Source organism: Takifugu rubripes, chromosome 15 (assembly GCF_901000725.2).
Source record: "Takifugu rubripes chromosome 15, fTakRub1.2, whole genome shotgun sequence".
NCBI lineage: Eukaryota > Metazoa > Chordata > Actinopteri > Tetraodontiformes > Tetraodontidae > Takifugu > Takifugu rubripes.
This window is the reverse complement of record NC_042299.1, coordinates 37,392-153,709: the sequence shown is the minus strand read 5'-3', so window position 1 is coordinate 153,709 and position 116,318 is coordinate 37,392. Positions and strand designations below refer to the sequence as shown.

The window sequence follows — 116,318 nt, the reverse complement described above, 5'->3', positions numbered from 1 at the left end:
AATAAAAATAACAAAAGTGGAAAAATTGAAAAGAGTAATGTCCTTATAGTTTAAACACCAAGTTACCCTTTCCGTGGGGAAAACGGAACACTGAGTGTGTTTATGAGTGTGATTCAGTCATGTGTATGAGAGTGTTTATGAGTGTGATTCAGTAGTGTTTATATGAGTGTGATTCGGTCGTGTGTATGAGAGTGTTTATATGAGTGTGATTCGGTCGTGTGTATGAGAATGTTTATATGAGTGTGATTCGGTCGTGTGTATGAGAGTGTTTATATGAGTGTGATTCGGCCGTGTGTATGAGAGTGTTTATATAAGTGTGATTCGGCCGTGTGTATGAGAGTGTTTATATGGGTGTGATTCGGCCGTGTGTATGAGAGTGTTTATATGAGTGTGATTCGGCCATGTGTATGAGTGTGTGAGTGTGATTCAGTAGTGTGTATGAGTGTGATTCACTTGTGTGTATGAGTGTGATTCACTTGTGTGTATGAGTTTTTTTATGAGTGTGATTCAGTAGTGTATATGAGTGTGATTCAGTAGTGTGTATGAGTGTGATTCAGTCGTGTGTATGAGTGTGTTTATATGAGTGATTCAGTAGTGTCTATGAGTGTGTGAGTATATGAGTGTGATTCAGTAGTGTGTATGAGAGTGTTTATATGACTGTCTTTCAGTAGTGTGTATGAATGTGTGATTATATCAGTGTGATTCATTAGTGTGTATGAGTGTGTTTCTATGAGTGTGATTCAGTAGTGTGTATGAGTGTGTTTATATGAGTGTGATTCACTTGTGTGTATGAGTGTGATTCACTTGTGTGTATGAGTGTGATTCACTTGTGTGTATGAGTTTTTTATGAGTGTGATTCAGTAGTGTATATGAGTGTGATTCAGTAGTGTATATGAGTGTGATTCAGTAGTGTGTATGAGTGTGATTCAGTAGTGTGTATGAGTGTGATTCAGTCGTGTGTATGAGTGTGTTTATATGAGTGATTCAGTAGTGTGTATGAAAGTGTTTACATGAGTGTTATTCAGTAGTGTGTATGAGTGTGATTCAGTAGTGTATATGAGTCTGTTTACATGAGTGTGATTAAGAATTGTCTATGAGAGTGTTTATATGAGTGTGATTCAGTAGATGTTCAGTAGTGTGTATGAGTGTGTGATTATATGAGTGTGAATCACTAGTGTGTATGAGTGTGTGATTATATGAGTGTGATTCAGTAGTGTGTATGAGTGTGTTTTTATGAGTGTTATTCAATAGTGTGTATGAGTGTGTTTATTTTAGTGTGGTTCAGTAGTGTTTATGAGTGTGTGATTATATGAGTGTCTTTTAGTCGTGTGTATTAGTGTTTTCATGAGTGTGATTTAAAAGTGTGTATTAGAGTGTTTATTTGAGTGTTATTCAATAGTGTGTGTGTGTGTGTGTGAGATTCAGTAGTGTGTGTGTGTGTGTGTGTGAGTGTGAGATTCAGTAGTGTGTGTGTGTGTGTTAGTGTGAGATTCAGTAGTGTGTGTGTGTGTGTGTGTGTTTGTGAGTGTGAGATTCAGTAGTGTGTGTGTGTGAGTGTGAGATTCAGTAGTGTGTGTGTGTGAGAGTGTGAGATTCAGTAGGGCGTGATTGTGTGAGTGTGATTCAGTAGTGTGTGAGAGTCTGTTTACATGAGTGTGATTCATTATTGTGAATGAGAGTGTTTCTATGAGTGTGATTCGGTCGTGTGCATGAGTGTATTTATATGAGTGTTTCAGTCGTGTTTCTCCCTGAACCTTGAGAGATTTTCTTGGATCCTTCAGCTCCTTCTGCTGTGCCTTGTGTCATTATGTTAGCAATGTTCAGTTCTCCAGGAATCAACCACCAGTCTTGGATCTCACCCACACAATTTGCAAAGGTTTGGTATCCACAATTATCTCTTTGGATGGCACCCAAGACTTGGGTTGTCCACTAGATGGAACCATTATTCCACTTCTAATCTTCCATGTCTCTTAAAATACTTCCTGAGCCAGGCTGCAAAGACTGGTCCACAAATTTCACCTTTTTATCCCTTCTCCTTTCTGAGCCAGTGGAGTCACTTTTGGCTTTTGCTTCCACGAAGCGGAAGTCAACTTGCCCCTCTATGTTCCATCTCAGGTACATGACTGCTCCATAGGCTCTATTACTCTGTCTGAGAGGGTGATTCCACCAGGCTTCCCTCTCCAGTCAGCTGGTGTGATGCTTCTGTTGAAATTGATTTGTCCAAGCTCTACAGATTCTTTGAACAGTTTAATGGCTTCTTCTATTCGACCTTTTCACCCCAAGTGCTTGGTGAACTTTTAACCGTGGAACAGAGACTACCTCTATAGTGTTAAATGTTATTGTTGGTGGATGAGGGTTCTATGGAAACAGCAGAGAGGTGTGTAAGACTACAACTCTGCATCCTGGTCTGGACCCTGGATTGTCAGGTCACTTTGGGTCTAATAAAATTAGCCAGATTACTAGAAATGAGAGAAGCACCATCTCGTGTGGGATGGACACCGTCTCTCCTAATCAGACCAGGTTTTCCCCAAAAAGTGCTCCAATAAAGGCCACCTGGTTTTCGGGGCACCACCGTGACAGCCAGCGACGAAGCGACGACATGCGGCTAAACAACTCATCGCTGGCCAGATTGGGGAGGGGACCAGAGAATGCTCCGGAGTCCCACATCGTTTTTGCGTAGTTACACACCGACTCCAAGTTAATTTTAGTGACCTCCGACTGACGAAGCCGGGTGTCGTTGGCTCCGACGTGAATAATAACTTTACCAAATTTACGATTACGTCTCGCCAGCAGCCGTAAATTTGCTTCTATGTCGCCTGCTCTGGCCCCCGGAATGCACCTAACTATGGTCGCTGGAGTCGGCTTCACGTGGCGCAAAACAGAGTCGCCAATTACCAGGGTCGGTTTCTCGGCGGGTGTGTCGCCGAGTGGGGAAAAACGATTAGGCACGGGAAGCGGTTGTTGGTGCACCGTGGGCCTTTGTTTTGGGCTACGCTTCCTGCGAACCGTCACCCAGCCGCCCTGGCTAGCCGGCTGCTCGGCTGCTGCCGGGGGACGGCTAGCTGAAGCTACGCTAGGCGGCTCCACAGCAGCTAGCTTCTCCTGGCTACCTGACCCAACTCCTGCTAACTCCAAGCTGCGGAACCGCGTCTCAAGCTCGCTAAGTCTCGCCTCCATAGCCGTAAATAAACTACACTTTCTGCACCTTCATTAAAGGAGGCAGAGGAACAACTAAACATTTCACACGCTGAACAGACAAAGACACTGGGTGAAACAGACAGTGAGGCCATGCTAATGCTAATAGTCAGCGGAGCCCTGTATTTGTTTAATATGGGTTGTTTCTCAATGTTGTTATCAGGTGACTAGAATGTCCCAAGTATTCATGTTTACGTAAAGTGAATCCAACACACCGTGCACAGTGCAACCAACGAACGATTGAGAAGACAGGAAGTGACGCAGTACGTTACCAGAATCCACACTATTCCAGCAATCCCACTTGCAGGCTGTGCAGCATTTGCTTCTTCTGCAATTCCTTGTGCAGTGGCAAACTCACCTGCCCTAAATTAAAGTCTGCTGTTGGTTTCTTTAAGATAGCTCACTCTGCCAACTAGGTCTCTTGTCTTCCCCCAGGTCCATCCACCACTCCCATGCTAACATGAGTCTTGATGATTTCCATCATCCTCTTCTCCAAGAGGTGCAAATGCACCGCATAACCCTCCAGTTGGGTCCTCTTCACAGGTAGGCTCCCTGCTTCCTCAGCACTTTTCTTTGCCACCAGGACTGCAGCTGTAATTTTGTCGTGACCATACCTTGACCAGAGGTTTGTCTGGAAAATGCAGCTCACCTGTTTAAACCTTGTTTCTGCTTCATCCAAAGTCTTTCCTATGTCACCTTCCAGCGCTTCTCCAAGGCGCTCCTCTTTTATTGCCTCAGCCAATAATGTAGTCCTGTATTCATCATTTGTTTTGACTACTTTCCTTAGACAGTCTGAGAGCTTATCAAATTCCTCCCGCAGCTCTTCTTCTACCATTCTGCCTGCTCCCTTACTGATGAAGTTGACTTGCCTGGTGAAGCAGCTTTTTGCAGTGGTCCTCTCCTTTTCGAGCTGCTTGACCTCACTGACACTCCAGTCTCCCTTGCATCTACAGCTTTTTAGTCGACCTACAATCTTCCCGACCAAGCTGTCTGCGTGGTTTTCAACTGTCGAGTTATTGTGATCTGCCTGAGCTCAACCAGGCTTGGCACAGAGGATGCAAAAGTCAACTCAATTCCAGCCACTATTTTATTTGACACCTTCATGTCCCCACAGTTGCTGTAACCCTTCAAGGTTATTTGCGGCCTTGTAGAAGCACAACTCCAGCCTCAGTCTGGCTCTAATGTTCTGCTTCCATATGGCCACCAGGTCACACAGGTCCCCGTCCCATATCCTGTCCCTGCCTGTCAGGTGGATCACCAGTTTGGCCTCTCCAATTAAAAGAAATTGAGTACCTGAAACTTTGTGCGTTTTTTTTGTGCGATCCCAACAATAAAACCTGGAGCACAGGACATGACGTTAAAAAAGTTAGAAAAGCTCTGTGAAAATGCTAAAAACCCCTGGGAGTCTGCTGCGGTCTGTAAAAACATGAAAAACCATCTGACAGACCACAGAACGGAAACACGTTGCAGACAGTGCGGTTTAAAACGGATATATATTGGTGGTGATGGCACCACGCAGGGTCCTCTGCTGAAGGTCTCCAGTCTTTTTATGGGGGGGTTTGTACAGAGTCCTCCACTGTGGACTCTGTCCGCCCACACAGTGGCAGCTCTGTTGAGCAGCCCCAGACCATTAATTGTCTTTACAATGTTTAAATAAAAAGCCTGTTTGCTGTGCCATGAAGGCCCAGTTTAGCCTTGTGGCAGACCTTGAGGAGAGGGTCGCTGAACTCCTCAGACCCAGGGCTTAGCTGGAGGTCAGGGAAGGCATCCTTGGGGTCAGGCTCAATTCCTCCTCTGCCGTATTGCAGAAGAATGCTCCTCTCCCTCACAGAGCGCGTCCAGAGCTCCAAACTTCTTTTTACTAGCCTGAACGGTTAAAAAAATGCTAAAGTTAAAATTCTGAACTTGCTAAAGGTTAAGGCCCTGTGTGTGTGTGTGTGTGTTAATGTTTTACCTATGACTCCTCATATATTCATCCAAAATAGTCAACTTTAATCATCACAGCTATGATCCATGTAAGAATGTACTGGTGTCTTCTTTCTTAGATGAGACTGCTCTGTTTTTAACTGACTTTAAATTTGTAAAAATGAAATTGGCTGCCTCCTTTTTTTATCAAAGTGTTCTTAAGGCATGGGCCCTTTTTAAATGTACTGTATTTTCGTGACCATAAGGTACGGTGGCCGAGAGGTGCAAAACACTTTTACAAGCGGCTGAAACAAATTTACAAATGACAAAACACTTTTACAAGCGGCTGAAACAAATTTACAAATAACTTTTTCTACCGGAAAGGGAATTACCGACCCTTGGTACGGTTGGGCCAATGGATGCGTTCCGTCGGTACAGTTGGTAATACCCTTTTCGGCAGAAAAGGAGCCGGCACAAAACAAATTTACAAGTTACTTTTCAGCCGGAAAGGTAATATTACCAAATAACTTTTTCTACCAGAATGGGAATTACCATCATTTGAATCGAAAGCGGGTAAGGACTTCATCGTGACGCAGGATGGACGACATGCAAGTGGCCTTTTGCCCGTTTTGTGGCAAACATTTGAGCAGATTGACGCCGGTTTGTTGTTTCTGTGGTCGGTCTTTGGCATTTTTAAATGCCGCAGCCCAGACTGAAGAACCAGCCGTACCGGGGACGTCAGGGGACGGACCAGATCTGCTTCAGCAGTGCATAAAGTACTTTCATGAGGGCCACTCTTACGATGTAATTGACATGATATCAAGTTTACATGGTGTGCACATCAGCTTGAGGTCGCTTAAAAGCAAACTGAATGCAGCCGGATTATATCGCAGAAAGGATTCCTCCTCTACAAACGCCATCATTAGGGCCATCCGACTGGAACTTCGTGGACCTGGACAGCTGTTTGGCTACCGTACGATGTGGCAAGTACTCAAACAAAAGTACAATCTGCGAGTGAAGAGGGATCGCGTGATGAATTTGCTCCAGGAGCTCAATCCTCGCCAGATGGTATGTTATTGACCGCAACTCATGTTTTTTGTCGTTCCGCCCCCCCCCCCCAAAAATGAAATTTGCTTGAAATGTCTCATAACCCTAACCCTCGTCAGCCCTGCAGGGAGCAACAGGAGACAAAAAGAAAGTGTAATTTTGGCGTACTGGGCAGACTATCTCCTTGACTGTGAAGGTTTGTTTTGTTTTTTTATAACTACTTGGAAAAGCACATTACCATGTATATCTACCTGAACATTTTTTCTTTGCAGAAGGCGAGGCTGCTGTGTCTGTGGAAGACTTTTTGATGTTTGCCACAGGGCTGACATCACTTCCTCCTTCTGGGTTGGAACCGTTGCCAAAAATAGAGTTCTTGGATGGCTCTCCTTTCCCAATGTCAAATACTTGTTCAAACTTGTTAAAATTACCACTCCTGGATTCCTACAGTGTGTTTAAGGCACAAATGGACTTTGGAATTGAAAATAGTCCAGGATTTGGCTGTTTATGAGCCATATTGGATGACCCCTGGAGCTTGGACTCTAAAAATGTTTATTGTTCTGCTGTTATGCCATTGTCATTTGCAACTGCACCTTTAGGTGCACCAGTGTTTTTCAATGATGTTAAAATAAGAGGCTGTTTTGTTTTTTGTTTCATTTGGGGGGGGGGGGGGGGGGGGGTGGTTCATTCTGAAAGTGTGTTCTGTTCATGAAACAGTAGTTCCCGATTTTATCTATTAAAAAAAAAAAAAAAAAGGAAATCCATGCTCATTACTACCCATTATGTTTATTCATATTTCACACTTTAAAATAATGATTCTGCGGGTGACAAATTAAGACACTTTGTGTACAAGTTACACCTTTCTAATAAATGTCTTTTCAATCATAGCTGAGTAATTTCCTTTAGTTTCAGATACAGCTCAGTTGCAGACTGCCAGTACTCTGCCTTCTGTAAATGATTGCTCTGCATGGCCAAGTCCAGGTACTCCTGCATGTTTGCATCCCCACATGGAGCTCTTGTCAGGGGAGCCTCAGGAAAAGCATCCAGTTGAGTCTGTTCGATTTGAAATCCACAGTCTCTAGAGTCAACCTATGTTACACAGAAGATATTATTACATTTATTTGAAAAACAAAATAAATGCAGACAATCTACCATCAAATATTACCGGTGTGGTAAGTAGTAGAGCTCATTGGGCACTCCTCCTGGACATGATGCTGTTTTGGAGGGCTGGACCCTGTGGCTGTACCACAATCCAACACACTCATCCAAGTCCTGAATGACATCACCAAAGCAGTATCTCAGTAGACACTGATGCTCATGACTCCCATTGAAGTATCCGGCGTCTCTAAGGTCTGCAAATAGCTCCATCCAGAACTGACTCCTATGGAAATTGGTAAAATAAATGATAATTTTAAGCATATACATATGTATAACTGAATGAATGAAGTAAAAGGTAAATGACTTGATGAAGGCCATTTACCTCCGCTTTCTGAATATGGACCACCAGGACTCAATCCTCTGGTTATTTGTGGATGAGCCATACATGTGGCTGGACGCTCCAGAGTAGTAGTCTCTGTGGTGGTGGCGTAGGGTGCACTGAATTGCAGCCATGATTCCGTTCTCAATCTCATGGGAATGAGAGAGAGGTTTCGCACGCATGACAGAAAATAGTGGCCGATCACACTTGGGTCATTATTTGAAGGCCCCCATGTGACCCAAAACACTTTGCGTGAAAATCCATCAATACAGCCGGAAAGAGCAAAACCAAATGGCTTAAGTTTATCATAACCATCCGCGTGCCACATATACAGTAGTTCGGTCCCATGGAGTGGTAGGTTCTTCTGACAAACCTTCTCCGTGCTCTCCTCTCGCACCCGCGAGGATTGAGCTCCTGGAGCAAATTCATCACGCGATCCCTCTTCACTCACAGATTGTACTTTTGTTTGAGTACTTGCCACATCGTACGGTAGCCAAACAGCTGTCCAGGTCCACGAAGTTCCAGTCGGATGGCCCTAATGATGGCGTTTGTAGAGGAGGAATCCTTTCTGCGATATAATCCGGCTGCATTCAGTTTGCTTTTAAGCGACCTCAAGCTGATGTGCACACCATGTAAACTTGATATCATGTCAATTACATCGTAAGAGTGGCCCTCATGAAAGTACTTTATGCACTGCTGAAGCAGATCTGGTCCGTCCCTTGACGTCCCCGGTACGGCTGGTTCTTCAGTCTGGGCTGCGGCATTTAAAAACGCCAAAGACCGACCACAGAAACAACAAACCGGCGTCAATCTGCTCAAATGTTTGCCACAAAACGGGCAAAAGGCCACTTGCATGTCGTCCATCCTGCGTCACAATGAAGTCCTTACCCGCTTTCGATTCAAATGATGGTAATTCCCTTTCCGGTAGAAAAAGTTATTTGGTAATATTACCTTTCCGGCTGAAAAGTAACTTGTAAATTTGTTTTGTGCCGGCTCCTTTTCTGCCGGAAAGGGTATTACCAACTGTACCGATGGAACGCATCCATTAGCCCAATCGTACCAAGGGTCGGTAATTCCCTTTCCGGTAGAAAAAGTTATTTGTAAATTTGTTTCATCTGCTTGTAAAAGTGTTTTGCACCTCTCTGCCACCGTAATAATGCGCACTTAAAAGTCTTAAATTTTCTCCAAAATGGATGGGGCGCCTTATAATGCGGTGTGCCTCATGTGTGCACTGAGTTGCAAAATCTGTAAATGCTTTTCAGCTTGCTGGCTTTTGTAAAAGCCATTTCGGATTCATTTCGGATACAGAAGATAAGAACTTTGATGGATTTGTGAATGAGGATTGATCAAAAAATAACGTCAGTACTTTGCTAAATACACCCATGCATGCATGTTTTAAGCTAGCGGTATGTTTTACCATGCCCGCACCCTATAATCCGATGCGTCTTATGTGTGTGTTAAATACAGAAATAGCACCTGGGACTGCACCTTTTATGGTAACGGTGCGCTTTATGATCGTGGAAACACGGTAAGCCAAGGAAAAGCTCTGACTCTCTCTTCTGGCTGCTAAAGGAGCCCGTAGTTCACGGGGCCAGGCTGGATGTCTCGATGTCATCATGTCCCACATGTGGACTGATGGCAGTGCTGTGCCGGGCCCGGACCGTGGTTCTTGGCACTTAGTGGCAGCTGCAGGGCCAGAAGTAAGGGGCTTTGAGGCCGTGGGCTCCCTATTAGACATCCACTCCTTCCAGATAGCTAAAAGAGTGCTGCAACTTTAACGGTAGAGGAGCCTTCTCATGGACTACGGCCGGGGGAATGAATGAGACTATGGAGATTTCTTTCCAGAGAACAAACTGGTTGCCCATTTTGGGGATTTGGACAGTCCTCTCCTCAGGGCACCAAAGACATTCGCCCTACACGTAGTAGAAAAGAAAATCCTGTACAGGAACTGTGTAAAGGTGCTAAACAGGAGGGGACTGTCCAACAAAAGTGCTAGTGTGCGGAATGACATGCTGGGAAAAGATGAAGCCGTACGACGTGCAAAACAAAGTGTAGACAAGTGTAGACAAATTGTGGCAAAGTCAAGTTTTTTTTACAGGGAATCGCGAGCATAAAGTGCCTAACTGTTCTTGGCATGTCAAATGTCCCAAATGGTTATAAATATCTGTCAAAATCTTTCATTGAAATCTAAGCCATCAAGCTATTGAGCCATCTGCTGGATGGAAAAAATTAATGCAGGGCAAAGCGTTGACGGTCTGTGGGTGTAGTAGTATTTGAACACACAAGTGATGTTATTTGTGCCATTAGGTGCAGTCAGAAATTGAAAAGATGGTAAAGAATACCATGCCCGGGCCTGTTGTTGCTTGCTGTAGTTGAGGAATAACATTTGTCGTGCAAGAAAAACAGTGATGATGCTGTCATTGGTCCCTTGCAGGTTCCTACATTGTGGTGGCCCAGAGGACTTTGCCAGGTGTCTTGGAAATGGAGGCGTCCTATGTTTGGAAATGAATAAAGCACTGACTGTGATTAAAGAGAGGTGGCCCCACCCAGGTGACACTGAAGAGCAAGAACACTTAATTTCCCAATGAGTGCTACAAAATAAAAATGAAAAGGCTGTGGCCATGACCTGTCGACAGCCTTATTTTATTTTTTTAACTTATTGTCAAGTACAAAGAAGCATTTATTGTCAAGTGCAGTCAATAAAACACTCCAATTTTCTTTGCTTACACCTGGAAATGAGGTCCCAAAAGAATGTCCACAGCCCTGCAAAAGTGTCTGGCCTTCAAAAGAAGTCTGGCCTTCAAGTCCTGGAGATCATGACATTTTGCTGTTTGGACAGTATGTCTGAAACCACATCCTGTCATCCTTCAGGACCTTCCTCCACTTCATCTTTCCATGTTTGTCCTGAAAGGATGCATTTTAGTGTAAGTTTTCGTATTGGCACACTTTAATGTGGCGTCCCCAGGATATGGAGCAAAGAGTCACCTCGATGTGTGGATCAGATGGCGATCTTGCCGTCGACGATGGAGTGGTGCGTCTGACGGACTTGTGTGCAGAAGCTGGCCAACTCCGTTTCCAGGTCTTTTGACCTTTTCTGCTGCAGCTTTAGTGAAATGTGGGAGAAAAAGGCCAACGTAAACATAACTCATCTAAAATGTAGCTTCAGTCCTCACTGCGTTCTGAAAAGCTTGTGCATAATATTAACAATTACATTTCACCCTGTCCATAAATGGCTCTGTCCACACACATCTCCAGGTGGCAGGAGACTTGCGGGAAGAACTGGAGGTAATCCTTGACCCACTCATCATTTATCGGTCCTCTCTCTGGCCGCTGCTTCTCTTTAACGACGATACTGAAATATCACATTTAATTATGAATCACTTAACGGGACAAGACTGAGCAAAGATTTATTTTGTTTAGAACAGCACACTTACTATTTAATGTTGCCAACATTGTTTTTCACCAGCCACTGGAAGCTTTTGCCTCGGTATTTGCCAAAAGTCAGAATTAGCTGACCCATCCACTGCACCTCTGAGGGATTTTGGGTGACCAGGCGACATCTCCTTTTAGCTGAAGACAAAAGATTATGTCTTTAATGCCACATTTGTCCAAGTAGAGGGAGTCAACTGAGCATCAGTGGGCTGATGTGGTTTCGACTGGTCCCGTGCCTCTTTTGAGGCCTTCAGAACGCACTGCTGCCTATCCTGTGGCACACTCGTGTCCAGAATACACAGCGATGGCATTAATGGGTCCATTGCAGAAGGTTTATCTGAAAAAAACAACCAAAGCAAAGTGTCACGTGCAAGCAAACAACTAACCCAGAGATTACTACTGCCACCAAGCAAGGCACTTCCCAGGTACTTGCTGCCCACATCTGGCTGCCCTCACCTTTCTTGGCTGTATTGTCCCCCCCACTTCCCACCTGACAAGGCTGTATTGTCCTCCCACTTCCCACCTTTCTCGGCTGTATTGTCCCTGCACACTCATGGACATTCTTTTGTTTGTAATACTCAATAGGCATGTAGGTCACAACATTGAACGTAAACATTTAATTCGGAAACAAAGAAGGCAAACAAGCAATTCGAGCATGGAGGCACCTCAATAACACAATGTCTATACATGGGATTAGCGACACTATCCCGCTAGCAGAAAGTTGTTTTTTCACGGCAAAAGTTAGCTTTTGAGCACATTTACAGGTACAATTGCAAAGATATGCTTCCAAGCACGCAAAAAGCACGCAAATATGAAAGGAAAGACGGGCTGACTTACCTCAATTCAAATTTTCGCAGGTCGATTCCAGACGCGCTTACGCGCGGCCCTCTTATTGGGCTCGGATGATCGGGGGCCCGCCTTCCGCCTTCGGGACCAATCGGAAGGCTTCCCCGTCTACACCTCGCTTCGTAGGTGTAGACTCCGGACCAATCAGAGGGCCAGGCTGTCTACACTCTGCCCACAAGTGTAGACTCCGGGCCAATCGCGAGCCAGGACCGCCCCCAGTCTACAGTCTACATTGCACTCCGCTCCGTGGGAGATTGACACTACGGTACAAACCACCCCTGAAAAAAAGCGCCAGCAACCTCCAGTGGCGAATGTTACATGGAGTCCTTGCCTCGAACGCTTTTATCTTTGAGTTTTTTACATTTCCTCCAGGAGTGATTGTATTGCTGCTTTTATTTATTTATTATTTTTAAAAAGGGTTTTTTGTGTCCCTGTGAAATTGTGAATAAAATGTTTTTGTAAAAATCAAAAATCTTTTGGCTTTTCCTTTAAGGGGTCGCCACAGCAAATCAGTTGTCTCCATCTAACCCTACCTTCTGCATCCTCTTCACTCAGACCAATTACCTTCCTGTCCTCTTTCACTACATCTATAAACCTCCTCTTTGGTCTTCCTCTAGGCCTCCTGCCTGGCAGTTTGAATCTCAGCATCGTTCTACCAATAAATTCAGTATCTCTCCTCTGGACATGTCCAAACCATCTCAGTCTGGCCTCTCTGACTTTATCTCCAAAGCCTCTGACATGTGCTGTCCCTCTGATGTACTCATTCCTGATCCTATCCATCCTCACTTCCAAAGAGAGCCTCAGTATCTTCTTCTCTGCCTCCCGTCTTTCCTCAGTGCCACTGTCTCTAGACCACCCAACATCGGTGGTCTCACCACAGTTTTGTACACCTTTCCCTTTTATTTTAGCTGGAACTCGTCTATCACAAATCACACCTGACAATTTTCTCCAGATCGACAGTCACAATGCAGCTCCCTCTGACTTTCTCTATCAACATCCTCAAAGCAAATACTGCATCTGTAGTCCCGTATTTTCCCGACCATAAGGCGCACTGTATTAAAAGGCGCGGTCTCAGTTATGGGTGCTATTTCTGTGTTTAAAACATACAAGGCGCACCATATTGTTAGGTGCATTCTGAAACATACAGTAAAAAATGACGATGGAAGTAAAACTGTGAGTTTCGACACATTTATTGAACAAAATATTCATTCTCCCGCCACAAAACCATCAAAGTTTTCATCTTGTGTATCTGAATTAAACAGCTGCACTATTTCAATGTCCAACATCCCGAATTCCTCTTCTTAATCATCTGAATCGGACTCACTGACCGGTTCCGCTTCAGCGTTGATGCAGGCTTTTGTGAAAGCTCTTCCAATACATGAAGACGGTATCATAGCCCAGGCGTCTACAATCCACCCCCATATGGTGGATTAACTTGCCCGCCGCTGCCTCATAGACGTGGCTGGGCGCGGTTATCTTATCGCGGCAGTAGGTGCGGAAGATGGCCGCCCTCTCCTGGTAATCCGCAGGCAGCCGCTGCGCAACAGTTGTCCTTGCGCGTATGGAGAGATGCCGCCTCCTCATAAAGCGAAAACACCAAGACAGACCTCCTTGGAAGTGCTTAATGTTTATTTCTTCAGCAATCGCTGCCGAATGGTGACAGTAAAGACGCCCCTTCCAGTTGTTCGCTGTTCCACTCGGTCTTCCAGTTCGGGCCACCTTGCTTTGTTCCCGCGGAAACTCAGCTTCGTCTTCCTCACTTTCGTTCACTTTCTTGTTTTCTCCACTTTCTGACCATGGACTCATTTACATTAAAATGTCTTGCAGCTGCTCGATTGCCATTTTCAGCTGCATATCCGGTGGCTTGTAGTTTAAAGTAAGCCTCATATGTGTCGCTTGACGGGCGCCATTTTAGGGGATCCTTACACGTAGGTGTGCCGCTAATCGAAGGGCGGAGCGTTTACCGTAGTGCACCCACCAAAGGAACACAGCAGATTTTCATTTTCATTTTGGAACTCAGTCCACACACAAGGTGCTCCAAATTATAAGGTGCACCGTCAATCTTTGAGAAAATCTCAGTGTTTTAGGTACGCCTTATAGTCGTGAAAATACGGTACTCTTTATTTTTTTTGGCATGAAACCTGGTGCTGTTCACAAATGCTTCCACATCACATTAGCTCTTCCAGTCAATTGGAAGAAACTCCCGCCCATCCAGAGCCTGTCTTGACTCCTTCCTAAAAGTCATACAACACTCTTCCTTTTTCAGCTTCCACCATTTCATCCTCTGCTCTGCCTTAGTCCTCTTCATCCTCCTCACCACCACAGTCACACACACCACCATCCTATGCTGTCTGGCTGCACTCTCAACTACCATTACTTTGCAGTCACTGATCTCCTTTGTATTATACTGTCTACACAAGATGTAGTCTACCTGTGTACTCCTACCCTTCATTCTTATTGGTCACTCTGCATTCCTCTCCTGGATACCAAACATGGCCATCACTTTCTCATAATCTGTTTCCTGCACCAACACGTCCATTGAGGTCTGCACCAATGACAGCTCTCGCCCTTCTAGTGATGCTCTGCATCATCTCATCAAGGTCCAACCAGAATTTTTCCTTCTCCTCCAGCTCACATCCTACTTGTGGAGCAAACCCACTAACAATGCTGAATATCACACCTTTGGTTTCTAGTTACAGACTCATCCCTCTGAAACTCTTTTTACCTCTCGGAGGTAAGAAACGCCTTCACGATAACTCCTACTCTTGCTATCTGCACCATCATAGAAAAAAATTGAACCCTGCTCCAAAATTCTAGCCTTGCCACCTTTCTACGTGGTCCCCTGAACATGCAGTACATCTACCTTCCTCCTCTGAATCATGTCAACCAACTCTCTACCTTTGCCTCTCATTCCAACCTTGAAAGTCCCTCCTCTCAGTCCTAGACCCTTGGCATTCTTCCTCTCTCTCTTTCCACCAGCACCCTGTAGTTGAACAGCGCCGATGGTGATCATTATTAACCCGGGCCTTGACTGACCCGCTATGGAAGTCATAGGTTCCATTTACATGTTTGATTTAGCAAAAGTTTTACATTGGATGCCTGTCCTGACACAACCCTCTTGGCACTGGCACAATAAAGGTCTGGCTTGTACCCCCTTGTGGCTAAATTAACATTGTTGGATAACTACTGGTAAGTAGTTGAGTTTGTACATATGGTATTTTAAACATTATTATTGTCATATTTATCCTGGAGGATATGAATAAACAGACACCCAAGAACATGATCAGACAGGAAACACAACCTGAGCCAGTGTAGATTTTACTTGGAAGGGGGAGAAGGCAGCTGCAAGCTTCTTTTCTTCAGTGGAAAACAGTGGCTAATAACAGCTGAAGGGCAACTGGAAGTCTGGAACATTCCCACTGAATACTTCCGCACAGGAATTTTACCTGGTGACCATGAAGATTTTAATTTTTTTTTAACGTCTGTCTGCATAGGATTTGAAAGCAAAGTGGTGGAAAGCAAATAAAACATTCGTCTGAAGTCGATATTGCCTCTGACGAAATAACTTTGTAAATTACCTCCACCTTCCACAAAACGTTCAGGTTGTGTTTGCACATTGCAAATCTTTGTTTGCAGACCAGGAAAAGGGGTGGTGGTGGAGAGCAGCGGTAGAACGGATGTGTAGCTTAGGTAAGTTTAAGTTCTAAAGAGTCTTGTAGGACCTCTGTAGGGTTCACGACATCGGCATGTCTCTCAGCAGTGGTGTCATCTGCTGATGTGTGCTGTGTGACTGCTCGCCAGAGTGCGTCTCGTGGTTCTTTACCTGGCGAGTAGGTAGCATTTAAATCATATCGCTGAAGTGACACAAACCCTAACCTGCTGAAGCAACGTCCTCTGCAGTCTGGAGTGAGATGTTCCTCAACGCTATAGTGGCTTGTGATCTGTATGGACAGTGAACTTCATACCATGAACATACTGATGAAATTTCCTCACAAAGCTGAAGACTATGGCCACGAGCTCTGGCTTATCTCCACCTCTGCAGTGCAGATGAAACTTCATCTAGCTTTATTTGGCAGAAGTTGATAAGGAGCAATGATCTTTCAAAATTGCTTTATTTAAATTGCTGTTAAACAAAACGAAAAACCTAAATGACCTTTTCCCCATTAACCAAATCTGCTAACTTATGGCATTGGTTCCAAGAGTAACCTTGAGCTTGTCCCTTACTGCCAGGGGTATTTTTGGCATCCATGTATGACTGTCAAATAGTTTTCATCCTTTACAGGCTGAACTTCAGTCGCTATTTGGATCTTATCTTATACTCCCACAATTTAACCTTTCTCCCACCCCTGAACCACCACTGACCACGCATATGTTGGCAATCTCTCGGCAACAGTAACTAAGCTAGGAGCACCTTTTGTTTCTGGGGAAAAAATCCTGACGCAATGCGTGTACAGGACTTTTATTCTTGCTTATTTTTATCGTTGCTTTGCAATATAAATCTATCATACACATTGGGAGTCTTTTCTCCTTGTGCTTGCATGAGAATGGCTTCTTGGAAATTTTCATCCTTACTATGAGCACCACTCATGGTCTTGATCTGGAAGTGCCGTTTTGTCAATATTTTTTCCTCAAGTTGCCCATCAGTGCCAGCTTTCCACAAGCAACAGTGGAAAGAAAAACCTCCCCTTTAACAGGAAGAAACCTTGAGCAGGACCAGGCTCACATGCTGATGGCTGGGTGGGCATAGGAGGAGGTGGAGAAGGGGGCAGGACAGGTAGAAGAGAGAGTAGACATAATAGATCATGCAAATACATTAATTACAACAAGCTGTCGGTATAAGAGATGAGCGGGGTAGTGAGGTCAGAGGTTGTCAAGTCAGCACACAGCTATGTAGTTGGTGATACCTCTAGACAGATACGGAGAACGGCAGAGGAGAGGCAGCCATGAACCAGCAGGTTGAAAGAAACCTGCATAACAGTTCTACATGAAAACGACCAAAAATCCATACGGGGCCACCATTAGTGGCCTCTAGGGGCTGGTTCTGGAAACATAGGCTGTTTAAAGATTGGTGGGACGTCACCATCACCGCAGTGAGCTTCACATCTGCTGGGACTGGGTTGGTCATACTATGGTGTTGGCTGGCAAACAATCCAGAGCTGATTTAAAGAAAAGAAAGGCGGACCACTCTCATTTCTGCTGCACTCTTGAACATCGATACCACTTCGTAATATGTGGTGAAGTGTGGTTCAGTCAAGCAAACCTTGCCGTGGTGTCAGGAGGTTCTAAGCCCTTTAAGGCTATAACAGCAACCAGAAGGACAGGTCAGTCAGAACAGAAAAAGGACAGAAGACCACTTCTCTTCAAGGTGACACTCCTTTATTTTGTCACTCAGAATAATACACGTTTCTGCTACAATAGAAAAGAGAAACTCAGCAATGCTATTTCCACAACATTAATGCATCACTCAACATAATCATAAAATTAGGTAAAAATGTACCAGCATTAAATGAACAAGAGGTATCAGAATAGAAACAACACGGGTAGCTCTGCATAACAACCTTAAAGCTACATTCTTGGCTTAAGAGTATTCAACTATATCTATATATCTGGTAGTTTTTCAAAGGCGCTTCACCTCTGATCAAAGAAGCTTCTTTGAAGTTACAACCTGTCCCTCTGTAGCATTTAAACAAGGTTAAGACATCAGAGTGGTGAGAAATACACACATACAGACCAAAAAATCCTTCCAAATGATCAATATTTATGTATTAATCTTCTGTCACTTAAATCCCGAATTCCCCTATGCTTTGATTGTCATGCGCTTAAGCTAGGCGACGCTTGTTTGGGAGGAGTACGTGCTTAATTCTAGATTGCTGAATAATACAGAGCAGATTGCTGATGAAAATCCAACAGTACGTGAGCACAGTAGCACAAACTAATCACAGTTTGGTGAATTATGTCCAGAACAGCCTTCAAAGCATAAACATATAATGTCCTGGCTGAATGAGGAGTTAAGTTAATTATGTATGTCCAGCCTTGCAGTCTTGTATTGTTTTAATGTTTAATGAAAGATAGATGAAACATGAATAAATGAATAAATAAATTGCTACATTCTTCTCTCAGGACCTGTCACGTGGAGAATTATGACATTAGCAGCATCCAACAGTGGCTAGAGGGTGACAAGGAACCTTGTTGCCAAATGATCCGCTCTTATCCCTGCTGAGGGATCAATCACTTGGTCATTACCAACGTCAACCCTGGTGTTTTTGTGCCGCAGTCGGGTCCAGTTATAACCCATCACAATATCGATTCCCCACAATGAACTAAAAATGAAAGCCCATAAGTATTTCCAAAAGCAAGAGTAGTCATGATGTCAGAAGGTCACCTGTACTAATGTGAACGAGTTGCAGTTTAGCACAACGTCAAATATGAAATTGTAGCATGACAAAGAATGACTCCAGATACAGCAGTGCTTTTTCTGTCAGTTTTCTTTATGAAGGACAAAACCAGAACAAATCAGATGCTAAAGGGCGCCAAAACATAAGGATGCCAAACACCCCCCCCCCCCCCCCCCCCCCCCCCCACACACACACACACACACACACCCATAATCCCCCCTGGGGGAGAGATGTGCCCACATGGCCCCACAGCATATACAGTACATATACATACACACACACACACACACACACGTGTGTGTCTATGTGGGTATATATATGTGTGTGTGTGTGTGTGTGTGTATATATATATGTGTGTGTGTGTGTGTGTGTGTGATATTTGTATGTGCCATATTTGTACAAATATAGTCCAGCCTGTATTACTGTTACTGTCTGTGTTTAGTTTTCCTCCTCGTTCCGTTTTGAGGTTGATGCCACATGTCAGGACTAATAAAGTCTCACATCATGGAAGTCTTTAGGACACCAGGATCTTGCTGTTACAATGAACATCCGCACTCGCTGGTTTTGTAGGTCAACCAGTACTGAGTGATGGTTGCAGCTTGCAAAGAATTCCTGTGTATGTACAGGATTTAGGAAATTTCAGGATATTGGCAGTATAAGTAAAAAGAAAATGATTTTTTACACCTAGTGCTCCTAAGATTTCTACTCTTGTGAAGATATTCGTACTGTTACTTTGTATTATAGATCAATTAAAATGAATGAGTACTTCACAAATCTTGTGTTTTAACATTTCCAGTCACTCTTGTTCGGACGAGGCAGCTTGAGGGCTAATTCACTATCGAAGTGAGAAATGAACTCTTCATGTACATATCTTCATATCCAGAAGCATTACATAACCACAAAGTTGGATGAGATGGTTTATCTCAAAGTACGAACAAACTTGATCGTAACAGACATTATGTAAAAAATAAAGAATTTTCTCTCCGTGATACCTCTGTCATTGGCATGTACTGATCAGCTAAAGGGACTTAATTTGTCCTTACAAGGAGTTTTTGTCTGTAATCTTAACAGTCATAGAAAAGACTTTCCATTAAGCCAGCTACTTATGAAATTTCTGTATATCAGTTCAATTTCCTCATTATTCATTTGATTTTTTTTTCTTTTGCATTTGACACATGGATTCCCAAGTGTGGTGTTTTAGCTAAATGCCGTAGATAAATGTTTGCTTCTCCTGTGTCCTGTTAAGGTTGCTAAGTGTAGAAATGCTGTTGACAATTTTGTATTTAGGTCAATGTGCCCCCCTCAGGCTCTGACAAACCTCTTTCTCCCTGATTCTCAGTGATTGACACATTTCCTTATAGCAAATGATGTCCTGCCTCTCTGGTTTTAAATTCTTGATGATTGCATGTTCGAAAATACAAAGCTAAGTGCTGCTATTTGTGCCGTTTAATCCCATCAGTGCCATTTCTTTATTCCAAACACCATGAATAATACTTCTGTTTGTGACAACAATCTGCCTGTCTGCACGGGCTCTATTGATTGATTGTTAAGCCTAGCAAAAAGGCATTATTACCAAGACATCCTCTAAGAACATAATTCCTGTCTTAGACACTGGGCATCTGTCGACATGTCTTCCCATTGTGCTGAAGACCAGGAGGTGGGCTGAGGTGAGGAGAAGGTAGCACAGAAGGAGGGTCTAGTGGGTTTAATTTGAAGCTATGCAAGAGTTAAAGCCAACCAGAGATGTTGACCCGCCTACATGCTTAATCAGAAAGGTGCTTTACTTGTGCAACTGTCCTGTGTCCTGGACACACACACACACACACACACACACACACACACACACACACACACACACACACACACACACACACACACACACAATTTAAGGTTGTTTTGCACACTTGAGTACCTGAGTACCATTCTGTCCTGGAAGGGGGCAGACTTTAGTCCTGGTGGGAGGAAAGCCAACATAAAAACCTGAGCTGGGCTGCCAATATCTCAAGGGGGGGGGGGGGATGTTGTGCTTTTCTTCCCCTCCTTTTCCCTTGATCTACTTGCAGCTAAAAAAGAATAAATTTAATTGAAATGAATGTTTGATGTATTGCAACCTATGTTCAACCTCCCTCAACTAGGGTTTAGGGCTAGGGTTAGGGTTATGACTGCTATGGGTTAGGGTTATGACTGCTATGGGTTAGGGTTAGGGTTATGACTGCTATGGGTTAGGGTTATGACTGCTATGGGTTAGGGTTATGACTGCTATGGGTTAGGGTTAGGGTTAGGGTTATGACTGCTATGGGTTAGGTTTAGGGTTACGGTTATGACTGCTATGGGTTAGGGTTAGGGTTATGGTTTAGGGTTAGGGTTATGACTGCTATGGGTTAGGGTTTAGGGTTATGACTGCTATGACTTGCTTTCATGTTCTCATGATCAAGTCTAAGTTACCAGTACTGCTTTAAGATCAACACGGCATCCTTAAAATCCACCATCCTAGTGAAAATCTTCACCACTTTATATATTGTGATATATATTAGAGCGGTTCAAGCAGTTGTGACTTTGGTCCCACTTCATTTCAGTCTGGATATTTCATTGATACTTTCATTCTTTCTCATCCCAATCTCACACACCTCTTTTGTTTCTGGTTATTTAAAACCCAGTCAGTACACACAGACAGTTTGCCAGATTTTGTTCCATTCACTTTTGACTCCAACCCAAACCACTAACCCTGTTCTAACCAGCCTGTCTTGCCCCCAAACAAGTAAACTGTTTTGTTTACCCCAGTCACTGTCGGCCCCTCCTTCTAATGTCTGCCTGATTTTACCGGTCTTCCGTTTAGGCCCCACCCTTCTGTGGGATTATTAACAGGGTTACTTTTGTGGGAAGTATTCCTGTTAACTGTGACTCTACTCTGTAATTTCCTGACTGTAATTTCCTTTCAGTTAAAGCACTTTCAAATCCCGTTTCAACTTGTGACAATACAATCCGTCCACTTTTGGATCCAGTGCGCACTTCCTCACCACAAAAACACTTTGTGTGGATCGGGCGGGCTTCTGCGGTAGCACAAGGCAGAGATCGCTCTGATCACCGTGGACAACAAACATTCCACTGCTGCCAAAGCTCGGTTAATTGAGGAGCGCCGATCTACAAGCTAATGCAGATGGCTAACGACGTTTCTTCGTCCAAACCAGTGGCTCCTTCTTCCCTGTCAGCTGGAACAGCGGCACAGCCATCCCAGGGCAGTTTGATCTTTGTGTTCCAACGTCTAGTGTTGGAACCTCGAATGGGGACACCGGACCGATATCCTGAAACCTGCAGGGTAGTCTTCAGCCCGGCGTGACCCTTTTCTGCATGGTTTGGCTGACTATATGAAAGATGAACTGGTCTCATATCAACTTTCAACCATGTTAGATGAACCAAGAGTAACCCTAACCCTAACCCTAAGCGATTTGGCCACCAAGATCAATCTCAGGTCAGGTTATGTCAGGTTATGCTCTCCTGGCAAACCCAAGGAATTCACAGACCCCCAAGTTTGGCACAGTGTCAGATTTGCAAAGTAGTGAACCGGTATAGTATTGCATAGCATAGCATAGCACTGGAGTGTGGTTATCTATGATCAAATCATACCAGCGCTGGTATTCAGCACAACAGCACGACCTCGAGTGTGATATTGCTTTTACACAAAAGTTTTTAAAAGTCCATTTTATTAGCTTACAGTAAGACAACTGGAATGTAGTGGGTGGCTAACGGAACTTAGCGGGTGGACAGCCAAACTGACTGGCCCAGTTGATAGGAGGGGGCTGGGTTGCAATGGTGGATGGCAGAGCACTGATTGGAGTCTCTGGTGCACATGAGGGCCACCCGAGTACTTCTCCGCACCTCCTGGGCCTGCTCAATGAACTCCTGGACTGAAGGAACCATAGTTTCCCATTCCTGTCCTGGGAGCACGAGGGCTGGTAGCTGAGTGAGACCTCAAATGGAGACCAGAGAGCAAATGACGGAGTTTTGTGCATATTCCACTAAAGGGAGATGTTTGCTCCAAGAAGATGGTTTGGTGGCAGCAACACAGCAGAGTGCTGACTCTAGGAATTGATTGGCCCTTTCTGTCTGACCATTGGATTGGGGCGATAACCCCAAGTTAAAATAACTGAGGCTTCCAAGGCCTTAGGAAATGCTTTCTGGACCCAGGAGGTGACTAGGTTCCCCTGTCCAACACCAAATTAGCTCTAATGCCATGTATCCGGAATATGTGGGAGAACAGAAGGTTTCCAGTCTCTAAAGCATTGGGGAGTTTGAGCAAAATCAGGAAGTGGCTGGCCTTTGAGAAGCGGTCAACCACTAGTAAAATAATGTATTTCCCACTGACATTGCAAGGCCTATCACAAGATCCAGGACAATGTGGGACCGAAGTCTACCTGGAATTGGTCGAGGTTGTAGGGGTCCCTCTAGAGCCTGAGGCAAGAATTTTTCCTGTGCACAGACCATACAGGCCACCATGAACTCCCCTGTGTCCTTGCACAGTGACGGCCACCAGACGTAACTGCAGAGAAGGGAGATAGTCTAGATCACATGTGTCAAACTCAGTCCTCGAGGGCCACGATCCAGCCGGGTTTTCTGTCCTACCAGGTTGAAAATGCATTCAGTGGGATGGAAAACCCGGCTGGATCGTGGCCCTCGAGGACTGAGTTTGACATGCCTGGTCCAGATCATCCCTGGGTGGTAGGCGAACAGGGAGGAGAGGGTCCATGACCTGCAAACAAACAGCCAGGGACCAAAAGACAGTTATAAGGTTCTGTGCCTGGGTCAGAATGTTGTTGCTGGGCTTGCTTTACGGTGTCTTTGAACTCCCACATCAGCACCACTTGCAGAACAGTCTTCAGGGAAGAGGAACTGAAGCCGGACACAACCCAGCTTGGATCTTCTGCAGTTCCACCTTGATGCTCCAATCTGAATAACTGATCTCAAGAAATATATGTAAATAGTGTTGAACTGGCACTTCTCAGCCTTTGCAAATAACTTATTTTCTTCTAAACAGATCAGCACCGGACTTACATTTGGACTGTGCTCCTCAAGAGACCTGGCAAAAACTAGGGTATCATTTAGGTACACAAAGAGGTTGAGAAAGCCACGCAACACATCATTAATTAAAGACTAGAACATATTGGGGGCACTAGTGAGGTCAAATGACATGACAAGGTACTCAAGCTGAGCCAGGGGCGTGTTGAAGGCCATCTTCAGTCTGCCCCCTTTACACATTCTGACAAGGTGGTAGGCGCTCATGAGGTCCATTTTTGAAAACATGCTAAATCACTGAAAAATTCGACGGCAGAAGAAATCAGATGTCGCGGCATTTGTTTATAACCGCAGTAATGTTTAACCCCAGGATGCCAGGCTGAGCATTTATCCTTCTTCACGACAAAGAAAAAGTCAACCCCAAGAGGAGACAAGGAAGGTTGGATACCCGCAGCAAGAGCATCCCTTATGTAAGTCTCCATAGCCTCCCTCTTGGGACAAGATAAACAGACGGCTGGAGGGAAGAAGGGCTCCAGATAGAAGATCGATGGCGAAGTCATAGGGACAATGCATGGGCAAGGAGATAGCCTTCTCCTTGCTAAAAACCTCCTGACAAAGGGGATCACATGACCCCTGTGGTAGCCTCTCTTCTTTGACTGCCCATTAAATCTAGAATAGTTTTTTAAATTCTTCTTCTGAACTAGGAGAAGATCGAGAGAACAGTTCCTTGTCTAGCAAACTGTCCTGAGCACCTAAGTAGACCCGGAAAGCCTGGACAATGAAGTCCCCCTTCCCAACAGACGGCGATGGAAACTGAAGTTGCTCTATTGGTGGACATGCCTCCAGTACAGCGCCCTAGCTCATCATTTCCCCCACTGTTATTGGGCCCGAGCCCGATCTTTTGGGCACACCAGACAAACTGAAATAAAGTGTTCTTACAACAATACAAGCACTCACCTGCACAAATCAAGTGGAGGTATTCATCAGAAGCACATCCGAGCTGCATTGGTTCTTGCCTTGTAGGTGGTACAGAAGATGGTGGGGTGAGGTTTGACTGGGTTGGTATTTGTCTAGAAGAGAGAGGAAAGGAAGAAGCAGAGGTGTGGGCAGCGAGTTCCCAGCACCGCTCCCTTAGGTGGTTGTCCAAGGAGATGTTGAAAGAGACGAGAGTGTTCAGGATGTGGGCTTGATCATTTAGAGTGAGCTTGTCCCACAGCTGACCCTGGAGGAACACTCCTTATGGAGCTGGTTCATTCCACCTGCATGGTGTCCACCGCTAACGTCCAAAAGGAATATTCCGTTATGGAGTGGCCACCCTGTCGAAGGGTTAGCAGGTGGGCGAAGGCATTGCCGGAGTGATTCGGGGGGTTAAACGTGACCCTGAAACTGTCTTTCATCTCCTGGTAAGGAAGAATCCCAAGACGAGTGCAAGAGTTCACTGCCCCCACCCAGTCCAGCACCATGCTTCCTAAAAGCCCAATGAGGTAGTTTAGCCCTGCTGCTAGTGGGCGTGGCGCAGGTAAGGATGGAAACCTGCGATCATCAGGCCTAAGTGGTTGGAATATGACAAGTGGATGAGATTGATTGGAAGTTAAATGGCTACTGACTAACTTGTGCCAGTTATAAAAAGAGACGAACAACCTCACCACGCCGATGGCCGGGCCTCCGTTAGTTCCAGCTGGGCTCACGGACTGTAAATGTCTTCATTTACAAAAGTGAAACAACATGAGGCGTTTGGTTGTTGCTTGGAATCACAAATCAGCAATTCTTTTTGATAATGATTTGTTTATAACATACGAACATTATTACCTATTTCTATAGATTAGTATTACTACTGCTGTTATTATCAGCATTATTATTTTGTTCTTAGTATTATTGCTATTATTAAATTCAGATTTTGCTTCTATTTATGAAGAGCAGGTCAGTCAGGATCAGAAAAACTATGAAGCTAGGAAAATGTGTTTTTCTTTAATAACGAGGCCGGTGTGACGAATGAAGACCTCCGTCCTGTCAGGACTCCCGTCTCCACGTGTGGGGACCAAAGCAGCATGCTAGACGAGCGAGTGGCGGCTAAAGCTTTGCTGCACAGATGCAGTGGCGGGGCCAGCTCACGTCTGTCTTCCTGGGGCTTGGATTCTTTGTTTGCAGGTCAGATTTAGATGCTGAGTCAATGAGACACTGTAACTGGGCAAAATCCTGGCCAGCGCGGTCTTGGTGCGTCTGTGCTGAAGCAGTCAAACATCAGTGGGTGTCACCACTGCATTGTGTCACCTCCTTTAGAATCCATTTGCATTTAATGCCGATTGAACATGATCAAAACTGCAGATTTAAAAGAAGCTACCTATTATTTGCCAATTCAAAAGGAAAATGAGGAGCATTGTTGTCATTTCAAGGCTGAATTTCTGGTTCCAAATAAAAAGCTTCGTGCCCTCGCTGTGGATTAAATACGGCGGCGTGTGGATGCCTGACGTGGCTGCTGTTTGATGCCCTCTGGTGCAGCGGGGGGAGAGGAGGGGGGTGCTGCTTATATTTGTCAAGGTCAATTAAAGAATGCAGGGGTAAGGCTGACAGGATACACCAGAACACCTCTGGGGCTCATAAATTATCCAAAAAATACATTAAGAGACAGGATTTAAGCTTAGCAATCAAGATCTTTTGCATCTCCTCCCCTGCTGCATAGCATCCACCCAGGTGTAGCCTACATCTTACCCCCCCTTTCCCCTCTCTCCCATAGTCAGATGCCCCACAGGGGCCGTTTTAATACATCTATCCACCCACCCAACCATCTTGCTATCTCATTTTTGAAAACTCTCGGAGTTGAGGAGCCCACTCCAGCCTCGCCCCCATCCCCTCCCGCCCCAGCACCTTTGAGCCAAATGAGAAGGGAAGAGCGGCTGCGGCTCTGAGGCATCGCAGGTTCGAGGCGCGGGGACCAGAGAGCAGGTTTCTGTGTGCGGCTGCAGGGGGAAGATGCGTGTGCTTGTTGCGCACCGGACGGAGAGACGCGGGGAAGGAGAAGGAGTTTGATGCTAACAGTCACCTCGTGCGCGCCTTCATCCGCCAGAAAAAGAGAAGAAAAACTTTTACGCATTTTTGCCCTCGCGCATTTCGCTGGTTCTCACTTCGTTGACGCAGATTTTTTATTTTTATTTTTAAATATAAATATAAGCACTATAAGGTGTGTGTTTCCACACACGAAGGCGTAATTTTCCGTCCCTTTTCCTGCGCGCTGGGGGCTTTAATCGCGCTGGGATCCTACATGATCCCGCTCGGGTGCCTGTCCTCTGCGTCTCCAGCCTCTGACTCAGCAGGAACAGCAGAGGTGGCGGCACGCTTCACCTGGACTGCGGCGCTCCGACTCCATCCCGCATGTTTCACGCAGCTCACGGCTCCGACAAAGGCACACGCACAGCACTGAGGCCTGGAGCAGCGCGGCGAGGAGGCGCACAGCTGTGGATGAAATCTCCTCTCCCTCCGAACCAGGAGACAATCAGCAGGAGAAGAGCTCGAACCCTCCCTTCGGCATCTTCTCCCCAACGTGAAGGCTTGACAGAAGGAAAGAGATTTGCGATCTACCCGGGCTCCGCGCAAATGACTTGTTGAAGATTTATTTTTTTTTAAAAGAAAGAAAAAGAAAGCAAATAAGAAGCAGAAGGAGCGCAGGAAGAAAAGAGATAATACTGGATATTGAACGGAGCGGGGCATGTGGATATTGGCTCTCTTCTTTTCCCAGTGCATCCTGAATGGTAGGTGATGTGTTGATCAAATTAAAGTTTCCATACATAGGCGTGCAGATATTTACATCCGATAATGTCCGACATGTGCGTGCATGTATATAAGAGGGGAAAGAATGAGCTCTTTCTACACAGGCTGAAGCTTTTGCTTCTAATTCAGCGTCAATATTTGACGATCACGCTTCGAAACGTTTAATATCGCCTGAAAACGAGGCTCAGGTGAGTCCATCCCGCACTAATTCCGGGCCTTTCTTTCCCGATTTAATGGCAGAAATGATCAGAACTGTTCGAGGCCACAGATAATTCAAAGGATTACTTTGGTGTCTCCTGAAGGATGAGGTTCCTGCTGCAGAAAGGCCCTGGCCTGTCTGAGTGGCTCCACATCATTTCCAGCTTAACAAAACTGATTGCAATTACTTTCTTAATTATTTGGCTCATAACAATTGTCTTTTCATAAAAAGACTGCTGTAGCATATTTACACATGATCTGGTGCACTCCCCAAACCTGGAACCTGAAATGGACTTAAAACACACATTTAATGCCCCCTAAAGCATTTTCTTCCAAGAATGATCGTTAAAGAAATCTGCTTAAAAACACACATTTATTTCAGTGAAGAAAAAAAACCCAATATTTATTTGCAAGGTTTAATTAACAATTTGAGCTGTAGCTATTTAATAAGATGGAACATTTTCAAATATCTGTAAATTCTTTTGAGTATCTTCTCCAAACGCATTTAAACGTTGCTGTGCTAGCCCCCCCCCCCCCACCCCCCCGAAGAGCAACCGCCATATTAGAAACAGACATGGAGTCATTTTGGACCGGAAAAAGTGAGACAAACCCTTATCAGCCGTGGCCAGAGCACGTTTTAGAGCAAATCCTGATTAATGTACGGCGACTGATGGCGCGGGGGGTTCTTGCTGTTTTAGTCGTCTGTTTTAATTAATCCAAGTTTAAAAGCCAATCCAATAAAAATGCGTAAGAAGGCAGGAATTGAGTAGGACGAGGGGTTTTCGTCTCGGGGTGGAAAACACGTTGGATTTAGGGTAAAATGCCGAGGAAGCATGTTAAAAGTGGATGGAAAAGGGAATAAAGTGGATCAAATGTCCACTGTCGGTGCATGTGGACGGTCCCGGTCCAGCTCGTCTCATCAGGCGGTGCAGCACCAGCCGCGATGCTATGGGACCGTCTCCGTGATTGTTGAGGACACCGGATGTCCCTGATGTCCACATCAAGCACATTTATGTCAGTGTTGAGCTCAATGGATTTGCAGAGCGTAGCTTTTGCTTTGGCCTCGCTGCTAAACCTCCTGGATTTGGGCGTCTTGGTGAGAGCGTTGCAAAATGGCTGCTGCTTGAGACGTGCACATCAACTTTGAATGGCAGCGCTAGCCCTGGACGCTCCTCCGTCTGCAGCTGCTGTTGCCACGGCGCGTCACACACATGTTCATATCTCACATTCCCTTCCTCTTTGTTCTCATGGCAGCGCCGTTTTGCTAACAAAATAACAATTATTTGATGTTTTTACCTGAACCTTTTTGTCTGCGATGCTTTTTTCATTCATTGTTCTAAATACTATTGTTGACACCTTAGAATATCTATTATGGCACATGATGTTGGGGTTGTTTCTATGGAGACCTGCGAGGAAGCTCTTGCTTTGGACTTCACTGATGCATTCAGGCGATGCTGGAGACGTTAATATTAAAGAGCGTTTCAGCTGAGTTCAATGTTTGAATCCATTTCTGCCTCTTTATTCACATGTTCTTGAGTGTGTTGAGGATATTCTTCTCAGGCAGCTTTAGTCTGGCCTTTGTGATTCAGGCTTGGACACAGTCCACATGTCCACATGTCCCCGTCCTCTAACGGGCACCAGTCTTCGTCCCTGTGTGTGATCAAAAATGACTGGAAAGATTTAGAAATTCGCTGCATTTGTCCAAATAGTTACTAGACAATAAACAGGACACACCAATGCCTGTTTGGACCCAGGTTCTGGACTTCTCAGTCTTTGACTTGACAATTTCATCTTTCACGTACTGTTAGCATTTTATCCAATTATTTCCAAACATTGCTGCATAAAGTCACATTAATGCGTTCATCACCATATTTCCCATCACATAAAACTGTCCAGGCAGATTTAATATTTATTACTCATTTACTGAACGCAGTTGTTCCCAGGAGGACCTCAGCGGAGCGTTTGGCCAGATTGCTTTTGTTATCACTTTATTCATATTTGGCACATTTGCACTTTTTTCTGGGCTATTGAGACACAAGTAGGCTGTAGCCTATGCTAATGGCTACACATTGGCATTGTTAAAGGTGTCATTTAACCCAAACCAGAATGCTTAAGCACATGATAATGTGTAGTGAGGCAGAAAAATGAGAGGAAATGAGCAGCAGAGATGCCCTCGCTGATTATGCTCATCTGAAACCAGCCAAAGCTGAAACAATCCAATCAAATTAGCCTCCTTTTTCAAGAATCACTCATTTAAACCACTGGATTGTAAAACTTACAAGCACTGCAGCAAAATACAAACTGGGATTTTAGCATTTATGTTGGTCTTTGATCCTAAATCTAGATTTTTATTTTGTGTAAAGTCATAAAAATATGATTGGGTTTCTTTCCAACAACCCCCACCTATTGTCCATGTCAATACAGCAATATTAAAGCAGGATACGTTTGCTAGCTAAATAATGCTACATTGGTCTACTGTTCACCTGCTACCTGGGCTGGTCTGCACCACTTTAAGGATGTAGAAAAGCTTCATGCTAAAAAGCTTGATGCTAATTCCAGCTCGAAATACCCAAATGTGTCCGTCTGTCCGTCCACCGCTCTCTTTCCCTGGATATTCTGCTGCCCCTTCAACTCTGGCCTGGCTGCAGAGATCTAGCTATGATAGATCTAGCTATGATAGGTCTAGCTATGATAGATCTAGCTATGGTAGATCTAGCTATGGTAGATCTAGCTATGATAGGTCTAGCTATGATAGGTCTAGCTCTAGCTATGGTAGATCTAGCTCTAGCTGTGGTAGATCTAGCTGTGGTAGATCTAGCTGTGGTAGATCTAGCTATGGTAGATCTAGCTATGGTAGGTCTAGCTGTGGTAGGTCTAGCTGTGGTAGATCTAGCTACGGTAGATCTAGCTAGATGCACAGCTAAAAACAGAAATGGAAGCGTTAATGACATCAGGAGATGAGAGGCTGCTTTGGTTTAGCTGGAAAAGTCCTTTTAATCACCATTTCACCAATCCTCCACAACCTCGGTGCTCCACAAGGTATCACACCTTCATGTCAGCCACATGGCCAACGTTTCCGTCCCAGGCAGGTTCAACAGTGAACGGACAGTCTTCTTCCCAGCAATCGACCAAAAATGAACAAAACAAATGGAAAAGCTCCTCTGGCTCCACAAACAAGCCTTCAACATCTCAAACCGTGGTGCCCTAACCCTAACCCTCTAACCCTAACCCAACCCTAACCCTAACCCCTAACCCTCTAACCCTAACCTTAACCGTGGTGCCCTAACCCTAACCCCTAACCCTAACCGTGGTGCCCTAACCCCAACCCTAACCCTAACCCAACCCTAACCCTAAACCAACCCTAACCCAACCCCAACCCTAACCCAACCCCAACCCTAACCCTAACCCTAACCCAACCCTAACCCTAACCCAACCCTAACCGTGGTGCCCTAACCCTAACCCAACCCCAACCCTAACCCTAACCCTAACCCAACCCCAACCCTAACCCTAACCCTAACCCAACCCTAACCGTGGTGCCCTACCCTAACCCTAACCCAACCCTAACCGTGGTGCCCTAACCCTAACCCAACCCCAACCCTAACCCTAACCCTAACCCAACCCTAACCCTAACCCTAACCCTAACCCAACCCTAACCGTGGTGCCCTAACCCAACCCCAACCCTAACCCAACCCTAACCCTAACCGTGGTGCCCTAACCCTAACCCAACCCTAACCGTGGTGCCAGAGGAGGACGATGAACAAATAAATGAGCCAAAGTTTCAGACCTTGAACAGAAAACACGACCTCCCCCAAGCTCAGTATAAAGATGCACTCTGCAATTCCTTGTGGATACGGTGACGGAATACCCTCCTCCGGAGGTCTTCTGTCTGTTCCTCTCCGGGCAGTTCATACTCGGACCACCACCTGTCAGACTTGACTCCTTTATCCCCGACAGAGACTTCAGTGTCCAAGTTCCGTGATTTCACTTGGACTTGATGGACTGCTTTTATTCCTACCGCCCTGAAGGTGTCCAGTTGAGGGGGAGTGAAAGTCAGCAGTCCCACCCCCCCCACCGACCCAAAGCTGGGGAGATGGACAATGAGGGGAAGCTGCATGCTGACTCCATTGGTCACCATGGGTACGTTCCTCTGCTACAGCTCTGAGTGGTGGTCAAAGAGCTCCTCCACCACTCTGGCTCAGCCGGGTAAAGGCGGTGGGACCTTTATTTAGCTGCCATCCTCACCAGGTGGCCCAGTTAGATACATTTAACTTCTCACAGTCTGCAACAAAAGCGGGCAGATTCACAGTCTCAGGTTTGAGGAAGCTGTTGAGGAACAGGGGTTCCGGGAACAACCAGAAACCGAGAGTGTGAGTTCATCCCCTGTGACCTTGGGGATCCATCGCCCTCCATCATGTAGGAGCTTTTCTGCTGTCTGGAGTCTGAATGAGGCCGTATCTGCCTGGATGTTGATGAGGCCAAGTCCTTCTCAGACCCAAGTCCAGACCAAGTAAAGAAAGGCTCTCGAGTTCCTCAATCAGACCTCTTGGTGGTGTCATGGGTCAAGATCTTCCCCTATAAGACAGCTGGTGGACACCAGACATCCGGCACAAGACAAAGCTTGTCCATAATTGTCCTGTCAGTCCTGCCAGAGCTGGCTTCTGTCCTTGGCGTAGCACCTCCAGGAGCCTCTCAGGGCAGTCCAAAGGGCCGTGTGGACGTCCACCACATGGCTCTTCATCTCCTCTAGACAACAGGCTATGCCTAGCTCAGCCTTTGCAGCATAGCTAAGATGCTAGTGAGAGTTTAGACTGGATGCTGATTCGAGGCCTCAGGATGCTGTTTTCGTCCTTGGTAGACACTTGTTCCAGAGCACGGAGCAGCCAACATCTCCAACCAGACTGCGGTAGCTCTTACCAAGGCTACAGTACGAGAAAGGTGGCAGATATTGACTCTTGTCAGGAGATCTTGGAGTTGTTGACACACCATAAATAAGTAGCCCGATGGAGGGAAGTCTCAGGAGCCGTCGCGTGTCAGTTGTGACCAAGCCAAGCCTGTTCTGAACCCAAAAGAAGTCTTGGTGCTCGTTTCCTGTTCCCCTTAACTGGAAAAACTAAGAGCAGGAAATGTGTCTATCTATTATACATGTGTGCGATTTATAATTGAGCACATCACTATTTCCTCTCTGTGCTCTCGCTCCCACAGGAGAAGCAGCACGACGACTCTTCACGGGCCAAAGCAAATATCTTTAATATAAACACTGGAGTGTTCAAACGTGAAACATGACAAAGCAACTATTTCCTGAAGCCAAATGCCTTGTTTTAAAGTGTGATGTCAGAAGACCAACACTGATAAGCTGGTCCCAGAATCCTGGCGGACTATTTTCAGTTCAGTTCACATTTTATTTGTTTGATTTTAGTTATTTCAATGAGTATTCTCATGACATGGATGAGTTTATATCAATATATATTTATTGATATTGAAATAACAAATTAAAAAAAGCAATGGAAGATCCCAGACCTCTGCCAAAGGGTCACACAGACATATGTGACGTCCATCCGGTTAGTATAGCATCCTATAGTATAGTGTGTTATAGCATAGCACAAGGTTAGTATAATATATTATAGCATAGCACAAGGTTAGTATAATGTATTATAGCATAGCACAAGGTTAGTATAATATATTATAGCATAGCACAAGGTTAGTATAATATAGCATAGCACAAGGTTAGTATAATATATTATAGCATAACACAAGGTTAGTATAATGTATTATAGCATAGCACAAGGTTAGTATAATGTATTATAGCATAGCACAAGGTTAGTATAATATATTATAGCATAGCACAAGGTTAGTATAATATATTATAGCATAGCACAAGGTTAGTATAATATAGCATAGCACAAGGTTAGTATAATATATTATAGCATAGCACAAGGTTAGTATAATGTATTATAGCATAGCACAAGGTTAGTATAATGTATTATAGCATAGCACAAGGTTAATATAAAATAATATAGCAAAGCACAAGGTTAATATAAAATATTATAGCATAGCACAAGGTTAATATAAAATATTATAGCAAAGCACAAGGTTAGTATAATATAGCATAGCACCAGGTTAGTATATTATAGCATAGCACAAGGTTAGTATAAAATATTATAGCATAGCACAAGGTTAGTATAAAATATTATAGCATAGCACAAGGTTAGTATAAAATATTATAGCATGGCACAAGGTTAGTATATTATAGCATAGCACAAGGTTAGTATATTACAGCATAGCACAAGGTTAGTATATTATAGCATAGCACAAGGTTAGTATAAAATCTTATAGCATAGCACAAGGTTAGTATAATATAGCATAGCACAAGGTTAGTATATTATAGCATAGCACAAGGTTAGTATATTATAGCATAGCACAAGGTTAGTATATTATATTATAGCATAGCACAAGGTTAGTATATTATGGCATAGCACAAGGTTAATATAAAATATTATAGCATAGCACAGGGTTAGTATAAAATATTATAGCATAGCACAAGGTTAATATAGAATATTATAGCATAGCACAAGGTTAGTATAAAATATTATAGCATAGCACAAGGTTAGTATAATGTATTATAGCATAGCACAAGGTTAATATAAAATATTATAACATAGCACAAGGTTAATATAAAATATTATAGCAAAGCACAAGGTTAGTATAAAATATTATAGCATAGCACAAGGTTAATATAAAATAATATAGCATAGCACAAGGTTAGTATAATGTATTATAGCATAGCACAAGGTTAGTATAATATATTATAGCATAGCACAAGGTTAATATAAAATAATATAGCAAAGCACAAGGTTAATATAAAATATTATAGCATAGCACAAGGTTAATATAAAATATTATAGCAAAGCACAAGGTTAGTATAAAATATTATAGCACAGCACAAGGTTAGTATAAAATATTATAGCATAGCACAAGGTAAGTATAATATATTATAGCATAGCACAAGGTTAGTATAATATATTATAGCATAGCACAAGGTTTATATAAAATATTATAGCATAGCACAAGGTTAATATAAAATAATATAGCATAGCACAAGGTTAATATAAAATATTATAGCAAAGCACAAGGTTAGTATAAAATATTATAGCATAGCACAAGGTTAGTATATTATAGCATAGCACAAGGTTAATATAAAATATTATAGCATAGCACAAGGTTAATATAAAATATTATAGCAAAGCACAAGGTTAGTATAAAATATTATAGCAAAGCACAAGGTTAGTATAAAATATTATAGCATAGCACAAGGTTAGTATAATATATTATAGCATAGCACAAGGTTAATATAAAATATAGCAAAGCACAAGGTTAATATAAAATATAGCAAAGCACAAGGTTAATATAAAATATTATAATATAGCACAAGGTTAGTATATAAATATTATATTAATACATATTTATTATAATATATTATAGTACATGGCTCGTTCCTTTTCTGGCTTTTCAAATTACTGATTGAGACAAATACGGATTTTTACTGCTCTAATTTCTTATTTGTTTACATATTTGTCACACTTAAGTGTTTTAGATCATCGCACAAGTTTTAAAATTTTAGATTAGATTAGATTCAACTTTATTGTTATTGCACATGTACAGGTACAGAGCAACAAAATGCAGTTTAGCATCTAACCAGAAGTGCAAAAGAAGCAGCAAGTGAGGATAATAACTTAATAAATACAGTATGGCGGTTATTTTACAATTGTTTACCGGGTTGTGCTATAAACATATTTTATAGATGGTGTTTACATTAAATGCCTTGGACTATAAGTGCAGGAGCTATTTAGCTATTTACATAAGATAGAGGAGATGTGCAAATTATCAAATCAAAGAAAGATGAAATACAAAATGAGTGTGTAATAATGATTTGGGTGAAAGAAACTCTCTTTTTTCCTGTGGGATGAGCCTTTGTGTTGGGCTTTGGCCTTGGATCTGTCCCACGGTGCTGTTATTATTTAGCACTTTTACACACAGGTCACACAATAAATGACGTTATAATGCTTTCAAATTGTATTTTTGTAGTCTTTGTTGTTGAAGATTTGTGGGATTTAAGTGTGACACTATGCAAAAACGAAATCAATAATTCAGGACGGGTTAGGGTTAGCTATCATCACCCACCGGGTTAGGGTTAGCTATCATCACTCACCGGGTTAGGGTTAGCCATCATCACCCACGGGTTAGGGTTAGCTATCATCACCCACCGGGTTAGGGTTAGCTATCATCACCCACGGGTTAGGGTTAGCTATCATCACCCACCGGGTTAGGGTTAGCTATCATCACCCACGGGTTAGGGTTAGCCATCATCACCCACCTACCCACCAACACCTACAGGCCTCGGAGCGTGCACGTGTGAAAGAAGAGCAAGAAAACATGTGTAAGCTGCTGTGTTTGTTTAGGGTGGCAGCCGTGTGGGTGGAAGTGGCTGGTGATTTAAACATGGTCATTAGGAATTTATGAAGCGCTAAAATGTGTCGTCTCCGGGGGAAACGGAGTGGCAGCTGTCGGAGGCGCAGGCTGGCTGCAGGAGGAGGCTGATGCTGCCGATACGGGCGGCAGGAAGAGGCCTCAAAGATCCAAACAGTGTCATAACAAGAATAATACCAAGAAGGAGGAGGACGGGCCGGGGCCGGGCCTCTCCTACTTCCACTAGAATCCATAGCAAATAACTGGTTCATTACGAGAATGTTGATGCTTTGGTTTGGCCAGTGTGGAACGTTCATCTTGATGTTCCTCCCCAAAGCCACCCTCACTAAGCTGTTCGTTCAGTTAGGGCTAGGGTTAGGGTTAGAGGGTTAGGGTTAGTTATTAGGGTTAGGGTTAGAGGGTTAGGGTTAGTTATTAGGGTTAGGGTTAGGGTTGGGGTTAGGGCTAGGGTTAGGGTTAGAGGGTTAGGGTTAGTTATTAGGGTTAGGGTTAGAGGGTTAGGGTTAGTTATTAGGGTTAGGGTTAGGGTTAGGGCTAGGGTTAGGGTTAGAGGGTTAGGGTTAGTTATTAGGGTTAGGGTTAGAGGGTTAGGGTTAGTTATTAGGGTTAGGGTTAGGGTTGGGGTTAGGGCTAGGGTTAGGGTTAGAGGGTTAGGGTTAGTTATTAGGGTTGGGGTTAGGGTTGGGGGGTTGGGGTTGGGGGGTTGGGGTTAGGGTTAGGGTTGGGGGGGTTAGGGTTAGGGTTGGGGTTGGGGTTAGGGTTGGGGGGTTAGGGTTGGGGTTGGGGTTAGGGTTGGGGTTAGGGTTAGGGTTAGGGTTGGGGTTAGGGTTAGGGTTGGGGGGTTAGGGTTTGGGTTAGAGTTAGGGTTAGGGTTGGGGGGTTAGGGTTGGGGTTAGGGTTAGGGTTGGGGGGTTAGGGTTGGGGTTTGGGTTAGGGTTGGGGTTAGAGTTAGAGTTAGGGTTGGGGGGTTAGGGTTGGGGTTAGGGTTAGGGTTAGAGGGTTAGGGTTAGAGGGTTAGGGTTGGGGGGTTAGGCTTAGGGTTCTATCTATAAGTGGTGAAATAAGTGACACACATGTATTCACATGATTGTAAACTCGTCTGCTGTGTCTGACCTTTTCTCTGCTTTTCTTTCTTTCCCTTTAGTTTTCTGTGAAGATCTACATTCCAGCTTATATTTTGTCAATGCATCTGTGCAAGAGGTAGTGTTTGCCAGCACCACAGGGACGTTGGTGCCCTGTCCGGCTGCAGGTGTGCCCCCCGTCTCATTACGGTGGTACCTCGCTACTGGAGAGGAGATCTACGATGTGCCAGGCATCCGGCACGTGCACCTCAATGGCACCCTTCAGATCTTCCACATCCCACCGTCCAGTTTCAGCAAACTCATCCATGACAACACCTACTACTGCACAGCGGAGAACCCCTCAGGGAGAATCAGGAGCCAAGATGTCTACATTAAGGCTGGTGCGCTCCTCCACTCACCTGCACCTCCACATTATTTCCAAGCTTGACTGTTCCGAGTGTAACTCTGGTGTCTTCCCATTTCCAGTCCTACGAGAGCCCTACACGGTCCGGGTAGAGGATCAGAAAGCTATGCGAGGCAGCGTGGCAGTCTTCAAGTGCATTATCCCTGCGTCAGTGGAGACATATATCACTGTTGTGTCCTGGGAGAAAGACACCATGTCAATTAATGCTGAAAGTAAGTCATCCACTCCTCACCAGCACCTCTATGGCCCGCTAATGTTGTTGTTCTTGTTGTTAGCGTTGGTGTTGTTGTGGTTGTTGTTGTTGCTGACTGAACCGGGGTCAAGCTTCCGTAGAGGGTTAGTCCCACGTCCAGGCCCACGTGTGCGACCTGCTGAGGTATTTGTCGTGATGTTGCAGGGTTGGCCTTTGTCATGATGAGAAGGTGACCCACGAGGTTCTCCTGCTAGTGTGGAGGGGGAATGATGATTGGAGCTGCAGTCCTTTGTGTGTATGTTTGTGTCACTCTTCCCCCCCAGGTCTTCTTATCTTGGAGATAATTTAATCATCTAAGGAGTTATTTGGTCAGAAACAGTGCAGGTGAGTGAGGTGAATCAAAACCATCAATGAGTCGCTGTCATGGGGCCTGATTTACCTGGACAGGTGGCAGGACTGTTCCAGAGGAAACCAGGGTGGTTCCGTGGGATGTACATTAACCTCCACACTAGCGTCTTGTTGGCCCAATGTTTAGTTGCAAGATAATAAGGAACTAATAATTCTTTCCACTGATGCTCTTATGTGGAGGAAATCAGGGTGTGTATCTTGGATGGAAGGTTGGAGACTGTCTCCTTCCTGTAACCCCTTTTTATTAAAATGTGGTCCAACCTGCCACGTTGGGGTGGGTGCGGCTGCCACGTTGGGCTGGGTGTGGCTGCCACGTTGGGGTGGGTGTAGCTGCCACGTTGGGGTGGGTGCGGCTGCCACGTTGGGCTGGGTGCGGCTGCCACGTTGGGGTGGGTGCGGCTGCCACGTTGGGGTGGGTGTAGCTGCCATGTTGGGCTGGGTGCGGCTGCCACGTTGGGGTGTGTGTGGCTGCCACGTTGGGGTGGGTGCAGCTGCCACGTTGGGGTGGGTGTAGCTGCCACGTTGGGGTGGGTGCGGCTGCCACGTTGGGCTGGGTGTAGCTGCCACGTTGGGGTGGGTGTAGCTGCCACGTTGGGGTGGGTGTAGCTGCCACGTTGGGGTGGGTGTGATCCACTACTGAGTCGTTTCTTCAAACATCAACTCAGATTCAGCTTTTAATTCCAGTGAAATCACTGGACTTGTGCTTTTATTATTATTATTATTATTATTAGTAGTAGTAGTAGTAGTAGTATTAGTATTAGTAGTAGTAGTAGTAGTAGTAGTAGTAGCAACAGTTATTATATTAATATTATATCATCTTGGATGTCAGTTCAAACAAGTTAAATTGGCCACAATGTGCAAAAGTGAAGCCTTTTTCCCAAAATCTCAGAGTTTAGGTCGAGGAGTTTTTACACATTTAGAAATTCTATGAGGAAAAACAAATGATGAAGATGAAAAGTGACTTTTGTGGCCATTTTCCTATCTTGTTAATCTGATGCTGATATCCAAACACACAACAGAAGGCAGCAGCTCCGGCTCATCACATCCAAATGGGTTAGGGTTAGGGTTGGGGGGTTAGGGTTAGGGTTAGGGTTAGGGTTAGGGTTGGGCGGTTAGGGTTAGGGTTGGGGGGTTAGGGTTAGGGTTAGGGTTAGGGTTAGGGTTGGGGGGTTAGGATTAGGGCTGGTCTGCTCCTCTTTCTCTGGGTTAGGGGTTAGGGCTGGTCTGCTCCTCTTTCTCTGGGTTAGGGGTTAGGGCTGGTCTGCTGCTCTTTCTCTGGGTTAGGGTTAGGGCTGGTCTGCTCCTCTTTCTCTGGGTTAGGGGTTAGGGCTGGTCTGCTCCTCTTTCTCTGGGTTAGGGTTAGGGCTGGTCTGCTCCTCTTTCTCTGGGTTAGGGGTTAGGGCTGGTCTGCTCCTCTTTCTCTGGGTTAGGGTTAGGGCTGGTCTGCTCCTCTTTCTCTGGGTTAGGGTTAGGGCTGGTCTGCTCCTCTTTCTCTGGGTTAGGGGTTAGGGCTGGTCTGCTCCTCTTTCTCTGGGTTAGGGTTAGGGCTGGTCTGCTCCTCTTTCTCTGGGTTAGGGGTTAGGGCTGGTCTGCTCCTCTTTCTCTGGGTTAGGGGTTAGGGCTGGTCTGCTCCTCTTTCTCTGGGTTAGGGTTAGGGCTGGTCTGCTCCTCTTTCTCTGGGTTAGGGTTAGGGCTGGTCTGCTCCTCTTTCTCTGGGTTAGGATTAGGGCTGGTCTGCTCCTCTTTCTCTGGGTTAGGATTAGGGCTGGTCTGCTCCTCTTTCTCTGGGTTAGGGTTAGGGCTGGTCTGCTCCTCTTTCTCTGGGTTAGGGGTTAGGGCTGGTCTGCTCCTCTTTCTCTGGGTTAGGGGTTAGGGCTGGTCTGCTCCTCTTTCTCTGGGTTAGGGTTAGGGCTGGTCTGCTCCTCTTTCTCTGGGTAGGGTTAGGGCTGGTCTGCTCCTCTTTCTCTGGGTTAGGGGTTAGGGCTGGTCTGCTCCTCTTTCTCTGGGTTAGGGGTTAGGGCTGGTCTGCTCCTCTTTCTCTGGGTTAGGGTTAGGGCTGGTCTGCTCCTCTTTCTCTGGGTTAGGGGTTAGGGCTGGTCTGCTCCTCTTTCTCTGGGTTAGGGTTAGGGCTGGTCTGCTCCTCTTTCTCTGGGTTAGGGCTGGTCTACTCCTCTTTCTCTGGGTTAGGGTAGGGCTGGTCTGCTCTCTTTCTCTGGGTTAGGGGTTAGGGCTGGTCTGCTCCTCTTTCTCTGGGTTAGGGGTTAGGGCTGGTCTGCTCCTCTTTCTCTGGGTTAGGGTTAGGGCTGGTCTGCTCCTCTTTCTCTGGGTTAGGGGTTAGGGCTGGTCTGCTCCTCTTTCTCTGGGTTAGGGGTTAGGGTTCGGTCTGCTCCTCTTTCTCTGGGTTAGGGTTAGGGCTCGCCTGCTCCTCTTTCTCTGGGTTAGGGTTCGGTCTGCTCCTCTTTCTCTGGGTTAGGGTTAGGGCTGGTCTGCTCCTCTTTCTCTGGGTTAGGGTTAGGGCTGGTCTGCTCCTCTTTCTCTGGGTTAGGGGTTAGGGCTGGTCTGCTCCTCTTTCTCTGGGTTAGGGGTTAGGGCTGGTCTGCTCCTCTTTCTCTGGGTTAGGGGTTAGGGCTGGTCTGCTCCTCTTTCTCTGGGTTAGGGTTAGGGCTGGTCTGCTCCTCTTTCTCTGGGTTAGGGCTGGTCTACTCCTCTTTCTCTGGGTTAGGGGTTAGGGCTGGTCTGCTCCTCTTTCTCTGGGTTAGGGGTTAGGGCTGGTCTGCTCCTCTTTCTCTGGGTTAGGGGTTAGGGCTGGTCTGCTCCTCTTTCTCTGGGTTAGGGTTAGGGCTGGTCTGCTCCTCTTTCTCTGGGTTAGGGGTTAGGGCTGGTCTGCTCCTCTTTCTCTGGGTTAGGGGTTAGGGCTGGCCTGCTCCTCTTTCTCTGGGTTAGGGTTCGGTCTGCTCCTCTTTCTCTGGGTTAGGGTTAGGGCTCGCCTGCTCCTCTTTCTCTGGGTTAGGGTTCGGTCTGCTCCTCTTTCTCTGGGTTAGGGGTTAGGGCTGGTCTGCTCCTCTTTCTCTGGGTTAGGGTTAGGGCTGGTCTGCTCCTCTTTCTCTGGGTTAGGGTTCGGTCTGCTCCTCTTTCTCTGGGTTAGGGTTCGGTCTGCTCCTCTTTCTCTGGGTTAGGGTTAGGGCTCGCCTGCTCCTCTTTCTCTGGGTTAGGGTTCGGTCTGCTCCTCTTTCTCTGGGTTAGGGGTTAGGGTTCGGTCTGCTCCTCTTTCTCTGGGTTAGGGTTCGGTCTGCTCCTCTTTCTCTGGGTTAGGGGTTAGGGTTCGGTCTGCTCCTCTTTCTCTGGGTTAGGGTTAGGGCTCGCCTGCTCCTCTTTCTCTGGGTTAGGGTTCGTCTGCTCCTCTTTCTCTGGGTTAGGGGTTAGGGCTGGTCTGCTCCTCTTTCTCTGGGTTAGGGGTTAGGGCTGGTCTGCTCCTCTTTCTCTGGGTTAGGGTTAGGGCTGGTCTGCTCCTCTTTCTCTGGGTTAGGGTTAGGGCTGGTCTGCTCCTCTTTCTCTGGGTTAGGGCTCGCCTGCTCCTCTTTCTCTGGGTTAGGGGTTAGGGCTGGTCTGCTCCTCTTTCTCTGGGTTAGGGTTAGGGCTGGTCTGCTCCTCTTTCTCTGGGTTAGGGTTCGTCTGCTCCTCTTTCTCTGGGTTAGGGGTTAGGGCTGGCCTGCTCCTCTTTCTCTGGGTTAGGGGTTAGGGCTGGTCTGCTCCTCTTTCTCTGGGTTAGGGTTCGTCTGCTCCTCTTTCTCTGGGTTAGGGGTTAGGGCTCGCCTGCTCCTCTTTCTCTGGGTTAGGGGTTAGGGCTGGTCTGCTCCTCTTTCTCTGGGTTAGGGTTCGTCTGCTCCTCTTTCTCTGGGTTAGGGTTAGGGCTCGCCTGCTCCTCTTTCTCTGGGCTTCCACTTCAGCACTTTGACCCATTTATCTGACTGCTCGGAAACACGACAGCGCTCTGATCATTTAAATCACTTAAATGGTGTGTTGGCCAGCCTGATTGGACCCCAGCCTGGGGGGGAATTCACTATATCTGGGGCATTTAGCCCCAGTTAGCATTTAGCAAGCTCAATAGGATAGAGCTAATGCCATTTTACTTCTTGACAGAGGTTAAGTGCTTTTTAAAAAAAGTAAACAAACACACACACACATACACACACACACACACACACACACACACACACAGTAAATATTTAACTTTTTCTCCCAATCTTGAAACCTATCAGCCTAAAGCACAACTGGACGATACAGTCGTCCCCTCTCCCCTAACCCCCTATCCCCTATCCCTTAACCCCCTAACCCCCTAACCCTAACCCTATCCCCTAACACCCTAACCCTAACCCTTAAAAAGAGGTTCTGAGGACGTGGACAGATGTGAACTGTGTAAAAGCAAACGTGCTGATAGCTGCTTACATGCGATGCTACATATGCTATTCAAATTAAAAAGCCTCACTGTTATCTAAAGTCAAAGGCTGTTTGGTTCTATTAGCTTAATTAGCATATCTTCAAAACTGGCTAAACTGGGTTGTCGTTAGGGTTAGGGTTAGGGTTAGAGGTGGAGGTTTTTGGACCGATGGCGACTGCTATCACAGGGTCATTTTCTCCATCCTTGGTGGAGCTGAAGGGACACGAGGTGCGTTCTCCTGCTAGCTAAGGTGGGGGTGCAGCTAGCGAGAGCCGTTTCTGGGTGCCTCTGGGTCTAGTCCAGTTTTATGGATTGTTCCAACTGAAATGTCTTTTACATCACTGACTTTTCCTGTGGGTTGTGCTGTGTGTGCGCTGCATCAGTAAAACGCGTCTGTATGATCAATTGAATTGCTTATTCAGCCAGTAATTACAGGAGCGTGTGGTTTATGAGCTGAAGGTGGGGGGTCCACTGTCTGAATGTCTGCATATGGCTGGAGAATGAGCAGCACACCAGTGCTAACTTATGCTTATCTTATGGTTGCTGCTTCTACGGCTCCCAGACGTGGATGGAAGCCAAGTCGTCATGGACCCTTCGCCAAAATCCAAATGAAGTATTAGATTAACACTGTTAATCATGGCCGCCAATTAAGTGGCACTTTCACATAACACAGACTGTGCATGTCAGAAGATGGGAAGGTAGACAGACAGGCAGGTAGGTAGACAGACAGACAGACAGTCAGTCGTGGTGTGGAGGATAAAGGGCTGCTGAGGGTGAATGTTGGCTCTTATCATGTGCAGGCAGCTGCTGCAGAGCCTTTGAGAGTAGGAGACCATGCAGCCATCCACCCCCCCGTCCACAACACCCCCCCCATCCATCCATCCACCCCCCCGTCCACAACACCCCCCCATCCATCCATCCACCCCCCCGTCCACAACACCCCCCCATCCATCCATCCACCCCCCCATCCATTCATCCATACCCCCCGCCCCATATCATATATATATATATATATATATATATATATATATATATATACACACACAGTATATATATATGATATGTACTGTATAAAATATAAAAAACCAACACAGGCAGTAAAACCAGAGACAGGCAGGCAGAGAGAGAGAGACAGGCAGGCAGAGAGAGAGAGAGACAGGCAGGCAGGCAGAGAGAGAGACAGGTGTGTTGTTGCTGAGGGCTGAACTGGTGCTTTTGGCTGCTTCTGATTGGCTGAAGCGTCTGAGACGCTCCCAGTTCTCAGCCAGTCCGTCGGCTGGATCTCCTCCATTTCCCTCAATAAACTGTCAGAGAAGAAGAGAAAAGAGCAGAAAGAGTCTTGGATGGTTCTGGAAGAGCCTTGGATGGTTCTGAAAGAGCCTTGAATGGTTCTGGAAGAGTCTTGGGTGGTTCTGGAAGAGTCTTGGATGGTTCTGAAAGAGCCTTGAATGGTTCTGAAAGAGCCTTGGATGGTTCTGGAAGAGTCTTGGGTGGTTCTGGAAGAGTCTTGGATGGTTCTGAAAGAGTCTTGGATGGTTCTGAAAGAGCCTTGGGTGGTTCTGGAAGAGTCTTGGATGGTTCTGAAAGAGCCTTGGGTGGTTCTGGAAGAGTCTTGGATGGTTCTGAAAGAGCCTTGAATGGTTCTGGAAGAGTCTTGGATGGTTCTGAAAGAGTCTTGGATGGTTCTGGAAGAGTCTTGGATGGTTCTGGAAGAGGAGCTCTGATATTAGAGCTTCCAACACTGACCTGAGCTGGGTTAATGTGCTGCTTCTGTCCCTTCCAGCACAAACAGACGTTGGACAGAAACGTCCCTGAAGGTGTCCCGTCCCTGAAGGGGTCCCGTCCCTGAAGGGGGGACGCAGTCCAACAAATGTTCTGCACATTTAAAGAAGAAAGAAATGAAATCTGAGTTCTGAGTTCTGTCATTTCACCCTTTGATTTGGGTGGTTCCTCCTACAAACGAGGAGCCCCTGTGGAGGTCTGACGGTCCGGTGCTGACGGCTCCGCTGGGTCCACATCAACTTAATGACTTGTGACATGTTCCAGATAAAGCTGTGAAGGAACCTGGACTTGGACTTATCTCCGAGCTCCATTCTTCTGCGTTGTGTTCTCCAGAGCCTTGATCTCTTTAGCCTCCAAACAAGGATTACTTTTACAATTTAATCCTGTCTTTGCAGGCCTGGGGGGCCAGGCTAAGACCAGCGTCTGAGCGTGACCACCAGGATCGAGAAGAACAGGAACATGACTTCATGTTTTCCATTTGTTCATTGAGATTCAACAGGAAGGCTTCCAAAGAGCACGTCACGTGCACTGGTGCTGCTGCCGGGGACCTTCATCCCATGGGGCTCACAGCAGTTCCTGATGTGTGATCGGACCTTCGTCCCATGGGCCTTACAGCAGTTCCTGATGTGTGGTCGGACCTTCCTCTCGTGGGTCTCACAGCAGTTCCTGATGTGTGATCGGACCTTCGTCCCATGGGCCTCACAGCAGTTCCTGATGTGTGATCGGACCTTCGTCCCATGGGCCTCACAGCAGTTCCTGATGTGTGATCGGACCTTCGTCCCATGGGTCTCACAGCAGTTCCTGATGTGTGATCGGACCTTCCTCTCATGGGCCTCACAGCAGTTCCTGATGTGTGATTGGACCTTCGTCCCATGGGCCTCACAGGAGTTCCTGAATCTGCTCCTTGATTCTCACATCTCACCAGAAATGGGAGATAATAAGATGATCTGGGAAAGTGCTGGAGCCGGTCCAGCAGTATCAGCAGCTGCACCATCACAGCCCCTGTGTGTTGCTCAAAGGTTCCTCGCCAGGGCTCTGAAGGTGTCCTGGTAGCCCCCCTGCTCCAGAGAAGGTGCTACACAGTAGTAAGGTTCATGGTTATTACATGTAAATAAGACTCTGCTGGTGTGAGCAGCTCCTGCAGCCAGAACGAGACTGTGTGTGTAGAGGAGGTGGAAACAGGTGGCTCTTCCTGGACAGACTGGGCAGGAACAGGAAGTGGGGGGGGGGGGGGGGGGGGGGTAGCTCTGGGCACACTGGACACACACACAATGACCAGTGTCCAGTAAGTAATTACTGGAGATGTAAGTCGAGACAGGCTGGCCTAATCCGACACACACACACACACACACACACACACCAACTCTCAACATATGGCTGTCAGAGGAATTAGTGCAGTGGAAGAAAATAAATGAGTTAAAGCAGCCAGCAGCTTAGTTTGCACACTTGTTCTTGTGAGTTTCTGATTGTGGGGGTCACGATTTCCTCCGTTGTGGTGTTGAGGTTGGTCATCACTCACTGCTGCATCTGATACGTAACACAAGGTTGGAGCAGAGCTTTTGGGCAGCCTACATGGTGATCATGGCTGTGGACACTGTTCTGGACCTTCACACACCTCCCACAAAGCCCTGCTTGAACTCTGAGTGCGACCCCCCCAACAGGCTGCAGGCTGGAGTCAACCCAAATCTTTCTAAATAGGATTAGGGTGGCTACCTGCCATGAGACTGGATCTCTCCTGTCTTCAGGTGATGGCCAAGAACAACATAATGGACAGCGCCCTACATGAGGCAAGGCTAATGCTAACCATGCTAACCACCTCAAACATTGACAAATTCGGTTGTTGAGTGTAGATCACAGACATCAGCAGTCAGTTATATTTGTGATGTGCAGGTAAAGAGAGACACACGGACCCATATTAACCTTTCTAAATCCTCTCATAAATATATAAACATGCTAAAGCTAGAAGGACCAACGAGCCGTGCGACACATGCAGCATCCTCCAATAGTCTCCTTCGAAAGCAAGGACACCAATTCGGTGCATAAGAGGCTTTATAGCTAAATCCCTCCTTGATCTTCATAAAGTTTGTGTCTTACAATTAAGTACAGATGGTTTGCAGCTGGTTGTAAGGCTAGTAAATAACTCGGGCCTCTATTTTCGCCGGGGATTTGGTCGCTAATCCCTCTCGTTGACAGTTTAAAAAAATCCAGTCAGTCTGGGCTTTGCTTTCCCTCCTCAGAACTCGGACATTTTCTCTTCCTTCTTATCTAAACCATTCAACCCATGAGCAGATGGTTTCCTTCAATGAAATATGCTACCTGAAGCAAACGAGGCTTTTCCTGACACGAGTAAAAACTCACCTGACAATCAGATGCTGTACTATTGAGAAATGAACACAGCCATTAAAGCATTAAATCCTCCGGTTTGGACCTCACCAAGCAGCCATTTATGCTTCTGGACTCATCTCTGGGCTCTCATTAATGAAACATTAGGAAATTTGCAAACAGATTTACACATAAAAGTCGGCTCCGCTAAACACTGGATTCGTGCTAATCAGCTATTTGCATAGAGCTCCGCCCATGAATTGCTAATGACCACCATACAAGGAGGTGGGCGTTGACGTGTCGGTTTACCTGTCAGTCACGGCACAAGCGAAACCAGAGAGAGAAGGAACGTTTTAGAACTTCCTGAAGCAGCGATGGAGAGAGATTATTTTGAGCGAAGTTGAGTTTTTAAAGACAGAAACACGTTTTATTGTCATGGATTAGCAGTGGTGTGACGGGGACAGGCCAATCAGAAGCCTGGAAGGAGGCACGAGACCCAGTTAATGTGGTCTCTGCCGTCCCCAGAACCATGCTCAAGGTCCAGAGAAAAACCAGAGCAAAACTGTATCAGGCACAGGAGGAGGAGCTCACTGTCCAGACTGTCCCAGAGAGACGAGCAGAGCAGGAATTATTGGTCAGGAACCCTCCCTGATGGAGACGGAAACCCCAGATGGTGAGCAGATAGATGTTGGGCCACAACATTGGGAAGAATCCCACCTACCTTAGTGGCCAAGTCCTTCCAGGTCCAACAGTTCCACACGATTTGGGCCCTTTTCTCGGACTGCGGAGCGATCTAACATGTTGAAAAAGTGAGCCAGATAACAGCCCACAGCAGGTTTGGGAGCAGAACCATTAATCTGGATCTGAAGCCGATTGCCAATGAATTCAACAAACTAAATATTTGCTATTTCTACTCGTTTCTCATGTTTAGGAGCTGCCTATATCACGGTTTACACGGTTTATCATGGATTTACATAAGGGAGCACAACATGATTGTAATTTAGGATAGTGACGAGCTTTATTCCTACATTGACACAGGTGCTACACACAGTTGAAGCATATGATTTTGTTCATAGCTACGAACAGATCTGAGCTACTAGAATGTTGGTGAATGCCAGATTCACGTAAACGTACGTCTATGAACAGTTTACACACATGATGAGAGCCACGGTCTGTCTCACCTGAACAAGGGTTCTTCAGGAACATCTTCCAGGCTCTCCACACTCGCCTGTGCAGCTGTGAGCATTTAAAGCTCTGTCACCTGATATGATGCCATCTTTAGGGAAAACCCCCAAATGTAAGGTAAAACCTTACATTTGTGTCCATGTGACTTTTTGAAGACCTTTAAATGCTCACTTTTAGACATTAAACCATCATCACTCATCATCATTACTCTGGTGCTCAACAACCTGATGAACATCACCTCGTTACGCTGAAGCTGAATGAAGAACATTTGTGCCACGACAACACTGAGCTGCTGTAGCGCCGCCATTCACAGTCTCTCATCTGTGATCAGGGTCGTTTGATGGACTCACATCACCTGATCTGGCCTTGGTGAAGGAAAGTGCTGCCTTCGGAAGACTCTTTCTGGATTTGTCAACCTTTTCACACAATTACGAAAAGGTTCAACCAGCTCAAACCAACTACAGCTTTCTGGGCAAAGCAGGAGAACTCTGTCTGGAACTACTGAGTTAGCAACAATAACCTTCATCAAAGAGGAAGGTTTTAAGTCTGATCTTAAAGTAGCGATGGAGTCAGCCTCCCGTACCTGGACAGGGAGCTGGTTCCATAGCAGGGGGGCCTGGTAGCTAAATGCTCGGCCCCCCATTCTACTCCTAGAGACTCTGGGGACCACAAGTAGACCAGCATTCTGAGAGCGGAGTGGTCTATTGGGCTGATAAGGTGTCAATAGCTCCTCCAGGTAGGATGGAGCTAGGCCTCTGAGGACCTTGTAGGTCAGAAGAAGGGTTTTAAATATTATTCTAAATTTAACGGGCAGCCAATGAAGCGACGCCAGTACAGGAGTCATGTGATCTCTGTGGTCAATACCTGTCAGAACTCTGGCTGCAGCATTTTGGATCAGCTGGAGGCTTCTTAAAGAGGAGTTTGGATACCCTGATAATAAAGAATTACAGTAGTCCAGCCTGGAAGTAACAAATGCTGGACTAACTTTTCAGCATCATGGTGGGTCAGCAGCTTCCTGATCTTTGTGATGTTCCTCAGGTGAAAAAAGGCACTTCTAGAGACTAATTTAATGTGTGAGTTGAAGGAGAGATTTTGGTCAAAAGTTACTCCAAGATTCCTCATAGAGAGACTAGATGTTCAGGAGATGGAGAGGAGGATGTTAATAACAATCACCCGTCCCACTTCTCACCACCACATTAGCGGTTGTGGTTCAGGCCTCAATGCTGTTGAGTATTTTTAGATAGCATTAGCTCATAGCTAACATCTGACCAGTTAGCCAGTAGCACCAAGTGTTGCACTCAAACGTAATGAAAAAAAAACTTCCAAATGTAGCTGTTTGGCTAACATAGATGTTCAGAGCAGCGTCACCTTTGTCACAGTTACATGTTAAATGGCTCAAACACATTTCAGGATTAGAGAAATGTAGAAACACAGATGAGGAACTCAGATTTAGAGTAGAATTGTGTTTGTCGTGCTGAGCAAATGTAGTCCTGATTAATCTGTTCTCGCCATCACACATGAAGATTTAAAGTTGCATAACAAATAAAGACATTCATTAAAAATAAAGTCATCATAGTTTTCATTAGAATTTGAAAAAATATTGAAGGTTTAAGGTAAAACTTGTCAATACTCTGCTGGATTTGAATACACGTTTAATGGCTTTTTATGCGCTTTAGAGTTAGAGACCCTAGCCCTAACCTGCTCTGGGCTCAGGGTTAGGCTCAGGGTTAGCCCTAACCCTAACCCTGAGCCTAACCCTAACCCTGACCCTAACCCTAACCTGCTCTGGGCTCAGGGTTAGGCTCAGGGTTAGCCCTAACCCTAACCCTGACCCTAACCCTAACCCTGACCCTAACCCTAACCTGCTCTGGGGTCAGGGTTAGGCTCAGGGTTAGACCTAACCCTAACCCTGAGCCTAACCCTGACCCTAACCCTAACCTGCTCTGGGGTCAGGGTCAGGGTTAGCCCTAACCCTAACCCTGACCCTAACCCTAACCTGCTCTGGGGTCAGGGTCAAGGTCAGGGTCAGGGTTAGCCCTAACCCTAACCCTAACCCTGACCCTAACCCTAACCTGCTCTGGGGTCAGGGTCAGGGTTAGCCCTAACCCTAACCCTGACAGGGTATCATTGTGCCACCTGCTGTGGGGTCAGGGTTAGACTCAGGGTTAGCCCTAACCCTAACCCTGACCCTGACCCCTAACCCTGACCCACTCAGCTGCTAGAAGAGCAGCAGATATGCTGGACTTTGGGCATCTGGAGCCAGATCTGTGCAGTTCTCTTGTAGCCTCTAGTCTATAGCCCGGAATGTCCATCATTATGAATACATGAGCCCACTTAAGCAAATGTGTCTCCTGAGACAGTGTGGGGGCCCAGAGGAATGCAAAGCTTAATGAGGACACACTTAAGACTGCGCCATCCTGAGAGAACCGCCATCATCAGCTGGTGGAAAGCAAACAGCTTAACCCTGTTGCTCCTTATTCCCCCTCCTGTCAGCTCTGATATTCAAATATATGGATACAGTTACATCAATATGGATGCAGGCATCTGAGAGCTCTAATCTGCATGAGACAGTAGAGGTGCCCCAGGATATGGGCAGATGGGACCCACCTACCCCTCCCTCCTACCCCTCCCTGAACACACATCTACCAGAGCTCCACCTTCTGCCACTGCCCTCCCCTTGCTGCCCCCCCCAGCTGCATGTTGGGTGAAGCTGTCAGTTCAGCCAGTAAAGTTGAAGATGCCAAACGCTGACCTCTGACCTCCTGCTCATGGTGGTGAAGGAGACAGAGGAGGGAGGAAGAGGCTGTTTTATTCTGCTGTAGAGGACAAAGCTCTGCAGATGGAGCTAACGTCTCCATCATGGCTAATTAATCAGCCATGTTCTGGAACGGTTCCACCCTTCCATGTCATTTATTTCTTTGTTGGTTACCTGAAGGAGCACTTTCGAGGAGCTTTCTTCTCCCTACGGACGCTGGGCAGCCGCCCTCACACAGGCTGTTTCTCCTCATCAGGCCTGGAACACTGACACTTTGGGGCTGTTTAGAAGGTCATCGCCACCATAGGTGAAAGCATATTCATTACACCTACCCCGTGGTCTGTTTGTCTCCGGCCATCTGCGCCTCTGTGGCCTGCTGCTGGAAGGTCAAAGGTCACCTCAACTCATCCTCCTCCTGTCTTCACAACAGACTAAAAAGCTGAGCAGCAACGACTCCTAAAGAGTAACTCTCCAACATTTGTGCTGCCTGAGAAGCATGAAAGATCTCAAACCTTCGAGAGCGAACAGTCATCAAGCAGGGCTTCGCTCGCTCCCTGGCAGGCTGCAGCGCTAGCTGAGCTTTTTAGAAGCTTTTTAGGTGACACGGATTATTATTGTCATCATCTTTGATCATGTTACATTAGGAGTTTTGTCACTGACCCGCAGTGTAATTTACAGGGTAAATATGAACTGTAAACGAGGATGAGGATGATGAAGAAATTCTTTATTCAGTCAGTCACAACAAACAACAACTATTAACACAGCCATCGCCAATAAGGTGGTGAGTGGAAGACAGCAACATAATGCTAATATTTATGGCTAATATTTACGTAACAAATGAAGCTACACAGCAGCATTTTGGAGAACCAAAAATGAACCTCCACCCCCCCCTTCCACCCCCTTCACTGTCCCCTCCACCCCCTCCACGCCCCTTCCACCCCCCCAACCCCCTCAACCCCTTCACTGTCCCCTCCACCCACCTCCACCCCCCCTTCCACCCCTCTCCACCCCCCTTCCACCCCCCCAACCCCCTCCACCCCTTCACTGTCCCCTCCACCCCCACTGTCCCCTCCTCCACTGTCAGCCCCCCCCACCCACCTCCACCAGTTCCACAGCTCTGTCCTGTTTGCCTTATCTATCTATGTCATTGTCAGAGTCACTCTCCTTGTTGCCACAGTAACCATTTCTTTCATCCCCCAACACACACACACACACACACACGCATAGGAGTGTGTGTGTTACTCCCCCCTCCAATCAGAGGACACTTTCAGTCTGATTTATTTTGTCTGATTTTTTCCAATGTATTTCTCACTGTTGTTTGTTGTTGTTGTTGTTGTTGTTCCATCGTTGCCTCATGATCTTCTGTGCAGCAGCACAAACAGGGCGAGACTAGCAGAGAATAATAAGAGCAAATGCAGCTTCACGGGTACCTGACAGACGTGTGAGAGCACATGGACACGGACCGCTGCCGCCTCTGGCTCCCCCATGCTCTCCACCTGCTCCCTGCTCCCCCTCCCCCACTTCACGTCCTCCTTGGTCCATTTGTGTGCTGTCTTGCTGCTGGTCTCTGTTCCTCTATTGCTGCTCCTTCCATCTGCCCCGTGTCCCAAATGTTGCTCCAGGTATCGCAGCGAATGGTCAGATTAGATATTTGGAGCATTTCTATTTTAGATGAATTGTCTTCATGTTTGTCCAAGCTGATCTCACTGATGCTGGTTTGATGTTTGTGTCAGCCAAGCAAATAGAGTTGTCATTTCCTTTTATTGAACACTGAATGAACTGATAATGGCAGAGAAAGGCCGAGCCTGGCCCTGATTCTGCCTTTGTTGTGGGTGAGAACAGAAAGAAAAGCCAGAAACATGAACGTTTGGCTCCTTTTGCACGTATTATCTGCTGTGTTCAGACAACGGGCTCTGGCTTCATCCTAGCTGACAGATTTGCAGCACAAGTCCTCAGAAAATGATCAGAACCGCAGTTGATCTCCCTCCTCCTCCTCTGTGGACGCTAGCTGCCGTCCCTGTGCGTCCTCAGCAGGCAGGACGGCCCATAAACAAGGATGGTTGGACAGTGTGCTGCTAATTACTGCTGTGATTTATAGCAGACGGGGACGGAGCAGGAGCAGCTGCTTTCTTCAATATTTACTTAACCCTCGCTGGCAGGCCTGGCACAAGTGCTGCTAACAATGGCTCTTTGGGGAGTCCTTGGCGTCCTGCGGCTCTGGCCAGAGTTGGCTCTAGCCAGGGAAGATTGGGTACATTTTAATAAAAAAAGAAGACATTTTCCTTTGATATGCAAACGGAATAGGAACTATTTACTGGTGGTTAAAAGAGAATGAAGGATTTCTTCAAAGCGATGGCCAGGTGTGTTGTCACTGATGGATCCGTCGGTTTCCTCACGTGCTCTCAAGACGCAGCTTTTCCAGGCAAACACGGGCTCCAGAACACTTGGTGGATTTTTCTATGGATTCTCCTCAACAGCCACAGGCAAAAAAAAGAACAGTGCGAATGAAAAGGCAGAGTCTGCTTTTATCTCCACGGCAACATTGATTGATATTCTAAAGGTGGAGCAGCTGCTAAGTGTTCTGACCACTGCAGGGTGAGAACGGGGGAGGGGAAATGGTGCAAGACCAAGGAAGGGATGTGAACACAGACGTGGAAGCGCGCAAGTGTGATGTTCGTTAGGGTTAGATCCATCAACACATGCATGGAATCCATTTGAAGCGTCAGGTCTGAAGCTGCTGTGTGGAGCTGCTGGCCAGGATCCGACGTCCTGTCAGCAGCTCCTCGGTGCCACCATCTTAATGCCATTATGCTCTTCATTCCTTCCTCTCTGAAGCTGAGCAGACGTTTCTGCTCTGCTGACATTTGACTTGCTATTGTGGGTTTTCTCTTCCATATTTCACACTGGTGGGTCTGGAGGAGGTTTCAGGCATTAGGAGGAATCCGGCTTCGAATGGCCACGACCAGAATGAGCACATGCTGCACCTCCACCTTTTTCTGCTCTTTTTGGTAATCGACTGTTGGGCATAAAATCACATGATTTCAGGGACATGTTTGGTAAAAGGGGGACATATGCTTTGCATTCTTCTCAATTTGCTTGGCCTTCATCTCTGCGTGCTGCCCCTCTGTAGCTCCTGAATCTTTAATAATCCTGAATCACCAAGGCCCATAATGACGGGGGAAATCAGACAATTAAATCAGAAGCACTGCGTTTTAAGTCTCAGCTCCCCCAGAGGATCCAGAGATTATTCAAAGTGGCACGCTGTTTGATTATCTAATCCTTCTCAGCTTTACTCCCAGAGTAGCATCGTCTGTTCCACTTGCCATCCCAAATGAACATGAAACGCCGATGACTTCTATATTCATGTTCTCTTCCATCACTGACAGGCGGCTGCAGCAGGAGTCCATTGAAGTGGAGTTGGGTGGAGAAAGTCTTTGCACTCAGGTCGTCATGGTTTCGCGTGGCCTGACGTGGATGCTGAGAGGAACTGCTGCGTGACACAGTCGGCCAACGTGGCCCTTCAAACATTATTGATCCATATCAGAAGAAATACAGAGAAACCTTAAAAAGTGCTGTGAGTGAAGCTCTAAGGTTGAGTCTTAATCTTGACCTCTTTTTTCTGTGTGAAGCCAGGAAGAGGTCAAGGAGAGCTTCTGAACATTTAAAGGAACAGGACAGGACATGAGGAACATCTCAGAGAGTAGCAGAGACATGTGCATTGCCTTGTCATGTTATGCCAATAAGCAGCATGTAATGAACAAATTCCTCAACAATTCCATAAATAATGAGTTTCAGGTTGTTCTAGAGGGTTTCAGTGCCTCAGGGTTTCAAAATCCCCACTGCCTCATAACGTATGTGGCTGAATGTCTATTTACATGTAGTTTTAATTGCAGCATATTCAGAAGAAGATGACATCTTTATCTGAGACATGAGGCCTTTAGCCTCAGGCTAGCCGGGATCTAGTTAATGAGCACAGCTCTGCTGCAGCTAATTATCAGAAAGATCTCACTTCTGTTTCTCTATGCACATTTAGGTTTTCATAGTTTGCAAGGTTTTCTGTGTTAAGCTGTGCTAAAGCTATCAGTGGACAGGAGAAAAATGAATGGAGCCTGTGTTTGTTGGTTTTTACCGGTAGTTCTGGTTAAACTACCAGCAGTAGTTGTCGTAGCAGGAGTAGTAGCGTCACTTTTGTGTGGCTGTTTTCTCATCTCCATGATGTTGCTCAACACGTGATTAGCTGCTGATTAGCATGCATTGCTTGCATTTGTACCCATGTCTAATGTGAAATGAAAGATTTTCATTCGTTGGACTCATAATTGGAGTTTAAGCCTTCTGTGGACTGGTCCTGCTGACAAGGGGAGAATTACAACATGAACCTTGCCCGGATTTTCATGCAGTTATAAATCAGCATTAATTAACAAACAAGTAATGCTCCAGTCATTATGAGACAGTTTAACAGTGGGAAACAATGTGTCCTCAAACATGGCACACATTCTTCACTTCACGAGTTCCATGTTCTGTTTTTTATATGGAGTATAAATCTTAATTAGGCTGTAATTACTTTGTGCCTTTCCTTCCAACTCTGACCAAGCAAAGCACTTTGCTTTGTGTTAGAGGTTACGGCAGGGTTAGGGTTAGGAAGGGTTAGGGGTAAGGCTAGGAGGAGTTAAGGTAGGATTAAGTGTGGAGAGAGGAGGGGATAGGGTCAGGTTAGGGTTAGGGATGGGAGGTTAGGAAAGGGGTACAGATTGGAGTTAAGGTAGGGTTAAGGGTAGAGATAAGAGGGGTTAGGGTTAGGGATGGGAGCTTAGGAAAGGGGTACGGATAGGAGGAGTTAAGGTAGGGTTAAAGGTAGAGATAGGAGGGGATAGGGTCAGGTTAGGGATAGGGATGGGAGGTTAGGAAAGGGGTACGGATAGGAGGAGTTAAGGTAGGGTTAAAGGTAGAGATAGGAGGGGATAGGGTAGGGATAAGGATGGGGGTTAGGAAAGGGGTACGGATAGGAGGAGTTAAGGTAGGGTTAAAGGTAGAGATAGGAGGGGATAGGGTAGGGATAAGGATGGGGGGTTAGGAAAGGGGTACGGATAGGAGGAGTCAAGGTAGGGTTAGGGGTAGAGGTAGGATGGGTTAGGGTAGGGTTAGGGATAGGGTTAGGAAAGGGGTACGGATAGGAGGAGTCAAGGTAGGGTTAGGGGTAGAGGTAGGAGGGGTTAGGTTAGGGTTAGGAATAGGGATGGGGGTTAGGAAAGGGGTACGGATAGGAGGAGTAAAGGTAGGGTTAGGGGTAGAGGTAGGAGGGGTTAGGGTAGGGATAGGAATAGGGATAGGAGGGGATAGGGTAGGGATAGGGATGGGGGGTTAGGAAAGGGGTACGGATAGGAGGAGTTAAGGTAGGGTTAAAGGTAGAGATAGGAGGGGATAGGGTAGGGATAGGGATGGGGGTTAAGAAAGGGGTACGGATAGGAGGAGTCAAGGTAGGGTTAGGGGTAGAGGTAGGAGGGGTTGGGTTAGGGTTAGGGATAGGGATGGGGGTTAGGAAAGGGGTACGGATAGGAGGAGTCAAGGTAGGGTTAGGGGTAGAGGTAGGAGGGGTTAGGGTAGGGATAGGAATAGGGATAGGAGGGGTTACGGGTAGGAATGGGGGTTAGGGATAGTAATGGAGGGTTAAGGTAATGTTAATAGTAGGCATAGGAGTTAGGTTAGGGGTAGGCATAGGAGGGGTAGGGGTAGGGATGGGAGATTAAGTTAGGGGTAGGGATAGTGAGGTTAGCATAGGGTTAAGGGATGGGGGATTAGGGATTAGGGTAGGGTTAGCTGGTAGCGTTAAGGGGTAAGAGAATGCTCATTTTAATGATGCTGCACCAGGCCAACAACTGCGCATGATGTACTGAACCGTGGCTTTTCCATGTCTTTGCTTCATGGTTGTATATTTAGTCTCTTCTCCTCTTCCTCTGGAACAGTGACCATCTGCCTATTTCATTAACATCATGACATTAAATTAGATTGAGGGGCAAACGGGGAAACTCTAGACATTAAGACCTGTCAGGCTATCATTTTGACCTAACCATCTAATGTTGCATGTTACCAACAGCTTAGCCTAAACTGTGCACATGCCTGGCCTGCTGGGGTCAGTTTTGAAGGGCTTAGCAATATTCTTGCTGTTCCTTGTATCACAAAGAAGTGGACAGGAGAAAAACTAATGGAGCCCTTGTTTGTCCGTTTTTACTGGTCAAAGTACCAGCAGTGGTCCTGCTGCTCTAATGTTTGATACATTAGTGGGAGACAGTAAACCTTTTGGCAATGGTACATTTGGACATGTCTCAGAGTTACATGGCCAGAACAACTGTTGGTTGATATCCACTCATGTTACCACTGATGGCATAGACTGGAAAATACCAAGTTAGCCAAAAAAGAGAGCAAGAATGAGGACAGAGAATTGGTTTGCAGCCATGATCTTCCAGGGTCCTTCCTTATTAATGTCTCTAATGTCAGTTTCCCCTAAAGTGAACAGATTGAAGTAGGCCTGATGTGGTGATACACTGTGATGATGTTGTATTTGATGCCGTGCTTTCTGAGTGATACTTTTAGCCATTACCCTGAATTATTAGTCTGATTAAAGCTCCAGCAGAAATGCTAGATTGTTTCTGCTCAAGCTTCTGCTAACATTATGAGCACAGACACCAGCACTCTGTCAGGGGAGTGATGAGAAAGTCAGTTGTTACCTGTTGCTACCTCTCACTGGATGTTCAAGGTCAAGGAGAAAATGAACGGTTTCAGTCCAAACCAGTCAGGGTAAATTGGTATTGTTTTAAAACTTTAAAAATGACAACCTGCCCCCTCCCACCTTTTATTATTTGTCATGCTTATTCTGTCCTTACATTAACCTTACATTAACATATACATTAGTTTTTAGCCAATTTGTAAGTCATTCTAGATGACATCAATAACCTCTTGACCCTTCATTTTGACTGTGCTATTAGCCCTCGACCACACTGAACGGCAAACTTTGCTGCTTGTCTTATTGAGTTTGTCACATGTCGAACGGGATGCAGGCCTGATCTGTTGGCCTGTTTCAGTGTTTTCCCTCCCTCACCTCATCTCTTTCCTCCATATGTGTTTTAATAAATCAATCAAGCAGGGTCCCCTCACCACTACTGCATCTGTCTCATAGTCTGGAACAAATCCAGTCATTCAGAGTGAAAAAATCTTTTCACGAAATGTTGTTTGGACCAACAACATTGGTGAAATCCTCTTCATGCACACACACCCACACACACACACACAGAGTATAGTCGAGGCTGTGTCTCAGGGGATGTCAGTATGCGGCGGTGCTGTGGACCACTCCTCCATGCAGCTGGGGGCTTCCTAAAGATTCTTTCCTGCCCACATCGATTTAAAGCACAACACACAGAGAGACTCTCTTGATCGTAAAAGATGCTGTATAAATACATTTGAATTGAAAATGAAAGCTAATGGGATGTTAACTGCAATTTAATTAGCCTCCATCCTACAGTTCCATGTGAGATCATTGTAAGGAAAAATAATGTTGAATGTTTTTCTTGTTGATGTGGCTTTTAAATCATCCAATTCAGCCAGTCTGATTTTGCCAGATCCATTTGAGAGGGCAGTCATTTTGCATGCCAAAGATTAGCTCCTTGGTACTCTCCAGCAGCGCTGAGTGGCCCAAAACAGGTACGCGCAGGATGCATTTATCTTAACTTTATGCTAAATATGGCTCGGACCCATGACTCCTGACACCGGCGACAGCGCGTCCAGGCCAAGTTCTAACGAAACGTGTGCAAAACAGGCTGGAAAGAGCAACTATCCCCAGGAAGCAATGTTGGAGCACTGACAACAGCTTCCTAGCCCCGAGCTAATGACGACCAGCTCTTGTAGAACTGCCCAATATGATCTGTAGATACGAGACATGTTATTTCAGTAGATTAATAACTGCGATGTCAGGCAGCAGCCTGGATTAGTACTACAGACCTGCTGATGCTGCGCTTGCAGAACCAGCCCTCCATCAACCTTCAACCGCTTTTACCTCATCCCATCAGGGTTTTCTACTGTTTCCAGCTCCGGGCAGGACTGACAACTATTCCCTCTCATTCTCACCCCAGCTCAGTAGAGAGCAGCTAAACTGGCCCATCCCCCACATGCATGACTGCTAACCACTATGCTAACCACTGCTAACCACTATGCTAACCACTGCAAATTAGAGCTTCTTGCTGTTTTGCAGTCAGGATTGTGATGACCAGTCAGTATACTGGAAATACTGCAGGACCACCTGGAGGCCACTCAGACAGTAACTTATAGAATAGACAAAAGGACGCTGATTCTTCTTCTTCGGTGTGTGGAATTGATGTTTGTGCAGAGATATGAACGTCAATCATGCCAGTGACTTAAGAACTTGCAAATACCGTAATAAAGTTCTCGAGCCAGTTGTGTTATAACCAGCATCTTGTCTTCAAGTCTGTTGCTGCAGTGTGTGAGGGTTAGGGCTTAGGGTAAAGAGTTAGGGGTGTGTAGGGTTAGGGTTAGGGATGTGTAGGGTTAGGGTTAGGGGTTAGGGTTAGGGGTGTGTAGGGTTAGGGGTTAGGGGTGTGTAGGGTTAGGGGTTAGGGTTAGGGGTGTGTAGGGTTAGGGGTGTGGGTTAGGGTTAGGGGTGTGTAGGGTTAGGGTTAGGGTTAGGGGTGTGTAGGGTTAGGGGTGTGGGTTAGGGTTAGGGGTGTGTAGGGTTAGGGTTAGGGGTGTGGGTTAGGGTTAGGGGTGTGTCGGGTTAAGGGTGTGTCGGGTTAGGGTTAGGGTTAGGGGTGTGTAGGGTTAGGGTTAGGGGTGTGTCGGGTTAAGGATGTGTCGGGTTAGGGTTAGGGTTAGGGGTGTGTAGGGTTAGGGTTAGGGGTGTGGTTTAGGGTTAAGGGTGTGTAGGGTTAGGGTTATGGTTATGGTTAGGGTTAGGGGTGTGTAGGGTTAGGGGTGTGGGTTAGGGTTAGGGGTGTGTAGGGTTAGGGTTAGGGGTGTTTAGGGTTAGGGGTGTGGGTTAGGGTTAAGGGTGTCTAGGGTTAGGGTTAGGGGTGTGTAGGGTTAGGGGTGTGGGTTAGGGTTAGGGGTGTGTAGGGTTAGGGTTAGGGGTGTTTAGGGTTAGGGGTGTGGGTTAGGGTTAAGGGTGTCTAGGGTTAGGGTTAGGGGTGTGTAGGGTTAGGGTTAGGGGTGTGTAGGGTTAGGGTTAGGGGTGTGGGTTAGGGTTAAGGGTGTGTAGGGTTAGGGTGAGGGGTGTGTAAAATCCCACAAACACACAAACAGTTTCATTTTCCCAAATGAACCAAGCTATGCTGGATTAACATGTCTTTATTCATGTGATTTTCAGTGTCTCGGTTTCTCATAACATCCACGGGAGCCCTGTATATCCTGGATGTGCAGATGGAAGATGGGCTTTACAACTACAGGTGTATGACACGTCATCGGTACACAGGAGAGACTCGACAAAGCAATAGTGCCCGCCTCATCGTCTCAGGTTACAGGCTTCATTACACTTTCAATCCATATTTCTGAAAAGCATTCAACATTCCAGGAACTGAAATGGGATTTTTAAAAAGCCCTTTCAGCCCTGTGGTCTCCATGAAGCACCTCGGAACCCAGTGGCTATTTTTAAAAACTTGTTTTACACTGCCTGTACACAGTACATTTCTTATATATTGTTTTATTTGTCACTTAGCTTTTAATGATAATAATGTAATGCATTAATTACTCAAATCTAATCAGAAGGGATTTTTGTTAAATGACTAGATTGTAGGAATATATTGAGAATATATTCTGATTTTGGAACTATATTTCTAGGTACAATGGCATTAATTTTATACAACTGAGGTTTGCTTTTACAATTTTATCTCAAACTTGAAACTTCCCATAGAAAAAGAATCTGAAAGTTTGATGTGAAAAGTGTTTTGGCTCCATCAGCTACGTCATATATTTACATTTAGCATCTCTGTGTCATAGACATGTCACTCTCTCAGATTTTGAATTCCAACCCAGAATAGTGCTTTGGGAGTTCACCTGCACTGTGTCCTTCGCATAGATCCCACTAACTCAGCGCCCCACATCCTGGACGGCTTTGAGCGGCGAGAAGTGATGGCGTCTCATCGGGTTGAGCTGCCCTGCAAGGCCTCTGGTCACCCTGCACCAAAATACCGCTGGCTAAAGGACAACCGGCCACTGGAGCCCGACACACGCTTCCGGCAGAGCGTGACTGGTTTACTGATAGAGAGAGCACAACCCAGTGACTCGGGCACATATGTGTGTGAGGTTTGGAACGGATACGGCAATGCGGAGGTGGTTGGCGTAGTGCATGTAAAAGGTGAGCGCCCGAGCGGCTTTACCGTCTAACCCTAACCCTAACCCTAACCCTAACCCTAACCCTAACTCCTAACCCTAACTCCTAACTCCTAACGCTAACCGTCTAACCTTAACCCTAACCCTAACTCCTAACCCTAACCCTAACTCCTAACCCTAACCCTAACTCCTAACTCCTAACCCTAACCGTCTAACCCTAACCCTAACTCCTAACCCTAACCCTAACTCCTAACCCTAACCCTCTAACCCTAACCCTAACTCCTAACCCTAACTCCTAACCCTAACCCTCTAACCCTAACCCTCTAACCCTAACCCTAACTCCTAACCCTAACTCCTAACCCTAACCCTCTAACCCTAACCCTAACTCCTAACCCTAGCCCTAACCCTCTAACCCTAACCCTAACCCCTAACGCCTAACCCTAACCCTCTAACCCTAACCCTAACCCTAACCCTAACTCCTAACCCTAACCCTAACCGTCTAACCTTAACCCTAATCCTAACCCTAACCCTAACCGTCTAACCCTAACCCTAACTCCTAACCCTAACCCTAACTCCTAACCCTAACTCCTAACCCTAACTCCTAACCCTAACCCTCTAACCCTAACCCTAACCCTAACCCTAACTCCTAACGCCCAACCCTAACCCTAACTCCTAACTCCTAACTCATAACCCTAACCGTCTAACCTTAGCCCTAACCCTAACCCTAACCCTAACTCCTAACCCTAACCCTAACCCTCTAACCCTAACCGTAACCCTAACTCCTAACCCTAACCCTAACCCTAACTCCTAACCCTAACCCTCTAAACCTAACCCTAACCCTCTAACCCTAACCCTAACCCTAACTCCTAACCCCTAACCCTAACCCTCTAACCCTAACCCTAACCCTAACCCCTAACCCTAACCCTAACTCCTAACCCTCTAAACCTAACCCTCTAACCCTAACCCTAACCCTAACCTAACCCTAACCCTCTAACCCTAACCCTAACCCTAACTCCTAACCCCTAACCCTAACCCTCTAACCCTAACCCTAACCCTAACCCTAACTCCTAACCCTAACCCTCTAAACCTAACCCTAACCCTCTAACCCTAACCCTAACTCCTAACCCTAACCCTAACCCTAAGCCTAACCCCTAACCCTAACCCTAACTCCTAACCCTAACCCTAACTCCTTTACTTCCAAGTTCATGTGGTTATTGGAAATCTGCTAGTTTTCCATGAACTCTCCCTTCCCTGACCTTCAGAGTCCTTAAAGGTGGTGGTGAGCCCACGGAAGGTGAAGGGCAGCGTGGGAAGCCAGGTGTCACTGTCCTGCAGCGTTACTGGCTCGGAGAAGTATCAGCTGTCATGGTACCGCAATGGGGAGCTCATTTACCCGAGCAACAGCGTCCGCATGACAGGCCAGAACAAGGAGAATCTGGTCATGGCTGGGATGGCCAAGAGCGATGGAGGAGCCTACCAGTGTTTCGCTAGACACGACAAGATGTCTGCTCAGGACTTTGTACAAGTCATACTAGAAGGTGAGAGTTCACAGCAGATCATTTAGTGCTGATTTAGGCACCACATCTGGATTTGGAAAGATATATTGTGATTGGGTCAGTCTACAATAATAAAATGTTCTTTACCTTTGCATCCCAGATGGCACTCCCAAAATTCTGGCTTCGTTCAGTGAGAAGGTCTACAACATCAATGAGTTTGTGTCGCTATCTTGCACGGTGAAGGGAACCCCAGAACCCCGGGTCACATGGACTTTAGATGACGAGTCTGTGGTACGGGACAGCCGCCACCGCATCTCCTTCTACACTAGCAGTGAGGGCTACGTAGTGAGCCACCTTAATATCAGCCAGACCCAGGTGCCAGATGGGGGTGTTTACCGGTGCAGCTGCAATAACTCGGCTGGAACAGTTTCTTACCAGGCGCGAATAAACGTAAGAGGTGCTTGTCAGATTAACTCTTTCAACACACCATCACATACACACATGCCCCTGCTCATTCTGACCAGTTGATGCTTTCAAACTCAACATTTGCTTAAGGAGTTTAGATGTTTAGCTGTGCAAGGAGGATTGGAGTAAACTTCAAGACCTTATACAAAAACTAGGGGATGTTAGCACTAGTCACGAGGGTCCCCATGTTGAGCTTGGTCCTGCTCAAGATTTCTTCCTGTTAACAGGGATTTTTTCCTCTGGGTACCTCCTCTGGGTTTTGTCTGGCAGAACTCAGTGGAGGGAACAAGCCTTTGATTCAGGACCGCATAGATCTGTAATTCTGTAATAGGTTTTTCCGTCAATAATCAAACCTTCATCATTGTATTAGATTTGCATGGATCACAAAGGACTCTACTTTCTCAGTAGAGCGTGGAGAGGCCTGGTTTAGATTCACTTCTCTTTCTCCTCCTACTATGTGTGTCAGAAATGCACCAACACAACACAGCTATGTTTGATTCGAACCTCCCTGACCTCTAAAGCATTTTAAGAGACTTGTATTTTCAATGTGTCCTTCAAGGGCCAGCCAGCATCAGACCAATGAAAAACTTGACTGCCATCGCTGGTCGAGACATGTACATCCACTGCCGGGTCATCGGCTACCCGTATTACTCCATTAAGTGGTACAAGGACTCCAATTTACTGCCGTACAACCATCGTCAGCGGGCTTTTGAAAACAATGGCACCCTGAAGCTGTTTGATGTTCAAAAGGACGTGGATGAAGGAGAGTACATGTGCAATGTCCTGGTGCAGCCCCAGCTCTCCACACACCAGAGCGTCTATGTGACTGTAAAAGGTAGGGAACCACCATTTTTCAATCTGTCATTATGCACCTGTTACACAGGGATGTTTGCTAGGGAAACCCTAACCCGAAACCCTAACCCTAACCCAACCAGGGAAGCTGCGTGTTTACTGAATGGACTTACAGAGGCTTGCTTGTCCCCTCCAACACACACACCATGCACATGCAAGATAATGTTGCGTCTCTAATTAGTCTCTGTCTGTTTACCCCCTGACTGAATCACGTTGTCATCGCTAGTCACCCTGGTAGCTTCCATCTCATGTAGATGGTAAATATAACATTCAAATGCTACATCAAAGTCTCACCCCATGTTAGGGGTTCGGGTTAACCACTGTTGATAACAAAGCAGCGTCAGCTTCCATGCAAATGCAGCAGGCTTCAGCTCAGCCAGGTGAAGATAACCTCAGGTGACTTCCAGTTTCCAAAGATGCTGCATAATGGGATGTGCCCCCCCCCTCTTAGATAACAACTTCTGCGAGGAATCAGAGAACAAACCTCAGCTAATTTGCTGCTTAACATTCTCCTGCTCTCAAAGCAGAATCTGTTGGAGCCTAATGGGCAGGGTTACCCTAACCCTAACCCTAACCCTAATGGGCAGGGTTACCCTAACCCTAACCCTAACCCTAATGGGCAGGGTTACCCTAATGGGCAGGGTTACCTACCAACCTACCCTATGGGCAGGGTTTACCCTAACCCGTACCCGAACCCTAATGGGCAGGGTTACCCTAACCCTAACCCTAACCCTAATGGGCAGGGTTACCCTAACCCTAACCCTAACCCTAATGGGCAGGGTTACCCTAACCCTAACCCTAATGGGCAGGGTTACCCTAACCCTAATGGGCAGGGTTACCCTAACCCTTACCCTAATGGGCAGGGTTACCCTAACCCTAACCCTAACCCTAATGGGCAGGGTTACCCTAACCCTAACCCTAACCCTAATGGGCAGGGTTACCCTAACCCTAACCCTAATGGGCAGGGTTACCCTAACCCTAACCCTAATGGGCAGGGTTACCCTAACCCTAACCCTAACCCTAATGGGCAGGGTTACCCTAACCCTAACCCTAATGGGCAGGTTACCCTAACCCTAACCCTAACCCTAATGGGCAGGGTTACCCTAACCCTAACCCTAATGGGCAGGGTTACCCTAACCTTACCCTAATGGGCAGGGTTACCCTAACCCTTACCCCTAACCCTAACCCTAACCCTAATGGGCAGGGTTACCCTAACCCTAACCCTAATGGGCAGGGTTACCCTAACCCTTACCCTAATGGGCAGGGTTACCCTAACCCTAACCCTAACCCTAATGGGCATGTTTGTCCTGCTGATTCTGGTGCTGTTCATCCTTTTCCTGGAATTCTGCTTCTCGCATTTGTTACCCAGTGAGGTGCCCCTTCTTTGAGGAAGAAGGGGCAAACCTTCCAACCACTTTATGGTTTTTCGTTGGGGTCCAGGGTTCTGGGTTGTGTCTGGTTTTTCCTGCAGGGGGCGTGGAGGAGTCAATGGGCAACAGCGCACCTGTCGGCGATCTCCATCAGGCCACCTGTTTAAGGAGGGAGTGCCTGCCTACCAGCGAAGGAGAAGACACCTGGAAGGAGGAGCCATCAGGAAGGAGGAGACATCTGGAAGGAGAAGACATCAGGAAGGAGGAGACATCAGGAAGGAGGAGACATCAGGAAGGAGGAGACATCTGGAAGGAGGAGCCATCAGGAAGGAGGGGCCATCAGGAAGGAGGAGCCATCAGGATGGAGGAGACATCAGGAAGGAGGAGACATCAGGAAGGAGGAGACATCTGGAAGGAGGAGCCATCAGGATGGAGGAGACATCAGGAAGGAGGAGACATCAGGAAGGAGAAGACACCTGGAAGGAGGAGCCATCAGGAAGGAAGAGACATCTGGATGGAGGAGACGTCAGGAAGGAGGAGACATCAGGAAGGAGGAGCCACCAGGATGGAGGAGCCATCAGGAAGGAGGAGACATCAGGAAGGAGGAGACATCTGGAAGGAGGAGACATCTGGAAGGAGGAGACATCAGGAAGGAGAAGACACCTGGAAGGAGGAGCCATCAGGAAGGAGGAGCCATCAGGAAGGAGGAGCCATCAGGAAGGAGGAGCCATCAGGAAGGAGGAGACATCTGGAAGGAGGAGCCATCAGGAAGGAGGAGCCATCAGGAAGGAGGAGACATCTGGAAGGAGGAGACATCAGGAAGGAGACATCAGGAAAGAGGAGACATCTGGGAGGAGATATCAGGAAGGAGGAGCCATCAGGAAGGAGGAGACATCAGGAAGGAGAAGACACCTGGATGGAGGAGACATCAGGAAGGAGAAGACATCTGGAAGGAGAAGACACCTGGATGGAGGAGACATCAGGAAGGAGAAGACATCTGGAAGGAGGAGCCATCAGGATGGAGGAGACATCCGGAAGGAGGAGACATCAGGAAGGAGAAGACACCTGGAAGGAGGAGCCATCAGGAAGGAAGAGACATCTGGATGGAGGAGACGTCAGGAAGGAGGAGACATCAGGAAGGAGAAGACACCTGGATGGAGGAGACATCAGGAAGGAGAAGACATCTGGAAGGAGGAGCCATCAGGATGGAGGAGCCATCAGGATGGAGGAGACATCAGGAAGGAGGAGACATCAGGAAGGAGAAGACACCTGGAAGGAGGAGCCATCAGGAAGGAAGAGACATCTGGATGGAGGAGACGTCAGGAAGGAGGAGACATCAGGAAGGAGGAGCCACCAGGATGGAGGAGCCATCAGGAAGGAGGAGCCATCAGGAAGGAGGAGACAGCAGGAAGGAGGAGACATCAGGAAGGAGGAGCCATCAGGAAGGAGGAGACATCAGGAAGGAGGAGCCATCAGGAAGGAGGAGACATCAGGAAGGAGGAGACATCAGGAAGGAGGAGCCATCAGGAAGGAGGAGACATCAGGAAGGAGGAGACAGGGTGAAGGCAGGTCCACCTCTGGATGAGTCTCTAGTTCACCACAGGGTCCTCTGTGTGCATTTCTGGGTTCAGGACCTTGTTCAGGGGTCCCCTGGTGGTGCTCCAGGGGTGTTCTGGCACTACCCCCTACTAGCAGAACATCTTCCATGTTTCATCTGCACCGGGGCCTGAGGATCCTCCACTTCTCAGTCCAGTCCCCAAAAGACTGAACAACCTGCTTTTGTACTGCTGTTAATCACAAAAAGGTGCTGCCCAAAACAAGGTGTTGTGAGTCTGTCCAGTCCAAGACAAGACCAGCATGAATGTTCAACCTTTGTGCTCATTACGACCCAATCAGACGGCATTTCCAAAGCCATTTCTCTCTTATTTCCAGTCCCACCTACAATTCACCCGTTTGAGTTCCCTCGGTTCTCCGTTGGCCAGAGAGTCTTCGTCCCCTGTGTGGTGATGTCGGGGGACCAGCCTGTCTTCATCACCTGGCAGAAGGACGGTCGGCCAATTCCCGCCAGTCTGGGCGTCACCATCGACAACATCGATTTCACCAGCTCTCTGCGCATCTCCAACCTCACATTGCTGCACAACGGCAACTACACCTGCATCGCACGGAACCAGGCTGCTGCTGTGGAGCATCAAAGCCAGCTGATTGTCCGAGGTGAGGAAGGAACGGCGGGAATGGTGAGACGGAGGTGGCGGTGGTGATCAGAACAGATGCTTTCATGGTGGGGGGGGGGTAGAGAGAGAGGAGACGGGGGAGAAATGTGTCGAGGTGCTTAAAAAACCCAGGGTTAGGGTTAGACTCTCCTTTAACAGGAAGAAACCTTGAGCAGGACCGGACTCATATGGGGGACCCCCCCCCCCCCATCTGATGGACTGAAGGGCAGATAGATGATAGAATAGGCTTAAATCATGCAAATACATGAATTACAACAAGTTGTCAGTATAATAGCTGAGGGGATCAGCGGGGTCAGAGGTCAGAGGTTAGCGCACGGCTATGAAGTTGGTGACAGATGATACAGAGAGAGGAGAGAAGCACAAGAACTCGACAAAAAGACCTCCAGGAAGTCAGTGTGTAATATAGAGTTATCTGAAGTGTTGAAACCTAGTTCATTCTAAAGTTGTACTTTTCTTTTGCCACAGTTCCTCCCAAATTCGTGGTGCAACCAAAAGACCAAGATGCCATCTATGGAAAGGCAGTCATCCTGAACTGCTCCGCTCAAGGCTACCCTGTTCCCACAATTCAGTGGGAGTACTCCAAAGGTATTCACAGCATAGTGGCCATAGCAACGCTAAACATCTCTTCATCTAGAGTAGACGATCAACCTGTTCGCTATGGATTTCCAGTTGATTAACAGGAAACATTTGATTGGTCCTTGTGTCCTCCCACACTGCTTCTTTCCCCTCTGCTGTTAGCGTTCAGCAGTGGGGTGCTTTATGACCTGGGTGAGGTGTGTCATGGCTTCGTGGAGGTGCAGCTGATAATCAGAGGTGGACGTTCTGTTGCGTTTGCTTCCAGTGTTCCAATTATTCGGGGTCCAGCTAACGGTCACTCAGTTTTGGTGAGGAAGCCACCAGCTTCTCTGGGACAAACCCAAGAGATGATGGGAGCTGTAATCAGTCTAGCATCTGCTGGGCCTGTCTCATGGTCTCCTTCGTCAGGCCATGCCCAAAACACCTCACCAGAAACATCTTCACTAGATGCCCAAACACCTGAACTGGTTCTTCTGAACCAGATATCTGAGCTCTGCACCAAGTCTCCAAGACTGAGTGCAGGATTGTGATCTTGATTTATCACCACCTGCATATGAGCAGAAAACCAGGAGGCAGCGATTGGCTGATAGAAAAATGTTCACAGGTGATGAAGGTCTGGAAACTATGTTTACTGTTATCTCGTCTTCCTGCCCGCTTGGTCCCTTTTGGGGTCACAGGGAGGTTACTCAGTGGGCAAAGGAATAATCCACCCCTGGTCACCGGTTCTTGCAGGGCCATATATGAGCATTTGTGGGTTTGGTACCTTGCTCAAGGGTACCTTGGTAATGCTCTGAAGGTCTTCTGGCACCTTCCGCTACTAGCTGAACACCTTCCATGTGTTGTCTGCCCTGGGGCTCAAATCAAGAAGCCTCCACTTCTCAGCCTAGTTCCCAACAGACTGAGCTACCAGTGGTTAACGCTGTCGAGTGTCATTTCCCTCCTCGTTACTCAAATGCAGCTAGTGCAACGATTAAGGTAGAAACACCTAAACCCTGGAGGGCCCAGGCTAACTAGCATTACCATTCAAATATCACCTTGTGTTTCTTTCCAAGGGTGAAATGGTCTGTTTGCTCTCTTCCAGGTGCTGGAGTCCCCCAGTTCAAACCCATTGCCCTCAACTCAGGCTTTCGAATAGAGGTCCTGCTCAATGGCTCTCTGTTCATCAAGCACGTGCTGGAGGAGGACAGTGGTTTCTACCTGTGTCGCGTCAGCAACGACGTTGGGGCTGATGTCAGCAAGTCCATGTATCTTAACGTCAAAAGTAAGAAGCTAAAGTGTGCATCTGCAATCACGTTTCATCTACCAAGGACTCTGTTTAGAGTAAGACTGAACTCACAGTGGACTAAAGTTGATGTGGGACCCCCAGGCCACCGTAGGAGGGCACTTATCAGGGCACGCATGTTTCTAACCCTAACCCCCTCCCCTGGGCCCTGGCTGGAGCTGGAGCTGGTTACTGACTCCAGCCCCCACCTCTCTTTCTATCATGCTTAGCTAGCACAGATGATGATCCGCTTTGTCTACGTAGCACAAAGCAACCAGCTAATAGCCGGATGAAATCTTTTTGATGCTGAGCATCAAAGTTTGGGGGCCAGCACAGCAGCACGGAAGCATCTGGGTGCAAACATGCTTGACTCACTCATTTATTTTATTATTCTTTTCTACAAAACACATTTTAATTGTGGCATTTGCAGGTTGCAAAGTAATGAAATGAATTTGCTGCTGTTTCCAGTCAAGCAGCCCAAACAGATGTGATTCAGTCAGTTTCTGAGCCTCCAAGCAGACGCGTGCGTCCCAGTCAGTAAACAGCTCCGCACTGTTTATCTGGGCCAATTAAGCTGAATCAAAGCTATTAGAGATGATAATGTTGGCAGACGTAGCAACGAGGGGAGAGCACTTGATGAGGCTTCACTAAAAAGCCCTGATAAATGCTCTCACAGTCACTCACTAGTGTCCCTCTGTGTGGTGCTCAGATGAAGTCTGAAGATTTTTTTTCCTCTTATTTACTCATTTGCAACTAAACCCCAGCACGTAGACCCCCCCCCCCCCCCCCCCCCCCCGCCCCCCCACAGTCTCAGCCTGGCTACAGGCATATATTTGATATCATGCTCCATATCCAAGCCAATTGTGCAGCAAAGGAAATTATTTCAGTACATTGCAGGCAGCCAGTGAAGCAGTCATCTTTGTGCTGCTACTAGCCAGCCTTTCCCTTCCCCCTCCCTCCATTCATGCTAAATCCTGTTCAGCATCCATTTATAGTCAGCCTCCAGGGCAGGGAGCTCTGTCCCAGTTGTTTTTTGTTTTTTTTGTCTGGCCCCTGCTGGCCCCGCTGCTCTCTGGTACCCGGAGGCTTTTTGGGAGTCAGTGACACAGTATTGGCTAAAGGTGAAACTGCATTAGAAAATTATTGTCAGAACATTAAACACGCATTTTTAAAAATGTAAAGTGGACAAAGCAACGTGTGCAGGAGTCCGTGACCTGTTGCCGGGACCCAGCAGCTTCTGGACTGCTGCCGGATTTCAGATGCTCTCCAATATTTCAGTTGTTCACATTTATAAGGAGAAAGAGGTGAAAGTCTCGGGGTTCGGCAGCAGCTCCTCCTCCCACTAGCTTCCAAAATAATGCACGCTATGTAGTTAGTTGCTCAACTGGATTAACACCCAAAGAAACGGATAGAAGAATCCAGAAAGTGGGTCCACAGTACATGTGTGTGTGAACTGATGAAGCACTGCAAACCCCCCACTTCTTGTTTTGGAAAGGTAAAAAACATCTTTTATTTCTTTGCATTACATTTATTTCCACTTCTATGTGGACGGTTGGATTCCTTTCTTGCAGGTGCCTCAGAAACGCTCCCTGTTTTTCTCTCTCCCATCATTTTGTTTCTTTTTGAGGCTGCACGTCACATGCAGCAACAATCGCGTGTGATTATGTTCCAATCATATTCCCGTGAACATCGCTGGTATTTCCAAGCTCCGTATCTGGAGACTAGAGATGAGCCTTTTTATGAGTGCAGCTTGTAGAGAGGAGAGCAGCAATGAAGAGTAGAGCCTGTCCAATGCTGGTTGGCATGGTAACCTGGCCAGGTGAAAGGCAGTCTGGGAGAGAGGAGAGAGAGGGACCTTTGTCTCAGGAGAAGAGCCTATCAGCATCCAGCCTATTGAGCCTCTCCTGCAGGCTGCAGCGTATCATCACTGGCCTCTGTGTTGCTGTGGAGGAAAAGGACTCTGCTAATAAAAGACTGCTTCAGCCGCCGCCGCCGCTTCTACCGCTGCAGCCGCTGCCGCTGCAGCCTGGAGTGGTCACATGGGCTCACGTTTCATCTCGTATTAGGACTAATATTGATTTGCTCATTCATTCATTGCTAATTCACTCATCCATCTTCTACTGTTGCTGTTTTCCTGGGCGGACGGGGGCTGCAGCCTCTCCCAGCTGCCTTAGGCGGAGGTGACTTCATCCTGGACAGCTCCAAGCTGGAAAAGAGACATCCAAGCATTCATGTCAACCACCAATATGTCCTTCAACTGGAGCTGAATCCTGAAACATATAAACATGATTCCAGGAATATTTGAATGATCATGTAGCTGAATCCTGTAATATTAACATGATTCCAGGAGTATTCAATGATCATGTAGCTGAATCCTGTAATATTAACATGATTCCAGGAGTATTCAATGATCATGTAGCTGAATCCTGTAATATTAACATGATTCCAGGAGTATTCAATGATCATGTAGCTGAATCCTGTAATATTAACATGATTCCAGGAGTATTCAATGATCATGTAGCTGAATCCTGTAATATTAACATGATTCCAGGAGTATTTGACTGATCATGTAGCTGAATCCTGTAATATTAACATGATTCCAGCTGCTCCCTCAGCCACGTTACTCACCAACAACAACTACTTTCAGCTAAATAAATGTGGCTTCAAACTACAACACTAATCTCGCGGTAAAGATTCTTTTAACGTTTCCCCTTCCAGTTTCTACTGAATTGATCCAACAGAAAATGGATCTTTGTCAGTGATTCAGTGCTTTTATTCAATAAAGAGCTTCAAAGAGGCGAGTGTGAATAAGCAATGAGGCTTAAATGTTTGCAACCTCTAGTGTGACACTTCCAGTCATGTCATTTTGCCCACTGTGTGTGTGTGTGTGTGTGTGTGTGTGTGTGTGTGTGTGTGTGTGTGTAATGACATGCATTTATCTGCATGCACGAGCTTGTGTGCATGTGTGCTCGTGAATGAGCAGCTGGGGGGCCATTATACACTCCGCTGTGGCTCTATTGAGGAATGTGTTAATTGTGTGTGTGCAGTTATTTCATCATCATCTTCCCCCTCTGATGTGTTGCTATATTTGCTTTTGTGTCTTAGAGACTCCAAAAGATGTTTCTAATGTAAATATGTTGAATGTGCCGCTTTAGAAGTGATTCAAGAGGAGGTTTTCACTTATTTAGAATCAAGCAGCATCTCAGATTTCATCATTTTTAATTATTCTCATTTAGTTGTTGACAAGTAAAAGACGATTAAAAGTGAGAAGAGCTTCTGACGTTTAAGATAGTAGAAGAAGATGATTGACACTGAGGCATCTTCTACACAGTTCTGACTGGTACAACTGGTACGCTGGTGGAGAGGTTGGACTGGACGGTCCGTCCGTCCGTCCGTCTGTCCGCCCGCCCGTCCGTCCGCCCGCCCGCCCGCCCGTCCGTCCGCCCCGCCCGCCCGCCCGTCCGTCCGTCCGTCCGTCCGTCCGTCCGTCTGTGGTGCATCACAGATTCAGCCAGCCACAGATGGACGATGGTTTCTATTATTGTGTCTTCAGGATGTGAACAGTTGCTCTACTCATCTATAGTAGAAGAAAACTCTTCTTCTATAGGGTCAACAAGCTGCTGTTGTGTCTATCCAGGTATCCATGGCAACAGCACCTCCATATTTGAGACCTGCTTTGCTTTTTGGCCAAGTCTCGCGTCCCTGAAAAAGCGACTGAATTTGCTGGTTAACTGTTGGATGAGTGAGAAGCTGCGTCCATGTTTGCTCACAGTGTCTCTGATTCCTCTCCACACTAGTTCCTGCCATGATCATCTCCTACCCCAACACCACGTTGGCCACGCAGGGCGAAGAGAAGAAGATGAGCTGCACAGCACATGGGGAGAAACCCATCATGGTCCGCTGGGAGAAAGAGGAGCGGATCATCAATCCTGAGATGAGTCGCTACGTTGTTTCTGTCAAAGAAGTGGCTGATGAAGTCATTTCTACCCTGCAGGTGTGTGAACCCGCTCCGGCGCCGCCCACATTACCTCTCTTGTGTTTATAGCTGAGCCACGTGCTGCCTCAGAATGACCAAGTTCTTGTCCTGGTTGTTCATTAGATCATGCCAACAGTTCGAGAGGACTCTGGCTTCTTCTCCTGCCATGCCATCAACTCCTTTGGTGAAGACAGAGGAATCATCCAGCTCACCGTGCAAGGTGTGATGGTGCTCACACAACTATTCCCTTTGCCCACCTCAGCCCAGATGGTAAACGCTGAAGGTTGTGTTTCATAGAGCCTCCCGATCCGCCAGAGGTCGAAATCAGAGAGGTGAAGGACAGGACCATCGCGCTGCGGTGGACAATGGGCTTTGATGGGAACAGTCCGATCACAGGCTTCGATATTGAAAGCAAGAACAAGTCAGGTATCAAATGTTGATGTGTGAACTAAGATGGCACTTTAGACAAGAACATATTTCCATTTCCAACTCTTGAAGCCTTCTCACATGTAGTCTTTTGGAGAGTGTGTATGATGCATGTATCTTCCTGACTGTCTCCCTTCTGTAGCCTCCTGGGACACTGCTCAGAAGACCAAGGACGTCTCACCTCAGCTGAACCAGGCCACCATCATCGACCTCCACCCCTCCTCCACCTACAACATTCGCATGTTTGCTAAAAACCTGATCGGCAAGAGTGAAGCCAGCAATGAGCTGACCATCACCACCGATGAAGCAGGTCACTGTTCGACACAGAACAGATGCCTACACAGCTCTCTCTCTCTCTTTCTCTCTCTCTATCTCACACACACACACACACACACACACACACACACACACATCATGGGCATGAAGGGAAAGCTAGAGCAGCAATAACAATAATCATCATGAGGATGCTCAGGAAGAACCTCGGAATCTTCAGCTCCGTGTCATTAACGATCCTGTGCTGATCCTGCTCTTTTCTGCTCATTGATCTCCTGAGCTCACCTGTCCTCCCCCCACAGAGACCCTCCGTAACGCCCGTCATGTAAAACATGTGCCTTCTAAATAATGTCTGACAGCAGGGTGAACGTTCCACCACTGAGTCAGCAGCACAGCGATGAAACTGGTGGTTCTCAACAGAACCAACTGGTTCTTTAGTGCTTTAACGAGTCGTGAACAGGCGCCGTGGCCACACGCATCCTGTGATGACACATACTGAGACTCCCTCCTGGAGTATCATATATAGTGCAGTACACAGTGTTGCAGGAGCAACAAGCTAGCATAACACAGGAGCTTGCTTTGTGACCAAATGTCTTTGATCGTCACCTGATTTTGGAAGATTAAAGTCTGCAGAACACAGACAACCTTTAATGAGCTGTTATTTGGCCCATTTCCTGAGAATTAACACCTCACTATTAGTTATCGTGCCTAACCCTAACCTCACTATTAGTTATCGTGCCTAACCCTAACCACACTATTAGTTATCGTGCCTCACCCTAACCTCGCTATTAGTTATCGTGCCTCACCCTAACCTCACTGTTAGTTATCGTGCCTAACCCTAACCTCACTGTTAATTATCGTGCCTCACCCTAACCTCACTATTAGTTATCGTGCCTAACCCTAACCTCACTATTAGTTATCGTGCCTAACCCTAACCTCACTGTTAGTTATCGTGCCTAACCCTAACTTCATGGGTGAAGCTAAGTAGAAAATATGCAGCTGCATTTGAAGCTAACTGCATGTGCAGAAAGGCTAAATCTCTCATTTATCTAATTCATATCTAATTTATCAGGACACATTGACTTGTGTTAAGTATGGCAACAAGTGGATGTGTTTGAGTTGTTGTTGGACCACAGTGTCTTTGATCTGCTGGTGTTGCTGTGCCCTCAGCCCCCGATGGACCACCACAGGAGGTGCAGCTGGAAGCTCTCTCTTCTCAAAGCATTCGAGTCACGTGGCGGGTAGGTTGATCAATCCTCTGAATTTATGTCTACAGTTGCTGTGTGTGTCTTTGTTGTTGAAGCTCAAAATTTAGTTGAATTTGGATATTAGCTTAGCAACCAGAACCTGTGGGCTCACACACGCCCCCTTTCAGTACCATGGAGTTCTGTCTGTGCGAGCTTGGGCCTTTTCATGTCCGATCAGGAAGACTAGAAGTCAAACATGTCCACGAACTGTATTAGCCAGACTCTAGAAAGTCTTGGGGTATGATCAATGTGTCTGCAGGCGTTATTTTGGACAGGAAGACCCTAGGGTTAGCCCTAACCCTAGCCCTAACCCTAGCCCTAATCCTAACCCTAGCCCTAACCCTAACCCCTAACCCCTAACCCCTAACCCTAACCCTAACCCTAGCCCTAACCCTAACCCTAACCCCTAACCCTAACCCTAGCCCTAGCCCTAACCCTAACCCTAGGGTTAGCCCTAACCCTAACCCTAACCCTAGGGTTAGCCCTAACCCTAACCCTAGCCCTAACCCTAGCCCTAACCCTAACCCTAGCCCTAACTCTAACTCTAACCCTAACCCTAGCCCTAGCCCTAACCCTAACCCTAGCCCTAGCCCTAACCCTAGCCCTAGCCCTAACCCTAACCCTAGCCCTAGCCCTAGCCCTAACCCTAGCCCTAACCCTAACCCTAGCCCTAGCCCTAGCCCTAACTCTAACCCTAGCCCTAGCCCTAGCCCTAACCCTAGCCCTAGCCCTAACCCTAGCCCTAGCCCTAACCCTAGCCCTAGCCCTAGCCCTAGCCCTAACCCTAGCCCTAGCCCTAACCCTAGCCCTAGCCCTAGCCCTAGCCCTAACCCTAACCCTAACCCTAGCCCTAACCCTAGCCCTAGCCCTAACCCTAACCCTAGCCCTAACCCTAACGACCCAGCAGTATCTGAAGTCAAGCGCGGCTCCTCGCTGCTGCTCTGCTGTTGAAAAGGAGATTTTTGTTTTGAAGTTTCAATCATGCAAAAATATTGAAATCATGGACCAATATTGGTATTGTTTGATTTCTGTAAACTCTTAGACACCAAAGAAGCACCTCCAAAATGGCGCCATCAGAGGTTATCAGGTGGGCTACAGGGAGTTCAGCACTGGTGGAAACTATCAGTTCAGTGTGATCAGCGTGGAGACCACAGGTGATGCAGCTGAAAGCCTGGTCCTGGACAACCTAAAGAAATTCACCCAGTATGGAGTCGTAGTGCAAGCCAGCAACAGTGCAGGGACGGGGCCGTCTTCCACGGAGGTGCTGGCGACCACACTGGAGGACGGTGAGCACAGAGAGATGCTAGCACACCAGCTCAACCTCTGCCCCCAACCTTCAAAAAGCTACAACACAATCCACCAACACGACTCATGATTCATGGAAATGACCATGTAAAATGTTAGTGGTGGGAAATGTCCTGGCAACAAGACCTTTAGAGGTTTAGTGAGGAGATGCTGCAGCCTAGTGGAGATGCGTGGTACTGTCCTCTCTTTCATCCCTCCAGTCTCACTCATCTTATCTCTACTCCTCAGTTCCCAGTCGACCACCAGAGAACGTCCAGGCCACCGCTACTTCTCCAGAGATCATCTCTCTGTCCTGGCTGACCCCACCCAAAGATGCACTCAATGGAAACCTGCTTGGGTTCAGGGTCATATACTGGGCCAACCTGCCTGATGGAGGTGGGTCTTTATTGGTTCTGTGACTCAACAGGAGGAAGGGGTGGTGGGGGGGTCACCAGTCTCAGCTAGCTTAGAGCAAGAGGCAGGTTAAACCCTGTAACCACCAGCTCCAACTGGGCCAACACGCAAAAGCAAACAACCATTCACAGAGTTGCTAGCTCACTTCCCCTCCAAATGTCTTTGGACTGCGGGAGAAGCTGGAGGACCAGAGAGTTCCCATGTGGGCACAGACTGAAGACTCCACACACAAAGGTCCCAGATCGCAGGGGGGTCAAACCAGGAACCTTCGGGCTAGTGACAGTGCTAACTGCTGCCCCACCCAATTAAAATGAGCTTCGACAGAACATTAGATTTCCTTCCCGTTTCTTTGGTGTGTGCTTGACAATCAACAACAGCTAATGAGCACAGCAGCAGTCATCAGGAGCAGGTCCTCATTAGAGAGGTTCAGTTCAACATTATGGTCTGTGGACACTTCTCTACTGCTGGAGAAGACCTGGAGTCTCCTGCTGATGGCGAGCTGCTGCAGGAGGAGAGGGGGAGAACTTGACTGTATTATCAAGCATGTTGGAGGCAGCTGGGAGATAAGAGATGTCTCCTGAAACACACCTCAGCTAATGGAACACATGAAAATCTCCATAAACCGAGAACAAGAACTGATATGAGGACAAATACAAAGTATGGCATCAAAACAGAAATCTCTTATTTCTGTTTTGCATCTTCTAAAGCTCTCAGATTTGGAGTGATCAAATATCCACGCTTTGTTCCTCAGCAGCCGTGATTCTGAAAAGATCAAAGCTGTCATCAAAGCAAAGTGTGGCTTCTTGAAATAAAGAAATATTCTGATTTCCCACTTGTTTTACCTGAGAGCTTTGGGACAGTAGTTTAATGTCTAATGTCGAACTGATTTGAGCCTCGACAGCATGAAGTTGAAACTCCTGATTTGATTGTTTCCAACAGAGTTGGGCGAGATCAAGAACGTGACCACCATTAAACCCTCTCTGGAGCTGGATGGGCTGGAGAAGTACACCAACTACAGCATCCAGATCCTGGCTTTCACCAGAGCTGGAGACGGCGTCCGCAGTGAACAGATTTACACCCGCACCAAGGAAGACAGTAGGGACACACTCGGCTAATCAGAGCAACGCTGGCACCTCCCATCTCAGCAAAAGCTAAGATGGCAGCAAAAGTTCTAGATACCAGCAAATAGTTCCCATGTCAAGGAAATGTGCTAATTTAAGAGCATGACTAAGATGAGAGGTGTCAGGGTCCAGCCTAGCTTCACTCCTGGACTCATGCTGAGACGCTCTTTTATTCAGTACCTGGACCTCCTGCAGGCGTGAAGGCAGCTGCTGCATCCGACTCTGTGGTGTTTGTGTCCTGGCTCCCCCCAACCAAAGTCAATGGCATCATCCGAAAATACACAGTATTCTGCTCCAACCCACATCCCACAGTAAGACAATGGAAGCACGCTAGCATCTGCTGTAGTTAGGGCTAACATCTGCTGTAGTTAGCGCTAACATCTGCTGTAGTTAGCGCTAACATCTTTATCACCATCGGAGGTTGTGAGGCAACAAAGAGAGACGCCTATATGAACTTCTATGAAGTCGTATTCAGTCACAGTTCTGTCCATCTGTTCCATAAGTAATTTCATCTTTGTGAAAGCTAGAAAAAAATGACCATTTCAAATACAAATATAAATCATTAAACATTTTGTAAAGCCACCACATGTAGGTATGCATGATGTATGGAATAGATAACCCTAACCCTAACCATCCAGCCCTAGTTTTACCCTTCATCTTTCAACCCTAAAAAGTGTCTTTCCCTGATTTTAACACAGGTGAGCAGCGAGTTTGAAGCCGCCCCAGATGTCTTCTTTTACCAAATCCCCAACCTGAGCAGGAACCGTCAGTACAGCATCTGGGTGGTGGCTGTTACTGCTGCAGGCCATGGAAACAACAGTGCAATCATCACAGTCAAACCCATGGCTGAAGGTGTGTGTGTGTGTGTGTGTGTGGGGGGGTGATTAAATAGAAACAATGTTACTGCTGTTGAACTCTGAACAACAGTTCCACGAAGGCGTGGACGATGTTGTTTGATCATGTGACAGCAGACATCATTAGCATCTTTTAGCATGGCCCGAGCCCTCGCTAATGTTCTGTAATGAACGGGATGAGCGAGAGGCCACTGACTCACGCTGGCTCTGGTGTCTGTGCTGAGACTTTTGCAGCGTGAGTGAGTGAGTGACAGAAGAACATGTGTGTGTTGCAGCACCAGCTCGTATTCTGACCTTCAACAGGACCGTGACCACCCCATGGATGAGGGACATTGTGCTGCCATGTAGAGCAGTGGGGGATCCAGCCCCCACCATCAAATGGCTGAAAGAAATGTGAGTAAGCAGCACTTTCTCCCACTGGAGCCCTCCGTTGCATCCTTCCTAAAAATCTGAACCCTGTCTTCCAGCAACGCTACGCCAGCACCTGTTGTGGTTGACCCTCGGCGCAGTGTCCATGGTAACGGCAGCCTTGTTATTCGCACAGTGAAAGCAGAGGATTCTGGGAACTACACTTGTGCAGCCAGTAACAGTTTTGGGTTGGAGAAGATTATTCTCAACCTGCAGGTTCAAGGTAACGTTGACTGTCATTATTGTGTTAGCATAGCTTTTCCAGTTGTTGGTTGAGTCAGGGTTAGCCGTAATGTTTGGAGTGTTGTCCCTCAGTCCCGCCGGACCAGCCTCGCCTCACCGTGACGAAAACAACCACCACCTCAATAACCCTGTCTTGGATCCCCGGAGACAACGGCGGCAGCTCCATCAGAGGTTGGCCTGGCCTTCTTCGTTGTTCATGCTTCTCGTTTGCTCGTCGCTAACCCTCCGGTGCTCTTCTGAAGGCTACATTCTGCAGTACTCCGAGGATAACAGCGAGCAGTGGGGAAACTTCCCCATCAGTCCCAGTGAGCGTTCCTATCGGCTCGAGAACCTCAAATGTGGCACCTGGTACAAATTCACACTCACTGCCCAGAATGCTGTGGGGCCAGGGCGCATTAGTGAGATTATTGAAGCAAAGACTCATGGGAAAGGTAGGAGCAACCAGCCGTATGTAGCTGAAAGTGCTGCTTTAGCATTTTATTAAGCTGCAGCTCTGGATGTAGTATTCTCTCATCTGCCTCGACTCAAAGGTTCTATCAGTAAAGAAAAAGCAGGATATTGCACTGACATAAGTCTTCAGAGCCTTCAGCGAGTTCTGGGGAACATTTGGGCTTCACACACCTGCGTTTGGGCTCCTTTCTAAACATCCCCTCAGTTTCCATCACGTTGGACAGAGAACATCAATGGAGAGGGTTCTCCAGGTCTGAAGGTCTGACGTTTGAGGTCAAGCCTGGCTCACCCAAGGATATTCCCAGCTTCCCTGAGCCACTCTAAATTGGCATGTTACGTCTTTTGATCGGTTGGGTTCCTCCTGGTAGGTTTTCATGGATCACAGTTTGGTCAATCTGCCATTAAGAGCGAGAGGCGTGGGGGGGGGGGGGGGGGGGGGTGGAGTGCTGCAGGGTCTCTAGAGATCACCCACAGTAATCAATGACTCCTTGCTCACTCCTTTTAGCTAGCCCTTTTGCAGCTGATTGCTAATTTTGGCCAGAGGCTTAGCCCTGATGAGGTTCTCCAGATGTTCAGCTTTTGGCAGATCTGAACACCAAGACGATCCTCTGCTGTAAAATGGAGCTCTGGAAAATTGTTGAAGTGGGCGATTTCTTATGTCAGTGTCATTTTTTAAACTATTTTTGCAAAAACAAGGTTAAAAAGCATGTACAATACTTCTCTTTTTAAATTTCTAAGCATTGGGCCACACTATAACCCTCTCCTTTCCTTCTGCAGAACCTCAGTACTCCAAAGAACAGGAGCTCTTTACCAGCATCAACGTCACTCGGGTCAAGCTCAACCTGAGTGGCTGGAATAATGGCGGCTGTCCCATCACATCTTTCACCTTAGAATATCGGCCCATAGACTCACTGACATGGACCACAGCCCAGCGCACGTCCCTGACCAAGAGCTACGTCCTGCAGGAGCTGCAGGAGGCCACCTGGTACGAGCTGCAGATGAAGGTCCACAACAGTGCTGGCTATGCGGAGAAGAGACTCAAATTTGCAACGCTCAGCTATGACGGCAGTGAGTTGACACCAGCGACTAACTGCATGATGTCCTTGTCTTTGCAGAAATGTCTGGAACAATCGTTTGTTTCTTCTCTGATATGTTTGAAGTTGTTGTTTGAAGATGTTTGAAGTTAAACAGTGTGACGCTGAAAGAATCCCACTGACATCTTCATGACATTCAAAGAATGACACTTTAAACAATTAAACAATGCAAGTGAAAGTCGTCGTCAGGCTAAAGAGTTCTGGCATCAGAACTTTGGTTCCTGACTTTTGCAGGCCTGTGAGAGCCTAAATGCTAAGTGCCTAAATGCTGCTGAGTTGAGGATAACTATTAACCCGAGTGATAGTCAGTCAGCAGGGCTATTAACCTCATCAGGCACAGCCCCAAATAAACCCTAACCCTAGCCCCAAGGACAGCAGACAGGTGTCCCAATTTAGTCTCACACCTCCTGGTAGCAGTCCTGATAGCAGCACTCCTCATGTTCTCACACCTCTTGGTAGCACTCCTGATAGCAGCACTCCTCATGTTCTCACACCTCCTGGTAGCAGTCCTGATAGCAGCACTCCTCATGTTCTCACACCTCCTGGTAGCAGTCCTGATAGCAACACTCCTCATGTTCTCACACCTCTTGGTAGCACTCCTGATAGCAGCACTCCTCATGTTCTCACACCTCTTGGTAGCACTCCTGATAGCAGCACTCCTCATGTTCTCACACCTCCTGGTAGCAGTCCTGATAGCAGCACTCCTCATGTTCTCACACCTCTTGGTAGCACTCGTGATAGCAGCACTCCTCATGTTCTCACACCTCTTGGTAGCAGTCCTGATAGCAGCACTCCTCATGTTCTCACACCTCTTGGTAGCAGTCCTGATAGCAGCACTCCTCATGTTCTCACACCTCTTGGTAGCAGTCCTGATAGCAGCACTCCTCATGTTCTCACACCTCTTGGTAGCACTCGTGATAGCAGCACTCCTCATGTTCTCACACCTCTTGGTAGCACTCCTGATAGCAGCACTCCTCATGTTCTCACACCTCTTGGTGGCACTCCTGATAGCAGCACTCCTCATGTTCTCACACCTCTTGGTAGCACTCCTGATAGCAGCACTCCTCATGTTCTCACACCTCTTGGTAGCAGTCCTGATAGCAGCACTCCTCATGTTCTCACACCTCTTGGTAGCAGTCCTGATAGCAGCACTCCTCATGTTCTCACACCTCTTGGTGGCACTCCTGATAGCAGCACTCCTCATGTTCTCACACCTCTTGGTAGCACTCCTGATAGCAACACTCCTCATTTTCTCACACCTCTTGGTAGCACTCATGATAGCAGCACTCCTCATGTTCTCACACCTCTTGGTAGCAGTCCTGATAGCAACACTCCTCATGTTCTCACACCTCTTGGTAGCACTCATGATAGCAGCACTCCTCATGTTCTCACACCTCTTGGTAGCTGTCCTGATAGCAACACTCCTTATCACAATACACGGAAAACCACCTGTGTTGGCCCGATGATCCTGGATTCCTTAGGAGAGTGTGTTAAATAAAATAAATAACCCTACCCCTAAAGTTCAAAAACTCAAAAGAAGCTACATGCTAAAGCGTATTATCTATGAATTCTCAGCTTTTCCAGGGGATGCTAATTTACAGATATTGCTAATTATCTCAGGTTGACCAGAATGATGAAGACCAGAGCAAAATAACATTCCGAACAGGAAATATTTAATTGCTTTCAACAATCTTAGATCAGCGAATTGGTAATCTGGATACTTTTCCCCTCCTCTCCTTTCCACCATTACGGCTCTCTTGCCTCCTTCCTCCTCCTGCATCACTTGATTCCGACCCGTCGTATTGATAAAGCTACTTCCTGTATCTCTTCGAATAAAGCGAATTAGGGTTAGGGTTCCTGGGTTCCTGGGTTCCTGGGCTCAACCTTTCAGATGGTCTTTAATTGCCATGCGGGGAGGTAAGAAAGATCAGTCTCTGCTCTGAGTCCAGTGTTCTCGTTATGTCAGTAATGTTCATTCACTCATGCTGGCTGCTATTTTACATGGTTCTTATCAAAGTGGCCCATTTTCAGATGTGTCCTTGGGTTAGTTAGGGTTAGGGTTAGTCAGGGTTAGTCAGGGTTAGGGTTAGTTAGGGTTAGGGTTAGTCAGGGTTAGTTATGGTTAGGGTTAGTTAGGGTTAGTTATTGAGTTATAAGGGTTAGGGTTAGTCGGAGTTAGGGTTAGTTAGGGTTAGGGTTAGTCAGGGTTGGTTAGGGTTAGTTAGGGTTAGGGTTAGTTAGGCAAACAGTAGTTTCCAAAGTTATTTATGTTATTTATTTATGTAACATTAGGTTTTATTGTGTTCATTAATCTCAATGTTGGACAATGAAGATATATTGTTACTGTCCAACAGGTACCATTGCACCTTTAGTAAAGGCCCCCAATATCAGTGACCACAAGTCTGGTGGGGGTGAAGGTCTGAAGATGATGGTGACCATCTCCTGTGTGTTCGTGGGAATCGCTGTTATTTTCACTGGGCTGCTGATGCTGAGGAGGAGGAGACGCGAGCAGAGGCTCAAACGGCTGAGAGGTGAGAGGAGAGCTGCCACCTGCCACGCGCTCGTCTTCCTGCCAGTGGAACAAATGTTTTCCCTCTTTATCTTACAGATGCCAAAAGTTTGGCTGAGATGCTCATGAGGTAAACGTGTTCACAATCAAGTGGTAGTTGCAAAGAAAGATCTGTCCCTTTGTGTAATGAGTCCTTCTGTGTTTGCCAGTAAAAACACACGTCCACCAGAGCCAATGAACAAACAGCAGCAAACCCTCCGGATGCACATCGACATCCCGAGAGCCCAGCTGCTGATCGAGGAGAGAGACACCATGGAGACCGTCGGTAGGCTCACAATCAGTGTCTTCTACGTGCACCTGAGACTGCTGCACCAGTGATGGGTGCTCAGCTTTACTCTTGTCCCTCAGATGACAGATCCACTGTCCTACTGACTGATAATGACTTTGGAGACACCCAGAAACAGAAGTCATCGACAGTGACTCACACAGTCCACTACCAGTCTTTGTCCCAGGCCACAGGTCCTCTGGTAGACGTGTCTGATGCCAGACCAGGAACCAGTAAGTCCAGTACGGATGCCTTTTCATTTTTTCTCTCGAGGTACACAAATGGTGTTTTCTTTATGTCTGTTGTTTTCACAGCTGTGGTCTCCTTTTAACCTCTGAACCTCATCTTTTGGTCTGAATGTGTCAGCATAGAAGATTTTTAAAAATCCAATCAAAGTCCCATAGATGTTAGAAGGAAGCCGCCAAGAAGGTTTCTGGCTGTAATAACCTGGCACCCCGAGCTTGTGGTGGTGATGATGAGCATCTTTAATGAGGGGCCGTCTGGGACATTATTCACAATTACCATACACACACGAGTGAAACGCTCTCACACACACTAGTGAAACGCTCTCCCACACACTAGTGAAACACTCTCTCACAAACACTAGTGAAACGCTCACACACACACGAGTGAAACGCTCTCACACACACTAGTGAAACACTCTCACACACTAGTGAAACACTCTCACACACACTAGTGAAACGCTCTCACACACAGTCGTGAAACGCTCTCTCATAGACACGAGTGAAACGCTCTCACACACACTAGTGAAACACTCTCACACACACTAGTGAAACGCTCTCACTCACACTAGTGAAACACTCTCACACACACTCTAGTGAAACAATCTCACACACAATAGAGAGCGTTTTTGAGAGCGTTTCACTCGTGTTTTTGAGAGCGTTTCACGTGTGTGGGTGAGAGCGTTTCACTAGTGTTTCTGAGAGCGTTTCAGTAGCGTGTGTGTGAGATTGTTTCACGAGTGTGTGTGAGAGCGTTTCACTAGTGTTTTTGAGAGCGTTTCAGTAGTGCGTGTGTGAGAGCGTTTCACTCGTGTTTTTGAGAGCGTTTCACTCGTGTTTTTGAGAGCGTTTCATTAGTGTGTGTGAGAGCATTTCACTAGTGTTTTTGAGAGCGTTTCACTAGTGTGTGTGAGAGCGTTTCACTCGTGTTTTTGAGAGCGTTTCACTAGTGTGTGTGAGAGTGTTTCACTAGTGTGTGTGAGAGCGTTTCAGTAGTGTGTATGAGAGTGTTTCACTCGTGTTTTTGAGAGTGTTTCACTAGTGTGTGTGAGAATGTTTCACTCGTGTGTGAGAGAGCATTTCAGTAGTGTGTGTGAGAGTGTTTCAGTAGTGTGTGTCAGAGCGTTTCAGTAGTGTGTGTGAGAGCCTTTCAGTCGTGTGTGTGAGAGTGTTTCAGTAGTGTGTGTCAGAGCGTTTCAGTAGTGTGTGTGAGAGCCTTTCAGTCGTGTGTGTGAGAGTGTTTCAGTAGTGTGTGTGAGAGTGTTTCAGTAGTGTGTGTCAGAGCGTTTCAGTAGTGTGTGTGAGAGCATTTCAGTAGTGTGTGTGAGAGTGTTTCAGGAGTGTGTGTCAGAGCGTTTCAGTAGTGTGTGTGAGAGTGTTTCAGTAGTGTGTGTCAGAGCGTTTCAGTAGTGTGTGTGAGAGCCTTTCAGTCGTGTGTGTGAGAGTGTTTCAGTAGTGTGTGTCAGAGCGTTTCAGTAGTGTGTGTCAGAGCGTTTCAGTAGTGTGTGTGAGAGCCTTTCAGTCGTGTGTGTGAGAGTGTTTCAGGAGTGTGTGTCAGAGCGTTTCAGTAGTGTGTGTCAGAGCGTTTCAGTAGTGTGTGTGAGAGCCTTTCAGTCGTGTGTGTCCTTTCTGTCACAGTGAACAAAGTGTGAGAAGAATAAACTGTGCTGGAAAAGTCATGTAACACTTTGTGTTTTTTGCCTTTTTGAATTAGATGTATTATTTGCATCTGCTGTCACTGAATTCTGTTTGTCTGTCACTCTCATTTACACACACACACACACCACAGGATTAATAATTCATCCTTCTGATCATCAGACCCAACAGCTCGACGCACAGCCAAAGCAGGACCATCAACACGCAACCGCTATGCCAGCCAGTGGACGCTCAATCGCCCCCACCCCCCTGTTTCTTCCCACACTCTCAGCACCGATTGGAGGCTTCCGACACCCAGAGTCGGTGGTTGTGTTGACAAGGAGAGTGATAGTTACAGTGTCAGCCCATCTCAGGATACAGGTATGGTGAAGTTTCTTATTGTAGCAGAATAACTCATCGTCTCTAAATCACCAGCAAGGTTTAGTCTTTGGCTGGATTCTCAACATTAATCTGTCCCTTGGCTCTGGCACTGATCCAGATCGAGCACGAAGCAGCATGGTTTCAACAGAAAGTGCCTCCTCCACCTATGAAGAGCTGGCCAGAGCATATGAGCACGCCAAGATGGAAGAGCAGTTGCGCCATGCCAAGTTCACCATAACAGAGTGCTTCATCTCAGACACCTCCTCCGAGCAGATGACAGCAGGCACCAATGACTACACTGACAGTCTGGCATCCAGCACACCATCTGAATCAGGAATCTGTCGATTTACTGCTTCCCCACCAAAGCCTCAGGATGTCACCAGGGTCATGAACATGGCCGTGCCCAAAGCCCACAGACCAGGTGAGGATTAGCTGTTAGATCTTGCCCACTCTCAACCCATCAAGCCCTTCTGCAATGCCCAGCGCTTCTATTCTACCTAAACTGTTGATTCAGAATATGGAGTCAGGTTCAATAACTATCCAGAAACGATGCTCTGTAAAATAGTAATAGTAACCTTCAAAAAGGGGCACTACCAGTGGGGTAAGCTTTTCAAGTGGCTTGGCATTCTAATTGTGTGTGTGTGTGTGTGTGTGTGTGTGTGTGTGTGTGTGTGTGTGTGCGTGTGTGTGTGTGTGTGTGTGTGTTTGATCTTGTAGGAGGTGAACTGGTCCACCTTCCACCATACCTGCGCATGGACTTCCTGTTAAATCGTGGAATGTCGTGCTCAGCATCCTCCAGAGGGACAGCAGGTGGTGAGCGGGCAGCCATGGGTCAGGCCTGCCTGGAGCCTCAGAAGAGCCGCTCATTGAAGCGGCCCTCTCGCATGGCACCCCCAACACCCACAGAAGCTCCTCAGACCAGCAGGGAACCTGTGTCTCAGTGGCAAACTGGCTCAGCAGCCACACTCCCACACAGGGAGCCCTCAGATTTGTCCCAAGCCACCAAGCTCAGCACCTCCCAGGAGTCCCTTCTGGACTCACGAGGACATTTAAAACAAAACAGCAATCCTTACGCAAAGTCCTACACATTGGTATAACAGCAGGGGCCCCTGGACATGATGAGAACCCGCTCACAATGGACCAGTGTAATGACTCTCATCACACAGTTGTGTATATACCCCCTGTCCCCGCCAACACTCCTCCAAGACTGGGGCCACTTTTACTAATCTTTATTTAAGACCTTTCTCTGTCTAATTATTATTTTATTTGTTTCATAAAAGAAAGCCACTTATCAGAAATAACTACATTGGGAGCTTTGCCAAGCTAACAGCATAATGAGGGAGCATTATTTATTCTTGATTATTGTTTATTCTTCATGAATTCTTCTTAAGTTAATAAGTAATTATTGTTAGTTTCTAGATATTACCATCAAATATGGATTACCAAATAGTTAATACCATGTTTTAATGAGAATGTGGATGTCTTTTTCCTCTTAAAAGGAGATCATTTTCAATTATTAGTTGTTTCTCTGTGTGGGAATTGAAGCAATGGATGAGATGATACTCATTCAAACATTTCAGCTAGCTTTCACAGCATTACTATTCTAAAATATATACCTATATATTTATATATCTATATATCTTTATCCATCTATCTCCGCCTACACTATATAGGTATATAGATATATAGATACACATGTATATATTTGTGAATATTCCAGGGAAGAAATGATTTGGTTAAAATTTTAAATTGTCCTGGTGTTTTGCACATATCTTGTTCAATTAGGAAATTAAGCCTTCTTTGATCTTTCTGTGTCCCATTCTCTGATGGTGCAATATGACAAAGTATGAGAAAAGTATATGAAAGCTGTGGCTCTCTATTGAACTGTAATATTGAAATGAGCTACACTGTAAGTATCCTTACAGGGCTGGACAACTTCCAGCTTTGTATTCAGGTCTAGTTTACTACTGCGTGTTTGTCAGAGTGCTACAATAACTGGTGTTGGTTGAGGAGAGAGACTGTGGTTTCCACATCACAACAGCCTGTCTGTGTCCAGGTAGATCTTCTGTTTCTCACTTTTGCTGCTCTCAGTCTCTCCAGTAGATTCACTTTTGCTGCGCTGCAGTAATACTTTAATACTCTACAGGGAATAACTCAGACAATCCAGGAGAACCCCCATCCTACAAGCCAAACAAGTACCTATGAAATATCAAAAATATTGAACTACAGTACATAAAATTGTGTTTTGGTTTTTCTTTTTTCCCCTGTTTGTTTTTTAGCTTGAAGGAATGACATTCGATCCAAAATACTGTGAGGTTGTTCAGTTTTTGATTAGTTTCTAGGATTGAAATCTTCCTTTTGATTACACATTTTAACAAAATAAACAAAATATGATACTTTTTATTTTTAACTTGTGTTCACAGTGGTGACACCAAAATAAAGAGAAACCTTAAAGTCAAAGTTGTTTAATAAAATGCATTTTTCTTAACTTGTTCTGAATGGGTTGGGCATGATCCTCACTTCATCATAACCATCTTCATCACTCAGCATTGCAGCACGGGTGCCCACACATGTAGAGCAAGGTCTCCTAGTCTCATCCCATAAGGATGCCAGCAGAGGCTCTAGGACCTAGAGCCTCTGCTGGAATCCTTATCCTTATCCAGAGGCTCTAGGACCTAGAGTCTCTGCTGGCATCCTTATCCTTATCGAGAGGCTCTAGGACCTACAGCCTCTGCTGGCATCCTTATCCTTATCCAGAGGCTCTAGGTCCTAGAGCCTCTGCTGGCATCCTTATCCTTATCCAGAGGCTCTCGGACCTAGAGTCTCTGCTGGCATCCTTATGGGGCCAACATAAAGGAAAGAGTGTAAATATGTGACACAACATGTAAATGAGCAGTGACCTTTTGAGACACAAACACCTGGACTCTGAATACTGTTGAGGCAAAAGCCCGTATGGTGACGAAGGGGAAAAAAAGGTTTCCTAAAATTATAAGGGTTTTATTATAATAAATCACATGGAATTAAAGTGAACAACCAACAGTATTCATCAATCATCAACAATGACCTCAAACAAAATCAGAGCTCAGGTTTTACTATTCAGCCTAATAGGGTGCATTCTCTCCAAGAGTCTGGATCATGACCGTAGCTCCGGACTGGCTTTGATGTTTTTCTAAGGAGATCATCCTCACATAACTCTTGTTTTCCTACTAGCAAATGATCCACCTTAAGTATCCATGTATTCTTGCTCTCCCCAACCTTTTCACAGTGTCAACTGTAGTAGGAATATAAGAAGGAAAGGGTGCACATTATACAATCATTATTTCAACATTACAATGACAACTCGATTTTCCATTACAAACATCATGTCCTACCCCCACCCCGAGCAAAGGATATAGCAGTGGGTGATGGGAAGGAAGGAGGGATGGGTGCACAGATGTATATTTAGACACATGTGCACATTTGCACGTGTATCAATGGCCCTAAAATCATCTTGGAAGAAGGATCTTGGCTGCGGGGTGGGGGACATGTTGTGGATTTAAAAAGGTGGTATATTTGTAACTTTAGGATTATTTTTGGGACTATCCTTGGTAGCAATGACAAATCTAAAACACTGAAAAACAAATTCATATAAAAAAGTATCCATTTTTTTATCCATATCCATTTTATCCATATAACATTATTCGGCAGCATGGGATAAATTTTCATTGTTATGCTGATGACACTCAGCTCTATTTATCCATGAAACCCGAGGAGACAGAGAAGTTAGTGAAGCTCCAGACCTGTCTTAAAGACATAAAGTCCTGGATGTCTTCAAATTTCCTCCTCCTTAACCCAGGAAAAACTGAGGTCATGGTGTTTGGTCCTGAACCTCTCTGGGATAGATTAGATCACATGATCACTCTAGATGGTATCTCATTAACATCTAGTCTCTCTGTGAGGAATCTAGGAGTAACTTTTGATCAAAATCTCTCCTTCAACTCACACATTAAATTAGTCTCTAGAAGTGCCTTTTTTCACCTGAGGAACATCTCAAAGATCAGGAAGCTACTGACCCACCATGATGCTGAAAAGTTAGTCCATGCATTTGTTACTTCCAGGCTGGACTATTGTAACTCTTTATTATCAGGGTATCCAAACAACTCTTTAAGAAGCCTCCAGCTGATCCAAAATGCTGCAGCCAGAGTTCTGACAGGTATTGACAAAAGAGATCACATGACTCCTGTACTGGCGTCTCTTCATTGGTTGCCCGTTAAATTTAGAATAATTTTTAAAACCCTTCTTTTGACCTACAAGGTCCTCAGAGGCCTAGCTCCATCCTACCTGGAGGAGCTAGTGACACCTTATCAGCCCAATAGACCGCTCCGCTCTCAGAATGCTGGTCTACTTGTGGTTCCCAGAGTTTCCAGGAGTAGAATGGGGGGTTAGGGTTAGGGTTAGCATTTAGCTACCAGGCCCCCCTGCTATGGAACCAGCTCCCTGTCCAGGTACGGGAGGCTGACTCCATCGCTACTTTTAAGATCAGACTCAAAACCTACCTCTTTGAAAAAGCTTATTGTTACTAATTCAGTAGTTCCAGTTACTATCATAGACAGACAGATTATCATACTTAGGGGGTCGTCTAATCGTTAGGTCACATCTTAGTTATGCTGTTATAGGCCAAGGCTGCCGGGGTCCGGAAACATGATCACCTGACAGGCCTCTGTCGCTCCACTGGGTCATGGTTTCCTCTCCTCTCCTCTCCTCTCCTTTCCTCTCCTTTCCTCTCCTCATCAAGCAGACTAGTTATGCTGATTCTTGTGTAGTTTTTCTGCTTCTTCCCCCCCTATTTATTTACAGGTATCGCCGCCCTCGGAGCTGCATAATGACCTCCGGCCCCGCTGAAGTGATTGTATATCATATTTTTTGTGTGTGTTTCTGTGCTCTGTGCCTCTCCTCTCCCTCTCCTCTCCTCTCCTCCTCTCCTCTCCTCTCCTCTCCTCTCCTTCTCCTTCTCCTTCTCCTCTCCCTCTCCTCTCCTTTCCTCTCCTCTTTCCCCTCCTCCTCCTTCTCCTCTCCTCTACCTCCCCTTCACTCTACTTCTCCTCTCCTCTACCCCTCTCCTCTCCTCTCCTACCTATCCTATCCTCTACCTGTCCTCCCCCTTCTCCTCTCTCTTTACCCAGCCGGCCATCAGCAGGACGGTCCCCCTACATGAGCCTGGTCCTGCTCAAGGTTTCTTCCTGTTAAAGGGGAGTTTTTCCTTGCCACTGTTGCTTGTCTGGGGTCAGGCCCTGGGATTCTGGAAAGCGCCTTGAAACAATTTTGATTGTATAAGACGCTATATAAATAAAGATTGATTGATTGATTGATTGATTTTTAGTTTGCGTAGAATTTTGATCAAAAAGAAAAGGAAAACACACAGGATTAACTTTTATGTACAATTGGGACTCCAACTTTGACCAAATTTGAACTTGTATTTCAGATTAATATAAAAAGGCACAAATGGGTAGAGTAAAACCTGTTAGTATTTTGGGTGATTTAAGTATTTTTGTAGATTAAATTACTTTAGAGAACATCTTTGTTATTATAGAATACCACGGATAATTTTGTTGTCTGGCTACAGTATACATTTAATAAATCTGTGAAATGCCTAACGTAATGGCTCTGCTTCCTCCATCCTTCGATGTGGAGGTTTAGGTAATGAGAACACATGCAGCAGACCACCTACCAGGTTGTTTCCTTGCTCAGGACTATCTCTTCATTTTGGTTTATTACCAATCTGGGTAAATGGGTGAGGACAATATGCACAATTGGTGCTTCGGCATTAATAGCATTCATTTTCTTTTTGCACTAAACTATAAACGATAGCGTATATTGAGTTTTAGAATATTTTCTTCTATGTTTTTCATTGAAGATGGCTCCTTTTATGGCTAAAATTGGATCAGGGTCAAATTTGGTGCTGTTCCATTTTCAAATGTGGAATGTTGAGCAATGAGCAAACAGATCCTTTGATCTTTGACACATGCACGTCTCATGGATCAGGCAGACAGTGGCCCTGAGGGGACATCTCCACCTGTCCAACTCAGGGAACAGGAAAGTCTGCTTTTACAGGAAAATCTGGATGTAATCTTACTGTATATTCAACACATTTCACCACAATGTGGCCAATATTAAAAGTTCTCTAAATGCCCTTTAGGAAGATTTTTAGATATTAGACATCGGCTAAGCATGGTGATAAAATATGTAATGTACAAAATTAATATTGGAATGTATACTACACTGTACAGAGTATCTGGACAGATATTAAACTGTACAAAACCAGGAGATGCAAAATGTGCAGGTCAGATTAATAGTTTATAAAAACTGTACAATACCTGAATTTTTCAGTCGGATCAATAGTCAGACAAGATACTCCTATTGGATTGGTTTCCAATTCAAAAGTCTGATTAGCCTGGAGGACAAAGCTGCTACAGAACCTGGTAGTCCTGCACCAGATGGTTCGGAACCTCGGAACAATCCATATCCTCTCCACTCTCTTCCTCTGTCCCCTCGTCCAGCAGTTGTTGTTTTGGAGGTGTGTGAATTGTGAGGTGGCTGACTGGGTGTTCCTGGAAGTGCTGGACTAGGGGGGTGCCAAATCGACCTCCCGCTATATTGTAGAGGTGTTGTATCAGGCGAGTGTAAATGGAATGTTGAGTCTCCCCTACGTAATGCTTATCACAGAGGGTGCCTGTGATGATGTAGATGGCGTTGGTGGAGTGGACGGAAGTAGGGCAAAGCTGTACCAGTGTATGGGTTTTGGATTAATTTTCTATCTTCGTAATGTTGGCTGTGTTTGGGTCGGGGTGTGGTAAATGGTTGGGGAATTTAGATTTAGTGAGTATACAATGGAGACATTTGTTTTTCCTGTGTGCTGAGATTGTATTATGGTTGTGGAAGGCTGGATTTTGGTAAAGTATGGTGAAGAATTTTTTTTATTTTATAGTGCACTGTAAGGCTGTAGTTCTTTGTGAAAAGGTAGAGATGAAGGGTATGATATGTGGTTGTGGGGGAAAGGCAGAGGTATGTGGGTCTGGGACGCAACCTAAATTGCCTTCTATGTTGGTAGATGCATAGAGATGGGTGGGTGCTAGGGTTAGGTTTGGTTTAAAACTTTATTGCACTGGCCTACTGATCGGATTGCTAGGAGAGTGTGGAGGCCGAGGTCCTCGCTGCCAGGTATTAGGGTTCAGTCCCGGGCAAAAAAAGAAAAGAGAGCAAAGTCCCCCAGTCAAAGATTTGGGGCTTTTAATTAACTGATGATAAAACAGGGGAGGAAAGATAAATCTCTTCCTCGCCCTCCTGGGTGGTGCCTCCTTCCTTCAGACTCGGGTCCTCTACCAGAGGCCTGGGAGTCTGAGGGTTCTGCGCAGGATCTTAGCTGTTCCTAGGAGTGAGCTCTTCTGGACAGAGATCTCTGATGTGGTTCCTGGTATCTGTTGGACCCATCTACTCAGTTGTCTACTCTGTTGCCTTCACCCCCCACATTCTCTCCATCTCCTCCTTCAGCCCTTGGTACTTCTCTGGCTTCTCCTGTTCCTCCTTCCTGATGTTGCTATCACTTGGGATTGCTACATCTATCACCACCACTGTCTTCTGGTGTTTAATCACCACCACTATGTCAGGCTGGTTGGCCACCACCATCTTGTCAGTCTGGATCTGTAAATCCCACAGGATCTTGGCCTGCTTGTTCTCCAGCACTTTCGGGGGTGTCTCCCACCTGGACCCTGGGAACTCCAGTCCATACTCAGTGCAGATGTTCCTGTACACTATGCCAGCCACCTGGTTATGCCGCTCCATGTATGCCTTGCCTGCTAACATCTTGCACCCTGCGGTGATGTGCTGGACTGTCTCAGGGGCGTCTCCACACAGTCTGCACCTGGGGTCAGGTCTGGTATGGTAGACCCTGGCCTCTATTGCTCTGGTGCTCAGGGCCTCATGGCTGTTTTCTGCCTTTCCATTTAACATTTTTCAGAGGAGGAGTGCCAGAATTAGCATTAACATATAAGGTCGCTATGACTACTACCTCTCTTGGTGGTTAGCAAGCCACATACTGGTGCATTACCACCACCAGCTCATGTGGACTGTGGATTTTCACAGCAAAACACTAGCATAGCATTCTGGTAGTTGTAGTATTAACACATGCGCTTTAAGGGATAATACCGGCGGGCCAGCTCTAATAGTCAATTAGTATGGCTTCACGGGCCAAATATAATTACATTGCGGGCCAAATTTGGCCCACAGGCCAGAGTTTGACACCTATGCTCTAAAAGCATACACCCAGGCCCAAGTCCACCACATGGTCCCCAGGTTGGCCCATCTGGGCTGGGTGTATAATAAAAATAGTTACCTAGAAACAAAGCAGAGACCAGACACCAGTCATTTTCTCAGGTATTGTGACATGTAGGATAATAGGATGTATATTTAGGCAGTAGTGATAAAGGGTTACATATGATTGTAAGGTTCACATTTCCTGAAAATTACAGTAAAATAGAGGGACATCGGCTGTCAAATGACCTCAGGGCTGCGCTTCTGGCAGGACACCTGAACAGAACCACGGGTGGCACCACATCTGTTCCAGGGTAATACGCTGATCCAGGTTGAATAGGAAACAGCTCTTCAAAAACTTCTTACAGTCTGAGGAGAGTAGACGGAGAGAAAAGTGACCTTTAGAACGAAAGCTGCATTCATTAATTACAAGTTCAGACAATTGCAAAATATTAATAAAGAATAGAAGCAGCAGCATCTCTTTACCTTCAGACACTTTTAACTTCTTTATGGTCTGGGTGAGGAAATCTTCGCAGTGCTGCATCCCTGTTGTGAACAAGTCCGTATTTTCACTAAGTAGTTCCAGGAGGATGGAGCCAAGTTGCCAGACGGTGGTCGGGCCAGCTTCACAGGTTCCCTGGTGGTTAAACTCTGGAGGCCTAAAGCAAAAGGTTCCTGTGAGGAAAGAAAAAGTTTTGGAATTAAAGTGTCCACTGAAAAGCTCCAAATCAGACGTCACCATGAGTTCAGCCGTACCGGTGTAGCTGCGATATCCCGGCGTCACAAAACGGCCACAACCAAAGTCAATGATGCGCACTCGAGGAGTGAGCCAAGCATCATAGAATTGGATGAGAATGTTTTCTGGTTTTAGATCGTGGTGGAAGACGCCTGCCTTATGGATTTGAATTGCAGCTTCCACCAGCTGCCTCAGGAATTCCTGATGGACAGAAAGAAGAGTTAAAGAACATCCAAAGATATTATCAGACCGAGCTCTGAAACGGTGGGAGGTGGTCCACCATAACACGATAGCCAGCATTATTACCTTAGCCAGGCCTTCGTCTATTTGGCCTCTACAGCTGTAGTGCACACAAACACACACACAAAGACACCCTCCACAATAAGCTCACCTCTGCTGATGGCCTCCAAGACATGCTTGGGCTTTGCTGTGGTTGATGGCTGCAGCTCAGGAAAAGAGAACACATTGTGGGGAACCGTCACTGATTCAGTCTTCTGTCTCTTCCTGGGAGCTTCTTGGTATGACTGGGCCTTTCTTTTTCTGCCCCGGTTTGACACATCCTTCGGTCCCACTCCAGTAGTGGGTTCTCTGCAGACCATTCTGTGTGCTGCCGTTCGCCTGCCCTCAGAGCTGACCTTCCTCTTTTTGCTCACCACCCTACCGTCCTCCCCTGTGCTGGTGGCTGGACTGGTGCTGTTCTCTGATTGTGAGGTAAAACCAGTCTGCTTTAAACTTTTCTATAAATGAATAAGACCAGCGTGAAAAACATGGATTTGGCTTCTCTGATGGTGTAGTCACCTGATTTTGAGGATTCCTCACGTTTGTGTTTATTAAAAGAGACACCCTGTTACGATACATTGTGGTAGCGGACCCGAACGCAGGCCAGGACACAGTGGTGGAGAAGTCAAGGGCTTTATTTACAGGGAAGGGGAGCACACAACAGAAACAGTCCTCCTGGACCGCATGGGGATCGGGAGGCAGCGTCCGCCCGTCCCAGGTCCATCGGCGAGTCCCCGAACCAGACGCAGTCCCCCTGGACTGCCGGGAACTCGGAACACCGGTGAGTCCTCAAACGGCTGCAGTCCTCCTGGACCGGCGAGGACTCGGGAGTCCGGTGCGACACGCTCGCCTCACGAACGTGCCCCGAGACACTGGCGACTAAGCAGTCCTCCTGGACTGCTGGCGATTAGGAGGCAGCGTCTGCTCCTCCAAGGTCCATCGGCGAGTTCCCAAACCAGACGCAGTCCCCCTGGACTGCCGGGAACTCGGAACACCGGTGAGTCCTCAAACGGCTGCAGTCCTTCTGGACCGGCGAGGACCCGGGAGTCCGGCGCGACACGCTCGCCTCACGAACGTGCCCCGAGACCCTGAGGGCAGAGGCAGTCCTCCTAGACTGCAGGGGAGCAGGAGCGGTCCTCCAGGAGACACGGAACAGGAACAGGAGAGGCCCTCCAGGAAAACCGGAAGCTCGGGGACAGGAGTGGCCCTCCAGGGCAACAGGAACACAGGAACAGGAGCGGTCCTCCAGGGAAACCGGAAGCACGGGAATAGGAGCGACCCTCCAAGGCAACAGGAACACAGGAACAGGGGCCAACACCAAGGCCCCCAAACAAGCTCCCAACACGAACAGACACCACACACGAACAGGCACCCCGGCCCTGACAGGCAGGCACAACCTGCTTAAATAGGCAGCAAGATGTAAATTGCCTACAGGTGCGCCCACCTGCAGTGCCAGCTGCACCCAATTGTGCTCAACACCGCACCCTGCAGGCCCAAGATAGACACAACCCAGAAATCCCAACATTACCTCCCCCTCAACGGGCGCCTCCTGGCGCCCAACAAGGACCACCAAGCCGAGCACACCCAAGGCGACAGGGAAGGTTACTGTCAAGGGAGGGGAGGGGAGGGGTTGTGTCCTTAGCTCCACCGTCCTGACCCGCCGGGTCCACACTGGCCGGGGTGCTCTGTTACGATACATTGTGGTAGCGGACCCGAACGCAGGCCAGGACACAGTGGTGGAGAAGTCAAGGGCTTTATTTACAGGGAAGGGGAGCACACAACAGAAACAGTCCTCCTGGACCGCATGGGGATCGGGAGGCAGCGTCCGCCCGTCCCAGGTCCATCGGCGAGTCCCCGAACCAGACGCAGTCCCCCTGGACTGCCGGGAACTCGGAACACCGGTGAGTCCTCAAACGGCTGCAGTCCTCCTGGACCGGCGAGGACTCGGGAGTCCGGTGCGACACGCTCGCCTCACGAACGTGCCCCGAGACACTGGCGACTAAGCAGTCCTCCTGGACTGCTGGCGATTAGGAGGCAGCGTCTGCTCCTCCAAGGTCCATCGGCGAGTTCCCAAACCAGACGCAGTCCCCCTGGACTGCCGGGAACTCGGAACACCGGTGAGTCCTCAAACGGCTGCAGTCCTTCTGGACCGGCGAGGACCCGGGAGTCCGGCGCGACACGCTCGCCTCACGAACGTGCCCCGAGACCCTGAGGGCAGAGGCAGTCCTCCTAGACTGCAGGGGAGCAGGAGCGGTCCTCCAGGAGACACGGAACAGGAACAGGAGAGGCCCTCCAGGAAAACCGGAAGCTCGGGGACAGGAGTGGCCCTCCAGGGCAACAGGAACACAGGAACAGGAGCGGTCCTCCAGGGAAACCGGAAGCACGGGAATAGGAGCGACCCTCCAAGGCAACAGGAACACAGGAACAGGGGCCAACACCAAGGCCCCCAAACAAGCTCCCAACACGAACAGACACCACACACGAACAGGCACCCCGGCCCTGACAGGCAGGCACAACCTGCTTAAATAGGCAGCAAGATGTAAATTGCCTACAGGTGCGCCCACCTGCAGTGCCAGCTGCACCCAATTGTGCTCAACACCGCACCCTGCAGGCCCAAGATAGACACAACCCAGAAATCCCAACATTACCTCCCCCTCAACGGGCGCCTCCTGGCGCCCAACAAGGACCACCAAGCCGAGCACACCCAAGGCGACAGGGAAGGTTACTGTCAAGGGAGGGGAGGGGAGGGGTTGTGTCCTTAGCTCCACCGTCCTGACCCGCCGGGTCCACACTGGCCGGGGTGCTCTGTTACGATACATTGTGGTAGCGGACCCGAACGCAGGCCAGGACACAGTGGTGGAGAAGTCAAGGGCTTTATTTACAGGGAAGGGGAGCACACAACAGAAACAGTCCTCCTGGACCGCATGGGGATCGGGAGGCAGCGTCCGCCCGTCCCAGGTCCATCGGCGAGTCCCCGAACCAGACGCAGTCCCCCTGGACTGCCGGGAACTCGGAACACCGGTGAGTCCTCAAACTGCTGCAGTCCTCCTGGACCGGCGAGGACTCGGGAGTCCGGTGCGACACGCTCGCCTCACGAACGTGCCCCGAGACACTGGCGACTAAGCAGTCCTCCTGGACTGCTGGCGATTAGGAGGCAGCGTCTGCTCCTCCAAGGTCCATCGGCGAGTTCCCAAACCAGACGCAGTCCCCCTGGACTGCCGGGAACTCGGAACACCGGTGAGTCCTCAAACGGCTGCAGTCCTTCTGGACCGGCGAGGACCCGGGAGTCCGGCGCGACACGCTCGCCTCACGAACGTGCCCCGAGACCCTGAGGGCAGAGGCAGTCCTCCTAGACTGCAGGGGAGCAGGAGCGGTCCTCCAGGAGACACGGAACAGGAACAGGAGAGGCCCTCCAGGAAAACCGGAAGCTCGGGGACAGGAGTGGCCCTCCAGGGCAACAGGAACACAGGAACAGGAGCGGTCCTCCAGGGAAACCGGAAGCACGGGAATAGGAGCGACCCTCCAAGGCAACAGGAACACAGGAACAGGGGCCAACACCAAGGCCCCCAAACAAGCTCCCAACACGAACAGACACCACACACGAACAGGCACCCCGGCCCTGACAGGCAGGCACAACCTGCTTAAATAGGCAGCAAGATGTAAATTGCCTACAGGTGCGCCCACCTGCAGTGCCAGCTGCACCCAATTGTGCTCAACACCGCACCCTGCAGGCCCAAGATAGACACAACCCAGAAATCCCAACACACCCATTTCTGCTCTGTACGACAGCTCATCAGCCAATGTTGCACAGTTTGTTAGTTGTTAGTATATCGAGCAGGGGAACTTTGTTGACTATACCTTTGTCTTTCATGCCAAGATTATTTCATCCATCTTGACCTTGATGTCTTCATATATGTCTTTCAAAATGGCTTTGGTGTTTCTTTCATGTTTTGACTCTGAACAAAGTCTATATGCTTTGATCCCACCCATCGTTTCTATCTGTCTATTCACGGTAGTTTTCTCTGTCAACTGGAATGTTTTTCTTCTCTTTAAAGATGATTCTCCTTCTATCCAGAAGACTTCTTCAGTTCTGAACTCGCTGGGGACAGAGCTTAAAAATATAGCCCTTGTGCAAGATTTGGAGGACCAGTTTGCGTTTATGGACAGAACCAGCTTGTGTTGGGAACAATGGTATTAAAAGCTGAGCTGTAATGGGATGATATGGGGGATGTTGCTGCTCAGACACTTGTCCTGTTGTTCAAAATGAAAGAATGTGTAGCAGTACCTGCCCCCAGCTCGGCCAGACAGGTGCTTCTAGTTGGCAATCTAGGGTTTGGTCCGGACGTATAGCGGAGTCCATCGAGAGGTGAGTGCAGGAGGGTGGCTGCTTCGTTGATGCTCGCTGCTCTTGATCGGGTGGCTGCCGGTGAGTGCTGCCTTTGGTGGTGTGGATCTTTGGCTGCGGGACTGAACGTGGGCTGCCGCGGAGGGATTTGGTGCCGGCTCGCTGGCTTCCAGGCCCGTGGGCGCGAAGGTCACAGCTGGATTTATCCGGTGCTCTAGGACCTAGAGAGACTGCTCGAACTTTAAAACGTAGCCACAAAGGTTCCGAGTCAACATATAAAATATAAAAGCCCTGGGTCCAGAAATGCTCACGCCATAACTCTGTACTGGAAGCTCCTAGATTGATTAAAAAAGAAACCCATCAATTTGTAGATATAATCCTTGACTAATTTGCAATTGTCCTTTTGAGGACGTTAAATTAACCAGCGCCCAACAGAACGATCTAAAAACCCAAATGGTCCGCTCAATTCTCCCATTAACTTAATGCAAAACAGAGCGCGGGAAACGGCTCACAACGTGGTGTTTAACTCGTCGTCACCGGGTAAGCTAAAATTAGGAACCTTCACATGGATATATGTCAAAGTCTTGCGGTTCTAACGAGCCCAGACTCGTTAGAACGGCGTTCAGCGGTCCAAATCGGCGTTTGTAAACGGGTGGTTCTGGTCACGAACCTGCGTGGGGGGAGGGGTGGAGCAGCTCCCAACCAGTGGGTGTGGGAGGGGCTGCCTGTGTGGGTCACATTAATTGGGAAAAATCACACTATTTCAAATGGCAGCTTTCGAATTTCCCATTGTACGTGAACCCACCGCCATTTCAATTGATCCAGTCCCAGCCTCGCGCTTCACTCCATTTGGCGCTTCACGTAAGCACAAATCTTCTACATCGTTCTGCTCGTTTCAATGACTTTCACAGCTGCTAAATGAACTAATTCAAGCTAAAGCTTCACAATCACATTATTCCGTGTCTCAGTGTAAAGAATTGACCGCTTCTGTGTTGTTTCCATTACATCGCTCTCGTGCTCCACGTTGCTAATATCTGGTTATTCTGCCGTGATTGATATTAATGCCGTCTGACATCAATAGCGTTTTATGCTAACATTTTTACCATGGTGCTGGTTAAGTTGTTAATTGCGGAGGCAAAGTAACCTAAACCATTGTCGGCATTAAGATCTGCATGTGACTCCAAATGGCTAATGCTAATAATCGGTATTGGCGATATATTCCCTGGAGTCGTGCCAGGTGCCAGCCTGCCTCAAAACTTCAATCATCGTCCCGGATCACTGGGCTTAACGACTACAGACCTGTGGCGCTCACCTCTGTAGTCATGAAGTCCTTAGAGCGCCTGATCCTGCCACACCTCAAGTCCATCACCACCCCCCTCCTGGATCCACTGCAGTTTGCCTACAGAGCTAGGCGGGACGATCTGGGGACGACGCGGTCAACCTGGCCCTTCACTCCATCTTGCAGCATCTGGACTTCCCGGGAACCTACGCGAGGATCCTGTTCGTGGACTTCAGCTCTGCGTTCAACACCATCCGCCCCGCTCTGCTACAGGACAAGCTGTCCCAGCTTAGTGTGCCTGACTCCCTCTGCAGGTGGATCACTCACTTCCTGATGGATCGGAGGCAGTATGTGCGGCTGGGGAAGAGTCTCGGACTCTGTCTCCATCAGCACTGGATCACCCCAGGGCTGTGTACTCCCCCCCCCTGCTCTTCTCCCTGTATACAAACTGCTGCACCTCAAGCCACCAGTCTGTCAAGCTGATCAAGTTTGCGGATGACACCACCCTCATCGGGCTCATCTCCAATGGCGATGAGACTGCCTACAGGAGGGAGGTGGCTCGTCTGGTGTCCTGGTGCGGACACAACAACCTGCAGCTGAACGCTCAGAAGACAGTGGAGATGATTGTGGACTTCAGGAAAGTCACAGCCCCTTTGCCCCCCCTTGCCCTCATGGACTCCCCCATCACCATCACGGACTCCTTCCGCTTCCTGGGCACCACCATCACCCGGGACCTTAAGTGGGAGCCAACCATCAGCTCCCTCATCAAGAAGGCCCAGCAAAGGATGTTCTTCCTACGGAAGCTGAGGAAGCTCAATCTGCCTCCCAGGATGTTGGCGCAGTTTTATACGGCCATCATCGAGTCCATCCTCCCCTCCTCCATCCTCACCTCCTCCATCCTCCCCTCCTCCATCCTCACCTCCTCCATCACCGTGTGGTTTGCTGGTGCCACCGTCAGGGACAGACTGAGGCTGCAGTGCGTCGTGCGCGCTGCCGAGAAGGTGATCGGCTGCAGGCTTCCATCCATCCAGGACCTGTATATCTCCAGGACCCGGAGGTGTGCAGGTCGGATCACGGCCGACCCTTCCCACCCTGGTCACGGACTGTTTTCCCCCCTCCCCTCAGGCAGGAGACTACGGTCCATTCGGACCAAAACCTCCCGCTACCAGAGTTAGGGTTAAGGTGTTAGGGTTAGCATGTGATGTTCACTCTGCAACTTCAAAGGGACCAGTCCACCTGTGCTCTGACCACTTTCACTTGATGACGCTCAGAAGAACCCACTCAGCTGTGTGTGGAATTCCTGGATCCTCACTGACTGTTGTTACAGAGGTTGCCTGTTGGGAGAAAACTGAGAAAGTTGTTTTTAGTTGAACAAAATAAGATTTATATTTCATACAACTGCTGGGCTGGCCTATGGATTTTCTGCTCCTGGTCCTGGAAAGAGAACACCCCTCTCGAGCTCAAAGGGGGTGAATCCTGTTCGGGAGCTAACAGAGCTTCTTACTGACATCCAGGCTATTGGAAACACCTGTGTCCATTTCATTCCACTGTGAGCACATATCTTGCCAATTTTGCTCTTCAGTGTTTGATTCATTCTTTCTACCTTCGCCTAACGCCTTCTCTACTTCTTGTAAATCTTTATTCTTAAAATGAGTTTCATTATCACACCTAATTTGTTTGGGGAAACCTTGTGTCGGATTAATCAAAAATTTAATAACACTTTTTGCATCTTCTGCTTTTTACGGGAACCGCCTCTGGCCAGCCAGTGTATGCATCCACTGCCACCAAGAGGTATCGGAACCCATTGACTCGATCTAACATATCGGTGAAATCTATCATTTTCTTGCCCTGTCATGGGGGCAACTGGAAACTTGCCCTCGTGTGGTCGAATTGTTGATTTTACATTAAAGTGTGTGCATATTGAACATTCTCTGCATCATTCGTGGTTTCCCGCAGTGTGTCAGGCCTCTTCCAGAACGGCATCTAAAAGACCGGGCAGGAGAACAGGTCTGCCGTCTGGGCCCCGCCAGATTCCTTCAACTTTCACAGCCCCCCTTTTCCTTCCAAACTGTTTTTTCATGTGGAGAAGCTTCTTCTTGATCACAACGAAGTCTTTCCCTATCGTATCTTGGAAGAATTTCGTGAACTGTTTTCTCTGCCAACAACAAATTGTAAATTGGTTTATAAGCTGCTGCCTTCTTTGCTGCAAGTTGTGCTGACTCTTTACCTGTTAGGTTTCCTGTTTCCACTTCCTCAAAATCCTCTTCTGATTTTCTAACTATTGCATAGGCAGCTTTCAGCCCCTCCTATGTGTGTCTGAAACAACAGCCGTCTGTGATTAGTATTTCATCTGGATCCTTTAACGGTTCCGCCTTAAGATCTATTCTGATTTTTTCATCTTTCCTCACTTTCTCCTCACATCTGTGTGGTTCACCCTCTCCTATACCATCTGCCATATTTATCCCTTCATGAGTGTATGTTATGTGTGGTGCAGTTAAAATCTTATCCATCCTGGTCTGTCTAAGTGAGGTCATGGTGAATGCTGCTGAGCTGACCAGTGATACCACGCTATGTGTTGTAAGAACTGTCAGAGCGTGACCCATCACTAAATGTGCTGTTTTTTGTAAAAGTTTTGCTAGCCCTGCTACATGCCTTACACACGATGGCTGCCTGTTTTCAATGGGGTCCAGCATTATACTTGCACACATTAATACTTTCCTGTCACCCCCTTTTTTCTGAAAGAGAACACCATTTACTGTATGTTCTCCTTCAGAAACATCCAAAAAGAAAGTATCTTTATATTCCAGAACTGCCAAAACATGCAAATGTCGTGAGTGCCTGTTTAAGAGCAATGAACGCTTTCTCTCCCTCAGTTGTCCAAGTTAGCCGAGCTGTCAAATGACGCATTCCCTGTTCATTCACCATTGCACGTAGGAGCGTAGTCTTTTCTGAATATGCAGGAATAAAATGTCTATTATAGCTGGTGAAACCCAGAAATGACAACATTTCCTTTACAGTCTCTCATACCACTCATTCTGTTCAGCAAAGTCAACCTGTGCAGCCACACCCTCAGGCCCAACACACAAACACGGTGATGTAATCATCCAGAAATTTCCCTGTAACTTTTCTCTAAACGCATCCTGATACACCTCATTGTTCTCACGGTCGTAAAATAGGGTGACATGATAAGGATCAACTGGCGGGGCAAAGGGACCCAGCATCGACAACCAGGGCCCCCAGCTCTGAAACAATGCCACAACACCGACACCAGGTGAGGTCTCAGGCTCAAGTTCTCCCCAATAAATATCTGCCCACACCCCCTGTTCTGGAGAGGGTGTCGGACTCATCAGAATTTGTCCCTTTACACCTTGGTGTGAAATACAGCAGTTCAGTTTCAATCCATTAGGAAATTGCACCACCAGACCTTTGTCTCCGCACAGAATAGCTGCTCCTGTCCTCACCAGGAGATCTTGTCCCAACAGGTTGATAGGGCAATGTGGTGAAATGACAAAAGGGTGCAACACAGTCTGTCCGGCAAAACGAGTCACTAATGTCACAGAAAACGGCAGTCTCTCCGGTCTCCCTGAGAACCCCACAAGCTCGACGGTGTCAGATGAGATCGGCTCCGGTGATAAATTCCATGAGATGGTGGAACACTGCCTGGTACCTCCGGGTAGTTGTGATATGGACAGTCCCTTTGCCAATGACCGTACCCTTTGCAGGCATGACACTGATCTCGGCCTAAGTACCCGCCTATCAAGCCGTATCCCTGCCCGCCATGTCTCCCACACATGCCTCCCCTTGGACTGACCCAATACAGGTTTATCAGAGCAAAATCTTGCTGCGGACATAACTGATCTGGCTGCACCTGCCGAGGAAACTGCTGAACCATCTGTTTTTCCTCCTTTAGTTTATCATTAAGCTTTTTCCATGCTTCATCTAACTGCATTTTTAGGAGCTGTTCCTGCGCTGTCATCACACCCTCTTTCTTTCCCTGTTGTTTAACTTTAAATGTGTTGATGTGGTGAGAGAGATGTCTCTCCCAGACTTCCGCTGTGCTGCCTGGAAGGTCAGGATTTCCTTCCATGGCTTCTTTCACGAACTGTGGAAGTCCTAAAATTATTGCCTAATGGAACAAAGTGGTGTGTAAATTATCTGAGCCAGGATGGCACCCTGTGGCACACATCCATTCCTCTTTACACCTCGTAAGGAACCCATGTGCCGACTCGCTTTCCTCCCACTTAAATCTTAAAAAGTTCTGCATTGCTCCTGGAGATACTGGAAATATCTGTCTCATAGCTTCACCAACCCTGGTTGCACATGGGCCAAAACGTGCAGCATTAGGTCTGTCTTTAATGCCTGCTGCTACCTCGACCTTATCCAAATCCCAGAGAGACACTTGTCTCCCTAAAATTCCTCTAAAGTCTCCCATCGCCAGCTGCATGCTCTGTGTTAAACTGAAAAGGGTAGACATCCACTTGCCGCCTCCCTCTGCAGGTGGGGGCATCTTATCCACCAAACAATTAATGTCTGTGATAGCAAACGGAACATATACTGGTTCCTGTCCTCCTCTTTTCTGTATCAGAGGGGCCTGTAGCTGCGGTCTTCCTGAAACGGGCCCCTTACTCCTTGTGTGTATTGCTGTTTGACCCACATCCTCATTGTTTATGGCCCTTGTCAACGGTTCACCTCTATACTCACACTCACTCTCTTCCCTTGATTCTGATTCATAATTTTCCAAAAATAAACCTGGGTCTTTTTCATATAATTCTGTCTGAGATTCAACAGGCTCCTGAAGCTCCAATTCCCCAATAAATGTAGCCGGAAGTTTAAGGGTGTCTGTCTTATTCTCGCTCTCCTCTTTATCCCAGCCATAAATCAATCTTGCCTTCTCCTCCCTGAATATACAGTGTGCACGTACGCGCACACGTGTGTATAAACACTTAATACACGTGTGTGCGTGGATGTAGACTTTTTAGTATTTTGGGTTCATAGACTTTTTAGTATTTTGCAGATAAACCAGATCCTCCTGTAATAAAGAACTAAAGGCTGACTGTTGTCACGTGACCTGTCTCCGTCTGTGTCCGATGATGGAACCTGCCTGGAACATCTGGTCCACAGAAAAAGCAAAACAGCTCACAGAACTGGCCCAGTTTAGACCCAAAAATGACAATAAATAATGAAAATGTGTGACGCAGTAGAACAATGGACGAACTTTCTATTGGTCATTGACAGTTTCAGTCGTCATCAGAATTCATCAAAAATATTCAAACCAACAAACTACACACAGAACCGCAAAGTTTAGAGCTTAAAGGGAGCGACAGGTGAAGATTTAAAGCTCAACGCAGCTGAAGAAGTTCCAAAAAGGAGAAATATCATGTGGTGCTTTACCGCCACCCGGTGGACACGCGTGGAACTGCAGACAATAGTTAAACGCGCTCCGACACATTCTGACCTCTGCTGCTCCTCCTGGACTCCAGGGCTGCAGAAATATGCTGCTTTTACAAGTCTTTAAAATCTGTCAAGCATCATAAATCTTATTTATTTATTTAACTAAGTTAGTCAGTTTTAATTTAAATGCAAAAACATATTTATGGCATTAAAATAGCAAAACAACTTTTCATCTTGAACCCTCCCAGAATGCTTTTATAGTAGTGGAATATTAATCAACAGCCATAAAGTTGTTCATTAACAGAGGAAAAGGAAAGGTAGAAGTTTTCCGTTCAGACTGAGCAGGAAGACTGAAGACCGACAAGGTGAGTAAACGAAGAGCATTATTAAAAAGAATTGACAGTTGTGTTTGGAGATAAAAATCAAGATTTGAAAACATTTTTGTTACTATTGAAGAGCTGCATAGAGCTGAAGAATTCTTGGCTTAAGAAAATTCAACGAGACTTCATATTTAGTTTTAGCACAAAACATCGTTATACATTATAAATGAAGAGGCCTTATTTAACTTTCTTATCGTCTGGCTTTAGTTATAGTTGAATAGTCTTTCTAAGTGAAGTTTAGTTTATTTTTCTGCTCTTTGCTACTGATCCTAAAAGAACTTTAAACCCTCCCAGGATGCTTTTATGGTAGTGATATACAGTATACGCCACGAAGCTGTTGATTAGGTTTTAAAAGGGAAAGTATTCTGTTCAGATGAAGCAGGAAGAGCGACAAGCTGAGTGTAAAGTGAGTATTATGCTGTTAACGTTGTTAGAGAGTCTTAACAGGTATTAACAACATTTTAAAACTTTTTTGTGACAGGTGAAAAGCTCTTAGAGTTATTAGAGCTGTTCAACAGTCCAGGTTACAGCTGGATATTTTGGTATTACCTGTCAAACAACATCTAATCGTGTGCAAGTTAGCATCTCTCAGCCGGACCAATTTAAGACAATAAACTAAATAACTAAATCCACACAGGATCACAGGACACCAACAGGATTTTGGGTTCATGTTGCACATTTTCTCACAGTGGTTTATTGTTCTATGTTGTGGAACCACTGTGAAAGAAATGCAGGAGTGGGTGTCATTTCTTTCATCTATTTTAAATAGAGCAGTGATCTTTGAGGACTTGGATCATATAAATAATTGAAGAGGGGAACAAATGAGGGAAGTTAAAAAGTCCTGACTAGTATGTTTATGTAGCACCAGATAATTTAGTGGCTGAGCTGAAGACAGTCCTTTCACCATGTTGGCCTGTGGAAAACCAGTGTTGTCGGCCCGATGGACCAGCGTCCCCGTCGTTGCCGGACCACCGTTGGCCACCAGTTGGGTTTTGGGATCAAAGTGGGGGCGTTTCCTGTATCCGGTTCTCCTCACGGATCCATGACTACAACATGTTGCTGCAAGTGCAGAGACGTTTGCTCTGGAAAGAACTTTAGAGCACATTCAGTGCTGCAGGATGAGGGGCTGGAAAAGGGGCCAGTTCTTTTCTCACTGCAGGGAACAGTTAAAAAAAGCAGCTTAAACTCTGAAAACATGAAAATGATACAGAGACATCATTGATTTATTGATTCAGTTGTTATCCAGAATGGATTAGAAATGTTCCTGTTTGGTAAAAATGCAGTGAATTGGGATTATTTAACTACAACCTCTACAGATTATTTACCTTCATCACAGTCTCATCACTATTTCTGATGTTTCCTCAGGATGGACGAGGACAGAGCAGAGTCCACAGTGCCCAGCAGGGTGTCCCTGAAGAGTGACCGGTCCAAAGCTGGAATGATAAAGTTCAGAAGTTCAGAGGAAATGTAAGAAAACTAAAGCGTGATGATGTGTTTGTGTGCCAGCTGTTAGTCACATTAACAGCAGCAGGTTGTGAGTTTATTATTGGAGATGTTTAACACTTAAACCTCAGACAGTCATATAGTTACAGACTTAATGTGAATATTGTTGATTAGAAACAAGAATCAGGTTTAAACTGAAAGATGAATTCAGACATAAATGCTGGAACAATATTGAGTCTTGATCAGGTTCTTTCATCCTATAAATCAAAGGACTAATAGAGATGTGTTTCATAGTGAGAGGGGGGAGCACATCCTATCAAACTGGGACCAGTCAGCTCCACCAGGAGAGTCCTCTTGTTCACAATCTGGAAGCAGATCTGGAGATGCTGAAATGAAGCCCAAACAAAGTAAAACTGTTCAATATGAGATTTAATTTGTGATGTCATGAATTTGGAGTTGTGTTGATGATTTATTATAGATGGAAATCATTGGTTGACTTATGTTCAGGAAGTGATCTGCAGGAGGTGATAGAAGGTCATAAGATGAGTCTGAAGAGAAGATGTGAACATGTGACTGAAGGAACTCATGAAGCAGGAAGTGGAACCCTGCTGAACAAGATCTACACTGAGCTCTACATCACTGAGGGACAAAGTGAGGAGGTGGACACACAACATGAGGTGAGACAGCTTGAGAGAACCTCCAAGAAGAACATCCAGGACACTCCAATCAAGTGCCAGGACATCTTCAAAGTCTTATCTGAGCAACAGAGACACATCAGAGTGGTTCTGACCAACGGTGTCGCCGGCGTTGGAAAAAGTGCAGAAGTTCAGTCTGGACTGGGCAGAAGGTTTGGAGAACCAAGACATCAGTCTGGTGCTTCCGCTCTCATGGAGGGAGCTGAACTTGATCAGAGATGAGCAGCACAGTCTTCTCTCACTGCTTCATGTTTTCCATCCAACATTACAGAAGATCAGAGCAGAAGATCTGACTGTCTGGAAACTTCTGTTCATCTTTGATGGCCTGGATGAAAGCAGATTTTCACTGCATTTCAACAAGCATCAGCTCATCTCTGATGTCACACAAGTATCGTCAGTTGAGGTGCTCCTGGTGAACCTCATCCAGGGGAACCTGCTTCCCTCAGCTCTCATCTGGATCACCTCCAGACCTGCAGCAGCCTATCAGATTCCTCCCTCGTGTGTTGACAGGATCACAGAAGTACGAGGCTTCACTGACTCCCAGAAGGAGGAGTACTTCAGGAGGAGGTTCAGTGATGAAGATCTGTCCAAGAGAATCATCTCACACATCAAGGCCTCCAGGAGCCTCCACATCATGTGTCTGATCCCAGTTTTCTGCTGGATCACTGCTATAGTTCTGGAGGACATGATGACCAGAGACCAGAGAGGAGAGCTGCCCCAAACCCTGACTGACCTCTACTCACACTTCCTGAGGGTTCAGATAAAGAGGAAGAAGCAGAAGTATAGAGGAAAGCAGAGACCAGAGGAACTGACTGAGGCTGATAAAGAACTCCTTCTGAAGTTGGGTCGGCTGGCGTTTGAACATCTGGAGAAAGGAAACATCATGTTCTACTCAGAAGACCTGGAGCGATGTGGACTGGACGTCTCCGAGGTGTCGGTGTACTCAGGAGTTTGTACAGAGATCTTCAAAAGAGAGAGTGTGATCTTCCAGAAATCAGTCTACTGCTTTGTTCATCTGAGCGTTCAGGAGTTTCTGGCTGCCGTCTACATGTTCCACCGTTACACCAGGAAAGACACAGCGGTTATAAATCAGTTCCTAAAATATTCAAAACCAAACGACTTTTCCAGGTTTACATGGTTGTACACAAATTACGATCCAGCCACATCTCTTGATGACTTCCTCAGGAGAGAACTAATGAAATCTCTCAAAAGTAAAAATGGCCACCTGGACTTGTTTGTTCGCTTCCTTCATGGTCTCTCTCTGGAGTCCAATCAGAGGATCTTGGGTGGACTGTTGGATCAGATGGACAGCCACCCAGAAACCATCCAGAAGGTCCTCAACAACCTGAAGAAGGTGAACAGTGGTGGAATCTCCCCAGACAGAAGCATCAACATCTTCCACTGTCTGATGGAGATGAAGGATCAGTCAGTCCATCAGGAGATCCAAGAGTTCCTGAAGTCAGGGGAGATATCAGAGAGGAGACTGTCAGAGATCCACTGTTCAGCTCTGGCCTACCTGCTGCAGATGTCAGAGGAGGTTCTGGATGAGCTGGACCTGCAGCAGTACAACACCTCAGTGGAGGGACGACGTCGCCTGATTCCAGCTGTGAGGAACTGCAGGAAGTTCGTGTAAGTAAAGATTTTTGGGGCCGGACATCGGCGTTTAAATCAAGCGAGTGGATCATGTCAGGCAGCAATACCCCCTCCAGTGGTCATTCCTTCAATTCTTTATCTCCATTGCAGCGTCCATAAATTAAAAACAACAACAATTCATCCAGAAATGTTCAACACTGGCTGGATATAAATTCACGGGTCAATCCAGACAAACCAACATAAGGCAGGAATAATAGGAGCCACAAGTTAACTGACTATCATGAAATTACTGTCATGTCATTAAATAACTTTTGTTTGTTTGTTTACATCGTATTCTAACGACAGAAAAACACATTTTAACTAATGACACGTGACTATTTTGCTTCATTAGTTCAACGTAAAAACAGCCGGCCTCGTTGGTTTAAATGGGTGTTTTAGGTCTTTGTGGCGGTTCCGTTTGGAGCCTTTATGTGACCCACAAAGTTGTTTGACCCTTTCCACACCCGTTAGGTGGCAACTTCATCACTAGCAACAAAAGGTGCAGTGAAAATGATTTGAAGGGAAACAGGCAGATAGAACAGAAGCTGAGGGCAATCGATGCAACCAGAGACACCGATGTCATCGATCGGATCGCTGAATTAAGACTTGACGCACGATCGTACAAATTGGATGAAATGCAAAATATCCAAAGAGCCGATAGACAGATAAAAAGATGCACGTTTCTTTAAACCATTTGCTACAATCATTTTAAATATTGAGTAATTATGAGCTGTTCTAAAATAAGACAAATGTTGAGAATAATTCAGTTGCATTTCAGATCTGATGGTCGTTCAAACTGTTGCTCTACGGTGTTGAATTGAGCTTTTCCAGGAAATGAGCTACATTTGTGTTGAGGTAGATTCTCAGATAAGTTGATGAGAAATCCCAAAGTTTGACTCACTATTTTTGTTTCATACACAACAGACTGTCTCGTAGTGTTCTTTCAATGAGTCATTGGGAAGTTGTGGCCTCAGCAATGACGTCAAACCCTTCTCATCTACGGGAGCTGAGCTTAAGCGAGAACCAAAGCCTGACAGATGCCGGAGTAAAGTTACTGTCTTCTGCAATGATGCATCCAAACTGCAGACTGGAGACGCTCAGGTCAGGAGGCCTCTGTTGGTCTTTTCTAAATTTCTTTACATTTTCTGCTTTTCTCTTCATTTTCAGATTTAGAAATGTGTTTTTATTTGCCCCATTTATTGGTTTTCCAGGCTGAGTGGCTGCAGTTTATCAGAGACCAGCTGTGACTCTCTGGCCTCGGCGCTGAGGTCCAATCCCTCCCACCTCAGAGAACTGGACCTGAGTCGGAACCAGCTGCAGGATTCAAGAGTGAAGCTGCTCTGTGGTTTTCTCCAGGATCCAAACTGCCGACTGGAAACTCTGAGGTAAACACCATTCTCAAAAATGTCCATTATTCCATCCGAGGGTCCTCACACTTTCTGAGTGTGTGTGTTGTGCCCAGTTCCTTCAGGAGGGAGGGCCACACGGGGACCACTTATTCATGATAAATTGATTTAAGGACAATGAAAAAGCCGACAGATGGTAACCAAAATTAGACAAAACTACGTGAGGGTGCCTGGTAGACACCAGCCAACGAGGGGGGAGATGGTGAGGGAGACAGGAAGTCATCTAAGACAGGTTGTGCCTTTAAAGATGAGCCACAGGTGAGATGGATCTCCATGATGAGATGGGAGGGAAAGAGGTGGGAGAACCTGGGAAGAGTGAGGGCCACAACAATATATATTCTCCTTTGGAACAGTGCAAACCAGAGAGGTTGGAATTGTGGTAATTACATATTACCGTATTTTCACGACTATAAGGCGCACCTAAAAGCCTAGAATTTTCTAAAAAATCTACGGTGCGCCTTTTAACCCGGAGCGCCTTTTGTATGGATTACGGTAATATTGGTTAATCGCGGCTACCGTAGTCAGTAGGCGTGGCCGAGGTAACAGCAGTAAATTCAGTCCCAAACCATTTCTGTCTGTAAAGACCCCAAAATGGCTCCTTGCAAGAGACGCGCTTTTGACGCAGAGTTCAAACTGAAGGCTATCAGTCACGCAGTTGAACACGGAAATAGAGCAGCGGCAAGAGAATTTAACGTGAACGAATCAATGGTGCGGAAGTGGAGGAAGCAACAAGACGACCTGCGCCAGGTAAAGAAGACTCAACGGAGCTTCCGAGGAAACAAAGCAAGAAGTGGATTAACAAAGGAACTCCAGCCGCTAAATATTGGTGTCAACAGGGCATTCAAAGCTAGACTGCGAACTGCGTGGGAGCGGTGGATGACGAACGGCGAACACACGTTCACCAAGACGGGGAGACAACGCCGAGCAGCGTACGCCACTATCTGCCAGTGGATCGTAAATGCCTGGGCTGATGTATCAGTCTCCACAGTGGTCCGAGCTTTCAGGAAGGCAGGGATTGTCACTGAAATGCCAGACAACACCAGCGACACTGACCCTGATGACGACTTTGACGAGACGGAGCGGCCATGTTGGACGCCGTATTCGCACAACTGTTCAATTCGGACACCGAAGAAGAAGAATTCGAGGGATTCCTGGATGAGGAATGAAGTGATAAAGTGATCTTTACGTGTTTCTTTTGTGTGTTTACAACTTAACAAGGCTGGTCATACTGTGAATATGGAAATTACCGTTTGAACAACGTTGTTATATTGCTATTGTTATATTGCTATTGCTATCGCTTTGCACTACTTCGAGAGTTCGAGTTACCGTATATTGTGTTTGCACAATATAAACCCTAACCCTAACGTTTGATTTACCGCAACGGTACTACGTGATACAAATGTTGCACTAAATCGAAGATTTATTAAACTCCACTATCCACTTGTGATAAAAATGTTGCACTGCCTGTTATAACTCGCTGTTATTAAACGAACTGTGTTACGCGAAAACACTACGTCACTCGGGAAAAATAATAAAACAGCTGTTTATTCGTTTTGGGAGTGAATAGAGTTGTGAGAAAGACGGTTTGTATTCTATTAATAAAGTTTGACTGATTTATCTGGCTGTTTTATTGACATTCCTTTTAGCGCAGCTCGATCTAGTGAATGCATCATGAAACCACAGGCACTACGCAGTTTCTATGCTATGCGCCTTATAACACGGTGCGCCCTGTGTATGAAAATATTTCTAAAATAGGCTGTTAATTGAAGGTGCGCCCTATAATACGGCACGCCTTATGGTTGTGAAAATACGGTACTATCATTTTTTAACCTGTAACTAAATTAAATATTTACAGATCATGTCTTTGATTAACCTTTCAGATTAATACTGGTTTCACTTATAACCTTATAAAAGTTTCCCTTCTTTATTTAGATTAGAGCGCTGCAGTTTATCAGAGACCAGCTGTGGCTCTCTGGCCTCGGCGCTGAGGTCCAATCCCTCCCATCTCAGAGAACTGGACCTGAGTGGGAACCAGCTGAAGTATTCAGGAGTGAAGCTGCTGTCTGCTCTCGTAGAGAATCCACACTATGGGCTGGAGACATTGATTCAGTAGCTGGTTGAAGCCAGTCAACTCCCGCTCATCTGCTGCATCACTCACTGACCACTGGTGAAGAGCATCTGTGGAAACATCTGCCGTCTACTCCCTCCATAGATGAAGAATTCAGTTTTTAAAAAGCGCTGGTGGACTTTCAGGAGATCAGTCGATGGTCGACAAAGCAGAAGCAGCTTCGCCTTGAAGTTAAATTAGTTCCTGGTATCACACAATGCATCTTTATAAAGTTCTAAATGGCTCCTCGGCCACTCTTAGAAGCATGGAAACATTCTCTTAATTGTCTCTTCAAATGTCTGTATTATACGTTACTATTTTACATCATGCCTTCAGAATCTTTAGGGTTTAGTATTTACTGTCTCTGTGACATGGAGCATTGGAATATTTCAGCTGCAGCCAGCAAAAACCCATCAGAATGACGGCTATCGGTGGGAACCGCAGGTCATTTGGCTTTAGTCAGTCTGTTAAATGTTATAGGATTTATTGCAATCTAATAAAAACTATGAATAAATGTGGGAAATAGGAAATTAAAAAAAAGCAAAATGACCAAATAAAATTCCCATGAATACTGTAAATTTAAAGATGTCAAGAATGGAATATCAGCTTAAATGGAATCAAACATAAAGTGAAAAGGCCTCCTTTAAGTTTACTGCAAAAATAAACACAAAATCAAGAGCGACACGCGCCAAAAACGTCTCATTCTCTCTTCTGTCTCCACTCATTCTTTTATATTCTCTTAAGATAATGGGGACGGGGTCGTGTGATAACAAAACAACCTAATTGGGGACTATATTTTTGTTGCAAGAACTTTGGCTCTTCAGAAGTTTCTATGTTGGCTTCCACAGATTGTGCATCCACTAGAAACTCAGTGTTTTTGAGGAACTACCAGGAGGACTCCATGCCGTTCTGCTGGACCGGTGAGCGGTCCTGGGTTCTCTACAGTCCTGGAGGACTTTTGTTTTGTTTCGAGGACTCACCTGGGCTCCCCGCAGTCGTGGAGGACTGTTCCTGTTTCTGGGTTCTCAGCAGTCCCGGAGGACTGGTTCTGGTTTGAGGACTCTCCGTTGGACCCCATGAAGTGCGGATACTACTCCTGAGCTACCCGCAGTCCAGGACTGTCTGTCTTTGTGTTGCCCCCCGAAATAAAACTCATTTGGACCTTCTTACCACCGTGCTCTGGTCTGCTCTCGGGTGCTCTCTAAAATCCATATCCGGCATCGTCCACCGGTCATGGGTGTGTATCAATGCAGGAATCAGATTATCCTCTTCTTCTAGATTTCAGCATTACGACGTTATCTGGATCAGTGGACTTCGTTCTCCAGTCTCTTACTCTGATCAGATCATCTGTGCATTTTATTTTAATAAATCTCCTGTGTTGTCTGTCATTTTCTCCGTTGATTTTAGTTTTATTATTTCTCGGTGTTTCCAGCTGTCACTCGTGACTTCAACTGTCAAAGTTAGGGTTAGCATTAGGGTAAGGGTTAGGGTTAGGTTAGGGTTTAGGGTTAGGGTTAGGGGTTAGGGTTAGGGTTAGGGTTAGGGTTAGGGTTAGGGTTAGGCGAAGTGGGTATGTACTCAAGGATCCTCACTACACCGACCACCGTCAGCATAGTTTTTAATGAGGATCAACGGCAAGGCACAGGCCGACGCATGTTAGTCCCCTGTCCACCTCCCACCCGTTCATAGGAACCACTTTAGAAGAGAATAGGAGAATGGGAAGCAAGCTCTGAAGGATACGGAAGAGAAAGGCGTGAAATTTATGTGTGTGTGTGTGTGTGTGTGTGTGTGTGTGTGTGAGAGAGAGGGCGCGTGTGTCTATATGTGTGCGTGTGTGTGCGCGCGCATGTGTGAACGCGCGCGTGTGTGTCTCAGTAGGTCGGGGTTAGAGGATAGTGGTTGGGGTTAGGGTTAGGGTTTAGGTAGGGGTTGGAGTTGGGGTTAGGGGGTTGGGGCCGGGGAGTTAGGGTTAAATGGTTAAAGGGTCAGGGTTAGGGTTAGAGGGTAAAGGTAAGGGGTAGGGTTGAGGGTCAGGGGGGTTAGGGTTAGGGTTAGGGTTAGGGTTGGGGTTGGGTTAGGGTTAGGGTTGGGGACAGGGTTAAGGGTTAGGGTGTTAGGGTTGGGGTTAGGGTCAGGGTTAAGGGTTATGGTTAGGGTTAGGGTAGGGGGTTAGGGTTAGGTTAGGGTTAGGGTTAGGGTAAAGGTTAGGGGGTTAGGGCTAGGGTTGGGGTTAGGGTTAGGGTTAGGGTTGGGGTTAGGGTTGGGGTTGGGGTTGGGGTTAGGGTTCAGGGTTTGGGATAAAACTTTTTTTGCACTGGCCTACTGATCAGGAAAGCAGGGGAGTGCGGAGGGTGAGGGCCCCCCCGGGGGGGAGCGATTAGCCAGGGCTCGAGAAGTTCCGGACAGGATAGGGGAGAGAGTTGGATCGCCCAGTCAGAGAAGACTTTGGTGGAGTGGCAAGTAGGTATGTGATTAGGATTGACCTTGGGGTTGAGGGTTAGGGTTAGGGTTAGGGTTAAGGTTAGGGTTTAGGGTTAGGGTTTAGGGTTAGGGTTAGG

General features: G+C 46.7%; 2 protein-coding genes across 5 annotated transcripts; one reads left to right on the top strand and one right to left on the bottom strand.

Annotated features, from left to right (window-relative positions):
• The first annotated feature begins 25,385 nt into the window (after positions 1 to 25,385).
• dscama (Down syndrome cell adhesion molecule a) lies at positions 25,386 to 88,266 on the top strand. 3 transcript variants are annotated; one of them, XM_029848761.1, is made up of 33 exons: positions 25,386 to 27,050; positions 36,896 to 37,213; positions 37,299 to 37,448; positions 59,687 to 59,833; positions 60,395 to 60,673; positions 61,911 to 62,186; positions 62,305 to 62,601; positions 63,169 to 63,444; positions 66,764 to 67,042; positions 67,528 to 67,647; positions 68,720 to 68,899; positions 72,697 to 72,893; positions 72,999 to 73,095; positions 73,173 to 73,301; positions 73,444 to 73,611; positions 74,745 to 74,815; positions 75,864 to 76,107; positions 76,355 to 76,501; positions 77,459 to 77,614; positions 77,818 to 77,951; positions 78,339 to 78,492; positions 78,770 to 78,887; positions 78,962 to 79,125; positions 79,218 to 79,316; positions 79,388 to 79,576; positions 80,373 to 80,663; positions 83,044 to 83,220; positions 83,298 to 83,328; positions 83,408 to 83,523; positions 83,607 to 83,765; positions 85,584 to 85,781; positions 85,900 to 86,202; positions 86,499 to 88,266. In XM_029848761.1, exons 1-33 carry the CDS (start codon positions 27,008 to 27,010, stop codon positions 86,876 to 86,878), a joined length of 6,087 nt encoding a protein of 2,028 aa, XP_029704621.1. In that variant the 5' UTR covers positions 25,386 to 27,007; the 3' UTR covers positions 86,879 to 88,266. The 3 variants fall into 3 exon arrangements, with proteins under 3 accessions (XP_029704621.1, XP_029704623.1, XP_029704622.1); XM_029848763.1 differs by having other exon boundaries at positions 25,387 to 27,050; positions 83,607 to 83,756; XM_029848762.1 differs by lacking the exon at positions 25,386 to 27,050 and adding an exon at positions 31,301 to 31,404.
• A 5,935-nt stretch (positions 88,267 to 94,201) lies between these two features.
• On the bottom strand, positions 94,202 to 95,621 carry LOC115252669 (serine/threonine-protein kinase pim-2-like). Of its 2 annotated transcripts, XM_029848509.1 has the most exons (4): positions 95,195 to 95,621; positions 94,824 to 95,004; positions 94,554 to 94,742; positions 94,202 to 94,436 (listed from the first exon to the last, which is right to left on the bottom strand). In XM_029848509.1, exons 1-4 carry the CDS (start codon positions 95,267 to 95,269, stop codon positions 94,318 to 94,320), a joined length of 564 nt encoding a protein of 187 aa, XP_029704369.1. In that variant the 5' UTR covers positions 95,270 to 95,621; the 3' UTR covers positions 94,202 to 94,317. The 2 variants fall into 2 exon arrangements, with proteins under 2 accessions (XP_029704369.1, XP_029704368.1); XM_029848508.1 differs by having other exon boundaries at positions 94,824 to 95,621.
• Between the last annotated feature and the right edge of the window lie 20,697 nt (positions 95,622 to 116,318).

What these genes read in the sequence shown, in the direction of transcription:
- dscama (XM_029848761.1), top strand. Translation starts at nt 27,008, where the DNA reads ATGTGGATATTGGCTCTCTTCTTTTCCCAGTGCATCCTGAATG. An exon ending in CATGTCAATTAATGCTGAAA is followed by an intron (nt 37,449 to 59,686) that starts GTAAGTCATCCA and finishes TGTGATTTTCAG; the next exon opens with TGTCTCGGTTTCTCATAACA. An exon ending in CGTCTATGTGACTGTAAAAG is followed by an intron (nt 63,445 to 66,763) that starts GTAGGGAACCAC and finishes TCTTATTTCCAG; the next exon opens with TCCCACCTACAATTCACCCG.
- LOC115252669 (XM_029848508.1), bottom strand. Translation starts at nt 95,103, where the DNA reads ATGCTGGCTATCGTGTTATGGTGGACCACCTCCCACCGTTTCAGAGCT. An exon ending in GGGATATCGCAGCTACACCG is followed by an intron (nt 94,743 to 94,823) that starts GTACGGCTGAAC and finishes CTTTCCTCACAG; the next exon opens with GAACCTTTTGCTTTAGGCCT. An exon ending in GAAGTTAAAAGTGTCTGAAG is followed by an intron (nt 94,437 to 94,553) that starts GTAAAGAGATGC and finishes TACTCTCCTCAG; the next exon opens with ACTGTAAGAAGTTTTTGAAG.